The sequence below is a fragment of the Nuphar pumila genome, chromosome 17 (assembly GCF_984573655.1).
Source record: "Nuphar pumila chromosome 17, dmNupPumi1.hap1.1, whole genome shotgun sequence".
NCBI lineage: Eukaryota > Viridiplantae > Streptophyta > Magnoliopsida > Nymphaeales > Nymphaeaceae > Nuphar > Nuphar pumila.
The window spans coordinates 71,100,324-71,244,502 of NC_143265.1; the positions used below are offsets into that span (position 1 = coordinate 71,100,324).

Consider the following 144,179-nt stretch of genomic DNA (forward strand, 5'->3'; position numbering starts at 1 on the left):
GATTAACTCATTTCGGTCCAACAACTGTCTCAGGTCCAGTACCGACATCAGTAGCACTACCATGAGTTGACTAAGCGGATGTTGCACCTGTAGACCAGGTCGGGATCAAAATCCATACCCCCCAATAGTACGGGTCCAACAACACCATCTAAGGAAGTGAAAGTCGGTCGAGGGTGCCTTACCAACAGAAAGGAGCTCAACCACTGATAAGGACTGCTCTCCTTGCTTGCACTTGCCATTCCACCCGGTCAGCTCATTCCTTTTTGCCTTATCTCTTGCGTTCATGTGTGTCGTGTAATTGAAGGCCAATGACGGTAGTTTGTTGAACACCACCCCACCACTATTGATGGTTTTGTTACGATCTTTTTCCTTCCTTAAGAAAAGATGGATGGAAGAGCGCTGCAAGAGTCAAATGGCGCATTGTTTTAGCATTTTTCCTTTCGATATACAGTAAAAACCTGGGCTTTGAGGCTTCCGTTATCATAAGAGAGTTGTTACATACTCAGGTTGACGAAGGAGTTCTTGCTGCTGGGCGAACCACTTTGATTCTTTTTTTCAAAAGCCGCATACATGAAAGAAAAGTGTGTGTGGCTTACTTATAACTCCCTTATAGATAGCAAAAATTATGCCCTTGAGACACTGCTTGCGGTTCTTTCTTCTTCTTCTTCTTCTCCATTCTTTGATAAGGGCCTCCTTGATCTACTGGTAACGAGCAGCTTTCCGTGGTCCCTCAAGCAAGTCCTTACTCCTTCAAACGGGTAGCAACGATGTAGTCAAGAAGAGTTTATATTCAATAAAAAGCCTTCGTTTCTTGAATGCCTCCTTTATCCAAAGGTTAATGACTATCGTGAGTGAAGAGTCCTGTGTCCCTTAGCGCTAAAGCAACGGGGAAAGTACCAAGAGCAAAAAGAAAGATGTTCCAAGATTTCTTTATGGTTCTATTGTTGCCGAGAGCTTCCTCTCGATCCCTCTCCAGATCTTTCGTCGGAACTAATTGTCTTCCTAGCCTAATGACTAAATGGGATGCTATCTGAGAGTTTCTGCACAATCCATCTATTGGTCTCTCTTCAGACACTCGACCCCTTTTCTGGAAACGAGGCTTCGCCAACAACGATGTGTGTGACGAGATATGGTGCTTGGTCATGCCTTTCGGCGAACGCTCTTGCCAAAGAGATGGCTACCTTGGGGCTTTAAGAACAGATGAACGTTAGTCGAACAGCGAGTTGGAGGAGCTGCAGAACCGCGTGATTGATCAATAAAGTCCCTAATTGAAGCAAGTTGGAAAGCGAGCCTCAGCTCGTTCTGACTAGCAATCGCTCATTTTTCTTGTTAGCATGGGATTGGATTAATAATAACAGAACAACCATTAGAAGGCCAATCCCCTAAATGGGGAATTCCTATCGATTTCTGATGGATAACAATCCATTTTCTCGCTTTCACTTTTTCTCCCAATCAATCGCAAGGGTTCGAGGCACGAGAACGCAAGTGCCGGAATCGAACAAAACGTCTGGAAGGCCGAGGACGACAGAAAGCTCTGCGGGGATTCCTGTCTTTTAACCGCTCTTCGCCCAATTTTCTTTTTTGGAATGGACTTTCCAATAGTATTTCAAATCAGACTAAAAAACGACGACCATAAACCATCTAGCCATATGTACCAAGCTCGAACTAGGTTGGCCCATGTCTCCCACTTATGCTGCCTCTTTCCTTAGATCAGGTTAGCGCTTATGCTGCTTGACGCAACGACCACTGGAAAGCATCCAACAAGCAAGAGTTCCATGCCTGGAAAGGCTTATTCACCGAATTCACCGACTAAGTGTTATAGACTTTCACCAGCTAGCCTTCGCACTAGCTTATAGCTAGACTTGGACCCTCGAACTAGCTGCTTTGACTTGCACCAGCAACAGACTTGATTGAATGTACCGTGTACCAACTGCTTCGCCTTTTGACTTTGACCAACCATGTTGAACGAGCCCCTCAACCTCGACTTGAGAGCCAATTTCGTGCTGAGAAAGCCAACCCTCTACTTATGGCTCTTAAACCAACCAGACTTATGGTTCAATTTGAACCTACGACAGACGAGAGATAGGTTGACGAAAGACCGAATAACTGGACCAAAGTACGACAGTGTGTCGCCTTAAGATGAGAACTAACCCGAGACTGGAAAGCAAGAAAGGTGGGAGTTGAACCCTTTGACTTCGTTCTTTCGTTCGAAGTGAAACTCTTTGTTCTAGTTTCAAGGAAGAGTCGGAGAGGTTGACAGAGGATAGAGAGAGAGGGGACCCCTTTCCCATTTACGGTAGGAGTTTGGGGAGAACAAAGATCAAGGCCATACCCAGGACTTGAAACTCTTAGAACTTGCGAACGACTTTTCAGTGCGCTCAGTCACTTTTTCCATGACGCTACTTCTCCGCCTCTGATTCGTTTGATTCCAGGACAAGAGGGCATGTTGCCCACCCCTATGTTTTATCATCCAATGCATGAAGAGCATGGAAATGGGCCACAACACAAAGGCGGGTTTACTCTACTTTAATCTCAATCTCAATCAACTGTCAAGAAGGAGCGTCGCTTAGTATTTCAAGATACTTATGGCAGGTAGATCCAATGTCGCCTCTCCCCGACCCCCATTTCTTAACATGGTTTGAAAATGCTTTGATCCTTTCATAACAAAATGACACTGCATATGATTTTATTTGTAGTACTGGCATCGCCAGATGGATGCTCATATCCATTGCTGATTTTCTAAGCTGACGCAAACACTGTGATGGTGATTTATGTTGTAGGTTTTCGCTAGTGTTTCTAAGACTCAAACAAAAAAGAAAATATGCTCTTGGTTTCAATGCAGTGAATATGGTGAAAAGAAAGGCCTCATATATGTATATATAGAGAGAGAGAGACGTGACATGAGTTCGTTTTCTATCAAGTCCCTGGGATTTCTCTTTGTCGTGGTATCTATATAGAAATTCAGTGGAACAAAGTAGAAAACAAAGTGAATAGAGCGTGCACTTCTCTATAGTAGTCATTGATTAGGTGGTCAACTCTCATAAAATATGTTCTCTCAAGCATTCCATAACTACACTTTCTTCATAGAATCCCTACAAAAAGTGAAAACTAAAAAAGACCATCTTGAATTTCATATGAAAGAAGTGACAGAAGTTGCTAATAACAAGGGATGTCCTTCAATTAATTGGAGCCAAGCCTCCCCACCTCAAGAACTGGAGGGTTGGTATTTACTTTATACATCTTTTACAAAAGGCCTTTTTCTCTTTTTTTCCTGGAAGAACATAAACCTACAAAGAGTTTCATTTTAAGCAGTGGTGGTTGAAAACAATTTAAGATAAATGGAGGTAGATCAAAAAATTCCTTGCTACAAGTTGGACCCACATGCTAAGTGGAAATCTGGTTAAGGAATTGGAAGGGATGGGGGCTTCCATTGATTTCAAGATGATAAACAAGACTGAAGTTAGTAATGGAAGAATGGCTATTTATCGACCAATCCATGGACCGCAGATGGCGACCTCGCTTTAAAGTTTCCCCTTATCTGTGATTTGGTCAGAATTAGGTGCATAGTGGATTGATAGTTGGGCCAAAATGGTGGCTGAGATGTGACTTTAAAACACAACCCAACCCTTGAAAAGGATGGAATTTAGATAGAATTAATATCTTTTACTGATAGTGGATCTGCTAGTGCATAAAATACTTACTGAAATTTGACTGTTCAAGGTTTTCTCAATTGATAGATACCATAATACCTCACTGGAATGGCCAACAACCCCATTTTTCAAATAAGCCAAGTTGGAGGAAGGGTCCAAATCAGCATGTATTATTTTGTCACTTTGGACATCATGACCCAGCAAAATTTACAAGAAAAAAGCTTTCATTGTCAAACAGATGCTATGTCTGTTTATCTACTAGGAATGACATCTTTTCATTTGGTTTAGTTTTGCCCTTTCTTTAAATATTTATCGCTTTGTTAAAAAAGAAAAAATCCTTATCCCCTTGGCATGGCAGGTTGGGGCCTATGTTAGGAGAGAGTAGCAATATAAGCAGTTTATTTGTTTAAAAGAGCAGTTAGTGGGAATGGGATCTGGCAAAATAAACGAAAGTGGTGTGTTCTTTGGCATGGTGATATGTATGGATTGAAATAAACAACTGAGTCTTGGTAGATCTAAATCTATCTTCAATCAGTTCACAACCATATACAACAAGATTTGTCTTTCTTTTCATGAAAAGATTGGATTTAGAGGACTAAATCACTATAACTTTACTCTTTATGTTTACTTCCTTTCTGTATCTTTGCAAAGGGGCATCTAGCCTCCAGCTTTTGCTTATCTTTAATGAATTAAAAAAAAAGGAATATTAAGGCAAGTGGGTGTGAAGATAGAAGTATACCAAGTGTTTATTTTTAAGTTTCAACAAATGAACAACAGATGTGAATAAGATGCCCAATCATCTAAAGGCAAAATCCAACAAGTTTTACTGGAAACAACCATAAAGCAAATTAGTCTCCATGCAATCATGGGATATAAAGGGCGGAAAAGAAAAAAGAAAGGTTTATATTTCCCTTACCTCAAATCTAGGATTTGCACAATACGGACGTGTATCAGACAAAATACATAGAACTAGTTCATCAACATTGTAGGCATACACCCTGAAACGCATTATAAACACAAAAGGGACATTCGGATGAAATCAGATATTTGTTATGCAGAAAAGGTGCAAACAGCTACAGATAAGCAATATAAAGAAACTGCAGATTTAGCACACTTGTATCTTCGGATCAAATATCCAAGTGTCTTCTGTGCAGAGGAAAGTTGCAGATATCCAGACAGTAACCGCAAGTATGAGGAAATTGACGAGTTAATGTGGTTATTTTCTTCTACAGTCATAAGTTCTCGGTCCATATCCAGACTTCTATGGGTAAAAAGAGTATTTTTATAACAACGGAAGTGCTCATCAGTATCTATAAGAATATCCAGCCCTGTGCATAAGAGAAAAAAAATTGTGAAAAAAAAGTAAACAGTAAAGTTAAACTTAAAGGCACAATCATCATAATTCAAATATATTAAAACTAAAGGGAAACATCATCTGCTATAGAAGATGCTAAAGATATTCATACTGCACCATATGCTAAGCAAATCATGTAAAATTCACAAACTAATCAACAGAATGGAAAGGACCCCATACATCAAACCTTTGAAGAAAAATAGTTCCTCGTCAAACAAGAGATCCTCATACACTCCTTTTCATGTTACCTTGATCTGATTGAACAACAAAAGAATAGCAGATGACAATACGAGAATAACTGAGTCTTTCCAGATTATGGTAACCCCCTTGATGCAACAAAGTCACTTCCTACTTTCAGATAACCATGGAAATTTATTGCTTTTGAGTTTCACACGTACCAATGATGGCATCCAAAAATGTGTCTCTAAACCTATGGGCAGGAATTTGTAAATGGTCATAATAATCAATGTTATTTGTCACCTATTAATACAATTTTTTCTTTATATTTGCTTACTAATTTCAATGCCTATTGGTGGCGATTTGCATGTGTTCAAATTCTAACAAGATTTCTCTTACACTGGTCCAAACACTACCTGGCAAAACCTCCTGCCTTAGGCAGGCGGGGTGACTTATGACTCCCTCTCACGTGATTTGCGGTAGATGCTGTATATATATACTTTAAATTTGGTGTTTTTTGTGTGTTTTCAGCTCATAAACGGCAGGATGAGACTATCCAGAAATTTTTAACCGGTTCTTCCATCACTAACACTGTTAACTTGGGAAATAAATGGCCAGCTGCATATTTTAACAGTTTCTAGATTGTCGTTGAATTTTCTAGTGTCTCAAATAAAGCCTACCAATAACAGGAATAAAGTAGAACTGGTTGCAATGAAATAGTAGAATTTCAACCATCTGAAATCGAGTGCAGGTTTGGTTGTGAGCACATACGTCAAACAAATTCATAACAAAGTAGCGACATATTCACATGGTTAACTCTTTTGATAACTGGCGACCGAGGAAAGGCCTCCATTCTCGGCAACAATTTAGGAGGATAAGGTGGCCTCATATGTGCTGTCAAATTAATGTTATTCTACGGTTTTCAGAGCTGTGAAATGCTTTCCAAACGCTAATGAAGGCAATCTACAAATCAAATGAGAACTGAATTACTCAACACCTAGAATTCAAGATAACGGAGTTTCACGCAAATACCAAAACAGCAATTCGCACTAGCAACAGTTTCCAACAATCACCGTCCAATATTATTTCAGACAACAAATCAATCAAACCGCATGAAACTTAGATGATGCGCTAGTTCTTTTCCTGCCCAAGGAGAAAGACAGGGAACTCCAATCCCATACCTGAAATTGCTATTGAAAGAATCGTTTCCAAGTCGACATCCTCAGCTTCTTTCGGATCGAAGAGGATGGAAGGACGCGTGATAGGGCGCTTCAGAGCTGCGGAATCCCCTTGGACTAGCGACCTTATCGCCTTCAATTGCGACTCCAAAGCTGTAGCCATGACGCCCCAGAATGAACAGAAGGAGGAAGGAATAATCAGAAACTTCGGAGGATCGTCTGAGATACAAAAAGAAGCCCTAGAAATGCCCGGAGATTGTGCAAGATCGATGCCCTAAAATCTTTAAGGAACAATACGTTTGCTCCAAGAAACGTCAGAGAAAAACGACGACGATCCCCTAAACCCCAAGAAAACCCTTAGGGCACGATGGTGAAAATTAGGGTTTTGGGGGCTTTTCAAATAGCGGTGGTTGAGGGTTTAGTCGCAGCACTATATAGCTTGGTAAATGACGGAACTGTCCCGCACTGTGTACAGAAAATGAATGAACTGTCCTCCGTAACGTACCGCCCATCTCTCTCTCTCTCTCTGAGTGAGTCAAGCACATCGGGTTTGAGACAAGAATCCAACCCGTTTAACCCTTATTGGACTCATTTTATGGATTTTGGACCGCGTCCATGTTTTAGACCGGGATACATCTGTTCCTAGGCGTTGTCGATTTAAAGTTCAAATGGATCTATAAATCAAATTTTATGCTATATATTCAACCGAATTTGATTCAGTTTTGTTCTTAAGGTGCACTTAGGGTACCTGTCAGGCCTAGTAGTAGAAGATGCTAACTAGGGATGGAAGTGAACCGGGGCAAGGCTGGAGACAAGGTCATCACCCCAGTCCCGTCTCAAAATTCAAACCTTCATCCCTGCATGGGTTTTGATTTTAACTTTCATCCCTGTTTTATGTCCTTCATCTCCGGTCCAAACGAAGCGGGGTGGGTTTCTGTTTTTCCTCGGTCCACTGCCATTCCTAAAAAAAGAGAGAAAGGTTTACTAACCGAGATCCGGAGCAGGGCAGGACAAAGCGGGGTGGGGAAAAAAGTAAGTCCATCCCCGCCTCCATCTTTGTACGGGTTTTGATTTTATCCAACATCCCTGCCTCTATCCCTGTTTCATGTCCTCCATCTTCGGTCCAGACGGAGAGAGGCAGCAGGGCAGGGTCCCGTTTCTCCTGGTCCACTACCATCTCTAATGTAACAGAAGAGTATATCCAAATATGGGACTGGGGGGTCCATTAAGACTTACGTCAGAACCGGGCAGGCAAATAATGTCAGATCCAGGTTGGGACCCAATCTAATCTGACACGTTTCACCTTTCTTGCTTGAAAATCAACAACTTTTACATGTTTTCAGCAGATCCGTTGTCACAGGCATTTATATTATCAAATGGATCTGAAACTGCATTGTGAGATCAAATCAGATTCAAACATAGAACCAAACGCTGTAACAGACCGAGTGTTGGACAAGCCTGACCTGACCCATATTTGACCTGTTTTCAACATTAATAAAAATGGGATCCATATGACACAAATAGCCCCAATGGGGGTTGGCTTAGTGGGGTGGGGCCTTGGCTTCTAGACCGGCAGTCAAGGTTTGATTCCCATGGACATCACCCCTCTGTGCAGGCCAATGCATAGCATAGGCCCTGAGTAGGGATGGCAGTGGACCGGGGGAAAGCGGGGCACCGCCCCGCCTCGCCCCGTTTGGACCGGGGATGAAGGGTATGAAACGGGGATGGAGGCGGGGATGAAGGTTAAAATCCATCCCCGTCCGGGGGTGGAGGCGGGGATGGACTGGCACGTTCCCCCGCCCCGCCCCGCCCCGCCCCATCCCCACCCCGGCCCCGCCCCGGCCCATCCCCGCCCCGCCCCCGGCCCATCCCCGTCCCGGCCCCGCCCCATCCCCGCCCCCAACTCAGATGAACTGTTTACTAACCCTAACTCCCTTCCCTAATTTCCTAACCCTGGAGCCGGGCGACGTTACTGTGCACGTAGGACGCCGGGTTCTCGATAGCGTACCGGACTCCGGCCTGGGCGGCGAGGTGCATCACGTGGGTGAAGGCGACGAGGTCGAAGAGCTTGGCCAGGAGCCGGGCGTCGTTGATGTCGCCGGCGATGACGAAGACGCCGTGGTCGCCGAGGATTCGACGACGGGCCTTCTTGAGCGAGGGGTCGTAGTAGTCGTTGAAGTTGTCGAGGCCGACGACACCGTCACCGCGCTTCCGGAGGGCGAGCGAGACGTGGGTGCCGACAAAGCCAGCGGCGCCGGTGACGAGCACGCTCATCCCGCGGGGTCGGGGACGGGGGCGGGGTCGGGACGGGGACGGGGCGGGGGCGGGGCGGGGACGGGGACGGGGCGGGGACGGGGCGGGGGTGGAGGACATGAAACGGGGATGAAGGCGGGGGTGGAGGATAAAATCCATCCCCGCCGCGGAGGCGGGGCGGGGGTGGAGGATAAAATTTTGAGGCGGGGCGGGGGTGGAAACCTTGTCCCCCGCCCCGCCCCGCCCCACTGCCATCCCTAGCCCTGAGGGTAGGGGGTCCTAACCTCAGAGTTTTGTGTTGCACCACGACCGTAGGTATGACAGGCTGAGCCAGCGCAACCAATTTTGGTGCTGGGTGCGGTTTGATCGGGTTATAAATCGAAAAAAAAAATATGGCACAAGTGAATAGTATCTGAATATTAAAATGATAGAATTTATCATATATGTGACTTGCCATCCTAACATAAACCCATACGCATATTCAAATGGACATAAACCCCCAACCGTGGCACTAGAAACTCAAAGCCAGACCCAAGCCATCAGCAACCCCAGGAAAAGATCATCTAGGAATGACAAACACCACATTGGATGGGCCCAAAGAATCAACGGGTGGGCCTGACACAATTCCAACCTGAACCAGATCTGATAGGGCCAGGTTCAGGCACAGTCAAACAGACCAGATTAGCTATTCAAGCAGACCGGACCCAGGTTCAGGCACAGTCAAACAGACCAGTTGAATATAGACCCAGTATGGTTTGTGAAATTTAATATCAGAACAATGAACCAGTATGGTTTAAACACCCCTTCACAAGCCAAGAGGTGTCACGTTGACTGAGAACCGAGTCAGTGTCCACAGTGTAAAACTCCACGAGTACCCCCGTACCCACCAGGAATAGCTTTCTCATTTAGCTTGGGCGTTGTGGCAAAGAACACACACCCAAGGTATTGAACTCTAAACCTCCTTCAAATTGAAAGCCTTAAGCTGACCCACCTAGCCAGGTGTGTCGAGCCCTTGTGGGCATGATTCTGAACTTTTGTTCCTGCTATCCCTTAAAAATGTTTCACCACCATATCACACATTGTAGAGGCAATTAAACGATATTCCAACTTTATATTGCCAAAAAAATGCTACATAATGAGGTGATAAACCCGCTAAAAATGTCTCGTGAACAATCATGTACCATCATCATCATCAAGCCTTATGTCGATTACATGGGATCGGTTCGGCTTTATGAGTCATGTTTCTCCATTCAGCAACAATCATGCATCTAGTTCTCAATAAATTGGCATTTTACAACCTTGCATGGCAAAGCTGTACCATCCGCCTCTATTTTAGCTTTATGCTCCAGCCTGATGGCACGTGCTATCTGGGCACTAGCATACTATGAGAGATTATTAGCTATACAATGAAAAAAAAGAATATCAATTACAGAAATTAAAAAAAATACCAGCTAAATGTACAAGGGGAATAAAGAAATCAACCCGAAGAAATGGAAAACAACAAATACATTCAGTAGCTTAGAAAAATGATATCAATATAAACACCTCAAGGGCTGTTGTGAAGATGACCAACCAAAGCAAGTCAGGCAGATTTTCTGGTTTTTAGGCCAAACAAGTTCTCGAACAACTTAGTAGCCATAGGTGGCAGGTCCATTGGCTCTGGAGCCACGAAGTTCACAATTTTCTCATGCACATGATATCTGCACAAGAAGAGGTTTCTCTTTCCTTCAGCAATTGCAAGAAAATTTTCATAAGCTACAGTTTCTGAAAAACAGTGAACGTTGCAAACACTTGGAAAAAAGGAGGTGGGCGCATACCTTATCTTGCGGCTTTTCGATGCCCGTCTATCAACGACCTTGCGCTTCTTTGTCCGCATCTTTTGTAATACAAGTACGTTCTCTGTTCAATGCATTCTTTACTCAATTTAGTATGCCTAGAGAGTTCTGTAGGGTTATAAATGATAGAAAAAAGACACTGTTTTTATTAAACTCTCACTAATTCCCTGTTTGGACCTATTTTTATTTATTTCTTACAAATATAAATTTAAGCAAATTTTATAAAGAAGAATCTTGCCTTTACTTTTAATTAAGTAAATGTTTGGATCATCACTATTTAAATTATAATAAAGAAAAGATCAGTGAGTAGGGGTGATGATGGTGAGGTAGATGGTGATGGTGGTGGCAATGGTGATGGTGGTGGCAATGGTGATGGTGGTAGAGGTGGTGGTGGCAATAATGGTGGTGATGGTGATGGTGGTAATGGTGGAGATGTGGTGGTGGTGATGGATGAATGGTGGTGGTAATGGTGGAGAAGTGGTGGTAGTGATGATGGTGGAGAAGTGGTGGTGGTGGTGGTGGTGGCGATGGTGGAGAAATGGTGGTAGTGGTGATGGGGATCATGGAAACGGGATGGAAGAAAATAAGTAATTCTGAAAAAAAAAAACAGGCCTCTCCCTACAGCCCTAGTTTTGAAAAAAAAGGGGTGAAATTTATAAAAAGTCACTAAAAATTTAAAAGAAAAGATCCAAATACAAAAACTTGCTCTTTAAAATAAGCATAAATGGCAACGAGCAACTTATAAAGTTATCCAAATAGGGGGTAACAAAAAAGCCAGGAAACACATAATTTTCTGTGTTTCCAATTTAAGTGCAATTTTAAAGCTTGGGCATGACTGTTGATAGAATAGAACAGCTTTAAAGTAGAATGCCAGAGTTCCACTGTTGACACAAAATGAGGATGGGAACTCTTTCCCAAGGGTCTTGGATATCTAGACTTCTTGTTTCAAGACAAGACCAGAAGATCAGCTATAATGGGATCTAGCCAATCACATGGTCTTGTTTCTAAGCAGGCCAAGACAGGACCATGTGCTTGGCTAGATAGCTTTAACCCAATTCCCTACTCTCTCTCTCTCTTTTGTTTTTCAATTTAAACACCTTCAGTGTGTTTTATGAGATGAAGAATGCAAATTTGAGAGTTTGATATGAAACTTCGGAAAGTATAATTATCTCATGCAATTATTTCAGTTGTTTATCAAGAATTGATGAGAAAAGCTTCAATTTGCCAGTATAAAGTACAGATAATGCATTATGTGCACATTGGGTGCACGTGTGTCCATGTGAGTGTAGTAGTAACCTTCCAATATATTGGAACTGAAAGTTACCTGTTGAATCAGGATTGAATGATTCTAAAAACTCTTTGAGCAACTGCTGGTAAAATTCTGAATCATCAAGTAGTTCAGGGTCGCAATCCACATTTGCATCCTAATTGTACATAGAAAAGCTAATATTGAAACCTCAGATTCTATTATAGGAAGACTAAGATATTAAAAGCTTCAAAGTTTGTTCTTCGACAATGTAGCATCTGGACAAGGTGAAAGCAGCAAAATGACCAACAGCTTCAAAATATCTATGGTCAAATCTAATAAGAGGACGAATCAGATGATACCTCTTCCGTAATTTTATTACTCTCTTCCGGAACCTGCATGATTATCAGAAAAACATCAATGACAATTTCAATAACATGGGTAAAAACCAAACAACCTTACCAAAATCCAGTGTATCAATGGCAGAAAAGGCTTACATCCCCAATAACACCAATCAAAGACCTCCTCAGCTGCATCCTCTTGATCATTCTACTTGGATCCCTCATGTTTGTTGCTACCTGCTGGCTTACACTCTGGATTCAAATAAAACAAAAAATGCTAAAGAAAATTGCAACGTAATTATATAAGAATGGCACAGCAGGGTCACAGCCTAGATTCCGCCTGAACCTGATTGAAAGCACGTAATTTGCTTTTGAAAGCAGCTGCACCAGTTGTCATTTGTGTCTTTCTCTGCCATTTGTCAATAGAACTGTCTCTGAATGGTACAATTCTGCAGGTGAAAATAACTATATAAGTAACAAATGTTAGTTTAGAAAGAGATGCAGTTAGAGATAACTTTAGTCAATGACACGTTGAATAACCATGAAGAACTCAGCATCATTGGATTTTATGAAACATGAGAAGAATATTTCAAGATGCCGCAGAGTTAAGCAAAAGTGGAAAAATAAGAAGCAAAATACATAAAATTCACAATCCAAAACCAATGTGTTGTATTAGGTATTTTTACAATTGATTACAGCCTACAGTTTGTTTGTCTAGACTCCTGAACAACTAGGACAAACAAACGTCTTCTTTTCAAGATTGAAAAAGTAGATGACATAAGAGATCTCTCACTAATCAAACACAATACATCAAAGGCCAGAAAGGATCTGTTCCTTCTTCAATGTACACTGCTGAACAGCTTGAACACAAGAAAACCGACAAATGTAGGTTTTATGCAGAAAACCCAAATAGAAGGAACACAAGAGGAAGGAGAAAGATTTTGCTATTGAAATAGATGTATGCAATTGGTATACAACTTTACATGATCAAAAGTTCTGGTTAAGTTCGCCATAAAGAAGAAACCAAGGAAAACATCCTACCTATTTCTTACATGAAATTCTCAGTCTGAAATGAATCACCCTTGTCAATATTCTCTGACCAATGTAATTTTCAGAATGACTTATAAGTCAGGACATGAACTGCATTGCCTTTTTCTCCTCTTGAAAACTAAGTGGTGGTGGTGGTCATATCCACATTCGCATTCGCATGACATAAAAAGAATCCGAAAGAACAAACGGTACATATTGCATAAACATCAGTAGGTATAACATAAATTTATATTAATTTTTGTTTTTCAAGGCTCTTCATTCAAACATGTTCTCCTAATAAGGTTTGTCGTCCTGGTCCAAATCCACTATCAGAGGGTTGATGGGTTAAACATCCATTGATAACCTTCAGTACAGATTACAGAACGCTTAAGCCAAAAAAGTGCCTATGTGTTCTATTCTTTGTTCATGATCACCTCAAAATATGTGAGTAATACGAAAACAAAATAAAGTCCTCAATACAATGTGGTACACAAAAATAAAATAAAAAAATTCATTTGGCAATTGAAATTTAGGAGAGTTTGATTCTATGCCATTTTCAAGCATCCATAATAAGAGATAAAGAAAATATTGTGAAAAGAACTAAGCAGAAGGGCTATCTGGCCACCTGCTGATTAGGCTCCACAGTAGTTTAATAATGAAATATCTAGGAGTGACAACTTCATAATGCAAATAAGAAACAAATTCATCAAGGTCACAGCAATGCAAACAGCTGTACTGAAAAGATCAAAGAGGTTAACTGGTCTATTTAACAAATAAAAGATGAAGTTGATCAGTGATCAGGAAAACTAAAGAGATAAAGCAAGAAAATTCCCAGAAAACATGATACCTGGACTGCATTGTCTGTACTCGCAACCAATCTTCATCATTCCCGGGATGAGAACCATTTGACATTATTGTAGCCTCATTGAAGTTCCTCTTGATGCCTTAGTAAGAAGAACAAGACATATATAAGCAGTTAATTACTCACATCACAACCTAGTTGAGGAATGGAAAGCATGAGCATATATTGAAGAAATTGAAAATTATGATTTGCTCAAAAGCAAGATATGAAGAAATCTGTTTCAACTCCAAAATGGAACTAAAGTTGGAGGACTGAGTGTACAACATAAACAAATTTAACTTCAGAAACTCATATTCTTCGCCACATGGACACGGAAAAAGGACATAGGGACCAGCTGCTAGTGTGCAGATCCCCGTTAAAGTATGGAATATATATGAGGCATGAACTGCATGACACGAGGAAATTGAAATATCCCAGTGAAATAGCTTCGATTACAAATTGGTAAAACCAAGACTACAACTTGAGCTGGTATGTAAAAAAATATATGATCAGAAATACCGTGTGTGGTCAAAGGCATGACTAGGCCCAAGAAAGTAGATGGCAAGGCTCATTTTAACCGACTAGTCGGTGCCTAGGCTAACTAGTTGAAGACTCATTGTCATTTCTTAGGCATGGGGACAGACTTATCCTTTTTTATGGCTTCAGCACAAAGGAAAGGGGGAGAAGGGGGAGAGTTTTAAAATCTTTGCCCCCCCCCCCCACACCAGCCCCTCTCATGCTGAGCGAGAAGACCATATGAAAGAGAAGAACAAGACAATGTAGCCTTCAAGGTACATCCCCACCTCCTTTCTTTTTTTCTTTCTTTTTTTTCTTCTTCTCACCCCATCTCTCTTCGTCTTCTTCTTTCTTTCCAATCTCCCCCTCCCTCTATGTTTTCCCTCTTTTTTCCTTCTTTACTTTTTTAATATATATACATATATATATATATATATTGCAGATACATACTCTATGGGTCTATCCATTTTATATATACATCTTTGCCCCCCCCCCCCCCCACACCAGCCCCTCTCATGCTGAGCGAGAAGACCATATGAAAGAGAAGAACAAGACAATGTAGCCTTCAAGGTACATCCCCACCTCCTTTCTTTTTTTCTTTCTTTTTTTTCTTCTTCTCACCCCATCTCTCTTCGTCTTCTTCTTTCTTTCCAATCTCCCCCTCCCTCTATGTTTTCCCTCTTTTTTCCTTCTTTACTTTTTTAATATATATACATATATATATATATATATTGCAGATACATACTCTATGGGTCTATCCATTTTATATATATATATATATATATATATTCTTTTTTCTATAATTATATTTTGTTGGTCCCAACTAGGCCTTTTAGGGGTCTGCCGGCTAGCGCTTTGACTACAAAATGAACAACCAAAACCATGCATGAAAAACATTGAAAACTAAATGACAGTAGGCAATTATCTTGAGATATAGAAAGGAAGAGTTGCAATTGTTTCTGGAGTTAAAAGAAATAACAGCATTCACATCTCTCTGTTCTCTATTTTATCTACATATATGTGAAAAACAACATAAGCATGAACGGTAGATGCTATTAATTTATGCACACGAAATGTATGCCAAAGGAAATGATTTTCACACTCTAAACAGAGTATATCGCCATATTTATCACAATGTAAATTATATTTCAGCAAAAACTTGAGAGATGTTGCCAACCATGTGAATTTTAACCAGCCCCATGCAGTAGGACCCAGAATAGAAAAATAAAAGAAGAATCCCCAGTGAACCACGGCCTAATATGCCGAAGGATCAAAAGACAGAGATAAGAGCACTACGACCAACTTATCATGGCCCTGATTGCCAAAAAAGGAAGAAATCCTTTTGGGTTCACGGTTGCGGTGTTGCCTGAACAGTAAGTATAAATCCCTAATGATACTTTGTGATGATAACAATGAACTGAGATACATCAGTACGAATTTGAAACTGGAAAATTATGTAGTGAAATAAGGCCATACCATTGTTAGAGACTTGTTCAATCGCTGCATTATTCACAATTACTGCCTAGAATCATATAAAAATGCTCAATAAGAACATTAATATAAAAATATTAGTGTATGGCTCATGCTGAAAATTTTGAAAGAAAAAGAAGGCTTTAGGTTAAAAGAATGTACCTCTTGAAATTTCAAGCAACTATCCATTGTCAGTTTGGTCGAGGCTAACAGCTCTTTATAAGCTTCATCAATCATTTCATCTGTGCTGCAGAATGAGAACCTTAAAGGTTCCTGACGTCATCCAAAAATGACAATAAGGCAAGCATAAAATTCCAATCACTAGTCATCACTACATAATATGATATTAAAAGAAAAATGAAGAACATTAACTGCAGGTGTGTATAATTTGCAAAACAACATGACTATAACAGTATACCTGTGGTAATTTGTTTGAACTTGAGAATACCTTTTGCAGCAAAATTCTTATCTCCAACATCCTATCCCAGAGGGCCTTAAAGAACAAGCATATAAGTATGAATTTCTAGAATGCATGAAGTAATATAAAAAAAGGAAAATTTATGACATCAAAAAAAGGGGAGAAGGATGAGGCAGCATGTCAGGAGCCTTTTTTAGCAGCTTTCAATGGTCATAAAAGTGATTCAAGCAAAGTACCTTTTGATTTTTCACAGCTTGGCCTTTTAGCATGTCATCCTCTTTGTTGTGCTTCAAATTCTTCAGGAGGTCCCTGCATTAAAAAGAAATGGTAACATAAGGGAAACACAAAGGGGAGTGCTCATGCAACTTCTGTGATAACCATAATGTCAACAAGACTAGGAATGCTATTACCACATGAAAAACATGCCACTGACTTGCTAAAGATCAAACATTCACATACCAGATTAGCCTTTTTAGGCCAATAATTCATTCTAAATGAGATCCATTAGACCAATAGTGCAAAAAATGAGAATCAAAGAGGCTATGGCAATTACAGCTAGGCTTTAAATATCTTTAACCCATAAAGACCATGTGAAAGTCCTGGTTGCATAGAGACGCAGAACAAAAATAATGCAGAGCGATAAGACATGACCATGCTGGAAATCATGGAGAACAGATCAAGCTGAGAGAAAACAAAGCGAGAAACAAATTTGCCATAGGAGGCAGTTTGCCAAAGGTTTTACATAAATGTTAATGTTCCACCTGGAGAAAGGCTACACCAGCCAGCAACATGAATAAGAGAGTGATATTTCCACTGCAGGCTGAGAAATGAAATACCCTATGGATCACAAAACGCTGACCAAGCATTTGGATCAATCCTTGCGTTATGCTATAAGGATTCAAAAGAAATAGTAGATGAAAAAAGTAAGCACTATATTAACCAAGGGATTCAGGGTGCCGCCACCAACGCTATCAAAAATAACATCTAGAAGTTGAAAGACACAAGAAGATAGCATAAGCAGAGCCAGGATCAGGTGCCATCACATGGCACACTTTGAGTATGCCTCTGCACCTGGCTGCCCTAGATCTGCTTTTGTGCCCCACAACTGACAGACTGTCAACCAAAGATGGAGGGCATCAGGTGCAGCGGCACACTTCAAAGTGTGCTATGTGATGGAACCTGATCCTGGCTTGCATAAGCAATATGGATAAAGCCACAAAACTCCTTAGAACCTATGTCACACGGACTCGGCTCCAAGGTCGACGCACCCACGTCGACACGCACCGACACGGGTGTGGCTCGGACTCGGTCAACCCGACCCTGGGTGCGGTCAACGCACCCAGGGTCATTTTGGTCCATTTTTTGGATTTTTTTTTAAAATTTTCTGGGCTACAGAAATAAAAATAATAATTCTTGGGGGGGGGGGGCACTGCACAGTCACAGACTGTGACTGTTCTGTTTTTGCACTTTTTTTTATAAATATATATATAGCCGAGTCCCCGTGTCCAAAAAAATTAAAATCGTGCTGCACCCGTCACACCCGCACCCATGTGACATAGCTTAGAACTGACCAGTGTTGTGAAAAACATTGAGGCGTAGCGAGGCGCTCCTCCAAAAACCGAGAAAAGGCGTAAAGTGTAAGCCTCAAAAAAAATTGAAAACTTTTAAAAAATTATAAAAAAAATCTAAAAATACAAATAAGTAAAGAAATGCTTTATTGATGAAATAACAACCAATAAGAAATAGAAAATCTCAGATAAGTATTAAAAAATATGAGATTAACATATAAAACTAACTAAAAACTGATTATATAATTGGAAAATATATGAGATTAACCAAAAAAAGTTAAAATATACTAAGAAACTTATTACATAACTGAAATAACTGGAAAATATAAGAAATTAACCTACAAAAGTTAAAATATATGAGATTATTCTAAAAAATACGAGATTAACATATAAAAGTAACTAAAAAATGATTACATAACTGGAAAATATATGAGATTAACCAATAAAAGAAAAAATATACTAAGAAACCGTTTGCATAACTGGAAAATATATGAGATTAACCAACAAAAGTTAAAAAATATGAGATTAATATATAAAAGTTACTAAAAACTGATTACATAACTGCAAAATATATGAGATTAACCAACAAAAGTTAAAATATACTAAGAAACTGATTACATAACTAAAATAACTGGAAAATATATGAGATTAACCTACAAAAGTTAAAATATATGAGATTATTCTAAAAAATATGAGATTAACATATAAAAGTAACTAAAAACTGATGACATAACTGGAAAATATATGAGATTAAAAAACAAAAGTTAAAATATACTAAGAAACTGATTACATAACTGAAATAACTGAAAAATATATGAGATTAACCTACAAAAGTTAAAATATATGAGATTATTCTAAAAAATATGAGATTAACATATAAAAGTAACTAAAAAACTGATTACATAACTGAAAAATATATGAAACTAACCAACAAAATTTAAAATATATTAAGAAACTAATTACATGACTGAAATAACTGAAAAATATACGAGATTAACCAACAAAAGTTAAAATATAGTAATATACTAAGAAACTTATTACATAACTGAAATAACTAGAAAATATATGAGATTAACCTACAAAAATCTTTTTGATTATGTCCCAGAAGTGTTGTTGTAAAAAAAAATTTATATGTGCGCCTCGGGCTTGCGCCTTGAGGCACAGAGGGCTGCGCCTCAAGGCGAGGCGCGCCTTTTGCGCCTCAAGGCGGGTTTTTGATAACACTGGAGCTGACAGTGATATTCGTCTTTGAGAAGATAGTCAGAAATCTCGATATCGGGATTTTTTTCATAAAACGAAAATGTCATGATAAATTTAAAAAAAATTGTTTTCTCATGAAAATCTCAGAAATATATCGGTATATTTAAAATTTAAAAATATAAGAAAACATTAAAATATAAAAAACATAAAAATGATACATATGAAAAACCATGATATTTTGAAAATATCATGTTTATTATATCGCTTTTTGAAGATCTCATCATAAAGTTATAATATTTTCAGAAAAAAAATGAAAATTGTAACTATATTTGAGACCATAAAAATAACACTCTCCTCTGTCAGTGATTAGGGAGAGCATTGCACAGATGAAATTGATAAACAAGGACCTTAACTCAGCTTGCCTGTCAAACATAGTATAAAAGTGGATAAAACTCACAAGAAGAGAACATGAGAGATGGACAAACTCATGAAGATTCCATAGAGCTTACAGTGATATTAGTCTTTGAGACTATAAAAAATAAAATGCTCCTCAGTCAGTGATGGGAAACATTATATCAACACATGAAGCTTTGAATTCTTTTGTCAACAAAAAATATTTTAACTCAAGCTTTCAGGAACTCAATATATCTAGGATAATTTTGTGCAAATGTAGTCGTGCTCATAATTGGAGTTGCATGCTCAAACAGGAAACATACTCCTCCTGGCTACGAAGATTTGAATACTCTCTCTCAAGTTCTTCCATTTCATCTTCTTTGTGCACTCCATTGTGTCGGTCACCATCCTCTACTTCCTGCATCAAGTTAGAGGAACAATGATGACATTTCAACATTAACAAATTGATACCACAAAAAAATAGCCAAACATAGACACAGCAAAAAATAAAAGACAAGATTCAAACATACCATCTCCACTGCCGAATTCATCATCCCCTCCAAATTCACCATCTCCTCCTCCGAATTCACCTCGTCTTCATATCCAGAGAAACCATCTTCATTTCCGCTGAGTTCCTCTGCATCTTCACTCACACCCATTTCTTGCTTCTTGTGCCTAAACAATTCAAAGGAAAAAGAAAAAAAATAACTTTGCTTCACTGATGAAAGGAGAAAATAATTGAATTGTATCACAAAATTTCACATATCATCAATCTAACTCATAAAACAACCTCTGCAAAGGAAACAAACTCATACATTCGACAAAAAAATGACTTCATAGACTCAAATTTTCCCTCTTCTATTGAGGGCCAGGCTAAGGGGCAGTTGCCCCAATAGGATTAGAACACAAGACCCCTCGGAATTCACAAGCTTACATTTACCATTAAACACTTGAAAAGGAAAAATTATAGTTCAGGAAGTAGGTTATTCATTGCCAAATAATTACAGCACTCAAAATAAAAAAGAAGAGTAGTGCATGACAAAGATTCATAAGCTTTGATCGAAATGTAGTGTTTGAGATTGTGGCATCCACTAAACACCCCAAAGATAAAAATATGAAATAACGCCTAATTGGTGGCAACAAACAACAAACGGAAGCAGCCAAGATGGCAACCTATGTCACATAGGTGCGGGTGCAGATGCGGGTGCGGGTGCGTCCCTTTAAAAAAACTTGGGTGTGGGAGTGCGTGGAGGGTGTGTGTATATATATATATAGATATATATATATATATAATTTTTAACAATTTTAAGTTAACACTAGGTGTATGTGTGTGCATTTATGCATTTATATATATAATATATACAAAAATGGACTTGAATAGGGTTAACTGAATCTGCTTTTGGATAGAAATGGACCTCAGTATGATTGACTTCACCTAACACAAAGGAAGTTGTGTCCAAGTGTCGCACCCGCCTGGGTGCGGGTGCGACGCGGGTGTGGTGCCATGTTAGAAGAGTCTGTGTGATATAGATGGCAACCAAATAAGAGTCTTAACCAAAACTTAAAATTGGTGAGCAAAAAAAGAAAACCCATCATACGACTGAGCAAAAATTACGCACACTAAGGGTGTGTTTGATTCATAGAACCAATTTGTTCAAGACAACTGGCTCAGAACTAGCTTGTGTCGAGACCAGGGTTACCGGAAGCGCCTAGCTAAAAGGGGAAGCGCGGTTCGGAAGCGCGAAACATCGCGCTTCCGAAGCGTGGGGGGAAGTGTCCCCCTTTTTTTGGGAAGCGCGCTTCCCTTTAATGGGGGGACGCGCTTTCCTTTAACGGGAAGCGTGCTTCCCATCACGCTTCCCCCTCGCTTCCCCTGTTTTTTTTTTTCAATTTTTTTGTATTTTTTATTTTTTCGCTTCCCCCTCGCTTCCGAGACGCTTCCTAGGTCGCTTCCGAGACACTTCCCGAATCGGTCCTAAGTGGTCCCACGCTTCCCCGCTTCCTAAAATTTTGAAAGTGCCTCGCTTCCCGCTCCTGCTTCTTGTATCGCTTCCCGCTCCTGCTTCCTCAACTGGCAACCATGGTTGAGACTATCTTATTCAGAACAAGCTGTCCTTAACCAATTTTTGTCATGTGTTTAATTTGACAGAACAATTAGCATTGAACAATTAATCTTTGTTTGAGTTGGCAGGACAACTTGATCTAGTCAATAAAATTTTGCTAAAGAAATTAAACTTTGGCCCATGATTGTATATTTTTGAACAATGTTGTTGAACTTGGATTCTGAACCAAATCCAGTTTTCAACAAAAAAATACTTGAATTGACATGTATCAAATCCAATAGAATTGACTTGTTTTAAAAATTAAAATAGTAAAAAAAAACAAGATCGCAGCCAAAAAATGGCTGAAAATGAACGTCAATAACAGCAATACGCACACTGAAACAGGATCACATAAGAGATGTACTAAGAAAATCTACCATCAAGAGCATCATTGTAACACTGCCCCCATCATGGGGTGGTTATGGGAGGAGGGGGAACTGTCGCCCCTTTCCTTTCCCACGAACTTGATCGTGAGAGAGGAAAGGGAGAGGGGAACAGTTTCTCCCATTTTCTTAAAGGGCGATAATGGGGGGGGGGGGGGGGTCGGAAGTAACGGACGCCCCAACCCATGGCTATAAATGTAACGCCCCAAAAATCCCGGACTTGAAACTTTTTATGAAAAGGTTAAAAGCTTTGAAATCATTTGTTTATCAGAGTTTGAAATAGCAAGCAAGTCCCTGGACCTTGGGCACATTACAGCACTAATTTTCTCTCACAAACAGATTTACAATTCAATATTGAAATAAGAAGAAAAGGAGTTTTGGTAACACAATTTTAATAATTTAGAGTTTAATTAAAAGAGAGATTTTTAAAATAACTTTATACTAAATTTACCAAAATATCCTCAGGAGCGAAACATCATGGAAAGAGCCTCATCTTGATTATCACATCATCGTGTCATCGTCTGCCGCACTAACTTGTTCACCACATGCCTATGAAATGGGTCAGTTTCGCGAAAGTAAAAGACAAGAAGGAACAAAGACTGAAAATAAGCAAGATAATTACTAAACTAAACTGGAGAAACAAAAGAGAGCTAACCATACATGTTGTCGAGTATGGCAAGCAAAACTCCAGTAAAGCAAATAGCTAAATATGAGTGCAACAAGGACCAAAGTACTAAACAAGCAAATTATGCAACTAAAACAATCCAACTAATTCTACAGGTAGAGAGTAACTAACTCCATAAAGCAATATAGTAAGTTGAGTAACTGAATAAGATAGGCATTAGTAATATTGCTCAATTACCATTGAATTCTTTAGTCCACTGACAAGTAACTATATTAATCATAAGGTGCAAGTCATTACACAAGCAATTTATAAGCTACACGTGATAAGCAATCATACGAATGCCCAGAGTTTTCGCTCGAAATAATTAAACACATGTCCCCAGAGTTTTGTACCACCTACCCTCTCCAAGGTAAGCTCGGATCTGAGTGGGTTGGTCTTTTCATTTAATTAAATTTTCTAAAGTACAGGGATGTTTCCCCAAAATTTACTACCATAGTAGTAGATCCTCACCCTTTGTAATCTTACAAGGGTATACAAGCCAAAAAGTTTTTCGATTTGATTCAAAACACCAGTAAAGCAAATAGCTAAATACGAGTGCCACAAGGACCAAAGTACTAAACAAGCAAATTATGCAACTAAAACAATCCAACTAATTCTAAAGGTAGAGAGTAACTAACTCCATAAAGCAATATAGTAAGTTGAGTAACTGAATAAGATAGGCATTAGTAATATTGCTCAATTACCATTGAATTCTTTAGTCCACCGACAAGTAACTATATTAATCATAAGGTGCAAGTCATTACACAAGCAATTTATAAGCTACACGTGATAAGCAATCATACGAATGCCCAGAGTTTTCGCTCGAAATAATTAAACACATGTCCCCAGAGTTTTGTACCACCTACCCTCTCCAAGGTAAGCTCGGATCTGAGTGGGTTGGTCTTTTCATTTAATTAAATTTTCTGAAGTACAGGGATGTTTCCCCAAAATTTACTACCATAGTAGTAGATCCCCACCCTTTGTGATCTTACAAGGGTATACAAGCCAAAAAGTTTTTCTATTTGATTGCACAGACACAATCAAAGTGCTCTGGTACCTTTAAGCCAGTCTAGTATGAATGCCCTATTACCTTTAAACCAGTCAGGCTCACAAAATTTAAATTTAAGTTTCTCACCAGTGTTATTGACATTGAGTGCAAGCACATCAACCCAAGTACCCGTATCAGGTACTCAACTCATATTGCACATTAGGCAAGATTTCTCAAACACCCACTCAGAGTGCTTCGGTGCCTTTAAACCCGTCAAGCACACAAGCTCTGGTACTTTTAAACCAGACGGGCAACAGAATTATATTCTCATTTTCAGGTGAATTCAAATTATAATTTTCGATGGTCCATGCATGACCCTTAACCGAAGTCACACGGACTCTGTTAGGGAGGCACCGCGCCCAAGTCGATACACCCCGACACGGGTGCGGACACGGCCCGAACTCGGTCAATAAATTGAGGCCAAGTCTGTCCTTGTTTTGGACTAGGTCAACATTGACCGAGTCCATATTCATCTATTTTAGGGTGAAAAAACTAAAAAAAAAAAGATTATTTATATATTTTTTAAATATATATATATAAAGAGACTGTTGTGCACGGTGACTGTGTTGTATGCACAATCACGCACTTTTTTTAAATAAATAAATAATATTATATATAGCCAAGTCCCCGTGTCCAAAATTTTTAAAATTGCGCCGCACCTGTGTCGCACCCGCACCCATGTGATATAGCCCTTAACACACTGGCTAGACACTCATATATCCACAACAAGCCGACCCATAGGTTCGATTACCAGATCATCATTATATATATATATATATATATATATATATATATATATATATATATATATATATATATATATATCAATAGCAAAATGCCACAACATACCATTAGGTTTTAAACTCGCAGCGTCCCAACACAGAGTGACGTGCATTGACAACTCTTTGCCAAATAAACAGAGACTTGTTTGTTTCCTTTAGAGAGTATGCAGTATAATCTCAAAGATTTGGTAATACAACTATATCCTTTTCTCCAAACACATTCACATTTGAACATTCTACGAGATATATGACTTAGTTGGCATTTGGTAATTCCAGAAAATATGTGGTTTATTAGGCCTTTGCACTTCAGAAAAATATGTAACTTAACATGCATTTGCACAATAGAGAATATGCAGCTTAATAGGCATTTGAACATAAGAGAATATGCAGCTTAATAGTATCAACAAAATAGTGTTATCTTTGCTAAGTCATCAATACTATTAACCAGATTGTATAAGCAAACTATAAACTCATAGACACCTTGTAGTGTATGATTATGGAAAGAAGCAAGCACATGCAAATAAAAATAGTCACCTAGTGTTGTACCACTATGCTGAAAAAGGAGTATCATTTTAAGTACAACCTTATGTAAATTCAAGGCACTTGTTGCTTATTTTCTTTTGTAAGTGATGAGAGCAAGAAGTAGGGTTTAAAGATGAAGATCATGTGTCATGGGGGTGTTCTAAAAATACCAACTCATTTTATCCATAAGACGCAGAGTTTAGGCAGCAACCAAAACGCAATTCCATTATGCATAGAGAATGTGTATATGAACTACTATTTCCCACAGTTCCAAGTTATATAAATCCCACCATAAGAATGACTACAGATTCATTACGAAGCATTCCCTGAACAACATATGTATATAAAAACATACAATTCAGGTTATACAAGAACCACTATATCCATTTTTTTAAGTGTATACCAGACTGTTTATCCAAGTTTACCCTAACAGGGTAAGCTAAGCCCTTTGTCTGCTACGTCATATTGGAAAGCATAAATTATTTGTCAAACAAAAATGCAATAAACTATGCATCCACAATGTATAGTAACATGATAGACAAAGTAAAAGAAGGTGGAGGGGAACAGTAGGACCACGAGAAGATCTCTCCCCTCAACAATCGCAAACAAGTACTTAAGACCCATCCTTACAAGCAGAAGTGAAGGGTTCCTTAACATCAACTGGAGTCCATGATTTTACTGTACTAAAGTTCAGAAAGTAGTTCAACCAATCATATGTGAAATAGCTCTGCAGGTGTACAAGGGTGCATTTGGCATCAAGTTGACTAGAAAAAAAATATCAGCAATTGTTGACATTTTTCCTATTGAGCTCAAAACAAATGATCTACTCAGAACAGAGCAATGCAGACACAGAAGATCGACAGTTACAGAAATCAGTGAGCACCCAGAACTTCCATAAAGTAAAAATGCCAGGAAAAACCCACTTAATCGGGTGAAAAATAAAATATGTATAATGTTAGGATGTAATCTTTTAAAACGACATGCTTGATTAATAAGATATACAAAAGAAATCTGAATCGTCATTTAACAAACAAAGTCCTAATCTTCAATAGTTATTCGAATCACGTTCATGATGCATATACTACAAGTGATGCACAAACATTAGAGTATGTGATGGTTACATAAAAATGCACAGATGCCAAAAAAAAAAGGAACCACTATTCAATCCCTAAGTCATCAGCAAGGTGAAAAAGAGGGAATGCAAGGTATTATTGCATCCTTGAACAAAGCATACGGCAAAGTCATAGAACCCTACTATCTGAAACCCATAACTCCCTTTATAATAACAATCTGAAACCCCCAAATCGTATATTTGGGGTTTTCGGTTTAGGGTTGACAGAAACCCCCAATTTGAGGATTTTCCTTTTGGTTGCCCACGCACACACCCGAGCACATTCAATAACCCACAAAAAGAACACAGCATCCTACCTGTCCCGGCGAGAGGGAGAAGGCTGCCGCGATTGGGAGGTCTCCGGCGTCGATTGCTCCACTGTCGAGCACGGTCGAGAGGGAGAGGAACAGGGGGACAGAGAGGAGAAGACAGAGAGATAGAGAAAAAAAAGTGAGTGTAGGAGGTGCTCGCCGGACCGAGCTTGCCGGCGAGACGAGGCTCCGGCGAGGGCTCGAGAGAGGAAGGGCAGGGAGAGAGAAGAGGAGAGTGGGAGGAAGAGGGGATAGGGTGGGGATTTGTAGGAAGGTAACCTCCCGAAAAGACCCCTCAGAATCGGCGGCTGCGCATCCCCCCACCCTTTTGGCATGCGAACCCTATCAATTTTTATCGGGCAGGCCCTGCCCTCTTAGCTTAAAATATTTTTTTTTCTGTTTCGTTACACGGGGCACGGGTCGGGTCTGAGACCCGCGAACCAACCGTGTCTGAAATGCCTAGTAGGATCCGTGATTTGGATCCGTAATTCGTCTGGGTTATGGATCTACAGGTTGGATCCAACTGTGGATCCATTCGATTAACTTCCTCCTTTATATTTTTAATATAATTATTATTAGATTACCATTTTGTTTATATATATATATATATATATACATCTTTTTTTTCAATAGCTATAATATTTATCACTTATATCGATTCCTTTATGGGTCCTCGATTTGAGATTTGGATCCCATCCCCAAATCAAACCATTTAGGCATTATATCTATAAAAGTTTCAATTAATTCCCAAAAAAATGCTATGATTGACTTCACCTGACACAAAGGAAGTTGTGTCCAAGTGTCGCACCCGCTTGGGTGCGGGTGCGACGCAGGTGCGTTGCCGTGTTAGAAGAGTATGTGTGATATAGATGGCAACCAAATAAGAGTCTTAACCAAAACTTAAAATTGCTGAGCAAGAAAAGAAAACCGATGATACGACTGAGCAAAAATTACGCACACTAAGGGTGTGTTTGATTCAAAGAACCAATTTTCAAGACAACTGGTTCATGACTAGCAAGACTATCTTATTCTGAACAAGTTGTCCTTAACCAAATTTTGTCATGTGTTTGATTTGACAGAACAATTAGCATTGAACAATTAATCTTTGTTTGAGTTGGCAGGACAACTTGATCTAATCAATAAAATTTTGGTAAAGAAATTAAACTTTGGTCCATGATTGCATATTTTTGAACAATGTTGTTGAACTTGGATTCTGAACCAAATCCGGTTGTCAACAAAAAAAATACTTGAATTGACATGTATCAAATCCAATAGAATCGACTTGTTTTAAAAATTAAAATAGTAAAAAAAAAAAAAAACAAGTAAGATCGCAACCAAAAAATGGCTGAAAATGAACTGCAATAACAGCAATACGCACACCAAAACAAAACAGGATCACATAAGAGATGTACTAAGAAAATCTACCATAAAGAGCATCACTGTAACGCTGCCCCCATCATGGGGCGGTTATGGGAGGAGGGGGAACTGCCGCCCCTTTCCTCTCCCACGAACTTGATCATGGGAGAGGAAAGGGGGAGGGGAACAATTTCTCCCATTTTCTTAAAGGGCGATAATGGGGGGCAGAAGTAACGGACGCCCCAACCCATGGCTATAAATGTAACGCTCCAAAATTTTAACCCATATTTTTAGAAGACATTTTTTTTATAACAGCGGAAACAATAAATACCTATCGAGGCTTGAAAATGCTTTGGAGAGAAAGGTTTAGAATGGTTGACAAATATTTTTAACAAGATTTGGCGGACAAATAAAATGCCTAATGAGTGGAGGAAGAGTACTTTGGTCCCTCTATATAAGAATAATGGTGATATACAAGATTGCACAAACTATCGTGGTATAAAACTCATGAGTCATACTATGAAACTTTGGGAGAGGGTGATTGAGTCTAGGTTGAGAAAGGTTGTCATGATATCGGAGAATCAATTTGGTTTTATGCCTAGAAGATCAACTATGGAAGCTATACATCTCCATTCTTGCCCAAGCCTTTGAAAGGTTGGTAGCCATGCTTCAATAATAGGTCAAATCCTTGCTTGACCTTCATGAATTGGGAAAACAAAGGATGATCCTTGAGTGTGTTGTAGTCAATTCGCCCTCCAATCTTGAAGAACTGTGGCCCCTCCATTAAGTTATGACCACTGTATGTTTTGGTTGTTTTGCCATCTGAAGTATTTCTGAATTTTTTTTTAAACTGGCCTCATTGATTCCCCTAATGCTAGGGATATCGACAGTGAAATTAAGTATGAAAATCATGGGTTGTGCTAGCGTCTGTTCTGGATCTTCTCCCAGAACTGTTGTGATCATTCCACCTTTTGACCACTTAACGCACTTATGAAGAGTAGATGGCACTGCATTCGTATTATGGATCCATGTTCGACCCAACAACAGATTGTACGTTGGTGGCACATTGACCACATGAAAGAAGACAGAGTGGACTGAGTAGTCGATGAAAATTTTCAGGAAGATTTTTCATTTCGTCGTCTCGCCATGATTGTCGAATCCGTAGATGGTGATTGGGTCCGGGATGTATTCCTTTTCTTTGATGCCCAATGATTTGGTTGTCATTTCTGGGCATATATTGAGGTTGCTGTCTTCATCTATCAGCACATGAGGAACCATCATTCCTCTGGTTCGAATCACAACATATAGAGCGTTGTTGTGAAATACATGAGGCCTCGGGAGATCCTCATCTGAGAGACTAATAGGAGCATTAGTTGTGTTCTGATTGACTGTCTGGGTCATGTCTTCAGGAGTTATGCTTGACTTCACCTTAATTTTCCGCAACAAGTTGTCCAGTACCTGTTGATGCTTTGCTGAGGCTTGGGCTAGATCCAAAATCAAGACATTGGATAGGGCAGTTATTGGTTTTAGCGCAGATGTCCCACTTTTCTCTGAGGCGGGCTTGATGAAGTGCTTAAGAAATCCAGAAATTCCTTTGGTAGTCTCAGGGGATGCCTTAGCAGGCTTGGCAGATATCTTCATCTTGCCGAAGGTTGAGATGAGGTCCATCTTCTGAGCATTGGATTGAGTCTGTTGTAGTATGAGGACCCGATGTTGAACTTGCATATCTCTGTTGGAGTATGGCCTGATATGCTCCTGCAGCTGAAAAGGTCATTCAGAGATAACTGTCATGTTATGAGAGGGGAATGGTTGCTTCATGATATTCATATTTTCATCATCTGTACCCTCTATCAAAAGATTTTTGTCGATAAAATTATGGACAATGTTCTTGAGAACAAAGCAGTTCTCAGTGTTATGCTCCATTGTTCTATGAAACTTGCAAAATTGATCCTTGAATTTCCCCATGAGCACAATGAGATTGACCAGCCTAGGCAATTTGACAATGTCTTTGGTCAACATGTACTCAAGCACAGTCTCGAGTGATTGATCTAGTGGAGTGAATTTTTTGTCATAGCTCCACCTTTCATGTTTAACCTTTTCACGAGATTTTGGTCCCTGCTTCAGCTGAAGTGGTTAATTAAATTGAGGGACTGACTTGTCTTTCGAATTATTTTTATGAGGGTTTGAATCTCCTGCCCTGCAACAGTAATCTATGTTTTGTCCCTTGCGATGATTGTTGTTTATGACATAATGAGTAAAATGCATCTTCTTCCTCTGATCATTCTGATTATTGTTTTTGGTAAAAGTGAAGCCTTCATAGACTCTATTTTTCATGTTTAACTCGAGCCATTCAGCTCATTCTGTCAACTCGGTGAATGTTCTCGACGGTGCAGTAGAGATAAGGCCTCTCAGAGGCTATGAGATCAACGACAAAGCATGTCTGTCTGATATGTGATCTCTCATTTTGTTGCATGCTGACCTCCATTGATGAATGAAATCTCTAGCCTTCTCATTTTCTCTCTGCTTGAGGCTGCAGAGGTGACTGAGGGTGGGAAGTGCCTCAGCATTGAAGAGGAATTGCTCGATGAACTTATTTACCACTTTGTCAAAATCTTTCAACTCAATTGGGTTTACATGCTCTGAGTACCATTTTGTTGTCGTACCCTCTAGACTGCGAGGGAAACAAAGGAAAAGTGCCCGATTATCTCGCTTGAACTTTGCGCATTCAGCGAAAACATAGCCAGATGTGCCTTTGGGTCACGAGATCCATCAAATTTGATAAACTTTCTAGGGAGATTCTCAAGATTGTCGTCCCCATCCAAACCATCATAGAAGTCTTCATTGGTGAAGACTTTCTTGCCCTTGTCGCGGGCTTGCAAGTCCTTAACCATTTTAACCACATGCCTAAGTTGTGGTTGGTCAGAATCATTGGCAGATTGTTCTCAGAACTTGTGGGCTGACCCCTACCCCTGAGTGGATTTGCGGAATATTGGCTGTGTTTCGAATTCTTCATTTGTTCCCTCTACTGATTCTTCTTTATCTGACGTATTAGTATTCTGAATATGTTTCTTGGATAGCTTCAAAACCTTCTTGACTGCCCGACCTTTTGCCTTCTGCTTGACCTGGGTCTTTTCTATACTAGCTTCAGCTTGCTCTGCCAGCATCTTGTTCATCATCTTTTTAAACATGGCATACATTTGAGGATCGATGCCATCATCTGCTTGTTTTTCCTGACTTTTGACTAACCGCGGGGAATCCAGTTCCTCTTCTAAAGTCATCGAGTACTCTACGGTCTTTTTTTTTACCTTGTTTGGACCATTAGATTTTTGCAAATGCTCTCTGCAGGGCAAAGTTAATGGTTAGGCTTTAGAGAGAGATTTTGATTGGCAGAAAATATTTGCTAAGATTTTTGGTAGACAATTGAAAGAATATCCCATTATTAGGGATTGAGTCGCCGCTGGGATTACGACAATTGCGTTGTCATTCCTTTACAAAGAAAATAAATAACTGAAAATTATGCCTTGTTACCTAGCCGAGGTCGTTAAACCAATAATGAAGAATTTGAAAAAAAATTATTATTATTTTTTATTTATTGAAAAAAAACATGATTGCATCAATAATAAACTTGGAAAAGAGGGTGCAGACAGACAATTTGCCACCACTCTTGATAATCAACAGAGACACGAGGACCTGAAAAAGAGAAAGAGTAACAAAAGAGTCTTAGTCATATCTGGTAGAATGGTATGTTTCAGATCACTGTGTTGATGTAAGGTTGAACTCTGGCACAACTCTCGATAGCAGTCGCATCTCCACGCTCTTCTGTCTCTGAGAAAACTGTCGGACACACCGGTTCGGATGATAGTAGGTGCAGAAGAATGGACCAAGCAACTTGAACTGTTTGTCGTATGCATAGGTGTATCTGGGAGGTGATAGCTCTCGATCAAAGTAGTCCCACACAACTTCTTCTTCCTGCAGGTGATCAATTAGAAACCGGTATCGTGCAACTGGAAGGAGCTCCTTGCCGTTGTATCTGAATGAACCAGCTCTGATCGACACATGCTGGAGGAACCAGGACTGAAGTGCATAGGTACACCCCTCAACTAAGATGGACTCTCCAAGCGCGAAATGAGTCAACCCTCGGTATAGAAAAGCAAGTGCGGCCATGACTATCGAGAGACGACTAGTTTGTCAACTTCCCCATCTTCTCAGAAGCTGAACTACCCTAATGTCTACATAATTCTATCCGTCTGGAAAGAAAGCTAGTCCCACAATACACAAAACCATGGCATGCTGGATCCTCTCTCGAGCTGTCCTAGATAATGATCTGGCTTCTAAGAATGCCCCATATTCGCGATAAAGTTCGAGCCGGTCTACGTACTCATTCCCATTAGCTTCAATTAGCAGCCAGGATCTTCGTCCTGTCATGCGAGCTAACGCATCTCGAGGGTCCAAACCATTAACATTGATCAAGAATTGTTGTTCAAGTGGATCTCCAGGTTGATCAGCTGCTTCAGGTAACCTCATAATCTCAGAAAACCCATCCATCAGTAAGATCATCTCGCTCTATGGAAACCAGAAAGTACAAGTGCGTGAGTTCCACCGCTCTACTAGTGCAGGAATCAGATTGCCGTTGACTGACAACTTTTCCACTGCGGATGCCAGTTCCAACCCGCAATCGCTCAAGTGGTCCGAAAATATATGGGAGAAGTTCTTGAACCACGTATAGTACCACCAAGGAAAGAAGAGTCCGGTGCTGAGAGCTCGATGCTCGAAAATACGTTGTCGCACCTCGTAGGAGATGTGACCCTTAGGAAAGGCAGAATCGAGCTGACTGGATGCCATTGGACTGAAAGATAGGAAGATTGAAATTAGACTTAGGAAAAATACAAGAATTTTGAAAATTGCAGGCAAGATAAAATGAAAAGCTGAAAATTCGAAGTCCAGAGAAACGAAAGAATGAAAAATCACCTAGAGTTTTGAGAGAAAACAGATAGTTTGGAAAATCATCCAGGGTTTTAGGAAAAAATAAAGGAGCAGATAAGGCTTGCATTTATTTGTGAATTCTTCGTGCTTGTAATTAAGCTTAGTTGTGATATTGTCATTATGCTTGTAGCATTTTTCTGTTGTTTTGTTATCATAATATTTTAAAGATTAACTCCAATTCCTCTTCATGACTGATTTTTGGTCATCTATCTTTTGCTAGTCTCCATTTAATATTATGATAGTGGGGACTTACTTTTCACGGTGTTTATTTATGTAGTCACAATCTGTCAAAATGCTGCCTTGGAAATGCGTGAAAATTCTCAAAGAAATTAGGTGATTGTTGCTACTTTTATTGCCTCGTTCTTTCTGTTTTTTTTAATGTTTTAACAACTTTATTTTCTTTACTTTTATATGTTTAATGGCAAGTTTGCTTTAGGAGTTGCAGAAAATTAATAGGTCACTGATGTGTTATTAGTGGTGCTTATTCAGCATGTGTGTACTGTTATACTGAAGTTAGTCAAAATTAACTTTATGTTCAAATGGATAAAATTCTTATTCATGTATGATCCATTTACTCGAAATGCATTCTATCTTCTAATTAATGGTAAAGCGAATATGGTGATAGTAACTCATTTACTAGCTGTAAATAATTAGGTGTTCATATCATCATGTTGAAATGGTGGAAGGGATACCGCTCCTTTACATGACAAAGAGGCATGGAATTTTTTAGATGGTTTAGTGACATCTCTCTCTTTGTCTCTCTCTCATGCACGCGCACACACACACACACACACACACACACATACACATGCCTGACTCAACTGGGAGATTTGTTTTGTTAAATGGCAAGGACCCCAGAGTCTTTGATAGCAATGGAGCAACTGCTCTGTATTTTTCATAGGGCATGGTAGTCTTTTCTACTTGTACAGTTACATGCAGTCTAGTCATTCTTTTCATAAAGGCATGATAGTATTTTCTTTTCTTTTTAGCAGCTATATGTATATGTCTATAAGCATTTTTCTTTCTCACGGGATATTGGACAGGGTGAAATGGTTTTTCTTCATTGCTCCTGAAAAACAACAACCTTCTCTTCCCTTTGTCTTGTGTAAACCTTAGGTAACAAATTGTGTAATATTAGATTCATATGCAATTCATCTTTTCTCTTCTTTTAAATGTCTGCTGCTTGAATCTTAGTGTCCTGCATGACTCCCATAAATCCTGAACTTGTGCCAAAACTGGTTTTGGTTGAACTGTTTCCTTAATTGCTTGCACATGATAGTGGAGGCCAGGCATCTTTGCTCACAAAGCTTTCGATCAACTGGTCCCTGATCATCAGCTAAGGGATCTCAGGCCCACAGGTTATATGTGTGTAATCCAATAGTAAGTCGGAAAAGACGGATCAAATATGGATTTGATATGCTGTTGATCTTTCATGTAGCATTCCTCAGGAGATAGCTGAAAAAATGAGCAAAAATATATTTCAATACTAAATGAAGGGAAAAAGAAAACCTATGTTTATAGACCTTTCTCCTAGAAGTTTGAATAGTTCTGCATTATTTACCGGTGGCTACCCACATTTTATATGTAAAATGAGTCTCAAATCACTATTTAAAACATAAATATTAATATCTTGTTACTCCTTTGGGATGTTGATTGATCTTCGCGTCATCATTAAACTGATGCATTTTCTGTTACAAGAGTTTTTAAGGGTGGCCACCCATGCTTGGATGTAACAGGAAGTTTGATGATATGGCAATCCATTGGGATATTGAATCATTCTTGATGTCATCTGAGAACTTTTTTTCCCCTGTTATGCGAGCTTGAATGAAACTGCAGCTTATACTGATCCAGTGACATGAAGTATGTTCCTTATAACTGTATATGGGACTGAGGCGAATGGCAGTCATCCTTGTCAGAATTCTCTGATTGAAATATACTTGACCTCAGATGTCACCTATTTGGATATTCCCTGAATATTGTTCACTCAGTTTTAATTCAACGCTTAAAGCATAATTAATGTAATAACTTGTATAATGAAGTTTAAAAATAAAAGTTGAGGGACTCTTGTTTGAGGTGGTTTGGGATCTTTCATGGAGACCTATCACAATGTTGGGTCCAGCCCTATTCCTAATTAATGGTGTGGGGAAGTGGAATAGCCACCCACTTCTCCTTAATGCATGAGAAGTTGAAGGGTCAGCCTTATCCCCTCATTAATGATGTGGGGAAGTGGAATAACCACCTAACTCTCATTAATAAAGGAAGTTGAAAGGTTAAAACCCTTCGGTTTCTGGAATGAGTCTAGAAGACTCTATGCCATTTATAAATAGGGGTGCAGAGGCTGTGTGCTGGAAGGAGAAGGGTAGAGTGGTTGTGTGCAGTGTGCAGAGAGAGAAGAAGTAAGAGAGAGAGTAGAAAGAAGAAAAGGAAGGAAGAAGGTTCATCACCACGCATTGATCCTCAGAGAGAGGTGTTGGTTGTGGTGTGGGCTTTGACTCGGGTTGTGCACCCGAGAGGTAATCTTGTATTCATTTCTTCTTGTGATTTCTTTGTTGTTATTATCTTTAACTTTGGGCAAGCTATTGGACGTTGTACTCTCTACATTGTACTCTCTACTTTCATTATAGTGGATTATTCTCTCCGTGCCCCGTGGATGTAGGTCATGTTGACCGAACCACGTAAACCCTTGTGTTGTGATTTGATTGTGCCTTTGTTAGATCCTATATTGCTTCCGCATATTTTTTGTTATCTTAATTTCTCTACAAGTGGTATCAGAGCAGGTTCGTGGAAAATCATGTCTTCTAAGTCAGCTAGCTCTAAGTTTGAGGTGGAGAGGTTTGATGGCAAAGAAAATTTTTCCTTATGGCAAAGAAGAGTGAAAGCTCTACTTGCATAGCAAGGGTTGCACAAGGCTCTTGTCGGGAAGCCGAATAAGCCAGAAAGCATGACCGATGATGAATGAGATAATCTTGACTTGAGGGTTGCTGGTGTGATTGAATTGTGTCTATCAGATGAAGTCATGTGTAACGTGATGGAAGAGAGGACAACAACGAGATTGTGGTTGCGGCTAGAGAGCCTCTACATGACCAAGAACTTGTCTAACAAGTTACACCTCAAGAAACAACTTTATAGTATTCGTATGAAGGAAGGTACTCCCATTCTTGACCATCTTAGTGTGTTTAATACGATTATTGCTGGTCTGTTTAGTCTGGATGTTAAACTTGAAGATGAGGATAAAACTTTGTTGTTACTAACCTCATTGTCACCATCTTATGAGCATCTTGTGACAACCATAATTTATGAAAAAGAAACATTGGATATGAAAGAGGTCACAGGTACACTCATTTCCAATGAAATTAGGAAAAGACCATCACCGAATGAGGATTCTGGTGAAGGATTGATGGTGAGTTCATCTAAAGGCAAGGGTCGGTCAAAGGACAGGAAAAATGACCGCAGATATAGGAGCAAGTCCAGATCAAGGAAGGACATCACTTGCTATAATTGTGGAAAGAAAGGGCACTTCCAAAATCAGTGCAAAGAGCCAAAGAAAAATCAGAAAAAAGGGAAAGAGACAGAATCATCAGAAACCAAAGAAGATACCACAGCCACAGTTGAAGGTGAGCTTGTGATTTTGTCTACTACTAATGATCCATGTATCTGTGTATGTCAGGATACAGATTGAGTCATAGACACATGAGCCTCGTACCATGACACACCACAGAGAGAATATTTCAGTACATACATGACTGGTAATTTTGGTGTTGTCCGAATGGGAAACACAAGAACGTCAGAAATTGTAGGTATTGGAGATATTCATCTCCAGACCAGTCTTGGGTATATGTTGGTGCTCAAGGATGTCAGACATATTCCAGACTTGAGGTTAAATTTTCTTTTAGTAGGAAAGCTTGATGAAGAGGGCAGAAGCAGTGTTTTTAGCCAAGGACAGTGGAAACTCAGCAGCGGGTCATTGGTTCAGGCCAGAGGAAAGAGATGTTATACTCTTTACAAGATGCAAGGCAAGGTATGCAAGGGACAGTTGAATACAACTGAGGACTCTTCTATTGATTTGTGGCACAGTCGATTAGGCCACATGAGTGAGAAGGGCTTGCAGATTCTTGCTAAGAGGGATCAACTCCCAGAGTTAAAAGGTACACGTCTAAACCCGTGTGTTCATTGCTTAGCTGGTAAGCAACATAGAGTATCATTTGTTAGAAATGTCTTTCATAAAAAATCACACATTCTGGAGCGAGTTTATACTGATGTTTGTGGTCCTCTGAGAACAAAAACTGTTAATGGTTTTACTGATGTGAAAACTTTCAGTGGTGCACTTTATTTTGTTACTTTTATAGATGACTTCTCCAGAAAGGTTTGGGCATACCCTCTGAAAACCAAGGATCAGGTTCTTGATGTATTCAAGCAATTCCATGCTATGGTTGAGAGAGAAACAAGGAAACAACTGAAATGCATCAGGTCAGATAATAGTGGCGAGTACACAGGTCCATTCCATGAATATTATAAAATTCATGGAATTCGCCATGAGTTGATAGTTCCAGGTACCCCACAACACAATGCAATTGCAGAAAGGATGAATCATACAATTGTCGAAAGAATCAGGTGTATGCTTGCATAATCCAAGCTGACAAAGAAATTCTGGGGCGAGGCCTTAAGGACAACAGTTGATGTGATCAACTTGTCTCCTGCTCATGCCTTAGCAAATGATGTTGCAGATAGGGTATGGTCAGAAAATGATGTGTCTTACAAGCACCTGAGGGTATTTGGATGCAGAGCATTTGCACATATCCCCAAAGAGGAGAGGTCCAAGCTTGATGATAAGACAAGGCAATGCATTTTTCTGGGATATGATGATGTCGAATTCGGCTACAGGCTATGGGATCCAGAGAAGCAGAAGGTATTCAGATCCAAAGACGTGGTATTCTTTGAAGACCAGACACTTGAAGATATCAAGAAAGAGGAGTCAATTTAGACTTCTGCAGGTGAATCTATCCACTTAGATCCAATTACTCCTCCAGTGGCACAAGTTGAAGGAAGAACAGTGCAGGAAGATGATGCAGAGGCGGATGTTGATTTACCTGCAGGCCATGCTGAGCAGGAAGAAGTTAGAGAACAACCTCTTCCAGAACCCCAACTAAGAAGATCTTCCAGAGAGTCACAACCTTCTAGAAGGTATTCTCCACATGAGTATGTGATGCTTACTGATGCAGGTGAACCAGAGAGTTACCAGGAAGCACGAGAGTGTGAGCAGAAAGAGCAATGACTAATAGCTATGCACGATGAGATGGATGCATTGCAGAAGAACCACACTTATGATTTGGTGGAACTACCAGAAGGCAGAAAGGCCTTGAAGAACAAGTGGGTTTTCAGGTTGAAGACTCAAGAATAATGTTCTCAACCAAAGTACAAAGCTAGATTGGTTGTGAAAGGCTTTGGTCAAAAGCAAGGTATTGACTTTAAAGAGATTTTCTCTTCTGTTGTTAAAATGTCTTCTATTCGTGTTGCTCTAGGTATTGCTGCTAGCCTGGACTTGGAGATTGAGCAGCTAGATGTGAAGACTGCTTTCCTCTATGGTGATTTAGAGGAGGAGATATACATGGAGCAACCAGAAGGCTTTAAAGTCAAAGGTAAAGAAAATCTTGTATGCAGGTTGAAAAAGAGTTTGTATGGGTTGAAGCAAGCTCCAAGACAGTGGTACAAGAATTTTGATTCATTTATGGCTGAAAATGGATACAATAGATTGGCTGCAGATCATTGTGTCTAAATAAAATGGTTCGGTGAGAATTTTATTATTCTCTTGTTATATGTTGATGATATGCTTATCCTTGGAAAATATATGTCTATAATTGACAGGCTTAAGAAGGAACTGAGTAAGACCTTTGCAATGAAGGACATGGGGCCAACAAAGGAAATATTGGGCATGCAGATCTCTCGTGATAGAAAAACCAAGAAGATATGGTTATCACAGGAGAAATACATCGAAAAGGTGTTGGATAGGTTCAGTATGAACAATGCAAAGCCAGTTGCTTCTCTTTTTGCAGGTCACTTTAAGCTGAACTCGGAGCATAGTCCATCAAGTGACGAGGAGAAGGAGAAAATGAAGAAAGTTCCTTATGCTTCAGCAGTCGGAAGCTTGATGTACGCGATGGTATGTACGAGACCAGACATTGCATATGCAGTAGGTGTTGCTAGTAGATTCCTTGCAAATCCAGGAAAAGAGCATTGGGCAACAGTAAAGTGGATCTTTAGATATCTCAAAGGGAGCTCCAAAGTTTGTTTAAGCTTTGGTGGTGGATCATCTGTCTTGACAGGTTACACAGATGCAAATATGGCTGAAAATATTGATACGAGGAAGTCCACATCTGGTTTTGTACTCACTTTTGCAGGGGGAACTGTGTCATGGGAGTCAAAATTGCAAAGGTGTATTGCTTTGTCTACTACTGAGGCAGACTACATTGCTTTTACAGAAGCTTGCAAAGAGATGTTGTGGATGAAAATATTCTTGATGAAGTTGGGTTTTGAGCAAGACAAGTACTTGGTGTACTGCGACAGTTAGAGTGCCATTCATCTCGCCAAGAATCCGAGTTTTCACTCAAAGTCAAAACATATAGATATCAGGTACCATTGGATCCGAGATGTGTTTGAGAAAAATTTGCTTCATCTTGCAAAGATCTCCACAAATGATAATGGTGCAGATATGCTGACAAAGGCCTTACCGATGGAGAAACAAAATACATGTCGACAATTGGTCGAGATGAACTTCAGTTGATTAGTTGAATTGGAGTATCCCCTTGGGCTGGAGGGGGAGATTGTTGGGTCCAGCCCTATTCTTAATTAATGGTGTGGGGAAGTGGAATAGCCACCCACTTCTCATTAATGCAGGAGAAGTTGAAGGGTCAACCTTATCCCCTCATTAATGATGTGGGGAAGCGGAATAACCACCTAACTCCCATTAATGCAGGAAGTTGAAAGGTTAAAACCCTTCAGTTTCTGGAATGAGTCTAGAAGACTCTATGCCATCTATAAATAGGGGTGCAGAGGCTGTGTGCTGGAAGAAGAAGGGTAGAGTGGCTGTGTGCAGTGTTCAAAGAGAGAAGAAGTAAGAGAGAGAGAGTAGAAAGAATAAAAGGAAGGAAGAAGGTTCGTCACCACACATTGATTCTCAGAGAGAGGTGTTGGTTGTGGTGTGGGCTTTGACTCGGGTTGTGCACCCGAGAGGTAATCTTGTATTCATTTCTTCTTGTGATTTCCTTGTTGTTATTATCTTTAGCTTTGGGCAAGCTATTGGACATTGTACTCTCTACATTGTACTCTCTACTTTCATTATAGTGGATTATTCTCTCCGTGCCCCGTGAATGTAGGTCGTGTTGACCGAACCACGTCAACCCTTGTGTTGTGATTTGATTATGCCTTTGTTAGATCCTATATTGCTTCCGTATATTTTTTGTTATCTTAATTTCTCTACACACAACACTAGCAAGAGAGGGTTATGTGATGCAATTTGAAGATATTAAGAAAAGGAGGAAGACCAATGAAGATTTGCAGGAAGGCTGTGAGAGAGGATATCAAAGGCTGTAGGGGGACTCACTTGTATCTCTAGATGGAAGAAATGGGGAATCAGGGTGTAAAGCTGACCCCATCTAGTCGGAATAAGTCTTGATGATGATAATGAAGATTTCTAAAACATAGGAAACTTTATAATGTGGCTGAGAAACATAACTTAATGTTCCAAGGTTTTTACAATGGTAATCTGGATGGACCACCAGATCTCTGCTTTTGGCTTGGGCTGGAAGTGAATTCTTATGTTGAATGATGAAGTCATTGTGTTTTTTTGGTCAAATCCATGAATGGATTGGTGTCATTATCTTTGTGTAGTATCGATGGTGTTTCTCTTGGGTGCGAATCAGTAAAGATGGATTATCATGCATCTCTCTATGGGTTTATTCTTTTTCTGTTGTTAGGTGAATTTTTGTAGTTAGCTATTTCATAAAGCATATAGAAGCGGATGGCCATTTTGTTAGGATGAATGTTGCACATTGACAATGTTTTATTTCCTAAAAGTCCTTCTCTTTACTGCATATTAATAGCTTAATTTTGATGATAAAGCGTAGTCAACGTCACTTTTGCAGTGTATTTCTTTTTTAATTTTTTCTCTCTTTTATGGGTTTCGCATTATTTTGAACAATCCTTGATGCCATAATTCTTTTGTGCTTTGAAGGGAAGTTCCTCCAGTTCTGGCTGATTTGCTGAAGGAGTACAACATTGAGAAGTTTCTTTCTGTGTTCTTGGACTCTTTAGTCCGCTACTGGTGTGTCTCATTCTATTTTAGTCACAACAATGTGTTTGTCACTTAATTGGCACTTAAAACAGATACATGTTTTTTTTGCAGTTGTGATGATGATTCTTGTCATCTTGCATTAATTGGACTAATTGAGATGGTTCCTATGGGGAATTTTGTTGTCAATATTATATCCAAGGTACTAGCTGCTTGTGCCAAGTTGTCAACAGAAACAACAAACTTAGATTCACCTGAATCAGGTATGTGGTTTTTCCAAATAGTTTCTTGTATCATCTGCATTGCCTTTTGGGAATGATCAAAAGAGAAAATCTCAATGAAAATTGGTGATGCTACAATGTTAATGATAAGTGGATACTGAGAAGGGATAAAATGAACAGAATATTACTAATATCAAGTCTGGGAGGTGCTAAGCTTGCTTTTCTATCTGGACCAAGTTGTCTCACTGCTAATGCTAGTTTAAAGATAAAGTTTGATTTTTACAACTATCAGCTAACTAGCAGCTAGGAACTAGAGGAAATGGTGAGTAGGGGAGATGTCAGTTGTGTTGGTTGCTTGGTCCCCTAAGAATAGTTTGAAATTTTAGTTTTTCTCTTTCACTCATACATGCATCATGATGGTGTTTTTACAAAATCTATAAAAGTGTTGTGTTGGTTTGGGCTATGAAAGTGTTGCTTGCTTTGGATAAGCAGTATCCAAATGAATTGAGTGGTGCTGTTCATGAGATCTTTGAGGTAGTCCTTTTTGAGTTAATGAAGGTACAAGATCTATAAAAAAAGTCATCTTTTAATCTAATGGATTTGGTTAATGTCATATTTGATGACCAGAATAAAAAAGTGCACCAGAAATGTGGTAATGCGTTTTTTGAGAGTTCAACGTTGATGTTTGTGGGGCCAAATTTGCCCTTGGAGGTATCTAATTTGAAATTATGGTTCTCACTTGAACATCCAAAGGTATCTTCCCAGTATTTGCCATTTACAAAATTGAATGTTTTGATTGTTTCTTTTGGAAATGTCCCTTCTTTTTTACCTTCGAGCTGTCACAAAAGCATTCTTTTGTCCTTTTTTCAAAACTTTTTTTCTGCTTTTTGATATTGTGTCAGTTCAATGTTTATTTGGAACTTGGTGCAGGCTGAAGTTCGTCGAGCTGCTCTGTCAGATGTAGCTAAGGCTGGTAAAGAGAAATATGAGAGTTGGAAGGTAGTTATTCATAACTGCATATGCCTTTTATTTTATGATATGCAATAAACAATTTTTTGTGGTGTGTGTGTGTGTGTGTGTGTGTGTGTGTGTGTGTGTGTGTGTGTGTGTGTGCACGTTCGTACACTTAAACCAATTTATTTTAGTACTCTTTTTTGGCCATAGTTTGACTGAGAATTGCAAAATTTCTGTAATCCTGTATGGTAGCCTGCCACATCAATACCCAACTTTGCCATTGATCATAATTGGCTCAAGCATGTTTTTCTAAACTTTTGCTCCAAGAATTGGTGATTCGGTCAGTTTCATGCTTGGTTTTGCTTGGATGATGTCCCCATTTTATCATCACCAAATGTGGTGGAGATTGACTAGAAATTGGAGAAACAATCTATTAATGTTGTAAATCAAATATACTTGATACAAGCTTATTGCAGTGTATCATATGATATTATTTTTTTAAGGGAAAGTAAAACTTTGATTATAAAATGTGCAAACAGAAGTGAAGAGATATCAAAAAGATACTATCAAAGTCAGTATAGATCAAAATAAATCTGTAACATGAACAAACAACTTATCTGAGTCTTTCATCGGTTGAGTGCTAATACTACTAGCGAAATCCATTTAATATCTGAGTCCTTCCACTTTGTTCTTTCAAAAAAGGGATATCTGCAACTGAATTCTTCCATGAATGGTCTTAACAATCTCTAGCTTAACTTCTAAAGATTCGTGCCCCACCATTTGAGGAAAATCCATGGCCTCCAAATCGCCTTACACTTTTTTTTCTACTCTTTGCCCAAGGGCCAAGGATTAACTGTTTGAAGGTCGTGAGGTACCAATCTTTCGTCCTCCATTCAGGCCATGCAAGTTTAGCATATTAGTGAAGAACGAACAAGTCGAAAGGAGCTGCCCGATCAACTCTTGTTCTGTTTCACACAAGTAGCATCTTGAAGCTAAATGAAGACATGAATTGAAATAAACAGTATTTACTTAAAAAGAATGATAGTTTTTTTTATAGCAAAGGAAGTATGGAGCTTTTGTAAAATATAGAGTAATAACATATACCTAAGTATATATATTCTTTGAGATATATCTAGGGTAATAACATATGATGTTTTAAAAATATTGCAAGATAATATCAATGTTTTAGAGCCGGCCTAAATTATTGGCAGTATATTGTGATATATTCAAAGTATCTCCTTAGTTGTCATAGGCGCTGGGCGGTGAGCCCCCAAAAAGGCCTAGGCGGTACCCAAAATAATAAAAAAATAAAAAAACATAATAAGAAACATGTATATTGTCTTCTCTTTCTTTTTTTTCTCCTCCTCGAAAAAGAAACAAATGATGTCTAAAATAAAGGCCCAGACTTTAAAAAAAGCCTAGGTAACAACCTAGGTGGCAATATAGGGCCCCACCGCCGAGACCTGGTCACCCAGGCGATGGGGCTGCGCCTAGGCGCCACCTTTGACAACTAAGTGTATCTCCGGAATTGAAAACATCATGATCATATCACAATATTTTTGGTAATTTTTTTTATATTTTAAGATGTTTTTTCTTCTTTTTTGTTTCTTTTGTATTTTAAACCCTGTTGAAGCTTGTTTTTTTATATGTTTGCAAGAAAATAATGCAAAAAATATTATTTTCTTATATTTTTTATTATTATTGATTTTTCATTTTTTTAAACTTTCGAGATTTTTTGAAGAAAAAACACTAATTGAAAAAACTCCTAGAAAAATCCTTTACAAGAAATTACCTTGAACGATATAGATGATTATGATCTAAAGCAAGGTTGTAAGCATCATATTGTTACCCGTGTTGGTCGGGCACAAAATAAAATACATATTGTATCGTAAAAAATTGTAATTTTTTAATAAAAAAATTCAAAACAAGCATGAAAATCATAAAAAAACTAGAAAGAATTCTAAAAAAAATCATAGCACGTGAAACAATGATGAATTGCATAAAATATAACCATAAAATCACATATTAAGAATTTATGTGTTTATGAGTTGCATAAGACATCATCAAACATCAACTGTCTCACAAGAACAATGCAAAATATTAAATATCTTGCAATTAAGAACATGTCATAAGACTCGTACTTTCATATTAAATAAACAAAAATATTATGACAATAGTTGCATTTGATTTTCAATCGGTTTTCACTTGTTACTTGAGTGACACATTCTCATGCCGGATCATTTGATGCCATCTTTGTTTGAAGAGTGTGAAGCCTAATTTCTACCTTGATATAAATTTTTAATTTTTGTGGATCCAACTTTGCAGTAAGTTGGCGGAGGTTTGCAGGGGGTAGCAGCCCTTGAGGCAAATTTTTTTGAAGGATAGCTTTGTACTTTTACTCATAATAAAGATTTTTTTCTTTAACCCACTTCCTTGAATGAAAAAACACTGAAAATGCACTTTTACTTTAGCAAACCGTAGAAGCCCTCTCCTTGCACACAGGCCGACCCTCAAATTGCTTAAATACCTCTCTAATGGCTTTTACACAAATGAGGGAGTCGACCCTCAAGAGGTTTTTAAAATCGAAAACTGAAAAATTATGAGTAGCTGCCCCAACGACAATCTTTTTTGGAGGGTAGCTTTGTACTTTTACTCATAATAAAGATTTTTTTACGTTAACCCACTTGAGTGAAAAAATAGTGGAAATGCACTTTTACTTTAGCAAACCACAAAAATCTCTCTCCTTTGCATACAAATCGGCCCCCAAATCACTGTCACGAGTCCTAGGGTGCGTGAATACCTCTTTAATGACTTATACACAAATGAGGGACTTGGCCCCTCAAGAGGTCTTTAAAATCCAAAAAATGAAAAATTATGGTTCAACCCCTTTTTCAGTGCGTATTGTATCGTACACTATACCCAGTATCATACAATATGGTACGAAACAGACTCATATTGTATGATACATATGATAGAGATAAAATACACACTTGTATCAAGATATGAGTGTGTATCATATCGATATTCCTCATAGTAACAATACATATCGTACGATATGGTACGATACAGACAATGTTGGTCTAAAGGTTCAAAGGCATTGTCAAACATCATTTTGTATAAAACCCTAAGTATAATACTTACATCAAGTATTAGATTCAACGTTGCAATTGATGTTATAGGACCCACCAAAACAAAAGGGGGGAGGTGCGTGGAGATTCTTGGTCCCTATTATCATAGTTCACATTTTTCTTGTGAGATATGCGTGCCATGCATAGCATATTATCTTGTGAAACTGTGATTCACCTTGGCAGGTGCTTGAGATTGTAAAATGAACAATGAACCAGAACATGGTCTAATGCAAATGTGTTTGTAAAATAAAGTGTAAATGTAACTGGAGTATTGAAAGATATAAGGTGTGTTTAGTAGGCAAAGGATTTGGTCAGCAGAATGTATTGGATTATCAACAAGTTTTAGTCATGTCTGTTCTAGATGGTATTATCTTTGCCTTTGATGCATGGTTGGGTTTTCATCAACTTGGTGTAAGAAGTGTATATGGAATAACCTGTTCAGTTCTTTGAAGGCGATTCATGTAAATTTGTGTGCAAACTCGATCTAAATTTTTTGTATGGCTTGAAACAAGCATCACGAATGTGACTTCAAGGCTTTTATGACGTGTTATGAGAGGAGCAACAATCATCATTTTTTTATCAATCAAAGCAAGGACACAATAGTTATCATACTTCCATATGTTGATGACATGATCATTATAGGAAGTTCAATGTCGTCGATAAGTGATATGCATTAAAGATTTTACATAAAGGACTTTAGAGAATTATGATATTTCCTTGGCATTAAAATTGATAGAAAGGAGATACGAATGTCTCAAGAAAAGTATGAGGACTTTACAAGTTTAACATGGCTAGTTGGAAGCTTGTCAAAGGACCAATAACTCATGGCCTCATATAGTTTAAAATTGATCCCAAAAAGCATGTAACACAATCAGTCATTGGATACTCCGATGCTGATTGGGCATGAGATCCTGATACTAAGAGATGGTTGTCAGGATATTACATACTGTTTGGAAGAAATTTCATATTGTGGATGAGTAGAAAAGGGAAAAGTGCGGCAAATATTGTAATAATAGAAGTGCATTGCACTAACCTTGGACTTGATCTTTCATAATAAATCAAAGTGCTTTCAAATAGATGAACGTTTTGCAAGGGAGAGCTTTGAGTTTGAAGCAAAACTCATTGATTCAGAATTGCAGATTGCAACATCCTCACAAGGGGATTATTGAGTGCCAGGCATCATCTCTTGAAGATAAGTTCTACATGTTTAAACACAATGTGCAACTTGAGGGCAAGGTTATTTCAGTTTTTTAAGTTATAAGAATGACAAGAGTAATTATTATTGACTGTAATTATAATGGTCAACCTTCATGGGACATAAATTGTACTCTAAGGGAAATGATGCCCTCATGATTAAAATCCTAAGTGTGGTTATGTAAAATCATTACAAATACTGGAATAGAGTTCTTCCATTCCAGAGGATTGAGGCCATTGTTGTTTTCTCTCCTCTTTCTCGCCTACTCTTCATTTCACATTTGCTATGTTGCAGGCCAGTTAGAAGGTATTTCCACCATTTTGATTTGTGCTTTTATTCCTTAACATGTCAATTACATGCACCGTTTATAAAAGGATTTTTTTAGGAAGTTTGAGATCTACTTTATGGTGGTACAAAACAAGTTCAGTTAAGTGACCATTGGATTTTCAAACCATGTGATTGACTTCCACAGTGAAAATGAAACCCTCCTTTCAAACATGTTCTCAGTGCCCATTTGTTTCAACATAAAAAAGAGTAGCCGAAAAGTTCTTCTCATATGATAGTAAGATCATATGAAAAGATTTTCATGCAAAAGTAAAATTTGATGTTTGCTTCATATGTGAAGAAACTGTCAACTTGGTTCCCGCTAAAAAGTACCTTTTGTCAATTGTGATGACATCCACTGTGGGGAAGATACATGAGAAATCAAATTTTCTAAGAAATTGGTGGTCAACATAAAAGTTGAATCCTGCTGTCTGAGCCTCACAATTTTCTCAAGATGGCTTCACGTGAGAAAGATAGCCATTTTCATATGGAAATGACCCATTTTCTCATGTTTTACTGTGAAGCAAAGAGGCACTTGCTGCCTAATGATAGAATGATATTGTTATTCTACTTGGATAACATTATAATCCTTTTCCTTTATATTGTTTAATCTAACAAAGTCATCCTGTGTTCTTCTAGTCCAAAGTCATGTTCTTGAATAACTTTGCTGCCTCTTGAAGATTAGTGCTTGTAGTCACTAAGATAGGCTTTAGGGTTCTTGATTAACTGGCTGCAAGCAGCTGGGTGAAGTTTTTAGTCTTTTTAGTGCATCTTTTCTTCCAGTAACAGCAAATTCCATAGACAAAATGGGCCTCTTTTAGATTATTTGTTTTTTGTAGGTGTGTTCCTGCAACTAGCTTGCTCAAGTGTTCCAGGGATTTTACAAGTTGTGTCATGCATTATGGGCTAAGTTACAAAGAATATACAATTGTGCATGGGTGTGTGCTCACGCGCGTAAGCATGTGTTTATGTCAAGGTTGCCTGACTAGAAAGTGGAAGCAGGTAACAATACGGGAAGTGGAAGCGAAAAGTGATGCTTTTTAAAATGTATAGGAAGCGAGAAGCGAGAAAAAAAACAATATAAGAATTGAATGAGAATCAAAATGGAACACAAATAAAAACTAAAATAAAAATAACTATTCTTAAATTTCATGATTTTTTACTGTAAAATTAATTTTTTAACAAAATCTAAAAATGATGATTGCCAATTTAGAGAAAGCACATGGAAGTGAGTGAGAAGTGCGGGAGGAAACACAAAAAATATGAAAAGTAGTGTGAGAAAACATATAAGAAGAATGGATGAATAGTGTGAATAACATAAGAGAAGTGTGGGTGAATCAAGATTCCTATCAAATTTCGGAAGCGAGGAGTATCGCACTTCCAAAGTGAGTTTCCAGGAAGTGGGCTTCCCACTTATGTAAGAAGCTTCCAGTAACTCTGGTTTATATGCGTGTATGCATTCTTCTGACAGTATGCAGATTGACAGTTAAATAGATATACATGCAAATGGTTACATAGGTAGACACTTTTGGAGTGAAAATGTGTGGAAAGAGGGGGTATACATTGCATGTTCTGCTACAACATGTAGTGAATTTCTCTGTTCACATTGTTTGATGACGAGGAAGCCTCATTGAAGCGAGGAAAACTCTGGGTGGGGCCCCATGACCACGTGCTTTATGTGGCCCACCTCTGAAAGCTACGGACACACCTGTGTGCCAGTGGGGTTTGATCCGGTGTCTTCATCTCAGCACCCTCACAACCACCCACTGGCCATGAGGGTGACCCCATGATGTTGAATTTCTGTTCACATTTAACCTGAATTTTACATGTGCATGTTTTTGCATTGACAACCGTATTTACTTATGGCCAGTTTAATCAGATTACTTTTTAACTGTTTTTTTTAATGCTTTATGTGTATCGGGTCAGTAGCCTCACTATACTCAAACATCTTGATCTTGTTGTTGCTCAAAATCACATTGGGGTTAAATCTCTCAATACATCCAAAAAACCAAAGCTACAAAAACATCAAGGACTTGACGTGTTTACCAATGAGGGAGGGATACTACACTTTCTGTTCTCTCTGCTTGATGTTTTGTTATTAAAGAAAGTTTTGGAAAGCAGGTTGGTTTATAATATTAAATTCCTGGAAAGCATTATTTGACATTGAGGTAGTCATGTTCTCGTGTTTTTTGTCTTTCATAAATTGGAAACTGAAACTTTGAATATTTATTTTTGTAAGCCTGCTCTTATTGAAGCTCTTATTAAGCTTCTCTACAAGACTTTGGATAGTGAATGGATTTCTGGACTTGCTCCAATGGATGTTTCCCCATCAACGAAGGACTTAATACATTACCTTCAACAAGCAATTTTATTTGTTCTAGAGGACACTGCTGCTTCTTTGCTTTCCAACCGTCATTTAGAGGTGATGGTGTTATTCCTGAATTTGAAATTTAGATTCAGTTTAAATACTCTCTGCAATAATTTCCTTTTTGCTTTTTAATTTGATGTATTTATTTGATAGTCGATAGACATTCATGTCTGTGCTGTTTCCTTTTTACTCTTTGTTAACCAGAAATCCATTCCAATGAAAGTAAACATGGATCTGTTAATTCAATTCATGCATCACGTGGAGGATTATACGGCTTGCAATCAAGTATTTTCATTGATAACATCTCTCACAAAGTTGGACGCCAGTCAGGTCTTGGATCATATAATTGACATATGTCTGGTAGCTGGTGAATCTACTATTAGGCAGGTTGGTTATTTCTTCATTCAAACCTGAGTTTGATTGTTTCTCTCTTATCCTATTTTTCATAAGAAGTTTGTTTGCGTTCTGTTAACTGGTTTTATGCTATTCCATGCCTTCTTTTTTCAACATGTTATGAAACTAAGAATGTTCATGGTTATTATAATTTTCAAGCAATGCATTTTGGCTGAATTTTTTGGATTTTAGTTTATTTAAGACATGATGATCACCATTGCAATTAGAAATTGATGCTTCTGCTCCATGGATTGATGGGTAGTGGAAATTAAATGCCTTTTTCTTTGGGATTCATTATAGTTGTCTTTTCTTTTGCATGTTGAAGGATGGTCGTCATTCTCAACATGTTTTTGAGAACCTGATTTGCACTCTGGTTCCTTGCTGGCTATCTAGTTTGCGCAGTGCAGAGAAGCTTCTTCAGGTAAGGGCATGTCTTCAGTGTGTTGTTATGTGCGTAGGAATTTTTTTTTGAAATTGTTTTTGTGCATGTTGGTCTACATTTAGCATTGATATGGATTTGGGTGTATAGATTTTCATTGAAGTGCTGCCCCGAGTGTCTGAGAGTCGAAGAATCACTCTCATAACTTGCCTATTGAGGTAATTATGCTCACTAATGTTCAACATGTTGCTTAAGTGGTTTAGGTGATCAATTTTTTACTGGCTTAACGGCCCTTTTGCTGCAGAGCATTGGGTGAAAGCGATAGTCTGGGTTTGCTGCTTGTTCTTCTCTTTCAGACATTGGTCCAGAGGACGAGCAAATCTTTTCCTGCACATAATGCGTCCAGTCCAATTATGGTAGAATCAGAATGGGAGTATCTTTTTGCTAGTGTGCAATATCCATGCACAACATGGCTTCTATCCTTTATCAACTTTTTAGATGAGATGGGAATAGGTGATTCCAGCCTTCAGAAAGCAACTGAATTACAAATTGCCATGAGATTCATCCTTTACAAATTGGAAGATTCAGAACTGATGTTCAGACTAGAAGCTGGCCATGATATTGATAACCTTCAGGTAATAGTTCTGAATGTTTTGACTATTATGTCAGCTCTCCATCGTTATAGTTTTTCTGTCCTATTGGCCGTATGTGCTCTCCAATGTGGGTTTTCCCTTTGCAATCCATATTGGAAATATGCTCCCTCATTCACCTATAAATCATTAAGTGCTTGATGAGCTTAAAAAGAAAAAAAAATTGTAATCTCCATCAAGGAAAGCAAAATTATTTCATAATTTGCAGTGTGTTTTTGCTCCTTGGACAGGGTATACTTTGCAATTATTATACATATCATTATTCCCTCTCCATTCAGCAATAAACCATTAAACACATGGTGAGTTTAGAAGGAAAAAACATCAACTATGATCTCCATCGAGATTTGAGGACAATAAAGCACTTCATAAGTTGCACAATCTTGCTCGTTGTGCAAGATTGTACTTTGCAACATTTACTTATACCGTTCTTTCATGAGCACAAGACTGTAATCATAGAAAGTTTGTTAGTTATCATTTTCCATTTTCAGACCATGTCATCATCTTTTCATTTTGTTCTTTTGAAATGAAATTGATCATTTCAGCTGTAAGATCTTTCTTGATTGCTGACTTCTGGAGAATTCCGTACCTTGTTTGTTTTCTTATTTTGGTTCTTGAAAACAGCTATGTGCTTAATCCTATTAGGCTGTGACGATAGTCACAAATATCAGTTTTGGCTATATCTCAGCAAGGCAAATCTTGCAATAATATAAATTTGTTTGATAAATCTTGGGTAAACCTTCACACTTAATTTAAAAAATATATATAAAAATAGAATAAATAAGAAAGAAAATAATTGGTTTAGATAATAAAATACACATGTATAGAATATAACAAAATAAATAAGTAAAAAATATAAAAGAAAGAAGAAAAAACATATTTAAGATATAGAAAAGAAAAGTGAAGGTAACTAAAAATATATTAATATTATCACAACAGTATCACTATAAAATTATTTTTGAAAATATCATGATGTTTTACCTCTTAAGTCGTTTTCTCCGAAAAAGCATTTATAAAGCCTATATTTTCATTTCATTGACAATATATGACTATGGCTATAACTCAAAGTGCCAGTAGATCCTGAAGCATGTGGTTCAGTAGGTCAAGAAGTGCCTCCTACCATCTACTATAATAGTGAACCACCATAAGTTATAGTGGTAGTATGGTACACACCTATGTCACATGGATACGGCTGCAGATACAGGGATTCAACCATTTTTGTGAGGTTTCCATTATGATTTGTATGTAAAAGTATATAGAACAACAATCAAAACAGAGTATCCGTGTGACATGTTTACTGTGTTCTAACTCAAAAAGCAAAAACTAACCTTTGAACCATGTTTACTGTAATCTGTTTACTATTTTATGTGTTAAAGTTAACTCCAACATGATGTTTTGGACCATTTTTAAATCATCCTTTTACTGTCACTTTCTTTACATACATATACATTGCATATATAATGTTTATGTTGGCGAATCCTGTAAAACAAACACTGACAGGAAGCATACCTGAATTCGCCATAGTGCGTGTAGGAAATTCGGCGTTCTCCTCAGCCGGTCGACGCCCACAATGAGCCCAAGCCTTATGTCGACGGTGAGCAGGACCTTTTCCGCTGTATCCGAATGCAGAATTGTTTTGGCAGGGTAAATGCTATGAATGTCTCATCATCCTCATAGCCTCTAACCTTTTATGTAATGGGAGATTAGGCAGTTACGTGAATGTGGTTTTCTCTACATTCATGTAACTCCCACCCACTATCCCCATTACGTGGCCACTAACGTGACCCACTAATGGGTGTCAAACAGGGTCACACTTGTGAGTTGGACCCATAACCGATAATGTCCAACATTCTCCCACTTGACCCATTGACACCAAAAGTGTACTAAATCGAGGTGTATATCGTTATCTCAATTTAATTCTTTATGTGGGTTCACATGCCACCCTTTATCACAAGGATGAATCGTATGAGTCATGGATATGAACACCTCTTTATGAAATGTCATATTTCCATGTACTACGCTACAATTCACCTTCAGTGCTTAGGCATGTAAAAAATTACCTTTATGAATAGGTTGGTCTCTCACCTATTCTATTGGTCATTTAATATTGTTATTCTGCTATTCTTTCTAACCCATATGAGAGATTATTTATACAAAATGAACAATAACACAAAACCTTAGAGAATCAAAACATAAACACAAATGTGATCACATAATGTATTGTCATACATCAGAAGGAATAAAAAAGACCCATCCCCTTTACATGTTGGGAATACAATCCCGGTGCTAGCCCTTTAGTAAGGAGATCCGCAGTCATTTCCTTCGTCCCAATTGTATCAATACATACCAGATGATTCTCAGTCCTTTCTTTAACAATAAAATATTTTAACTCCATGTGTCGACATGATGTTGAACTCTTGTTGTTATTTGAAAAGGACATGACAACTTCATTATCACAAAAGATCTTTATTGTGTTTTCCCTGTGTATTCTGTTTGTATTATGTTTTGTAATTTTAATAAATGAACAAAAATAGACTCGGTCAAAGTTGGTCGAGTCCAAAATGTGGATAGACTCGGCCCCAGTGTGTTGACCGAGTCCGACACTTCGTTGACCATGTCCGAAGCTGCACCTATGTCGGGTACGGGCGACGCCGATGCGTCGACCTTTTAGTCGAGCCTGTGTGACTTAGACTAGAGACCATTTACCCATCGGCTAAGGCGGACTTGGACTCTACTTTGGCTTCAAAGTTTGAGGATCCTAATAGGGCTGTAGCATCTAGTGACTAGTGAGGAAGCTCGCAGAGCTCTTTTTAATCGAGAGTTGTGCCTCTCATGAGAGGCTTGACTGATTGCTCACCCTTTGTGTTTCTTATGTATTTGTAATTCATCATTTCATTCTTATTGATATTTCTAATGCTTATCAAACTTGTACTTTTATTGGGCTTTAGCCGAAAGAATCACATAATTCAAGGATTGCATGAACTTTGTATTATTTTCTTCTGATAGGCAAAGGAAAGTTTTAAGATGTTCATGTACTTGCAAATTTATATAAATAAAAGACGTAAAAATTATTATACATGAGCTGTGCTATTATTTTACATAATTGTACTGTCCTGTTGATGTGTAGGCTTGCAGTTTATAATTTACATTACTTTTCTTTTTTTCCACAAATACATTTAGTGTGGTGCTGGTTTCTATTATAATGTATTATGCTGCAGGGAGTGTTCAGTTCACTCATGGAGCATGTGGTTTTGCTCTCGCAAACTTCGGAGTTCAGAATGAAGCAACTAAGGGTTCCTACATCATTTAGAAAAGGATTGAGGGAACCTGCTCATTTTCTTTTGAAGGCCCTTATAAAGCGTATGGTTCCTTCGGCATTTTTTGTGGGCATCACAACGTTCTTGCGGCATGCAGAAGGAAATGTAAGAAAGAAGGTAAGCCGTCTAAGATTGTTTTCCCTTTGTTTTGTTGTTTAAGAATTTTATGATGCAGTCGTACATATTTATTTCTGCATCTTTATCTTTATGGATTTTCATTTGTATCCAGGCTCTTGGTTTGTTGTGTGAATATCTGAAAGGTGATGATATGGCTTTGAAGAAGCTTAAGATGCAAAAGCAAGCAAGTAAATATTTTAATACTTCTGATCCCAAAATGAACGAATATTTTGATAAGATGAGTCAATAAGTTATTCAGTTGGTGGATGGTCCAAATGATATTTCGGTTAAGCTGGCAATTGTTTCAGCAGTAGAAGTTCTGGCTGAGAAGCATCCATGTAGTGCTTCCACTTTATTGTCTTGCCTTACCTCTGTGTCAAAGCTGTTTGATTCCGAAAACATGGCTCTCTCTACTGCCTGTCTAAGAAGCACAGGTGCTCTGATCAACACGCTTGGTGTTGGTGCATTACCATTGCTTCCTGCAGTTGTGGAACAAGTGCTAAAAAGAGCTCATGACATTCTTGCACATGCGGTTGACACACTCAGAGGGAGCAATACTTGGCCTCTGAGTGAAACTTCTTACAGAGGTTCTCTTCTTTTATCTGTTCTTATGACATTGGAGGCACTTGTGGACAGACTCGGTGATATTTTGAATCCATATCTTGAGGATATAGTTCAACTATTAGTGCTAAATCAAGAGTTCATATCTGAGTCAGGCCATAAGATAAAGCTAAAAGCTTCTACAGTCCGGAGCCTTCTCTCTGAAAAGATCTCTGTATGCCAAGAACCTTTCTTCCCATCTGTTTTTTGTATCTTTCCTATATACTGTGTTTTCTTGTGGCAAATGTGCTACAAATCACCAGTTATCTTAAATATGTTTCATGTTTTCCAGGTTCGTCTGATTCTTGTGCCATTGTTGAAAATATATCCTATGGCTGTCAAGTGTGGGGAGCTTAGTTTGTCAATAGCTTTTGAGATGATTTCTTCTGTAATCAGTAAAATGGACAGAGCATCTGTGGGTTCTTACCATGCAAAAATATTTGAGCAATGCTTGGTAGCACTTGATCTTCGTCGCCAATGTCCTGTATCCATAAAAAATATTAACATGGTGGAAGAAAGTGTTAGCAATGCGATGGTAATTTTGACTATGAAACTTACCGAGGGTCTGTTTAAGCCTCTCTTTAGTAAGAGCCTGGAGTGGGCAGATTCTGAATTGGATGAAGTTCATACTACTAGAACAAAAAATATAGATCGGAATATTGCCTTCTACAAGTTGGTGAATAAACTTGCTGAACGACACAGGTGAGCTGCTCTTGATGTGGTGTTTTTCCAATCTTGCTTTCTGCAAAATGAGTCTCCATCTCCAGCGACTTTGGCCAACCTACAATTGGTCCAGATCACTGGTTTTTAATAACAAAATTTTCTCGTTCACTTCTAATCATCAGAGAAAATGCTCCATGTTTAGATGAAGCAAGTAGCATGTGTTAGGTTCATATTTGATCTGCCTTGAGGTTGTGTGCCTTAGCTGATATGCTTAGTCAAGCTGAATTTTAGGATTTGTCTAGTCTTTTGAGTCAATTTTACTGCATTTTAGAGCTGTAAGCTTTCACGATGCATCAGATGGTGGTATATTCTGCTGCCTAAATGCTGGTTTTTGGTGTGCCTTCTGATGGTTACTGCAGATCTCTTTTTGTGCCCTACTTCAAGTATTTGACTGAGAGTTGCATATACCATCTAACCGACGTTGAGGGGCAGTGCTCCATTTCAGCAACCCGAAATCGAAAGAAGGCTAAACTCAGAGACTCTGATCAAAATATGGGGGAGAAGCAGCCACTTTCAGCTAGCCAGTGGCATCTAAGGGCTTTGGTTGTCTCATCCTTGTATAAATGTTTCCTTTATGATACAGGCAACCTAAAATTTCTGGACTCTTCCAATTTTCAGGCAAGTGCCTCGATGGTTATGTTCTGCACATTCTAAACTTGAAAACATGAATTTTGTCTCTGTTACCTGTAGCAGTACTGCCATGTGCCAACAGTATTGGAGCTTTCCATCTGATCATACTTTCTTTTAAATCTCATTCTGGTCCTTTTGAAGCCTATAGTTTCTCAACTTGTGGTAGTCCCACCAGCATTGTTGGACCAGACTGCAGTAATACCTGCTGTTGAAGAAGTCGATGATCTATTGGTTTCCTGCCTAGGGCAAATGGCCATGACAGCTGGAACAGACCTCTTATGGAAACCCCTCAATCATGAAGTGAGTGCTTTACTGTTTTGTGGTTAAAAGCTCACATACATACACTTCTCATTTGTGCAAATGCTTGTATATGTCATGCAACTGTGGATATGTAGAGAAAAATTTCAGGTGAAGAATGATTGTGTGTTTTCAGCGTGATAACATCATCAGTAGTTGGACATGAACAAAAGTATTAGATTGAAAACAACAACATTGCAAATTTGTAATTGATGTTTTGAAATGCTCGTCTGTCATAACCTTCTGCATAATGTTCACTTTAATCCTGTCTTTTCTTTCCTTAGTCCTTGTGCAAACAAAAGTTTCTTCACTGCAAAAGTTAGCCCAATGCAAAGCCCCTTCTTAAACCCATCCAAGATGGTGCATAAATGCCCTTGTGTCACATTAATGAATTTGTTTCTCAGGTCTTGATGCAAACACGGAACAAGAAGATCCGACCACGAATTCTTCCCAACTTTCTCAGGTCATTAATTTTCCAAGATGGTGCATAAATGCCCTTGTGTCAGAATAATGAATTTGGAAAGGGAGAAGTCAATTAATGCACCCTTATTGTTGAAAGCACCATGAGACTGGATGACAGAGTGGCTGTCACTGATGCATTTGAAAATCACCACCTCTCCATGGTGGTAATTATTTTATTTTATTTTTTGTGAATGAGATAAGAATTTTTTTTTAAGAGTTCAGCGATCGCCAAGTGGTTTCGTCATGATAACAAAGAATTTACTAAAGGAAAATGCATTAACCAAGTCATTCAGCAACCAATATAGCTAGGCTAAGGGAAGGACCCAAAAGTCGGGCTTCAATCCAACAAATATTTTTTGTGCGTCCAAACTGCTCTGGCCAAGTGAAAAATATCCTATTGAATAGCAAACAGAGCTCGATTGAAGTCATGTTTTGCCATTGAACAATCTGTTATTTCTTTCCTTCCAAACCTGCCACCAAGCCGATAGACACCACCATTTCCATATCATCCTCCATTTCTTGGAGAATTTCAGAAAGTTAGATCCCAGGATGAGTTTCCTGAATTAAACAGTCTGAAAGAAGGGGCATGACGCAGTGGCGGAGCCAGAAGTTTTTCCTTGGGTGGGCAGACTTGGGGTCTCGGGGACAATGCTATGGTCTTGAAGGACGATCCTGTAAAGAGTATGCACAAGTAGCAATGACTGTGGAATTAAATGTATGAAATTCTCAAACTATTTAACATGACTAGGGACTGGTTTAAGTACTGATTTATGGAACAAAACAATTCCTAAAAGATGCCTAAACGCCGTTTAAAATGTGCGAACACTGTAGGAACTCGACCCTTAGAAAAAGACAATGGGTGGCCAAAAAATCTGAACCAAACTGGTTCAGCTGAGTCAGTGAGCCATTTCACCAAACAGTTGGTGTGTGTCCCACACCCATACTACTAACAGCGCTTTTGGCTTAAAATCCAAGACGAAAAAAAGCGTGAAACACAAACCCTGTCCTAAATTAAATTACTAACAATTCAAGCAAGCAAAAATAAAAATCAGATTTAACTCAAAAACTACATATACCAGTTGGAGTTGGTTAACACAGATAAATAGGAATAGCTAACTGCCCAACAAACAGTATTCAAATTGAATTGAATAGCGTCAAGTAGATAGGAAGATTAACAACTAAATGCAAACAAAATAACCCACTGAAAATACTCATTCAGATGGGATGTTGGGACGTTTCACCCACTGGCGGAGCCAGGGGTGGGCATGGCTGGGCGTCGTGTTGGCAGTCGTCGCCGGCAGGTCTTTCGGTCGGCGACATGGGCAACATGGGTCGTCTGATGCTTTGCGGTTTCTGAAAAACTGAAGGCTTCGATTTCTCAGAAACCGCAAACAGGGTTATCGTGTTTGCCGATCGACAAGAAAAGCAAGAGAGAGGGGGTAGAGACTAGGGAGGTTACCTGAGACAGTGCGACGGCCGGCTGCTAGCGATGGTTGCCGGAGATTGACGAAGGTTCGACTGGCTGCGACACCGGTGCCTCGCGTCGCCGGAGATTGTAGCAGAGAGGGAGAAGCTCGGAGGGGGGCACCGCCACCGCGGGTTCACCGAAAGGAGGCCGGCGACACTGCAGAGCACAGGGGTTGCCGGCGAATGGGGTTGCCGCCTTGCCTGTGACAGAAGGGGAACGCCGAAACGGAGGGGCAGAGCACGGACGATAAAGGAAAACTGGCGAGGGTTTTACCCCTCGCCCCTTTTGGCAGGCTCTAGACTCATCGAGAACCCGGGTCCGGTCGACTCGGTTTCACAAGTCCCGGTTCGATTCAGTTTTCCGAGTCATGAGTCGACTCGGTTTCAAATTTTAGGGTGGGCGGCCGCCCACCCATGCCCACCCCTGGCTCCGCCACTGGCATGACGAAAACACATGCTCAGCAGATTCTAAATATTGGTCGTTGATTTAAGGATTTGGAGGTGCCACTTCCTATTCCAACACCCATAAATGTCATTTCTCCCAAACAATATATGAAGCTATGGATTTCATACTTCCACTCGGATGGTGCTACGATGGTAGTCTCCCAAACAGAACTTAAAAGGCCACAAAACCTCTTGTTCCAACAAGTCCAGAAAAAAAAAAAAGTGAATTCTTAGCTATGATATTACCAGTTGACAATACAGTAACTACTTTTTTCTACCCTGCTTCAGAGTCGAGCAATCATCTTCGAGAGAACTAAAAGAATTAAAACAGAAAATCCAACCGAGTATCTCGTTGTGGTTTATATCGAGTAATAGTGGATTTTACCAGTGCTCTATTTGGCCCAAACAGGTGGGGGGAGTGCAGAATATTATAGGGTTGGTAGCACCAAGAAGTGTTAGCCCCTTGAAAGAATTCGATTGGAGTATCTGGCCGAAACAGGTGATAATAATGCAGAATATTAATGCGTCACTAGTGCCGAGAAATGTTAGCCCTTTTCCTAGAGGGAATTCAATTCAGACTCGATGATTGTCAAGATGGAAAAGCCCTAGTAGAACCCATTTTGGTCTCTTCCTTTTTAGGGTTTCAAGAGGTCCAACGACGCTCCCTATGAGCTCATATACTTGGTCCAGACATACACAGTCGAGACTGTTTGGTTTCTACTTCTATTCTCTTTTTACTATTTTTTTTTTTCATTTTGCTATTGTACATACTGTTCTTCATCAGCCGAGCTTGCACTGTCCTTCATCAATGTGTCAGCTCAATGTAACTATGCCAATTGCCCAGTTGAATCATTTTTTTTTTTTATGTTCATGAGATTTAACCCACGTTTGACATCGGAAGAAAATACCACTCGGTAAAGAAATAATGAAAGCCAACATATATCACAATATCGTCATATTGTTGCCCTCTTAATCGTCTAATGTTGTATCTGTTTGTTGCCTACGAAGAAAAAAAAAAGGTGTTTGTGGGGTTCCATATATAGAGCATGCGGTTGGGTAATAAGAACAAAAGCTAGGAATCTAATCTACACATTCAACAAAATGATAATAAGTTTTTTTTGTGGAAAGAAGACGCTTGCACGTACAACAAAACAAACGTGAAAATAAAACTTGGTTTTCAACTGAAAACTAGGTTTACACCCAAAATCCAGGTTGAAAACCTGGTTTTGGGTGTCATCCAAACGAAGCCACAGTGATTAACCGAGGTCCTATTAGCCAGAGCTTGAGCTTCTCATAGTAGTAACCATTGTAGTCTGTTTAATTTGACACAAGAGGAAGAAGTATCTTTTTTTTTTTTATGTTAAAGAAAGTTTAATCTTAATGAACTTACCTCATATGATAAAAAAACAGATATTCTTTTTTATCACTTTATGGACGTGAAAATCAGAGGCTGCAATCCTGAAAAGCACATGATCAGGCTACAAGTAGAGTATGGGTAATTTTGGTCTAACTTGAGACGCCAAATTAATGAATTGTCCTGCCGGAATTCTTGCCGTAAAAAGGATGATAATGGAGGAAATTGGGTACACTACCACTAGAGAATTGACAATTATGCTAAAAGCAAATGAATTGAACAAACATTTAAGTGGAGGCCACACAGGAGATAGCATCACAAATTAGACTACTGGGTCAAATCAATGTTCCTCCCAGTGTTAAATGAGCGTGGAATTCAACATCCCATTATAGCCTTTCTAGAACTCTTAAAATTCCTTGTTACTTGGTTGGACATGAGACTAACAATACTAGACTTTAGTTAAAGGCAAAAGGATGTTGCATCAACTAGTACATGCAAAGACTAACGGTACTAGCTTTACCGTTTAGACACCCCTTGCGTGCCTAACGGACCTACTTTGAAGTTTCAATCACTAGTGGGTCCATAATGAATATGGTGAGCTTTTCTCACTTTAGCAGATTACAATGGGATAACATAAAAAAAAACTGAAAATGATCGTACTATGCCTATAATGTAACACAATTTCCTAAAAGTCTTACAATTTTTTATATTTTCTTGATGTCTAAATCCGTAAATATCCAACATCGTTAAGACCCTTTTACCCTTCACAACTGCGAATTGATGACTTATTGCGATAAAATTGTATCACCGGTCGACTAGTGCAAACTCCCACTTAAATCCAAAATTATATTTTTTTATGTAGACCTCACAAACTCACATAAATTTATTTGTGAATTTTTGGTGAAAATAAAACTACCAAAATCACAAGTATCCTACTTTTTTTCATATACTTCACGATTTCGCATAAATATATGTGTGAAATGCTAGAAACCACTAAATTCACAAATATCTTACGAATTCACATTTACTTTACGATCTTGCATAATGGTATTTGTGAATCTCCCTATATCGCAAATATTGTACTTAAATATTTGAGAATTTATGACAAATATATTATATTTCTTATTTTTTGCAAATTTTTTCAATCATATATGAATCTGCAATGGTCCCCAACATGCTTATTTTTGCATAATCTAGGGTTCTTTTTTGTCCCCAACCTGCTTCCCTTCGACATCTATTTCCGATAACTATTTCTGACAACTATTCATATGTGTCACTTCATCGCTGTTGAATCATCGACGACATGTTTTTCCAGTAAGCACATTGTTCTCTTTTGTTTAACGACTGAATCAAACGATGTTCCCTTTATTTTTTTTTGAAATATTTTTTAGAATTTTTCATCGACGATGACTTGTTTGATTAGGAGAGTTATTTATCCTCGCAAATAGTTTGATTGTGTTTTGCAATGCTTTTTCAATATTCCCTATCTTGTTATTATAGGAAATTTTAAATCTATTTATGAATATAATATGGCCAATAAGAAGACTGTGTCAAAGGGGTCCACACCCACATCATTTTCTAGTACTATAGCACAATAACAAAAGCCAATGAAGAACTATAAACTAGGTCATTCTGATAATTTGCAAGCATGGCTTAATGTGCAGAAGTGGGTAGAGAGGGATCCACTTCCAAAGCAAAAAATGTAGGTGTTCGATGTTTTCACAAAAAATGCAACCTCAAAAACCACATAACTGTGCACTCAAACAACAACAAAAACCTTCATTGCTATACAAAGAACATTTACAAATTTAAAAGTAGCCCATATCTAAGGCAATATGTGCGAAAAAAGTTGAACAGTTTGTGGGCATATTTTTGTCTCCCATCCTATAAGCATCTAAAGAGGGGGAGGGTGACTCATTGGATTGCAATGAAGTAGTTGCTAACCTTAATGCCCAGATAAATGAAGGTGGAGTTATGGTCACCTGCAGTGGCAATGGTGAAAGGGCGGAGGAGATACCTGACCAAGGGGCTCCTGAAGAAGTGGATGTAAGTGAGGGTCATCTAACTAGATCGGATGTGAACCCTGTTCAGGAGTTTGATGTTGCTCTCCATGCAGAGAAAAAAGTGTAAGTTAAGAGGTCGCAACAGAGATGAAGGTCTAGTGCTCGTGGACAAGTATTTTGTTCATTTGTTTTTTGTGTAATAATCAATTCCAATTTTATATTCAATTATTTATTAAATTATTGTATATATATTCAATCATTGATTAGTTTAATGTTTCTACTATCTATGAATGCAATTGATTAGTTTATCATGTATATATGACACATGTAGAATCTATTAAAATTGATTAATTTTAGTAAAATTAATTTTGATTACAGGATCCTCAGCTGATTGATTCAGAAGAGACAACGTCCCACATGCACTAGTTCTACTAGAACCAAGCACACCAATAGTTTTTAACACTAACGAAGGAAGTGAAGGAGTTGTTGGATCAAATACATTTTCATAAATTCTTGGAGATCACACCATGGAACATCAATCACCCACTCTTAGGGGCCATTGTGTAGTTTTAGAATCTGGCAACTAAAATGTTTCAATTTGAAGATCTTGAGATGACCATCACACTAGAGAACGTGACACGAAAAACCAGACTAAAGTGTCATGGAGAGCCAATGAGTGGACAATGGTGGAGAGATTTTAAGCACTTGTGTGCTATTTACTTGCAAGCAAATGATGATGCATTTGAAGGCAAAAGGATCATATTTTCATGGCTTAGGAACTACTATGACCCCAATAGGGAGAGGAAGATAAAGAAAAAACTACTGTGCATTGAAGGGAAGGGCAGTAGTAGGGTGGACATGTCAGTGAAGGTATTTTTGCTATATTTCTTTTGCTCATGCTTATTTATCGACATTGATGGAAAGTGAATCCATGTATTATACATCAAATTATTCATAGAGTAGGATCACATCGATCAGTATACATAGGGTGTAGCCTCATTTGCACACCTATATGCAAGTTTGAATAGTACGAAGAGTGAAAGAAAAAGCTATGTCGGGAAAAACCATTGTCGGGATCACCTAACCTTTTGATTTATATTCATATGCTATACTTACATATTGTGTATTAATCTTAAAATTTTGATATATAGATACATACTGTGTATTAATCTTTGTTAATCATTGTTATGCAGAATTAGATATGAGACCACATATCCACTAAAAAGTCCTAAATGTATGATGTTGCCCATGAATTTTCATGTGCTACAATATAGGGTTGGTCATATAACGAAGAGAGTCGTGATCGAAGATTGGTGGGTCCTCGTATGTCACATGCTGAATGCACTGCATCGCTTTGCAGGCTAACTAGGGTAAATATAAATATTGTTGTTAATATTTTTTATATATTTTTTTATTAAACCATAAAGAAAATGTAGGTAAACGGGTGCCCATATGAAGGCACATTGAAGGAGCAGAAGAATACCAATGTAGTTGTAGGGACGAAGAACATCGCGAAGAAGGACATTTGGTTTCACAACATGAATGAAGTTGAGCATCAAATGACGAGCTAAGTCGTTTGATAGTTTAAATTTGTTCAATAACCACCAAATCACCCTCACGTAGTTAGCAAAATTCTGTCACATTCCATAAAGGATCAGACGAAGGATTACCTTATACTATTTCTCTCCAAATTTCAAGATTGGCACGAGGACGGCGAAGACATCGGCTTGGAGTTTATGCCACATGCCACATGCCACCAATGACGATTTTGTAGCCTCACATGTTCTTCCTCCACAAAGTTGGATATGTTGTTGGGCCTCTAACCTTGGGTTGGATCACACTAGATCCAACCCAAGACTCATTTTAACCTAAGCAAAATGTGTCCACTGTTTTGAGCCTTTTGTTTTTAAGAGACTCACCAAGTGTAACATAATGTTATACTTGGCCTAGGCGTAGAAGGTTGGGTGTTGCCATTTGGCAACACCACAGCCCCTCCCCAAGCCTATATAAGCCCCCCTTATTCCATTTCTCCCATCTCCCCCTTCCTACCTCTCCTCTCTAACTCCATCTTCCCTTGTTTCACTGTGGGGTGAAACCACCACCTCTATCCGCTCTTCCACAGTCCATATGGTTCTCCCTCTTCTTCTCACTTTCTTCTCTCTTTCTCACCTTCTCTCTCCCATATTTGGTGGCTACATTACTTGCAACCACTAAACCCTTTCCCTCTTAGCCCTATTCCACCACCAAAATAGTGGTGCTACCCTTTTTAGCTACCTCCTAACCTTGGCTTACCCACCCCAGCCTAGCCCAATACAGAGCCATGCTCAGTTTGAGCTAGACCACCACCAAACCTGACCGCTACCTCAGCCTTACCGAGCCACGTTGCCAAACCCCAAGCACTACCTCCCTCAGGCTCTAACTCAATTCAGTCCTCCATTAAGCCCAGTTCAAATTTAAATATTTCAAAATTAGATATGTAATATCTCCTCCCCCTTGAGAATTGCCTAGTCCACTAGGCAAGAGTTCGTCATGGTAGCTTAACTTCTTAGTTTGTGCTTCTTCATCTTCACAAGCTTTCATATTGAGAATGTTGATTTGTACTTCTTCCATTCATCGAAGACAGGATAGGGCATTGGCGACACAATTCTTTGAGCCTTTCTTGTACTAGAGTTTGAAATTGTATCTCGTCATCTTGGCAACCCACTTTTGCTGCAAGGAAACATGTTGTTTCATAAGGTACTTAAGGTTCTTATGGTCAATGTGGGCCATAAAGTGCCTCCCAAGTAAGTAGGGCCTTCATTTCTCAAGTTTCATTATGATGGTGAATATTTCCTTCCCGTACATTAATAGGTCTTTAACACGGTTGGCAAGACTCTTGCATCAGTACGACTTTGTTTCAATATCACACGCATCAATCACCACCATGAACTTGTTGGAAACTCAGGCAGGTCTAGTATGGGGCCTCACACATGACTTGCTTGAGCTTTTCAAAAGAGAGTGTGGCTCCTTTTAACCAAGTGAAAGAATTTTTCTTTAACATGGTTGTTAAGGGGGAAATAATGACTTCATAATTCTCCACGAACCTTTGGTAATACCTCGTGAGCCCAAGAAATCCTCTCAAGGCTTTGATGGATGCAGACTTAGGTTAAGATAGCATGGCCTCGATTTTCTCAGAATCTGCACTAACTCTTTGTTCGTCCATAATATGGTAAATGTAGGACACTTGAGGATGTCAAAAGCTACACTTGGATCTTTTGGCCATGAATTTGTGTTTCTTTAGGGTACGTAGGTCTACCCTTACATGCTCCAGATGATCCTCCTACATTTGTCTATAGAAGATGATGACATCAAAAAATAGGAGGACGAACTCATGAAGCATAGGCCGAAACACATCATTCATAATTCTTTGGATGGTGGCTAGGGCATTCTTTAGTCTAAAGGGCATCACTAGGAACTCAAACTGACCCCCATGAGTCCTAAATGCCATATTTGGGATATCCTCATCTGTCATTCGAATTTGGTGATATCTGGCTCAAAGGCTGATCTTGGTAAAAACTCAAGCCTCGTGCAACTCATTCAATAGCTCGTTTACAACCAGAATTGAGTGTTTATCTTGTAAGGTTACAACATTTAGAACTCTATAATTTAGCATAGAAGCACCATGTGTTATCCTTCTTTTGCATCAACAACACCAGCTAAGAGTAGGACTCTAACTTGGCCTGATCACTCCTCTATCAAGTATCTCCCGAATAAGTCTTTTGATATCATCTTTTTGGGAATGTGCATACTGATATGACCTGACACTCACAAATCCAACACCCAAAATAAGGGTGATATGGTGGCCATGGGACCTTAGAGGAGGTAGGGATGTTAGTTTGTGAATAGATCCTCGAATTCAGCAAGAACCTCCTTCGTTTCGAGATGGACCTGTTCCACTTTGTCGCCCCCCATTTTCTCCTTCTCATGGATCATGTCAAGCAAGGCATCTTGAGTGGCTCTATAGATTTTGAGAGCCTCCTTTGAGCCTATCTTGTCTCCACCCTTAAGACTATGGGCTTTGAGGCATATGACATTCTCGTCATTTTCAAAGCTCATCTCCATTTTACATAAATTCTACTTGACCCTTCCTACAGATCAGAGCCAACTTATCTCAAGCACCATGTTGGTGCCTATCATGGTCAGCACATAGTGATCTACCTTGAATTTGGATCTTTGGAGACCCAAATCCACTTCGAGACACACACTCATATACTTGAGGTGGCTTTCATCCCCAACCATCACATCAAAGAAGGATTGCTCTTTTACATGGCATCCAAGGATTGACAATAGATCTTTTCGCACAAAGTTGTGTGTCGATCTAGTCGACAAGTACACTTGATGCTGATGCATATACCCCTTCACCCTTATGGAATTTAGAACAAACACACCAGCAAGGGCATGGTAAGAGATTCCATGTCCTTGTTCTATTTTATCATCCATTTGTCCCATGGTATGATTTTGCTCATCTTCATTTTCATCCTCGCTTTCACACACGATGAACAACTTAAAGGCCTTACACTTTTACCTTGGAGTCCACTTCTCATCGCAGTTTTAGCACAACCCCTTGTTGTGTCTATCTGCCATTTGGGCCTTTCTATGTCCTTGGCACCATCTTCTTTGCTTGGGGTGTGAGTTCCCGACCTATTGAGGGGTCGACTAGGTTTTTTTACATACATGGTCTTTTTCATATGATTTTTCATAACTCAAGCCTTTACAAAACACTACTCTAGGGTGTGAGGATTAAGATCCATGAGCTCAACCTTAATTTCTTCTTGTAATCCTCCCATGAATGCGTTTACCAAAGCAAGTTCAAACCAATCTCAATACATGGTACTAAATTCCTCGAATTCCACTTGATACTCTTGGATGAACCCTTTTTACTTCAAATTTGTTATCTCTCCGTTATGATTAACATAGGGAGAGGGTTTGAATCTTTTCAATATTTCTCTCTCAAACTCATGCCAAGTAGTGTCTCATAGCATTTCTTACACCATCGGTACCACTTTAGGGCTTCACTTTCAAGGTGAGCCACAACGCATCTTAGCCTATTTTCGTGGGGTATTGATTGGTTGACATAATATTGTTTTACTTTGTACATCCAGTCATGGAGATTCTTTTTGCGAAGGCAGGGAAAGGTATCTTGACGGGTCACGAAAGATACATACCGAGTTGATAAGACCTCGAACCAGCTCCACAGTCATTCGGGTGTGGTCCAAGGATAGACTCTCACACGTCCTCTCCTCGTGAGAGTCTTCACCTCTGCCTCCAATATTGGGAAGGCTAAATTATTTAGGTTAAGTCTCATATTTCTGCCAATGCTCCACACAACTTGGTTCAGTTCACTTTGGTCAAGGTCAATGTCAATGTCAAACCCAAGGCTCTAAAGAATACTGGGTTTTATGTATATTTACTTTGAGCCCTGTGTCAAACCTTGACTTGGACCAAGCTAGCTAGCAGAATGTTGTTTGGACAAATTGCTGACTTGGGTCTTGTTTAAAACAACTGGTTAGTGTTGTTCATGCCCCCACACTGGTAGAAGTCCCAACTTAGATGATGAGTTAATATAGAATTCCAGGTTATAAGTCTTAAATAGTTAGTGCCCTTTTGACAACATGGCCAAACAAAGACTACGACCATCAATAGAAATATGATCAGTGATCATTTGACGACTTGATACCAGTTAGTAAAACATAAAAAGAAAAAGGTTAGGACGTTTAAGGCAAAGGGTTGCGACTTAATTTGGCTGTTCCTGTTCTACCGTTATTTCTCAACATCCTTTTTTTCTATCTTCTCCTCATCTCGCCTACATTAGTGTAACTGCAATATGGATCACATAGTAAGCATAAACAAGTCGGATTCGGGTCAGATCTATGCATTATCAGATCTAGCATAATCGGATTCAGATTTGCATGGGCATCAACAAAAGAATTGGGCTCTGACTACCCTAAAATCCAAAATTTACGTATTCAGAATCGGATTCTGTCCGAACTCTAACTCGGATTTGGAAACTTCAATATTCTGGATCTGATTATTAATTCAATCCAACTTTGGCTACCAAATCCGACTAATTGAACGGTTCGGATTCAGTCCCACATCCAACCTGAATCCTAATCGACTGTGATTCAAAAGCTACCCAAGAAAATTTTCAAAAGGTTGTTTTGAATAAGTAGTGCTAGTCTCATTGTCAACTGTGATGCAAAAGTCTTACAGGTTTCTTATTTCTTCCTGAATCCACTCCATAGAACATGACTTTAATTCACGTCCATTAGCTGGAATAAAAAATTTATTTTGGCGAGTATCTCTACAGATTTCTGGTGGCACACCGAATTTGCATGTGGTTCTGACTGAACTTGCCAATTCAAAGTTTGAAAATCAAGGGGGAGCAGAGGGAATAACCATTGTTTATTATATCAGAGTGTGTGTGTGTGTGTGTGTGTGTTATAATTCTTGGTTCAGTCAGTTTTGTCTTCTGCATAAGATGCTCCTAATGAATAACAAAAAAAAACAGATTCTTCTCTACCAACAACCAAGATATGCGTCCCGGGTCGGCACGACGACAGTAGGTATGACTGCGCGCTGAGCCAGGGCGACCAGGTCTTTGTGTCGGGTGCGATTTCTTTGGGTTATAAATTTAGAAACACAATCAATATATGCATCCCTTTATTAATTTGAGAAAATGGGGAAAATAAATCTTTTGGTTCATACTCTTGCTTGACTTTGTTGCATCATTTTGTCTCCTATAGACTTTAAAAGTTTACGATTGGGTGTCTCAAACCATCTTTCTAAGAATCACTCTAACTAGAATGCATGGAGGATCTTATTTTGGTAATGAGACTCTTTTTTTGAATTTATAACCCGAAAAAACCGCACCCGGCACGAAGACATGATCACACTGACTCAGCCTGCCATACCCAGCATAAAACTCTGAGGCTAGGACCCCCTGCCCCTGGGGCCTAAGGTACACATGGGTGACCCCCATGAAAGTGACTCAGCTGTATGAATTGGGAGTTTGTGGAGTGCATACCATGAAGATCTACAAATGTGGCACCAAATAATTGTTCAATAAATTTTTAACAATTTGGCCAATTTTAAACAAGATTAATGCAGTAAAGAGAGTTGGTGGGCAATTATTAGCAGGGAATCCATGAAATGGAGTTTGCAGCTTGGCTTTTGCACGTTTTGAAACATTAATGACTTCTCCAACCCCCATTCTCGTTCATTAAAGATAATGTGGACTATTAATGACGCTACGATGACACAATACCTACGTATATCTAGTTACTCCAAGGAAGCACAATTACCAGTACCTACGATATTCTTACAATTGCATCTTTCCACCATTCCTTTTTTTTTTCTCGCCTTTGGATCATTCAACCCCCCTAATGGTGCAGACAAATGGATGAACAATTTTAGTTTCTAATGTTTTGACGCATAGTTTGCAAATCAGACCATACAAATGTGATTTACTTTTTTCTCAGGAAATAATGCATTAAATTATAATTTTTTATGTTTATGCATATTTATATCAGAAATAAAAATAAAATGTTCAAGTTTTATCTGAAACTTTTTTTTATAGAACATCTAAAACTTATAATAAAAAAAGTCAAGTTTTTATTGGAAACAATTAGATCCAAAGCATTGTTTTTTTCCTACTAAAACAACCAACGACAAACACATTTTTGGATTCAAATCAAGTAAAACTTGCATGTAACATTAAAAGGTGAGGCCAATTTTGCTGAAAAAAAATTCCATTGCAACTTAATAAATGAAATTTGTTAAATCATATATAATATAAAATTGAGATTTGGTTTTGTCTACCAAGGACTGTGAAGCTTGTTTCCTACCTGAATATAAATTCTTAATTTTTGCAGTTTCAGCTTCGCTGTAAGGAATTTTTTTTAGGTTAGTTCTATAATTTTGCAGTAGCGAAGGTAAGTAATTTTTGCTGAACCACTTGATATTTTTGTTCTTGGTATATATTTCTTTTTTCGATTCAATCCATCAATATATCCAGGAAGTACTGGTCCCCACCTGTGCAAAACGACCTACAATCAGGTCGGAAATTAACTCTTATCAAGTCTAGGTTCCCTTTCGATGAATTAGATAGGGGGGAGTGCCCTTGTCAACTCTAGGTTTATCAGTAGCTTTTCTATTTGAATCCATAAAAGACAGAAAATATTTTATTTATTAAATTTAAAGGGAGAAGAAATTATGTTGATGAACCTAATAGTTTGCATGCAAAACTTTGTAAAAGAAGGGAATGAATTTGCATTGAGAAACATAAAAGAAGAGAAACCGAGACATTAGTTTACTAACTCCCATAATACACCTAATTGCCCATGGAGTCACATCACTCTTCTTTTTCATTTTTTTTTAATTGATAAAATAAGAAATGGACTTGTTTTCAAAAGGCATGGTTGAACAGTTAACATCAAATCTCTGCAGACTGTAGTTTGAATATTTCAGAGAATACAGCAGATGAGGTCCAAACACGGGTTGACTTGAATCGAATGAGGTCCACAGATTGGTGGGCTTGATCAGCAAGGAGAAGAGGCAAGAGGGCTACAGCTGCCTCAACTTGGCAGTATGGGCAAATCGGTCGTGTAATTGTGCTGTTTGTACTTTGGATGAGACCTTACAGTAGGTGTTTGTACTGGATAACCTGTCATTATAATATGAAAACCATGTGACGATGTGCTTGTAATTTTGTTAGAATAGGAACTTTTTCTTTAACTTGGTATAAAATTGTAAGACCTGCTCTCTCTCTCTCTATATATATATATCTATCTATCTATCTATCTATCTATCTATCTATCTATCTATCTATATATGGTGAGAGAAACTAGAATATGTTTACCAACTAAACATGTACTTTGCTGGTATGAATTGAGATTTTCATAGTTTTTTTTCACATATGCATTCGGCATGGTTCATTTGGCAGGAATCGGCATATCAAGAAATGTGATTTTTTATGCTTGAATATTTATGAAAATTTTAAGTTATTGATTTTTAACCTTTAAAGGATCTTATATATTGTTATTGGATGATCCAAGAGTCTGTTTTTATAAAAACTACGCACATAGATTACATCCAAATCGTGAAATTTTGGAAAAAAATAATAAACCGATGAAAATCTTGGTTTATATCATTAAACATATTTGGTTGGTAAACATATATATATATATATATATATATATATATATATATATATATATATATATATATATATATATATATAGAGAGAGAGAGAGAGAGAGAGAGAGAGAGAGAGAGAGAGAGAGAGGTGTTGAACGTTTATATATAGAATAGAACATGGGTTTTCCAAGTTTTCTTTTTTGTTTTTGTTTTTTAAATTTTGACTGCATGGATGTGATCTATGTACTTGATTTTATAGGGATCAGCTCTTGAAGTGTTCGAGTCTGATACATGGGTGGGTTTTTATAAGGTTTGAAAAATAAACAGTCCAAAATCTTTGTAAAATTTTGAGGCTCCAAATATCATTTTTTCATGGAAAACACATAATCCAGGTGTGGATTCTTCATAAATCAATCATGCCCAACACATTTATGGGGTCAAAATTGCAAAAAACAAACAAACCTAAAGAGCAAATAAACCATCAATCACATATAGCAAGCACCTGCACTCTCTCTATATATATAAACACAGAAACATATAAATTCTGAAAATTAAGATTATTGATCAGGCAGTTTATATTGAAGCAAAATCACATTGAGCTCTACATGTGAGCACATATAGTTCTTAAAGAACTGCAAAGTGGATGAAATTACTCGTTTGGTTACTTGGCATGCCTAAGCCTATCTTCTTTAATTATAAGCAATCTAATTATATATGTCTATTGCGGTTTCCACCTCGGGTTCTATACAAAGCTCGAGTCAGGCTGCACTTGGCTCGCCTGCACTGCATGGCTCAATTCCTCCACCAAAGCAAGCTGTCGTCGTCTACATAACTTCTTGCATTGGTTGGAAACGCACCCCCTTCTTCTGCACATAAAGAAATGCAGCACACTATGAGTGAGTGAAAGCAATCAAGCTTCAATTTATTAACTAAATCCCTAAAGATAAGAACAATGACAAGTGTATAAAACAATTAGGATAAACTGAGAAATGATGTAATACAAATGTATTTTTCAGAGGGCATCCATCTAACCCCGACCCACCATTAATTAAAATGTTCTGGCAAGTGTGCTGGGTCAGGGTTGGCTTGCCAAACATCCAACTGCCTGGTTTCAAAAGGATCATTTGATACACCTCCCTACCACATTATCAGCCTAGGTTTGGATCAATGTCCCACATCAATAATTGATCTATACGGCCCACCATCGAACAAGCTCTGTTAACAGACAGCCGTCAATCTCAAGGATCAATCATGGCCAACCACCTCTTTTTTTTTTTGGTTTAATAGTCTCGTATAATCATACGGGTGCATCTCAGTACAAAAATATGCTAGTTTTTGGCCTATTTTCAAACAGAACCTAACTTTTGAAATATTACAAATACAAGCCTAGTTAACAAAGCAGTTTATTTGTAAAACTTCAAAAGTTAGATGTGTGTATGTAAATAGACCAAAAGTTAAGCGTGGTTTTATAATTTTTTCACAAGAACGTGCATTTTATTTCCATCCGATCTAAAGATGAACGGCTGACTGTATTTGGCTGAACACAAAAGTTAGATCGAAGTACGCGATCTAGTTTCACCCGGTTTTACTTTTTAGGCTGGAGAAGTAAAGGCGTTCACTACCTTTCTGGTCAAACCCTTTAATGGAAATATTAAAATATCATCACCGAGGTGGTATCCCATGTGGTAAGCGGGTTCCAAGCCGAAGGCCCAGGTTCGAATCCCACCGCCACATGGGTAGGGGGTCTGCCTAACCCCAGCTTGCCTTTTAAAAAAGAAAAGTTGCACATTAAAATAAGGTCCAAGCTCTAACGTTTGGAAATTCGTGCACGATCAAATGAAGAAGTTACGAAAACGCCCATCAAGAATAATAAAAGAGATAAAAACACATGAAGCTGAGATGTTTAACAAAACTCAAAAGGTAGAAACAGGCAAGCTTGTACCTCATAAAACAACGTATACTGAAAGGAAAAAAAAATGTAAAATTCAGTGTTTAATCAAAAGGAAACCGCTGAGTTTCTTAATAGCGATTCATTTTCCTTCTCTCAAAAACAAAAAATGAAACCCCCGCGGTCACCACACAAAAGTATAAATATAACGTGAAATTCACATTTCAAAAACAAAACCCTGATAGAGATGGTGAAGTAAATTGAAAGGAAAAAAGTAAAATTCACAGTTTAGTCTAAATGAAACTCCAGAGTTTCTTAATAGCAATTCATTTTTCTTTCTCTCAAAAGCAAAAAACTGAAACCCTGGCAGCCACAACACCAAAATACAAATATAACGCCAATTTCACATTTTAAAAACAAAATTCCGATATGTGTGTGTGTGTGTGTGAGAGAGAGAGAGAGAGAGAGTGAGAGAGAGAAAGAGAGAGAGAGAGAGGAAGAAGAAGAAGAGAGATGGTGAAGAAGAGGAAGAGTAAGAAGAAGGAAGCAGAGTTTCGTACCGGACGGGTGGTCTTGGCGCAGGCACCCTCCTGGATGCTCCCGAGATCAGGCTTCCACGGGACGAGATTCCCGCTCTTGCTTCCCTCCTCCACCATCGCCGCCGCCGCAGCAGCGGGGTTCTCCTTCTTGAGGCACATGTCGATGATCTTCTCGGCTGCCTCGGCCCCGTCGGCGCTGGCCTCGACGAGCTTGGCCACCTGCGACTTGGGCAGCCTCATCTTCACCCTCATCATCCCTTCCTCACCCATTTCTCCACAACCACCACCAGTCTTGACGAAGGTGAGGTCGGAGGCGGAGCGCTTGGCGAGCATGAGGCTGTCGAGCCTCTCCTTGGCGCCCATCTGGATGCCCGACCGCACCCTCCGCGGCACCCTCTCCTCCGGGAGGTTGGGCAGCTCCACCAGGAAGTAGAGCTTCTTGCCTCCCTTCAGCTCATGGTCGTCCCGCAACGGCTTCGCCTTCGCACCCAGCGCCCTCACCAACTCCGAGTCCATCACCACGTGGTTGGGGTGCTGCTGCACCACGTCCCTCACCCTCACCGGCGCCTTCATCTTCAGCGTCTCCCCATCGATCTTCATCAACCGGACGCGCCTCTTCCCACCCAACATGATGGCGTTCCCCATCTCTCTCTAGACCTCCCTTTGGGATTTGTGGGTGAGTGGTTAATGGTGATATAAGATGAAGGGGAAGAGCTAGGGAGGGAGGGAGGGCGAGGGTCTCGGTGAGAGATAAGGACGTGGGTGGGAGGAAGAAGAAGGCAGGAGATGGGAGGGTCAAAAAAGGGAGGCCAAGTTTGGGTTGATTTTGTCTACCTTTTCTTACTCACCCCTCTCCCTTCCCCATTTTACGTTTGGCGTTAGAGAGAGTCCCTTTCTTGCTGGTATTAGGGGTTTCGGAAGGGATTGTTGGCGGGGCCGGTTGGGCCGTTGGCCGCTGCTTGATAAACTTAAAGGGAGACTTCGGAGGCTGTCACAAGGACACGCACAAAAGGACACGATACATGTCATAATTCTGTGATTTTTTGTAAGAACAGTATAACATATGACACGACACGAGGGTGGAATTGGAGTTATCCCTGTGATGATGGGTCGATGATGAAAATGCCTCAAGGGTTAAGGAAAATTAGGAGGGATGGGTATGGTCTGAACGAAACAGGATCAGGTGCAATCACATGGGGGCAAGTGCAATGTGTCGCCGCACCTAATACCCTCCATTCTATTGGGGAGAGTGGTGTATGTTCTCCCTCGATGATGCACTGAATCACATATCTCGTGTTTGGGGTTTGAATGAGCGCCACATGTGGCTCGTATTCATGTGTATGCTGGCATTACTTCACATTGGAGTTTGGTGTGATTGTAAAGACTTAAGTACCCTTTCTTGCTATTCTTGCCATGAAATGATAGTTCGAGAAAATGATAAAAATGTTCTTCATTAAAGAAAAAAGAAACAACCGTTCAAAAAAAGGACAAAAATGCCTTCCATCCAGAAAGTCGAGGATGATGTTGACTCTTCAAAGTCTAAACAGCGAAATGAACCTTAAGTGCTCTCTCTTTCTTTTCTATTTGAACTTTTCGTCGTCATCTTCTTCTTTCTTCTCCGTGAAACACTGTAAAACCCTTAAACTCTCTAGAGAAGAAATTAAGAGAGGCAAATAGTCGACGATCTGATGGTGATCATCATCTTCTTTCTGCTAGCAATGGCTGGAATGCTGCCTTCGTTCAACGGGCAACCGACTGTGGTGGCCCCTCCGCCGCCTTCAAGGGACACCTACAACAAAATCTTTCTTCAGTACACCTACAACAGAGACTTTCAAAGTATAATCCATGTACCCTACGTCGGCAATACGTTCGATCAGGGCTATGCCTTCCAGGCTACCCTGGCGCTGCTCAACACGGGCGTTCGCATCCTCAGGTCTTGCTGGACATTCGTCGGGTTCTGGCACTCATCTCGACCTCCGGTGCCATGCTCTCCGACAAGACCCACCTCTCCGCCAAATCAATGGCAAATCGCTATGCGATTTTCGTAAATCGCTATCACTACAAGAAAAATGTCAATTAGCAACGGATAGTAGCGACGACATTTTTCCGTCGCCAATTAGCGACGGCTTAGCGAGCGTCACTAACCCGTCGCTAAGTTTCGTGATATTCACAGATGTAGCGATGGAAAATGGTCCGTCGCTAAACCGTCGCAACGTAGCGACGGCTTAGCGACAGACCATTTTTGTCGCAACAACACGCTGCGGTTAGCGACGAATTGGGCGACGGCATTTTTCCGTCGATACTTAGCGATGCCGTTAGCGACGGACATATTTCGTCGCTAAGGAGTTGTATATATTTACGCTGGCTTAGCGACAGAATAATTCCGTCGCTAATTTTTGCGTAAATCTGATCAGAACCCTTTTCCCTCTTTTCCTGTTTCCTCTCTCCCGCCCTCCCTACGCAGCCCGACGCCTTCCTCCGCCGCCCGCCGTCTGTCGCCCTGCGTTCCGCCCGAGCCGTCGCCCCGCCGACCGACACATTCCCCGCCGGAGACAGGTTCGCCCGCCCTCCCTACGCGTTTCAAGCAGGGGTTAAACCCCCTGCCTTTCCGGCATGGGGGGTCAACCCCCTGCCGGAAAGGCAGGGGGTTTAACCCCCTGTCGTTCTAGAAACGCAGGGGTTTAACCCCTGCGTTTCCGACATGGGGGGTTGACCCCCTGCCGAAAAGGCAGGGGGTTTAACCCCCTGCGTTTCCGGCAGGGGGGGTCGACCCCCTGCCGAAAACGCAGGTGGTTTAACCCCTGCGTTTCCGGCATGGGGGGTCGACCCCCTGCCTTTCCGGCAGGGGGTTAACCCCATGCCGGAACAGGCAGGGGGTTAACCCCTTGCGTTTTCGGCAGGGGATCGACCCCCTGCCATTCCGGCAGGGGGTCGACCACCGTTGTCTTTCCGGCAGGGGGTTAACCCCATGTCAGAACAGGCAGGGGGTTAACCCCTTGCGTTTTCGGCAGGGGGTCGACCCCCCTGCCTTTCCGGCAGGTCGACCCCGGCAGGGGGTCGACTCACTGGCGGAAAGGCTGGGGGTCAGTTAACCCCCTATGTTCCGTAAGGGGGTCAACCCTCTACCGGAACAGCAGGGGAGTCGACCCCTTGCCGGAACAGCTTCCTTTTTTTGTGGTGACTATTTTTTAAAACTGTATTTTTTTGTGCAGATTTTTCAAAGGAACCAGCTCGTGCTCAACCACCTGTGGTAAGTAAGTGACAAAAACAATGCAAATCGGGTAAATACCCGTAATGAGTAAGTGATGCAAGCGTATCACATGTTATTTAATTTATTAGATGTAACACTTTATTGTTCACACACTCACTTAGTTGTTGATATTTAGGGTTGCTTTGTTGGAGTTCGGAGATCATGCTGAGCATGATTTTAATGTATGAATATGAAAGTGTTCTTATTTTTGGAGTACGGAGTCCATGCTAAGCATGGTAGTAGTTAGTGAGATATTGAAGTGTGTTTGCTGCAGGTACATGTTTGTCATTTGTTTGATATGAATGATTACGATGTATTGCAATGTTTGATGTAATTGTATCCATGCTTGCATGTAGTTACTTTCAATTTGATTTTGACTTTCATGTGAAATTTTATAATAAAAGCATGCTTCAAATGATTGTATCGTGTCTTTAATAGTTTGCACATGGAAATATTAAGTTATCAATACATGCATCAAAATTCTTGTTATTGTTTGACATAGTATATTGCATAATAAATTTGATATTTTCTTCATCGTAGCATTCTGATTGTTTTCTTTTAATTCGTTAGGATACTATTCGTAACATCATACGACAGAATGACTGCAAACCGTGAATGGATGTACCGTAGGATAGTGGACAATGAGTTATCGCATGAATATATGGGTGGTGTTGACAGTTTTATTGAATTTGCAACGGCAAGTGTCAGTACAGTGGATCCTACAGGTCAGATTAGGTGTCCCTGCAAGATTTGTAAGAATAATCGATTTGTAGAACCTCATAGCGTTAGACATCACCTATACAGGAAGGGTTTTGTGAGTGATTATCAGAACTGGATGTTTCATGGAGAAGAATTTAAAAACGATTTTGATGCACGGGTGAATGTGATTTGTTTTTGCCTGCCTAAGAACACATATGAACATGTTATAATCACATATTCAGTTTTTTGACTGCCTTCGAGCACATATGAGCATGCTATAATAACATATAGAGTTTTTTTATTGCCTTAGAGCACATATGAGCATGCTATAATCACATATAAAGTTTTTTTGCCTGCCTAAGAACACATATGAGCATGATAGAATCACATATAAAAATTTTTTGACTGCATTAGAACACATATGAGCATGCTATAATCACATATTCAGTTTTTTGACTGCCTAAGAACACATATGAGCATATTATAATCACATATTTAGTTTTTTGACTGCCTTAGCACACATATGAGCATGCTATAATAACATATAGAGTTTTTTTATTGCCTTAGAGCACATATGACCATGCTATAATAACATATAGAGTTTTTTTATTGCCTTAGAGCACATATGAGCATGCTATAATCACATATAAAGTTTTTTTGCCTGCCTTAGAACACATATGAGCATAATCGAATCACATATATAACTTTTTGCCTGCCTTAGAGCACATATGAGCATGATAGAATCACATATAAAGTTTTTTGCCTGCCTTAGAGCACATATGAGCATGCTATAATAACATATAGAGTTTTTTTATTGCCTTAGAGCACATATGAGCATGCTATAATCACATATAAAGTTTTTTTGCCTGCCTAAGAACACATATGAGCATGATAGAATCACATATAAAATTTTTTTGACTGCATTAGAACACATATGAGCATGCTATAATCACATATTCAGTTTTTTGACTGCCTAAGAACACATATGAGCATATTATAATCACATATTTAGTTTTTTGACTGCCTTAGCACACATATGAGCATGCTATAATAACATATAGAGTTTTTTTATTGCCTTAGAGCACATATGAGCATGCTATAATAACATATAAAGTTTTTTTATTGCCTTAGAGCACATATGAGCATGCTATAATCACATATAAAGTTTTTTTGCCTGCCTTAGAACACATATGAGCATAATCGAATCACATATATAACTTTTTGCCTGCCTTAGAGCACATATGAGCATGATAGAATCACATATAGAGTTTTTTGCCTGCCTTAGAGCACATATGAGCATGCTATAATAACATATAGAGTTTTTTTATTGCCTTAGACTACATATGAGCATGCTATAATCACATGTAAATTTTTTTGCCTGCCTTAGAGCACATATGAGCATGTTATAATCACATATTCAGTTTTTTGACTGCCTAAGAACACATATGAGCATGATAGAATCACATATAAAGTTTTTTTGACTGCATTAGAACACATATGAGCATGCTATAATCACATATTCAGTTTTTTGACTGCCTAAGAACACATATGAGCATGTTATAATCACATATTCAGTTTTTTAACTGCCTTAGCACACATATGAGCATGCACAAATCACATATAGAGTTTTTTTACTGCCTTAGAACATATATCATTTATGATAGAATCACATATAATTTTTTTTGCTTTGCCTGCCTTAGAGCACATATGAGCATGCTATAATCACATATTCAATTTTTTGACTGCCTTAGCACACATACGAGCATGATCGAATCACATATATAGTTTTTTGCCTGCCTTAAAGCACATATGAGCATGGTAGAATCACATATAGAGTTTTTCTAGAGGCCTTAGAACACACATGAACATGCTATAATCACATATTCAATTTTTTGACTGCCTTAGCACACATATGAGCATGATAGAATCATATATATATATATATATAAAACTTTTTGTCTGCCTTAGAGCACATATGAGCATGATAGAATCACATATAGAGTTTTTTTATTGCCTTAGATCACACATGAGCACATGATAGAATCACATATAGTGTGTAATTTATTTCATTATATTTTGTTTATCAATACTGACTGTTCTTTTCTTGTGTAAGCTGCTAGCGATAATCAACGTAGTGGAGCTGAAGGGACAGATAAAGACAATGAACAAGAAGACGCACAAAATCTTGGCGATGATTAGAGAACTGTGTTGAAGAAGTTCTATTTTTTTATGTTTCCTAATTGTAATTGTTGAATTGTAAATAATTAAACTTGTTAATTTTAAGGTGGAACGATTAATTGTTGTAGATTCTTGTTATATGAATTTTTTTGTGTGGTTTGTTTTTTATTTACAGGAAATATAAATTGTACAGGAAATATAAATTGTACAGTTCTCGGTATTTAATTTTCAAATAATTTTTTTTCGTGTTTGCGACGGATTAGAGACGGAACCATCCGTCGCTATTCATATTAATCTAGCGACGGCATAGCGACGGAAGTAAATCCGTCGCCAAGCCGTGGTCGTCATTTAGTACCAGCGGATTGGCGACGGAATATAGTGCTCGTTATTCCGTCGCAATTAGCGACAGACCTGGCGACAGAATAATTCTGTCGCCAGTTAGCGTCGAAATATTCGAGACGTAAGCATATTGTCGCCTCGTTGTCGCTAATCCGTCGCTACCCATATTAGCGACAGATTAGCGACGGAATGTGGTCGTCGCTAACCTACTGCTTTGTTTTAGTGTATATCGAGTAGCGATTTACGAAAATCATGTAGCGATTTATGAAAATCATGTAGCGATTTACGAAAATCGTGTAGTGGAAATAAATAGCAAATCGCTATGCGATTTTTGTAAATCGCTAAATCGAGTAGCGATTTACGAAAATCGCGTAGCAAAAAAAAATTGCTAAATAAAGTAGCGATTTACGAAAATCGCGTAGCGAGAAAAACAAAAAATCGCTAAATCAAGTAGCGATTTACGAAAATTGCGTAGCGAGAAAAAAAAACAAAAAATCACGAAAAAAGGTGTTACGGAAACCTTGAGCAAGAAACAACCGAAGGAAACATATGAGAGTCACGATAAAACAAAACACTTTATTGTTCTTTCTTGACAGTTATAAGGGGAAAAGAAAAGAAAGAATTTATACAAAGCAAAAAAAAAAAAAAAATTTTTTTTTTTGGGGGGGGGGGGGGGAGCGCTGCCCCCACGACCCCCCGCCAACTAAAACCGGGTCTCAAACAATGAGACCCGCACCTGGGGGAGCCCCCAGACCCCCCTCCTGTAAGGGCAAAAACTCTGAATCAGGCTTCACAACTCATCAAGTTGAACTATGCTGCAGTCAGTGTGCAGGTCAGTCAGTGCTTGATGGAGCTGTGTAGGATCGTCAGATGGATGTGCATAAAAGCATAAAGAGAAGGGAGAGAAAGATGGTTGATGTTCATAGCCTTCTCCAGGGGGGATTCTTTTCTCGGATAATCCTGCAATGCAGAGACTGGGTCTTAAATAACCATCTTTGAGGTACTTAAGTCTTTGCAACTATTCCTTTTCTAAAATCATCATTTTTTTTCACCAATAGAGGAAAGGGTACTTAAGTCTTTGCAACCGCATCGGACTCCAACACTAATTAAGTGATGCTGACAAACATGGGGATACGAGCTGCACATGCTTACATACGTGGCGCTCATTGTGACCTCCGAACATGAGATGTAGCTAACGGTGGTCCGGGCGAGGAGGATATATAACCTGCTTCGATTCTATTGTAACACCCCTGTCAGAGTGGGCCCATCATCAAATGGATGGTGATCAGGTGCATTGACGCATTAAATTTCTGCAATACGATTGATCACGGTCGGGACTCCGAACGTGACAGGAACTTGCTGGACCGATTCGATCACGGTCGTTTACTGCGTTGGATAATAAGGGTAGTATGGTCAATTGCACTCTACTTATACGAATACGATAGGATAGTGATTAATATGGATGGGTGCCCTTTGTTTTGCATGTCAATATGACAACGTCTACGTCCTCAACGTCACGCTCATACCCGGAACTCGTGTCACGCTTTGTGTCACCCTGCTTATATGGGACTTTGGTCCAGATCCGTCCAATGCAGAAAGGTCATATGGATAAGTCTTTTGGTGCTGAGCATCGGTACCAACGAGCTCAATCCTGCACCTCCTCAGGGGACGTTTGTGTGTCACTGAAACCCATGCTACCCTGCATTTCTGTAGAGTCCATTAGGGATGGCAGTGGATAGGAGGGAAACGGGGTCCCGTCCCATCTTGATTTGGATTGGGGACGGAGGACATGAAACAGAGATGAAGCTTAAAATAAAAACTCATGCCAGAATGAAGGCTGGGATGAAGGTTAAAATCAGAACCCATGCAAGAATGAAGATGGGGATGGACTTAAACTTTTCCTTGCCCCGCCCCGCCCCACCCCGATCTTTGGCTTGCGCCCCTGTCCTACCTCATCCCCAATCTTTCTTTAGAGATGGCAATGGACCGAGGGTAAAAGGAGCCTTACCCCTCCTCGCCCTGTTTGAATCAGAGATGGATGACATGAAACAAGTATGAAGATTAAAATCTAAACCCGTGCGGAGATGAAGACCTTGTCCCTGCCCCCACCCCAGTCCACTACCATCCCTAAAGTCCATCGATGCAAACATGAGCTCCCCGTTTTCAACGTTCCACCCCCTTTCCACGTTAATGGTTTTCATAATGCTGGGGTGGTCGGACTCCTCGTTCGATAAAGAGAGTTCCAAAAGGCTCTCTTTCATTGCACACAAACGCGCCCTTAGTCCTTATTGCCGGATCATACCGATGGGTTTATCATTGTTTATTTTAGTATTATTCACGTTTTTATAATTTAACAATTTGGATGTGACTACGTGAGAAATGTGTGTTTTGGCGCAATATGAAGCTTCCTTATAAGATATGTTTCTAAATGTTTAAGTATATTAATTGAAGGATCCACAAGGGCTCCGCTCATCAGGCAAGGGCTACTTGTGAATGTCAACAAGTTGACAGGACGTCACAGGTTCGAAACTCACTGATGACATCTATGTCGTCGAAACTAGGTGTACCAATCGAAGGCCAGCCAATGGGCTGCAGTCATTGATGGGTTTAACTTATAAATTATGGCTTTTTGACAAAAAAAAACTTTCTTTGATGGACAAATTTCAGTGTGTTTGTAGCCTTTGATTTTGCATCACTAGAAACTCATGCTCACATGCGAGAATCTAGCAACCCAAACACCGATTCATACTAAACTAACCATGTAGATCACATCTAGAGAGCTCAAAAAAAAAAAAGGTAAAACAAATAAAAAAATTTGATATTGCTAAATGATTGTAGCAAATTCTCTCTTATCTCTCTAATTAAAATTTCCATGTGAAGACATGCAGGGGAAGTTTACGTAGAAAGAATGAAAGAAAAGACAACTTGAGAAAGTTAGGCCGACCAGCTTAACATGATGTTATTGCAATAATATATTTCCATAAGACCCTTTGAATGGTCCAGTAATCCCTGGAATAGGGATGGCAGTGGACCCGGGGAAAGCGGGGCCCCGCCCCACCTCGCCCCGTTTGGACCGGGGATGAAGGGTATGAAACGGGGATGGAGGCGGGGATGGACGTGCACTTTCCCCCGCCCCGCCCCGTTTGGACCGGGGATGGAGGCGGGGATGGACGTGCACTTTCCCCCGCCCCGCCTCATCCCCGCCCAGACCACTTTTCCTCGCAATATCCCCGCCCCGCCCCGCCTCATCCCCGTTTGAACCGGGGATGGAGGACATGAAACGAGGATGGAGGATAAAATCCATTCCCCGCCGGGGATGGAGGCGGGGGTGGAGGATAAAATCTTGAGGCGGGGCGGGGGTGGAGACCTTGTCCCCCGCCCGGCCCCGACCCACTGCCATCGAAGCAGGTTATATGTTCCCCCCCCGAACAGGGCAGTTAGCTACATCTCATGATTGGGGGTCCCAAAGAGCACCACGTATGTAAGCATGTGCGTCTCATATCCCCATGTTTGTCAGCATTAATTAGCGTTGGAGTTTGATGCGATTGCAAAGACTTAAGTACCCTCTCCTCCATTGGTGCAAAAAAAAAAATGACGGTTCTTGAAAAGGAGTGGTTGTAAAGACTTAAGTGCCCCGAAGATGATTATTTAAGACCCAGTCTCTGCACTACAGGATTATCCGAGAAAGATATCTCCCCTGGACATCAACCCTTTCACACTCTCTCTCCCTTCTATTTCTGCTTCTATGCACATCCAACAGAAGATCTTACATTGCTCCATCAAGCACCGACTGACCTGCACATTTACTGTTCTGGAGCCTGATTCAGAGTTTTTACCCTTACAGGAGGAGGGTCTGGGGGCTCCTCTTAGTGTGGGTAGCATCATTCAACTTGAAGAGTTATAGAGTCTGATTCAGAGCTTTTACCCTTACAAAAGGGGGGTCTGAGGGCTCCTCCCAGCGTGTTCATGGCCCTTTGCCCTCACAGGATGCTACCCGTTCGGGCTCATCAACCATCTCTCGCTCTCTCTCCCTTCTATTTCTGCTTCTGTGCACATCCATCACAAGATCCTATATTGCTCCATCAAGCACCGACTGACCTGCACATTGACTGTTGTGGGTCCTTACTGATGAGCTGCCTCTAAATTTATTCGACTCTGGGTCCTTACTGCACTTGAAGTTGAGTCGTTGTATTTTTTGTTATTCGGTGGGTGGTGAGGCCCTCCTCTACTCTCTCAAGACTCTTATGTCAGGAAAACCAAGGCGACCATGGCTACCATCGACGTGGGCCTACGACAACTACGTGAGGTTTGGAAGGGTGAAGCCCAACTGTTGCAGCCAACCGTTGGAGAGGTGGAAGAAGAAGAGGAGGTTGTGGCGTTTGAGACGTCGATGGAAATGCCACCCCTCGAAGCCGAAATCAAGTCCGGCAGGGCAGATTGGTCCGGAAATTGCAGGTTAGAAGGTGCAATGAGGCCGCTGCCCGGGCTGTCCGACTGGTTCCGGCGACTGGAACCCAAGTTCGGAGGAGGTTGGAACAAGGTTGGGATCTACGGGGCTTTGAAGGCATCCTTAGGGAACATAAAGTGCCAGGCCAACGTGATAAGGGCTCTGTTTAAAGCATGGTGCTGGGAGACCAACACCTTTGTGTTTCCGTGGGGAGAGATGACGATCACCTTGGAAGATTTGGCGATGATGGGACTCCCATTGCTTGGAGAGCTCGCTCGAGAGGACCCCAACAATTTTAAAAGCAACAGTGCAGAATCCGGCAAAGAACTGAAGGAACGATTCAAGAAGCTTCTTAGGCGTGGTTCAAGCAGGGTGACGTTTGCTATGTGGATGGAAGAGTGGGCGCGAGGCAAGGAAGAAGAAGAAGAGGAGGAGCCTTCCATGCAAGAGAACCAGGCGTTCTTGGTGCTGTGGCTGTGCCACAGCGTGATCTGCTGCTCGAGGGGGCAGTGGGTGAGGAGGGGAGTCTTCGAAATGGCGGTGTGCCTCTCTCTAGGCCACTCCGTAGCGCTCGCTCCGGCCGTGCTCTGCCTCATTTACGATGTTCGTGAAAATGACAAAACTGCCCTACATCGATATCGCGGGAAAACGTTCCGCAGGTGGTTGTAATGTATCGTTGAAGTTAAAATGGGGAATGAAATGACAATAGAAATCACTGAAAATTTACAGAAATAAATTCTCTCCTTCTAGAAAACTGAATCGTCGGTTCCTCTTCCTCGGACGGACATAAATGCCCTCCTTCTAGAAAACTGAATCGTCGGTTCGTGAAAATAAAAAAACTGCCCTCCATCGATATCGCGGGAAAACGTTCCGCAGGTGGTTGTAATGTATCGTTGAAGTTAAAATGGGGAATGAAATGACAATAGAAATCGCTGAAAATTTACAGAAATAAATGCCCTCCTTCTAGAAAACTGAATCGTCGGTTCCTCTTCCTCGGACGGACATAAATGCCCTCCTTCTAGAGAACTGAATCGTCGGTTCGTGAAAATGACAAAACTGCCCTCCATCGATATCGCAGGAAAACGTTCCGCAGGTGGTTGTAATGTGTCATTGAAGTTAAAATGGGGAATGAAATGACAATAGAAATCGCTGAAAATTTACAGAAATAAATGCCCTCCTTCTAGAAAACTGAATCGTCGGTTCCTCTTCCTCGGACGGACATAAATGCCTTCCTTCTAGAAAACTGAATCGTCGGTTCGTGAAAATGACAAAACTGCCCTCCATCGATATCGCGGGAAAACGTTCCGCAGGTGGTTGTAATGTGTCGTTGAAGTTAAAATGGGGAATGAAATGACAATAGAAATCGCTGAAAATTTACAGAAATAAATGCCCTCCTTCTAGAAAACTGAATCGTCGGTTCCTCTTCCTCGGACGGACATAAATGCCCTCCTTCTAGAAAACTGAATCGTCGGTTCATGAAAATGACAAAAGTGCCCTCCATCGATATCGCGGGAAAACGTTCCGCAGGTGGTTGTAATGTGTCGTTGAAGTTAAAATGGGGAATGAAATGACAATAGAAATCGCTGAAAATTTACAGAAATAAATGCCCTCCTTCTAGAAAACTGAATCGTCGGTTCCTCTTCCTCGAACGGACATAAATGCCCTCCTTCTAGAAAACTGAATCGTCGGTTCGTGAAAATGACAAAACTGCCCTCCATTGATATCGCGGGAAAACGTTCCGCAGGTGGTTGTAATGTGTCGTTGAAGTTAAAATGGGGAATGAAATGACAATAGAAATCGCTGAAAATTTACAGAAATAAATGCCCTCCTTCTAGAAAACTGAATCGTCGGTTCCTCTTCCTCGGACGAACATAAATGCCCTCCTTCTAGAAAACTGAATCGTCGGTTCATGAAAATGACAAAACTGCCCTCCATCGATATCGCGGAAAAATGTTTCGCAGAGTTTGCGTATGTAGCAAGCGTTATGTTGTATGATACAAATAGTTCAAAAAAATCCTTTCTCGCTCTAAGCACTCTACCGGAGATTCTTTGCTTTCATCTCGAGTTGTCGGAGCATCCTTTCCTTTTTACCAGAGCATCTGTTTCCGTCTTACGCGCAGTCGCTGCATCGTTGCCACCTTCTGTTGCGTATTAGTTGTTACTGTTGCTTACTCTACAGTTGGAATATCCAAATTTCCATCGTTTCAGTGAGTTTCGTGTAAGTTTTCTTTCTTCAATCTGAAGATTGGTTCTTATACAAGGATTTATATTATGAACCCAAATATTTTGACGATTTCTAATGATGATGATCGTGTATTGTGTTGTGCAGGTTAGCAATGTCTGCGCCTCATCAGATTAGAGATACCCCGTCGTTCTATGGGTTGTCTATTAGAGAAGTGATCCGCCAGTCCCATCTATCTAAAGTTTTTGAAAGATACCAAAATATACTTAAGATTGAGAACGATGAAGACAGGGAAAAAGCCTTGGAATCGTATTTTGCGGAGGATTATCCATCAGATATCGAGGCTGCGGATCAAAGGAAGAACTCTGAAGAACGAAAGATGCAGAACAAGGATGACGAAGAGAAGGCAAAGGCCAGAAATATTGATGAGAATATAAATAGAAGGCGAAGGATTAACGCACAGCAGATGGAAAAGAGGAAGAAGAAGGCGGAGGAGTGGGAAAGGGATGTTAGCAATATGATGGCGGAGGCTCATAGGAGAAACTTGGAGAGTAGAGCAATGCGACACAAGGCAAGGCTACTGAAGGAGGCGGAGGAGAGGCGAAGGCAAATAAATAAGGAGGAGGAAGAGAAGGAACAAAATATTCCTCAGTTTGAGGAAGAAAAGGAAAGGCGAAGGACGAAGTTGGAGTTCGAGGAAGCTAAGGAAATGCAAAGGCAGCAGAAGGAGAATGAGGAAAAGAAGGAAAGGCAACAGAAGGAGAAGGAGGAGGAGGTAGAGAAGGAAAGAGAAAGGAAGAAGCAGGAGGAAGAATTGCAGGAAAGAAGGAAACAACAACTGCAAGAGAAAGAAAGGCGGCGGAAGGAGAAGGAGGAAGAAAAGGAAAGGGAAAGGAAGAAGCAGGTGGAAGAACTGCGGCAAAGAAGGAAACAAGAAATCGAAGAGAAAGAAAGGCGGCTGAAGGAGAAGGAGGAAGAAAAGGAAAGGGAAAGGAAGAAGCATAAGGAAGAGGCGAAAAGGGAGAGATAAAGGAAGCAGAAGGAGGAGAAGATAAAGGAGAGAGAAAGGAAGGAGAAGGATGAGGATGTGAAAAAGGAGAGAGAAAGAATGCAGGAGGAGAAAAGGGAGAGAGAAAGGAAGGAGAAGGAGGAGGAGAAAAGGCAGAGAGAAAGGAAGCAGAAGGAGGAGGAGGAGAAAAGGGAGAGAGAAAGGAAGGAGAAGGAGGAGGAGAAAAGACAGAGAGAAAGGAAGCAGAAGAAGGAGGAGGAGAAAAGGGAGAGAGAAAGGAAGGATAAGGAGGAGAAGGAGAAAAGGGAGAGAGAAAGGAAGGAGAAAGAGGAGGAGAAACGCGAGAGAGAAAGGAATCAGAAGGAGCAGGCGGAAAAGGAGAGAGAAAGGAAGCAGAAGGAGGATGAGGAGAATAGGGACAGAGAAAGGAAGCAGAAGGAGGATGAGAAAAGAAAGGCGAGAGAAAGGAAGGCGACGGTGGAGCCGGTAGAGATGGAGATTGAAAGGCAGTTCGAGGCAGTGGACCCAACAGAAAGTCCCAGGTTGGAGCGAGAACAGCAGAAAATAGCGACCAAGGTAAATATATCCGTCCTGTCTGCGAAGATTTAATAATATGTTTAGCGATTTTGGTATAGTGATTACTGTGTTAGGTATTGATATTTATAGCGATTACTGCGATAGTATGTCTGCAACCGATATTATTTATAGCGGTTAGTAGAATAGTATTTATAAGTACAAATAGAAGTAATTTATAATTTGTAGGAATAATATGTTATTTTGTGTTACAGGGAGGTCACAGGAGAAGTAGAGCACCAGGCGAAAAGCTCGGAGGTCGCTGTCAATGGCCTGTAGTTCTGTCTTGGTATGGTCAACTGAGTGCATATCAGAAGGACCGACTACGAAATATGCATTTCGGTGGCCTTTTGGACCAGCAATATTTTGAAACTTGCTGGAATACCATGACTCACCTGGTAAATAAGTGAAATGATAAGACTAACACATTCCAGTTTGATTCTTTTGAGATCACCATGACTTTAGAAGATGTGGCGAGGATCACTGACCTTAAGTGCGATGGCAGTGCTGTCCTATTACGGCATTCAAACTATAACGCAAGGGAAAACTGCACTGCCCTTCTAGGAATGTCGATGGACGAATGGAGTCAATGTATTTCTGGTGGAAGCAATTCCACATCAATGAAGGTCTCAGTTTTTCGTAATAAATGGGAAGGCCACTCCGCTACTTGTGCATCTGAAACAGCTGACCAAGAGTTGCGCGGCTTCCTTCTATATTTTTTTGCTCTTACATTATTTTCCGATTGTTCTGGTTCGAGAATAAGTTCCATGTGGCTGCAGTACCTGGCAGACTTAGACGAAGTCGACAACTATGCCTGGGGTGCCGCTATGCTCGCACACCTGTACAGTCAACTCCACCGTGCGAGTAATGGTACGAAAACAGTTGGCGGATTTTGGCCATTTGTTCAGGTATTTGTTGATTACATACTTAGTATTTGAGACAAATCTCATTGCAGTCTGTGGCGTTGCTAATAATATTTTTTTTGTTAGGCCTGGGCGTTGGAACATATTATCCCATTGCATCCACGGTGTGGCCCTCCGATTTGTGGTTTTTCAAAGATCGGTCGTTGGGCCAGAATAAACGTCGCAGTTTATAATGCTAAGTCCATTTTAGATGGGCTGCAATTAAACGAGGTAAACGTTCTAAAATTGTTTACAATCGCGTCAGCATTTACCATTGAGTATTATAAGTCGTTGTAATGTTCAGCATTCTTAAGTATACATCGCTGCAGGATTGTCTTCCGTAGTGCATATCGTTGTTGCCATATCATGCGTAAATAAATTTTAATATATATGTCATTCGTTATTAAAAAGAATTACCAATGTACAGGTTTTGTGGAGACCTTATGGAGATGGGGGCGATGATGAAGACGTTGTTGCGGAGGTTGCCAGATTGTCTGACCGCGATCTGTGGCTATTCTGCAATTTTGAAGCCGAGTTGCAGCAAGGTAGTCGAGTTCTCCTACAATCTGGCTTGGGCAGTCTATCCCAAATAAGCCTTTGGAGGTGAGAAGGAAGATGAATATTGGTGGGGGCAGACACGTGAATTGGAGCGATCGCTACAGGGATGAATTATTAAATTGGAACTCAGGTGGTTTCCCTGCCGTACCGTATGATCATGAAGGACTACAATTTGATCCATTCTATTTCGAAAGCTATTGGGAACCAATGCGGCGAAATCGGAAGATTGAGAAAATTGTCAACCCATGCCTCCCAACTGTCCCTTCTCATGTTGTAGCCCAGCCTCTACAACTAAAACGTCGTCTCGCTCTGGTTAATACGACTAGTCCATCAGTAACAAATCACGAGGAAGACCGAACACTTGCTCCAAAAGAGAAGACTGTCTCTGCCGCAAGGTTCGAACTTATTGAGAGGGAGAATAAGAAATTAAGGACAGAAGTAAGCACTATGGGGACCCAATTGAATGCAGTGGTGGACATGATGACCAGTCTTCTTAGGCAAGGTTTCGCAACGAGGAGGCCACCCAGGATAGACAGTCCACCAATAAAAAGTGAGAGACAAGTCTATGAAATTTCATCAGATTCGTCCAGTGACTCGGAATAAATCCTAGATTTTCATTTTTATCACGCTATACATTTGTTGTAATTGTATAATGAGTTGCGGTAACGTGAAATTCTTTTACTGTTTAATTCTTTATTATTACATCTTTCCAACTTTGTGGAAAACCCAATTTTGCAAAACAGGTTCTCCCTACGTTTTCAACCTGGTTTAGAACGGGGGAGGGAGGCCTATTTCCCACCCCTTCTTCTCTTCTAGAAGGAAAAAAAAAACTCCACCATCAAAACTGAGTTCGGCCATCAGTTGAGAAATGGCTGGATCTGGGGAAGAATCAAAGAAAAAAGAAAAGTTAAAAATAATAATTGAATGAAGGCACACATGCAATAGACAATGCACGTGGTTTGATTCTAATAGGAATCTACGTGAATAATAGAAAACCTCACTCTCCACTCTTTCCTGGTCTATTATCTTAATTTAAATAAAGATTACAACGCAATTTAGAAGGCAATTCTATCTTAGGAAGATACAGAATATTTTCCTTAGCTTTACATTTGTTGTTATCAGATTGTTTATTCTCATCCGATTTTCTTTGAATCAACTCTTGGATTTTAGGATCCGATTTCTCCAGCTCAACATGTTCCCTGATGTTATCGATATCCTTAATATGCCCCCTCAAGCTTAAGGGGTGGTCACGGAGCTTGAGCTTGTCCCTAAGAAAGATGAACTTGGCTGTGCCCAAAGCTTTTATCAGAATATTGCCTAACCTCTTTGGCATCGCTAAGATATAGCATTTCTGTTTAACAATCGCTGTATTTGTCTTCGCCTCGAAAGAATAGCGCACAAAGTATTGGCGATCTAAGCCATGAACAATAATTTAACGAGTTCTGACGACACAAAGGTTTGTATCCATATACGATAATCGTGAAAAGGTATTTGTGTTAAATAATCAATAGATAAGGAAAGGATTTGTTGCCATCGCTGGATACTTCGTGCTTTGAGTCGGAGAGCGATCTGTGGCATCGCAGCATAGTGATTTGTGGGTATTGTTCGAATGTCAAATCACACGTGGAAAACATATTTTTGAATATTTAAAACTTAATGAGCGGCATGGAAAGACGTATTTTTGAATACTTCGAACGCAAGCATTTAATTTGGCGGCGGTTATCAAAAAAAGGCGGCATGCGAAAAGCCGTATTTATATTTTTTTTAAACGCAATCAATTAATTAGCGGGCTGTTTTCAAAAAATGGCTGCACGTTAAAGGACTTTACCTTTGTAGGTGACGACGACGTTTCAGTATCTCCGTTGCAAAGGTGCCATCGATATCTCCGTCCAGGCATGGCGCCGAAGAAGGGGACAATCGGAGCAGTACGACCAGCCATGGCGGACAAGAAGAGGACTAGTAGAGAAATACGACCCGGCACGACGCCAAAGACGATGGGAGCACTACGACCGGGCACGGCGGCAACGGAGAGGACGATGGTAGCAAAACGACCAGGTACGGCGCCAGAGGAGTGGACGAGGGGAGAAAAACAACCAAGCACGGAGCAAACGGATAGGAGGATGGGAGTTAAACGACAAGGCACGTTGCCAATGGAGTAGACGATGACAGCAAAACGGCCACGCACGGCTCTGAACAAGAAGACAACCACATCCACAGTACCAGGACTAGCGCTTAAGAGGTATATTTTTTGAAACGCCTGAGCGGTTTAGTGAACATTTGGCTTTTCATGTCGTATTTGGACTAGTGTTGTTTACTGTAGACAATAATTTCAATGTCCAATCCTGAATACCACGCTCATGGTGCACTCAGTGCAACGACCACAGTCTCGGGTGGGCGGCAACGCCCTGACGTGTTCGTAGATGACATCGAGCAGATGCAAGATGAATTTGCAGATGTGAACACTATCAGTAATTTTGTAAGTATTTGTCCACTATCAATTTTTAGGTCATCGGTTTGCATGTTCTGAAGTTCGTAACTTTGTGCAACCAGACAATGTATGATTTTGTCAATTACATTCAGAGCAACCCAACGAGCAATACAGTACGCATCATCAGCCCGTATTTCATGGTATGTCTGTGCCGCTGTTGTTCTGTTTGCTTTCATGACGTACTCACGTTTCTTGGTGGTTAAACCTTGCTATTTCGTGCAACAGATGTACGTCCGGCGAAAGCCATACGGCATAGGATTCGAAGATGCACTACCTTGTTGGAACAGCGATGATGAGTGCATAGACATTTCGAAATTTGGAAAGGTAAGTGAACAAACCTCTTATCCAAGGTTTATTCGTAACATCTCAATCACGATAAGTCTCTGGAACGAAAAATGATTTTATCGATTCGCAAATTTTACTTTCTACACTCTGGCAACATCCAGACCATTGGGTCCTATACGAGATGAATTTTCAGCTAAAACAACTATGGTGCTACAACTCATTGGACTGCCACAGTGGCGTAGAACGCGATGCTATGCATTTGGTAAGCTTGTACCCAAAGGTGAAGTAACTATTCGAGGTGGACCGGACTGTAATATATTATCCCTTTTTCACAGGCGGGATTCCTTAACGGGCAAATGGGTGTCGACATTGGTGAGTGGATGTTGCTCTGTGCTGACAATGCTCCGTTACAAAGTAATGGGGTCGATTGTGGCATATTCGTAATGAAGCATATTGAAGCAATATACAATGGAGAACAACCTTGTTTCCACACTGTATGAGCTTCGTATCCGATGTTATTGGGTATTCCTGTTATATATTGGTTTCACATTACCTGTTTTGTTGCAGGAACATATGCCGGTAATACGCGACGAAATATGCGGAAAATTGATTGAGTTTAAAACGAACGGCAGACAGAATAGTATAAAGTGAAACTTATCGATTGCTCTGTCTGTACAACCTAACGAGGCCCTCCATCACCGTTCTCGCCGTCCTCCTCGACAGTAACCCAGTAGGTGCAGTCGCGCTGAGGGTGGCCAGTAGGAGCTCCGCCAAGTCCTCTTCCTCTCCCTAGCGAGGTCTAAGCGGATTTGTCGTTCCGGTGACGGGTGTTCATCTCGTTCCGTTGACGGGTGTTCTATGAAAAGTAAATTGTATTCAGAAATAGTTTTGTGTTGTATACGCATAACCAATGCTGGTAAAGTTGTTCTTAAGCAATGAAGAATACTGTACGGCGAAAGATATTTCTAAATATCGCATTACGTGAACTTATCAATAAGAAAGGTTTGTTCTTAGAAATCGCTGTATTGATGAACCGACGGTAATGTACACCTAAGGCGATTTCTTTAGACGTACTTGTGGATTTATTTGAGACCCAAAGATTCGGTCCAATCGCATTGACTACCATTCAGAATAGCCCTCTGGCATGACATTGTTTTCATTAATGCGGAGTGCTTTTTTATTTAAGATTTGCTTTTGGTTTAATGAAACTGACGTATATACTCGAAAACTGACGGAGGGTGATAGGACGTTTCATTAATATTTGAATGACACAACACACATTTCCACTTTGCTTCGCGAATAAGGAACCGACATAATCGACAATTCCTGCATACACGACTTATTCTTGAATCGAGTGCATAGGCGGCTTCGACGCAGTTGTTGTATCCGTCTATACCTTTTTCATAGGTCTGTAAGATCATAATTGAAGAAACCGTCGTTTAAAATTCAAGCAATTTTTAAATGCTGGCACAAGTTTTCATGGTCGTAGCAGTGTAGTTTGACGTTAGACCACCAAGCGTATCGCTTTGTACTATTCGTAAAATACGAACGCGATATTAAAGCGATGTTTAAGCATACAACATTTCATAGCGATGTTAAATATTATCATTTCGAACATTAGAAGTCTTTGTTCATTGCACACATCGCAGTCTCACCCTGCGACTGTCAATCACGCGGGTTGAGCGCATATCTTTTATCAATTACAAGCCTTTTAGATCTTCGCCTCCGTCAGTTTCTCCTCCGAAATTAGAAAGGACGTCAACTTTTTGCAGAGTTCTTTGCGGAATCCGGGTATATCAACCTGCAAAAACAGATTGTAAACTAGAAGCAATAGACATGCCCTTAATTGCCAATAACAGAGGCCAAAGAACGACATACAGCGTCGAAACAGGGTTCTGCACCATTGTATATCGCTTCAATGTACTTCATTACAAATACGCCGCAATCAACGCCATTATCTTGTAAAGGAGCATGGTATGCCGTGCGATAGATCCACTCACTGACATCGACTCCCAAAATGGCTATGAGGAAACCGATCTGAGAATAATGCGACCGAAAGTAAATTCATGACACCAATACACTACACGATACTCATATAGATGGAATCTTACGAGATGAGAAATGTCTAGCCGTAAACCACTGTCAACTTCCAACGAATTGTAACACCATAGTTGTTTTTTGCGTAAATCCATCACGTATAAGACCCAATGCTTTTCAGACTGCCAGAGTGTAGGAATCAGTATCTGCAAATAGATCGAAAAAATATTGTTACCACTGTCACGCTGTAATATTGCACTGTAGGTTTGTTTGCTTACCTTTTCACTTGTCATAAGGTCTCTGCAGTGATTACCGTTAACCCAATAAGGTTTGCCGTCTTGAAATCCACTGGAGTATGGCAAACGGCGTAATATAGTCTACAAACCGAAAGAAACATTGCTAACACCAACGTTAACATACGAATCAATTGGACTAAATCAATAATGAAAAGCAACATAAAATACAACCGATATACCATGAAATATGGGCTGACGACGCTCATAGTCTGGCTTGGTGCGTTGCTTTTAATATAATTTACGAAATCGGATATAGTCTGTTTGCAGCAAATATGGTGTTGTATTGATCATACGTACACATGACTTACGTTTATAGACAACTACTACTAGTTTTATACTAACAAAATTACTGATCATGTTGCATTGTGCGAATTCACTGCGCATTCGGTTGATGTCCTCCAGGAGTGATTGACTAAGTTTTCGCCCAACTTCGTCGGTGGATGTTCAACTGAAATGAATGCGGACATTGCAACGACCGATATTTAAATTACATTATATAGTACACAAAAACAAATCGCAAAAAACGCATGAAAGAGACGGATTTTGCTGAACATGTAGACTATGTGTAGACAATATACCCATGATTCGCCATTGTTGGTCGTGTAGCTGTCTTCGTCTGCCTCACCGACTATAATTTTCTATGTTCGAGGGCGGATCTCCAGGTTTATGAAGGAACCGTTGGTTTGGTTGTTGCTGGTTCACGAAGTAGAAGACAAACACACCTTCCAGTGCTTGTGCGACTATTTATGACCTAAAAGATGTACTGCTCAACCAACATGATCAATGAATACTGTACGACAACTCAAACATTTATGGGTATCCGTTGGAAAATACACATTGAGTAGCCTTTTATTTGTAATATATGGATACAACTTTTCACAAGATAACAATAATGATTTCAAAAGGCAAGTGGAGGTGTCGGGAACGCGAAAGATTTGCTGGAGAAGAAGTTGACTGGAGGTGTATGACGATTTGTGGTTATCGTTGAATAGCGATATGTGGCATCGCAGCACAGTGATTGACAGTCCTACGCTGCGATGCCACACATCGCAGCACACTTGAACAATCCTTCGCATCACGCTAAGATTGACAGTCCAACAATAATCAACAACGTTCTACGCTGCGATGCCACATATCGCTATTCAACGATAACCACAAATCGCCATACAGTGATGTCATCATTCGCCTTCCTGCAGAAGCAAAAACCCGCTATCTATCGATTTGAACAAATTCAACCACGAACCGCAAGTCGTCAATGACAAACGACTATAAACTCTCAAAAAATCTGGCATTGTGGAGATCGGGTCATGCAAAGAGGCATGACAACTAAGTTAATAGCCCACACGAGATTCCTGTGTCCCAAACCTATCTGTCGACTGCATCATAGCCTGTCATGAAAGAGAAAATATTAGACACTGAATTATGTTTCACAAGAAATGCGTACCTCCTCGCAACATCGATTACATACCAAAAGCCTTGTAAAACTGTAGCGATCGTTGCCGGAAATCTGGTCGGGAGGAATGTAGGTTTGAACGTTTGCCGGTACTTCTGCAGGGTATTGCTGCATGATGGACATTACACGAGTTAGCTATTTGACAAGCTTCACGTAATGGGAAGCAATATAATGTTTTACATACCTGTTCATTCGAAGGGCTTTGTTGTTTTTTATTACAGGTTGGTTGTTTCTTAGTCCTTTTCTTGCCAACCAATTCTAGTGCACCCTTTGCCCTCCGACGACTGCGATCAGAGGCAGGTTTTCTTTTGATACCCTACGCTTTATGAATATGTCCATCATAATCAACAACGTTCACTACTGACTTGTTGAAGATAATGTTTACGCTTCGGCGCAACTTCTCGGGAGTGTCAAGCGAGACATGATTTTGACCTATGTTGTTCGATCCCATTATCTTCGGCTGGTATTCATTCGCTGCAACAGACTTAATGTGAATTAACTCCACGTTTTCAAGTAACTCCGTTGCAGCTTTTCTCACACATGCATAGCCTTCTTCGCTTCTCGATGCCAAATCAGCAACATGCATGAATGACCTACACAGTTGTTGGTAACAGGAGGCTATGTGGCACTTCTCGTCAACACCAGATTTACTCGCATTGTCCATAACGAGCATTTCAATCTTTGCGCGTCTCGTCCATCTTCGCATTACGTAAGACTCAGGTATTTCTTGTATCTTCTCTTGATTGAGTGCCTTTAATGCATGACAGCATAGGATACCTTTGAATTCATATATTTTGCACGAACATTCTACCCTTCCGTTGTCGACATTGTACGTGACATGCGCTTCTTGCCTTTCCTGATGCTTTTCGCCCTGACAAAAAATATGGTATTTGTGCATATTCTCGGTTTGCACCAGTTCTTCTATTTTGCAATTCATGACATGCAACACCTCTTTCTTGATCCATTCAAATACAGTTAGTGTATACAGAGCTGCAGGTCGCATCAATATTTTTATGCCAAAAGTTAGAGGTCGTGTATTGAAGCATTTCACGTCTTGTTCAAGCTCATTCTGTCTTAGACCGTCTACAAATAATTCATATTGTTCCATGAAACGAAACATTGTTAAACATGAATACATGGTTTTCTTCAGCGTGGCATGCATAGATTCGGCTCTTTGTGTGCTTATCATACCTGCACAAAAGTATTGTCTTCCATATGCCAATGCCCACTTCTCTTTTTCTGCATATAAATTTTGTAACCACAGACAGTCAGCAAGGTCGTATGTCTTAATCATTTTGTCCCAATCTGACTTAAAGGTGACCTCGTCTACGCTATGAAGTACACACCTTGTAAAATGTTTGTCAAACCCTGTATTCTGATTAAATATGTGTCCTATGTTCTTTGCTGCATTTTGAAAGATATGCCACAAACACAGGCGATGATGTGCATCTGGCCACACATAAAGCACTGCAGCCGCAATTGCGTGATCACCATCTGTAAGTACAGTTTCAGGATGCTTCCCGTTCATTGCCTGTGTAAATACTCTGAACAACCACTCAAAGGTTTTCTTGGTCTGGTCATACACAAAAGCACCGCCTAATATACAACTCTGTGCGTGATGGTTCACTCCCACAAACTGCGCAAATGGCCACTGTTCAGTGTTAATCTTTACTGTAGTATCAAACACAAGCACATTATTGAAGCATTCATAATCTAATCTAGACCTTGAATCTGACCAAAACATATTCACGGCATATTCATCTGCGTCCACTTGCATTGCACTAAAGAAACCATGTTCATTACTTGATTTATTCTGTAAGTAACGAACCAAACAACATATTTCTCCGTTTTTCATGTTATCTGTCCTCTTCCTGCTCAAGTGGTTTCTAAGATCCAAAGGTGTGAATGGCACATTTTCGCGACCACCATCAATGCGGCTAAACAAATTGTATGTCTTCCTTGGTGCAATGCCGGCGATATCGGCTATTTCAGCCATTGCAACATGAGCTACAGTTACTTTACGATGTGACCTTAGCATAGGAGTCATAAATGATGCAGATAAATCATGATTATGATCACTGATTAAAGTATGCACGACAAATTTCCCATTCGAATGTCTTCTCAAAACCAATCTCGCCTGACATCCATATCTTGATTCTGGCGTGCTCCTAGTTGGATTTCCCATTGATTTCTTCCAACCTTGCTTGGAACAGACATATGTCTTTCTAACCAAGACACCCTGTGCATTTTTTGACCAAGAAAACCTTCTCACACTGAAGCCAACTTTTAAGGCATAATCATTGTAAAATTTATATGCATCTTCTTCGTTATTAAAATGCATTCCTTCTACAGGAACATAGTCAAGTGCAATTCCATGTACATTCCCAGTTCCTACGGTTTTATTAAGTGTACTGACATCAAAATCAGGATCATTATTGAATTGCATTTCTTCTCCTGGAACATTGAAGTCAGGTGTACTTCCGTGTACATTCCCGGTGCATACACTTTTATTATGTGCGCTGTCATGGTAGTCTACCTCATCATTGAATTGCATTTCTTCCACTGGAACATTCAAGTCAATAGTGGGTCTAATGCCTGCACCCTTCTTTTCATGTGCATCGTCAGTGCAGATGTTCAATTCTTCAGTTGGGTCATAAGTATAGATATTCAATTCTCCAAATCTTTCTATTGATTGAGCTACATCGTCTTTATTACAACCTGATGATAAGCTCAATAATGTTTTAAGCAATATATCAATTTGTGTTTGCAGTAACATGGCAAACAAGTCGATATTATCTCACAAAAACGAGAGTCTGTTACTAATACAGCGGTTTGAGATACAATGCATATGATGAGTGAATGTAGGATACCTGATGGGGTAGAGGCCCTTCCTAGCATCTGCAAACAAGCATTCCTGTCAATAGGTCCCAGCGTCTTACAAATATCGATAAGTTTCCAACCTTCGTAAGAACAAGATCTACCTGCAATAACCAAACAAAGCCTTAATGACACACAAGACGACATGCCTTCTTCATCGATGGCATGATGCTGGGAAGCTACTCACGCCGCCTTGATGGAACTGGTTGGAATGTTTGTGCATCATTGCTTTCTTCCTTAATGCCTAACAACAACGACAAATAAAAGAAGACAGCGGAATGTTTTGTAAGCAATATATCAATTTCCGTTAGCAAGCGACATAGGTTTACTACGATTTAATCAGGATGCATATAAGAACGGATACCACTAGGGTTACGCAAGTCAAAGAAACGATTTAATGAATGAAAGTATCAAAGCAAGTGCGGTTTGATGTTTGCTTATGCTGAGCATCGACGTGTCGCTTACCATGCCAATAAAATAAACATGTCGTACATGTGTGTTGACGATAACGCTATCATAATATCCACGAGGCTCTAAAGCGAGTTCAATAGAAGTCGCTGAGAGAGCAACGATATGCATGCGAAAATCGCCCCGCCATGCGTGTCAAGATGTGTTTCTGCACCCAAACGTTTTCAAAGTCTGTGTACAAATATCTTACAAATACATATTACAAAACATATAATATCTTACAAAACGATATGTATAGCGATTTGTCAGATATTGAAAATCGATACGGCAGTTCAGTATTTATAACTTATAACTCGACGATACAAAAACATACTATCTAAAAGCTCGATAAATATATCGCACAATAAATTACAAATCGATAAGGAAGAACTTGAACATAATAGCAAACAAATCGATATTAACTAACAAAAATGTATCTCACAAAAACGAGAGTCTGTTACTAATACAGCGGTTTGAGATACAATGCATATGATGAGTGACTGTAGGATACCTGATGGGGTAGAGGTCCTTTCTAGCATCTGCAAACAAGCGTTCTTGTCAACAGGTCCCAGCGTCTTACAAATATCGATAAGTTTCCAACCTTCGTAATAACAAGATCTACCTGCAATAACCAAACAATGCCTTAATGGCACACAAGACGACATGCCTTCTTCATCGATAGCATGATGAGATGAAAAGCTACTCACGGTGCCTTAATGGCACTGGTTGGAATGTTTATGAATCATTGTTTTCTTCCATGATGCCTAACGACAGCAGAAATGAAGAGAAGACAATGAAATGTTTTGTAACACAAGGCAGGCACGAGAAGGCGACAGTGTGTTGTACAACAGGATAAAAAACAAGGCGGAAAGCTCGACTGGAGACGAAGGCAAAGTTTGCGTTGATAATGGGAGCATTGTTACAGCAGATGGCGCAGGCGAACGTCTCCACTTTAAATGGTTAACATCAAACTTTCTGGAAGGAGGACTTTTTTGTCCTTTTCCCCACCCGTCGTTTCACAACTTTTGAATGAAGGATATTTTTGTCATTTCCTCGAACCGTCATTTCAGGGCAAGAAAAGCAAGTAAGGGTGATTAAGTCTTTGCAACAACACCAGAGTCCGATGCAAAGTTATGTCAACATACACGGGAATACGAGCCCCATGTGCATGAATACGTGGCGCTCATTCGATCCCCCGAACACGAACGTGGGATTCAGTGAATCATCGGGGGCGAACATACACAACCCTCTCCACTGCCATCCCTACCCTGGAACCATTAGTACTAGTTTTGCCAACTTCATTTGACAAATTGTGCACCGTCGATGAATAATAAAGTTTCCATACTTCGTTGTTTGACAGCCACAGGGTTTGCATCCAGATCTGACCAAGTTCTAGCCGGTTCTGGATACTTATCCAACCTGCGGTATAAAAATGGTTTTGCGGAGCGGAAACCAGCCTACTGGTTCGGGTTGCCAAGGATTGGGTCACTTAGCTAGTTATCAGAGTTGCTGGTCACTGTTTCCTCACTAACCACCTCCATGCCTAAACCGATACCATTCTACTATAACAGACCCGTCCTACTTGGACCCGATACACACCAACACTAGGACCTGATCCAAACCATTTAGACCCCTCATAATTGATAATGTCATGAATGGGGTGGTCATCGGGCTGGCCTGGTCCAGCGTGATTAGAGCCTAGCTAATAAGGGCCAGATAGGCCTAACCCATATCATGGCCCAAGCCCTAGCCAGGACACTTAAAATCATGCTTGGTTCGGGCTCGGTCTGGGTCCTTTAGGCCAGACCCAGTTAATGGGCCGGGCCTGTCGATCACCATGTATTTTATACATGGGGCCGGGCCAGGTTCATTTAGGCATGAGCTGCATTTTGCACTCGAGTTGAACCTGATATGGGCCGGGTACCTGACAACTGCCCATCGTGCACCATGGTACCCCTACACATGAACCCAGACCTAACATCAATGCACCTAAGGCTAAGCTCGATGCATGAATTAATTTGACTCTAGTCTTGACAGAGATTATGTTACACCATCCGGATCCGGGAGTTGTTACGGAATCCGACCTAACAGATCCAGGTTGTTTGGATCAATGTTGTCAGTATTGGCATCGGCCCTGAATCATTGCGCCACCAATTCAGCTGCATTCGCCGATATTCTGTATCAGCCAGAAAATAAAAAAAATATCATGTGTCAATCATAACGTGACACGTGTTAAAATCATTAAAATAGTATTTTATGCATTTATTTAAAAAATAGCCAATGCAGGGTGAATATTATCAATTTTCTGCCTATACGATGCGTATTGATCCATACAGGCCGATACGCACCTATACTGATAACTTTGGGTTGGATATTTAACCCAAACCCAAGCATGTTTGTCAGCGGTTAAGTGGAAGATATAAGTCACAATATCAACCTCCAATAACCACCTCTGGTAAGTTCTTATTCAATGGAAGTAGAAAAAATAGTTGAACGTTCAATTTTTTTTTTAAATAAAAAAAAACAAGGAAATTCGGGTCGGGTCGAGTTCACACTCAAAAGAGTAACAGGGTCAAATAGTCGGTGATCAAATCATATAGTAATTGCTGGTAGCACAATTTCTTCAATGTGGTGGCCCTCTTGCAACCCAATTTTCCACGTTCTTGTTTCTTTCTTTCTTCCCAGCAATTGGCTGGTGATGTGTGACCAAACAAAGCATGGGTCCCAGCAGTTTAAGGGTGCAAATGGATAGGGTATGATGGATCCAAATCCGATTCATACATGCAATAGATTTGGATATGAATAAAAATTTCAATTGTGTATTGAGGTAGGTCCCATGAGGTGTGGTTGAATTAAGCTTCGAAAGATTAAAAAAGACTAAAAACTAACAACCTTTTTTATACCTAAAGTGTGCAAATGGATCGGATTTGATCTGAATTGGAACATAGATATGACATAAAAAGCTGACCCAAATTCCTTTTGAACCCATAATATTAAGTAGGTTTGAACTTGATATCAACGGATACGTGGATCAGAGCCGGACATGTAAAGAGGCCAATGAGGCTTGGGCCTCAGGGCCCAAAAAAATTTTAGGGGCCCATTTTTAAGAACCGAGCTCTCGATTTGTTTAGAAAAGGTTTGGGTAAAGGATCAGGTCTGAATCCTTTACCCGACTCGGATCAGATTAAACATTAAAAACCAATGCGCCCTCTTGTCTTCTTCAAGAAAAATTCAATATATTTGAAATTTCAAAAACGTGGGCCTATATTTAAAATTAGGGGCAAAAAAGTTGGGTCCATTTCAGTGTGGTGTAGCCAGGGGATACAATGGAAGCCAAGCTCTCGACCCCAAGCGTCTCTCTCAAAAGGAAGCTATCGTTGATGATCTCCTCTATCTTCTCCTCCAACCATCTCCTGCTTTATCTCTCTCTCTCACTCTACGACCATAGCGTTGAAGCGGTGTCTCCCCTCTCAACCGTCCTTCACAAAGATGGTGCTTCCCTGCAATAGCTCTCGATCGGGAAGATTTGTGATGACAGTCATTGTGCCACACAAATCCAAGTGAGTTTTAGATCAAGACTGCAATCCTTACTCGAACCATATATCGGACCCAAATTGCACATACCTGGCTATCTGATTGACTAAGTTTATCACTGAATCTCCTAACCTGTAACCATGAGAAACCTTCAGCCACTTCTTCACAGTGTCAATCAGGTCTCAAAATCCCAGACACATCGGCCACATGCTCCAAGGCCCAAAAACCGCATGTACTATCTGCATGTTTTGGTCGAGCCCTAACTACAACATCCATCTGTTACCAGCCCAAGACTCCTTACACATCCAAATTTTGAATGGGTGGAACTTAGTTTTAGGTTTTTACACTTAAATCCAGGTTTGGTAAAGTGTTTTCTCATCTGACACCAAACCAATTAGGCGAGATCCAAAGTATGTTGGATTTGGTAATGCTACATCTGACCGGAATCTGACCAGCTCGCGTAGGGAGCCCTACTGTTGCACTATCTTTGGGGTACTTTAGGGTTAGTTGTAAGTTGTCTTGATTTGATTTCTTGGATCTTTAAGTTCTCTCTGTGAAGCCAGTTAATTTTTAACCCTTTATAGGCTTAAATATAACCTTCTTTTATTTATAACTGGAAGAAACCACACTCGACACGAAGACGTGGTCGCTTTGGCTCAGCCTGTCATCATACCTACGTGCCGACGGCGTAAAACATCTGAGGCTGGGGAGGCTCCCAAAAGCATTAATCATGCCTTCAAAAATTATTGAAAATTGCGAAACAGATAAACGGTGGAGAACTAGAGTAGGTCAATACGGCCAACAACCCTCCGTGCTTACTTTTTGAATAAGTCACACAGTAAGTCGTACTCGTAAAACACTTGTATGACGGGTTTGTAATGAATTTGATGACTTTGATTGATACTTTACAAAGTTTATCTGTTTCACAATAGCTTTAATATAAAGTTTCAAATTTTCATATGTCAAGATTCAAAGCCCTAAGATCTTGCATAATTCCTAGATGCTTAGTTGCCGAAACACACCTCAATGGAATCAACATGCATGGACGATTTCATAGGAATTGACTATCGGATCATGTTTTTTTTTTTTTGACAAAGTATATCAGTTTTTAAATAATAATATTTTAATAATTTTACAGAAATTGATTTTTTAAGTAATAAAATTTTAGTATATTTTATGAATTTTGATTTTTGAAATGCGAAAAAACCCTTGCACACAAGTCAGATTCGGCGATTCAAACGCTAATCTTTTATTAAACGAGCCATGTAGATCACATCTATGCGTTCAGATTTGATCAGAACAACTTGCAACAATGAGGTTGATTTTGAGGAAGACTGAATCCCATTCCGCTCTTAGATTCTGTTTGGCAGCCTGCACGTAAATACTAAATGATTGTAGCAAATTCACTCTCTCTCTCTCTAATTAAAATTTCCATGTGAAGACATGGAGGGGAAGTTTATGTGGAAAGAATGAAAGAAAAGACAACTTGAGAAAATTAGGCCGACCAGCTTAACATGATGTTATTGCAATAATTAATATATTTCCATAAAACCCTTTGAATGGTCCATTAATACTAGTTTTGCCAACTTCATTTGACAAATTATACACCGTCGATGAATAATGAAGTTTCCATATATACTTCGTTGTTTGACAGCCACAGGGTTCGATCCATATCTGACCAAGTTCTACGCCGGTTCTGGATACTTATCCAGCCTAAGGTATAAAAATGGTTTCACGGAGCGCGAACCTACCTACTGGTTCGGGTTGCCAAGGATTGGGTCACTTAGCTAGTTATCGGAGTTGCTGGTCACTGTTTATTCACTAAACACCTCCATGGCTAAACCGATACCATAATTCTACTATAACAGATCCATACTACTTGGACCCGATACACACCAAAACTAGGACGTGATCCAAACCATAGTGACAAATATCGCGAGATTTATGAAAATCTCGCGATAATATCGTGAGAAATTGCCTGAAAGTTTGAAACGGCAATTTCTTGCCAGATTTTCAAAAATATCGTGAAATTTATGAGAAAAACATAAATACCGTGATTTAAACGCGATATTTATGGTTTAAACCCGCTATTTATCGCAAAAAAAATGTGTACTTTTATTTTTAAATAATTTTTATTAATATTTTCTTATAAAAACTAAATTTTATATTTTTTAATTTATTTATTTATTGCCGAGATCTTGCCAAAAAAACTCAAGATTTATGAAAATTTTCAATTTCTCGTGAATTTTTGAAAAACGAGAAATTGCCGTTTAAAACGTTTGTCACTATGATCCAAACCATTTAGAACCCTCGTTATTGATAATGTCATAAATAGGAGAGGTCATCGGGAGCCTAGCTGATAACGGTCAAATAGGCCCAAGCCCGACCCAGGTCACTTAAAATTATGTTTGGTTCGGGCTCAGTCTGGGTCCTTTAGGCCAGACCCAATTAATGGGCCAGGCCTGTTGGTCACCATGTATTTTATACATCGGGCCGAACCGGGTTCATTCAAGCATGAGCTGCATTTTACACTTGAGCTGAACTTGATATGGGCCAGGTTCCAAACAACTGCCCATCGTGCACCATGGCGACCCCAACACATGAACTCTTACCTAACATCAATCCACCTAACGCTAAGCTTGATGCATGAATTAATTTGGATATAGTTTTTAGAGAGATTATGTTACACGAAACGGTCCTTTTAACATAGAAGGTTCATAATTTGGATCGGTAAGGAGTCTCGAGCTGTTTACAGATCAATATTTCAGTTAGGGCTTGACGAAAACATGCAAATCATACATGCGCTTCCTTGGCCTTGGAGCATGTGGCTGACGTGTCTCGGGTTCTGAGACCTGATTGACACTGTGAAGAAGTGGCTAAAGGTTTCTCGTGGTTATGGGTTAGGAGATATAGTGACAGACTTGGTCAATCGGCTAGTCGGGTATATGCAATTTGGGTCCGATATATGGTTCAAGTAAGGATTATGGTCTTTATCTAAAAGGACTTGGTCTAAGGGTTATTGAGTTACCTAAGGATGTGTGTTAGGGTTTGATATATATTCTAGGGCTCATCAGGGATATCAAGCTAAATCGTGGAAGAGGTTGGTGATGTCAGAATATGTCAAACTATGTATTTTTTTTAATTCGAGACTACAATTTTTGTGTTTTGAGTTTTGGATAGGGACAAGGTCTTAGCTAAGGCTGAAATCAGTTTTAGGGGTTGTGTACTTGGTCTAGAGAGGTCTTCATGTTCATATATGGTTAGGGTATGTGTAGAAAATTAGAAAAGGCAAAACAACTTGCAGAACAAGACTACATTGCTCCTTTGAATGTGATATTCATCGATATGACTTAGGCAACTTTAGAAAAATGTTAGAAACTGATCCTACGGTATAATAGAGGTCTAGGGGGTTGTGTGAAAACCTGAGACATGTTCATAATGAAGGTTGATCTCCTACATCGATTTTCAAGATAAGGATCACTACATAATGAAGATATATATATAAAAAAGGCTTGAATCCATGGAATGGATAAATGACCAACCTAGGAAAGTTTGGCTTCACGTAGATTACAAAGAAGAAAGAGAAAAATGTGAGAAGAGAGAGAAGAAAAAAGAAAAAGATAGAGAAAGAAAAAATAAGGTTTAATAAATCAATTCAATCTTATTCAATGATTAAAAATGGATTATCTGGACCCTATATATAGCACGAGGGCTTGGAGTAGAGTTCTAACCTAATAATAAAATTAAACCAATCTCTAAACTATGAAAAAGTCCTATTATGAAATAAAAACTAGACTTAAGAGAATCTTAGAGTCCTACCACTATCATGACTCTTACTCTAATTAAAAATCTTAATTAATTAAGAAAAAAAAATAATTAGACCTACTTATTTAACTTGAAAAACGTATAGAGAGGAGGAGACACCGACGCTCCCCATATGGACCTCGTTAGGTGGCTCTCCTTGGTTTTGATGTGAACGTGTATCAGACTCTCCTTTCTTCTAGTATGAGAATGTGTTCATTGACTTTTCTATTCTATATTCAGTCACCTAAGCTTTCACATCAACATAATGAACCTCACAAACAAGATGAAATCATTCTCTTTGGGCATGATGTGTTGTCTAAGATTTGGAGTGCGAATCTTGAAGCGTCTCTTGAAAATCTAGTCATAACATAGTAGAATGAAAGAATAGTATTGTCACAGACATAGATTTTTTCGCAAACCCGCGATGCGTCAGATTGTCCAGTCTGGCCAGCCCAACGATGAAAGGCCGCACACCAACACTTTTCCATGTGCTAAATCATTTCATTGTCCTGCACACCACCTTGAGTGCTGCCTAGCAGAAGTTGATTAAGCGCATCTCCAAATGCGTATTCTATATAGTCTATGTCACTTAGTGCATAGCCGTCTCATACCATCTATCACTTCCGAAAAGGGCATAAACTTGCCTTAGCCTTGGTGTCATGAAGCGTGTTGCGATTCCATGTGCACGTCATAGCAAAACCTTGCCACTGAAAGAACAAGACCTTGCAGCCATCAGTCCGAAGACTAATTGATGATTAAACACCATAACGAAGAGTACCACCCAAACTCATTCGTCGATGCCTAGGCATTCACTCGCCTAGCCTCGAATCACCATACTCGGTTGGAATAACCTAATGTGATCCCTAGAAGAATTAACCCTAACCCACTCGCACCCCGTGCATCGAGCCACTACGCGTGAGAAACTCTTGCAAGCCGAGAGGTCCTTAACCAAATCTCCAAAGGCAACATTATCTTATTTGCTAGCAGTGCTTAATCAAACAACGCTCCACGTCTATGCCGCTATACATCGGTGCACTAACGATGATATCATTGTTTATCACATGTTGTGCTATCACCGCATATCACCGATCAAGCTAACGCATACCGCGCATTCCTGCACTCGATGCATTTTTCACTTAGTAAAGCTTCTCACATCGCATGCCCCATTCTGAAAGTTCGGTCTGTGAGATTCTCTTCCACCCGAACCATTGTCGTACTTGATAATGCCGGTGCAAGTAAGAATATAGTCTTAACTGATATGTCAATTTTCTTTTGTACTTATCTTTGATTTACTCCTTATCTTCACCCTACTCAACTTGTTTTAGTTTTTATCCACTATCACCACTACCTTTAACACACCAAGTCACATTCCTTAATACTCCTCTGATCACTTACTACAAGAAAATCGTGGATTAGCGACAGACTATATCCATCGCTAATCCGTCGCCAAACTGTCTAGCGATGGATAGCGCCCATCACGAATTTTTGCTCGCTAATTAGCGAAAAAACTTATTTGTTGTTACTTCCGTCGCTAATTTGTGATAGATTAGCGACAAACATTATCTGTTGCTAATTCGTCGCTAAATTTTAAAAACAAAATAAAAAAAAAAGTGATCCCTGTCAGGCGGTATTCCGGCAGCAATAAGTCAGACTTGTACCACACCCGACAAACATTGCACAGAATGACAACTCTGCCTCGTCGTCAGACTTGTACAATCCTCTCTGAACCGGTGCTATCTAGCGTGCTCTCCGGCGTCGCCGTCCTCCGTGAACCGGCGTGCTTTCCGACGTCGGCGTCCTCCAACGATCGCTATGACTCATTGTCGTCCTTCGTGAACCGGCATCGTCGTCCTCCGTGAACCAGCGTCGCCGTCCTCCGTGAACCGGCGTCGTCGTCCTTCGTGAACCGGCGTCGCCGTCCTTCGTGAACCGGCATGCTCTCTGGCGTCGCCGTCCTTCGTGAACCGGCGTCACCGTTCTCCGTGAACCGGCATGTTCTCCGGCGTCGTCGTCCTCCGTGAACCAGCATGCATGCTCTCCGGCGTCGTCGTCCTCCGTGAACCGTCAAGCATGCGATCTCCGGCGTCTCCGTCCTCCGTGAACCGGCATGCTCTCCGACGTCGCCGTCCTCCGTGAACCAGCTCACTCTCCGACGTCGCCGTCCTCCGAAGAAGTCGGTTTAAATCGAGCGAGGTCGTTTTAAATTTCGAACGGAGAGAGGGAAAATTTTGTGCTCGGTTTGAATAAAAAATTAGCGACAGATTTAGCGAGGGAATTTTTTCGTCGCTAATTTACGACGGAAAAATTTCCTCGCTAAAATGTTTTCTTGTATTGAGAATTAGCGACAAAAAAATTGGTGTCGCTAATTCGTCGCTAAGTAGCGACAGAATCATGAAGAAAGTTTTCTCTAGATAATCTGTCGCAAATCTGCGACGGAAAAAATCCGTCGCAAATTTCTGTCGCTAATTAACATTTTTCTTATAGTATGGTCTTTCGCTCCATCAACATTGAACATCATTTGCTCATGGAACCTTAGTGCAATCACATACACTAGCATGTCATCATCGGTCGTACGACAAACTTGTCATCTTTAAGCTCATGGCTGGGGTGTCTTCCAACCCTAGCAAGGGCAATTTCAAGCCCTTCGTGGTCCTCGCAGAGAAAGATGACTACCAACGCATGTCTTAGGGATATCAACTCCCTTAAGCACCAATTTGTTATTTTCTAACGATCCAAACTAGTCCTCAAATGGGGGATGCCTACTTGCATATCACCCAAAAGTGGTCCATTAAAACGTCTTCCTGGGCACTCATCCACACAAGAGGCAACATGACCCAATGCTGCAGTTTTCATCTGAAGCCAACACGATACAACTCTTATCCGAAAATAGCAAAACGTTCCTACAGGAACCAAACCGACAAGCCATGAACAAAGACTTTTTTCGCACACACAGTCCACAGAGGAACTGCCAACTAAAAGGACTAAAATAATGAGCATTCTACTCAACATGTCTACTCTGCTAACCCACAATATTGAGAGAGAATCTAGAAGTTTAGTTGAGTCTCCAATACCCAAAGGTGCAAATCCATCCAGCTGAATCCAACATATTTTTTTTTCATGCACAAGGCAAACATCACACTCCACCTGTGAGCCTAAGGCACAACTGATAGAAATCTTTGACTTATCTACATTCTGTTAGCCAACTGAATAACAACCTTAAGTTTTACTTATCATTGATAATATGACTCATACCAACCTGCCAACATCTTTCTTCTATGCTCGATCAACCACACTTCAGCTGTGCAAAATTGTGTAACCAAGATAAACCATCACTGTCCTCTTTAGTGTCGCACACAATGAACAACAAGGTCTCCGTGAATCTTTCTACTTTGATACCAATTTGTCACGGGCATAGAATTTTTTGCAAACCCGCGACGCGTCAGACTGCCCAGTCTAGCTAACCCAATGGTGAAAAGCCACACACCAACACTTTTCCATGTACTTAATCATTTCATTGGCCCTACGCACCACTTAGTGCTTTCACTTTTGAAAAAGGCACAAACTTGCCTTAGCCTTGCATGCCATGAAACGTATTGCGACTTTATGTGCACGCTATAGCAAAACCTCACTACTGAAAGAACAAGACCTTACGTCCCCCAGACTAAAAACCAGTTGATAATTGAATATGATAGCAAAGAGCACCATCCAGATTCATTCGTCGGTGCCTAGGCATTTATTTGCCTAGCCCCGAGTCACCATACTTAGTTATAATTACCCTTGGGGGAATTAGCCTGAACCCACACACACACACGTAGTCCAACCGCTACACGTGAGAAACTCTTGCAAGCTAAGAGGTCCTTAACCAAATCTCTGAAGGCAACATCCTCTGATCCGCTGGCACTGCTTAATCAAACAACACTTCATGTCTGTGCCGCTACATAGTGATGCACTAATTGCGATATCGTTGCTTATCGCGTGTCGTGCTATCACCATACGTTACCGATCAAGCCAACTCATACCGTGCATTCCTGCACTCAATGCATTTTCTACTTAGTAAAGCTCTGAACTGCACATGCCCCATTCTAAAAGCTCAGTCCAAGACAAGTACAAGTTGTCTTAATTTAACTTGTTATGTGATAGATTGATAAGTGATGCAAGCCATGTTGGAACCCTACAATTTTTTTTTTAAATCGAGCAGAATTTTCATAATATGAAATCTCAAAGCAACTAGAAATTTCAAAAAATTCGACTCATTAATTTCTTACTGCAAATTTGTCATTGGATTTGGTTGGATATCCGACCCAAATTCAGTACATTATTTCCCGATATGGTTCCTTAAAACAAGATCCATGTATTCGTTCATATCATGATCAAACCTACTTAATAAAGTGGGTTCTAAAGAAATTTGGGTCAACTTTTTATGTCATATCTATGTTCCAATTCAGATCAAATTCGATCCATTTGCACACTTTAGGTATAAAAAAAGGTTGTTAGTTTTTAGTTTTTTTATATCTTTTGAATCTTAATTCAACCACACCTCAAGGGACATACCTCAATACACAATTAAAAATTTTATTCAGATCCAAATCTATTTCATATATGAATCATATTTGAACACTACAAGAAAAATGTGGATTAGCGACGGACGCTATCCATCATTAATCCGTCGCTAATCATCTTAGCGACGGATTGGCGCCGAATTAACGACGGATAGCGTTCGTCGCATATTTCTCATCGCTAATTAGTGATACAAATTATTTGTCGCTACTTTTGTCACTAATTTGCGACAAATTAAAGACAAACATGATTTGTCGCGAGTCCATCGCTATTTTAACTTAGCGACGGGTAATATCCGTCACTAAATTTAAAAAAAAAATATTGCTCCCTGTCGGGCGGTATTCCAAGAGCAATAAACCAAACTTGTACTGCACCACACATGCGTTGCACCTGAGCAACTCGGCCCGCCACTACAGGGTCTTTTGCACAGAACTGACATGTTCTCCAGCGCCCTCCCGACCTGGTTCCCTGCTTTTCTAGCCTGGCCCGCCATTGCGAGGTCTTCTGCACAACGCAGGAGAGTGCACCTCCGAACCGATGCACTCTCATGTGCGCTCTCTGTTGCCCTCTCGACCTGGTTCCCCGCTTGTCCGGCCCGCCACTACGGGGTGTTCTGCACAACGCAGTGGCTGCACCTCCGAACCGGCGTGCTCTCTGGCGCCCTCCCGACTTGGTTCCCTCGCTTGTTTGTCGACCTAAAACCAGAACCCCCAACATAATCGTTAGGCCGGCAACGAAAAGCCACGCTAAAAAAAAAACCACTTACCGGACCAGAGAGGTCGGGTCATCCTGGTCCTCCAGCGCTGGCGGGAGACTCCGACTCATCTTCTTCCTCGCGTTCCTCCGCCACGAAGTCGTCCTCGTTCGAGAAGTCAAGGCGGCCCTCCATGAAGTAGTCGGTTTAAATTTCGCACGGAGAGAGAGAAAATTTCGCGCCTTAGATGGGTCTGTTTAAATTGAAAAGTAGCGATAGAATTTTTCCATTGTTAATCCGTCGCTAATTAGGGACAGATTAGAGACGAAAAAATTGCCTCGCTAATTAGCGACAGATTCATGATGAAAATATTTCCTCGCTAATTTCATCATTAATTAACAATTTTCTTGTAGTGTTTGGCGATGAAAAAATTTTGTCGCTCATTAGTGACGAAATTAGCGAAAGAAAACTTTCCGTCACTAATTTCACAAATATTTCAAATGTTAGCGAAAGATAGTTTTCTCTCGCTAATCGGTCGCAAATTTGCGATGAAAAAAATTCATCACAAATGTCCGTCGCTAATTAGCATTTTTCTTGTAGTGGTATCCATCGTACCCTATCCATTTGCACCTTTAATCTGTTGGGACCAAAGGCTTTGTTTGGTCACACATCACGAGCCAATTACTGGGAAGAAAGAAAGAAACAAGAACGTGGAAAATTGGGTTGCAAGAGGGCCACCACATAGAAATTGTGCCACCAGCAATTACTATATGATTTGATTACCGACTATTTAAACCTGTTACTCTTTTGAGTGTACTGAACTCGACCCGACCCGAGAATTTCCTTGTTTTTAAAAAAATAAATAAATAAATTGGACGTTCAACTATTTTTTCTAGTTCAATTGAATAAGAACTTACCAGCGGTCGTTATTGGAGGTTGACATTGTGACTTATATCTTCCACTTAACCGCTGACAAACATGCTTGGGTTTGGGTTGAAATCCAATTCCAACCCAATGTTATCAGTATCGGTGCGTATCGGCCTGTATGGATCAATACGCATCGTATAGGCAGAAAATTGATAATATTCACCTTGCATTGGCTATTTTTTTAAATAAATGCATAAAATACTATTTTAATGATTTTAACACTATGATTGAGACATGATATTTTTTTATTTATTTTCTGGCTGATACAGAATATCGGGGAAGACTGCTGAATTGGTGGCCCAATGATTCAGGGCCGATGCCAATACTGACAACATTGATCCAAACAACCTGGATCTGTTAGGTCGGATTGCGTAACAATTCCCGGATCCGGATGGTGTAACATAATCTCTGTCAAAACTATATGGTCAAATTAATTCGTGCATCGAGCTTAGCCTTAGGTGCATTGATGTTAGGTATGGGTTCATGTGTAGGGGTCACCATGGTGCACGATGGGCAGTTGTCAGGTACCCGGCCCATATCAGGTTCAGCTCGAGTGCAAAATGCAGCTCATGCCTGAATGAACCTGGTCCGGCCCCATGTATAAAATACATGGTGATCGACAGGCCCGGCCCATTAACTTGGTTTTAGGTTTTTACATATCTAAATCCAGGTTTGGTAAAGTGTTTTCTCATCTGACACCAAACCCAATTAGGCGAGATCCAAAGTATGTTGGATTTGGTAATGTTACATCTGACCCGAATCCGATCAGCTCGCGTAGGGAGACCTACTGTTGCACTATCTTTGGGGTATTTTAGGGCTAGTTGTAAGTTGTCTTGATTTGGTTTCTTGGATCTTTAAGTTCTCTCCTTTATAACCTTTTTTTATTTATAACCGAAGAAACCACACTCGACATGAAGACCTGGTCGCGTTGGCTCAGCCTGTCATACCTACGGTCATCGTGCTGACGGCGTATTACTGTGAGGCTAGTGAGGCTCCCAAAAGCTTTAATCATGCCTTCAAAAATTGTTGAAAATTGTCAAACAAATAAACGGTGGAGAACTGGAGTACGTCAATACGGTCAACAACCCCCCGTGTTTATTTTGAATACGTCACAGAGTAAGTCGTATTCATAAAACACTTGTATGACGGATTTGTAATGAATTTGATGACTTTGATTGATACTTTACAAAACAGTCACATGGGTTACAGGAGGGGTAGGTAAGCATAGGGGAATTAGCTTTAATATAAAGTTCCAAAATTTCCAATGTCAAGATTCAAAGCCGTAAGATCTTGCATAACAATGGAATCAACATGCATGAACGATTTCATAGGAATTGACTATTAGATCATGTTTTTTTTTTTTTTGACAAAGTATATCAGTTTTTAAATAATAATATTTTAATAATTTTACAGAAATTATTTTTTTAAGTAATAAAATTTTAATATATTTATGCATGTTGATTTTTGAAATGCGAGAAAAACCCTGCACACAAGTCAGATTGGGCGATTCAAACGCTAATCTTTATTAAACAGACCGTGTAGATCACATCTATTTATTTGATCAGAACAACTTGCAACAATGAGGTTGATTTTGAGAAAGACTGAATCCCAATCCGTTCTTAGGTTCTGTTTGGCAGCCTGCATGTAAATCCTAAAAGAAGTGGACATAGCAAATAAACACATGATCAATAAAGGCATTGTTGCTTGCATGACCTTCTTAGGGACCGGGTTGGATTTGGGTAGATCACAGCTGATACCAATATTAAAAGTTCGGGCATGTCTTCTGCATCTGCCCTTGGCTCATAATTAAGGCCACCATATATCCAAATTCAAACAGTAATCATTCTTCTTTCAATCCTACCATATCTTTGCACGTCCAATATATGTCTACCTTGAAACTAGGGGTGTCAATGGGTTGGGTTTGACCCAGACCCAACCCTTACCAAACCCTATAGGGTCAGGGTTAATTAATTTGGTGATAAAAAAGGAGTTCCGATTAGAAACCGGGTCGGGCGCAAAGGATCCGATTAGTATATGCAGCCGGGTATGGTTTGTGAAATTTCATACCAGTCCCAAGCTCTGATCAAGACCCATGATTTTTAAACATAAAAACATATTATTTTACCGGGTATGGACTAGGTGGGGTTCATGTAATCTTTATAGGTTCCGGGTATGGTTAGTTTTTCTTTGCATACCCCATAGGAACTGGGACCAGACCCGATACCCGCACCTCAAAACATATCCGGGTTTGGACTTACCTGGGTCAGAACCTTCTCGGACCCATCGACACCCCTACTTGAAACATGAGACAAGAGGTACAAAAAGTTGGAACACTTTATATATACCATTTAATATAGTACAAAATAGTGGATCTTTTTTTTTTTTAGATATGAGGGGCTTACATTTAGATCTCAGGAAGTAAAGCTTAGTGTCGATACAATATGACCAGCATTTTTATTTTAATCCTTTCTTTTAGGTTCTTCGTTAATACTCTTAAGCAAAACCGGAATATAATCCTATTCTTATGATTCATATGCAAATATGTAAAGATAGGATAACTTTTTTATGGCACAAGAGAGAGTTTGTATACCTCGAGTCTGCCATTAACGATTCAGCTGTCCTTAACTTAATTTACTCGTGATTTGGTTAGTTTGTTTCCTTTGCATGTGAACTTTTTTTTTTTTTTGAAAGGCAAGCTGGGGTTAGGCAGACCCCTACCAGTTATACAACTATACCATTGGGTTTTGAACCTGCAACGTCCAATCACAAGGTGATGTGCACTAGCTGCTCCTACTAGGCAAGCGGAGCCCCCGATGGTTCTTTTCATGTGAACCATATCAGGATAGAAACGTGGGAAACAACAAATTAAAAGGGAGTAGGTATTGAAATGGTATGTGAAATTTTGTTTTATTGTCATGTACAGGTCGTCCTTCTAGATGTTCTTAAGAGGTTCATTCATTTACTAGTAGTACCCCCTTCGGGTGGGAAGTGCACTTCCTCAGATAGCATGGGAAAACTCATTTTTTACTCTTGAAAAGTATGGGAAAACCCACTTCTCATAAGTAGAACAAGTGCTTCCCACTCGTTTTCCAAATTACTGCCTAGATGTTTCTCTCTTACTTCCCATATGTGCACTGGTGTTGGGCCTTTAGAGCCTCTCTTGAAATAGTTGTTATCTATCCAGAAGAAGCTTTTCCTTGGATTTTCAAACATGTTGGGAATCCAATGAATTGTGGGCCCACCACTATTTTTGTGGTTACACTACAAGAAAATTGTTAATTAGCGACGAAAATTTGCGATGAATTTTTTTCGTCGCAAATTTACGATAAATTAGCTACAGAAAACTATCCGTCACTAACATTCGAATGATTTTTGGAATTAGCGATGAAAAAAGTTCCGTCATGAATCCGTCACGGATTAGCGATGGATTAACGATGAAAAAACTTTCATCGCTAATCCGTCGCTACTTAGCGACGAAATAGCGATGGCAGTTTTTTATCGCTAATTTTCAATACAAGAAAAACATTTTAGTGACGGATTTAGCGAGGGAATTTTTCTGTCGCTAATTAGCGATGGAAAAATTCCCTCACTAAATCCGTTTCTAATTTTCGATTTAAATCGACCCATCTAGAGCGCGAAATTTTCCCTCTCTTCCCATTCAAAATTTAAACCGACCTCACCGTCGCTCGATTTAAATCGACTTCTTCGTGGAATGGGCGACGAAGTTCGAATGACTTCTTCGTGGAGGGCGCAAAGCAGTTCGCTGCGGTTGGGTTGACGCAATCGCCGATGAGGTCATTGACGCTATAGAGGTTCTTTCAGTGGCCATTTCCTCGACCGTCATCGGTGAATCATATCAAGGCATCCCTGAAGTGGCAGGGGAAAGGGAAGCAGAAGCGAAAGGGCTGATATTGGAGGACGGCGACAAGGCAGAGCGACCGCTGGACAAAAGTTTCACGGAGGACGACAGGGCTGATATCGGAGGACGACAATGCCGGAGAGCACGTCAATTCTGTGCAGAGCACGCTGGAGAGTACATCGGTTCGCTCGAGTCTAAGACCATGTGCAACGCCTGTCGGGTGCGGTACAAGTCTGGCCTATTGATGCCGAAATACCGCTTGATAGGGACCAATTTTTTTTTTTTTAAATTTAGTGACGGATAATATCTGTTGCAAAACCACATTTGTGCTTATTTAGCAACGGACTAGCGATAGATCATGTTCGTCGCTAATATGTCGCAAATTAGCGACAAAAGTAGCGACAAAAGTAACAACATATAAGTTTTGTCATTAATTAGCGATCAAAAATTTACGATGGACGATATCCATCGCTAATCCGTCGCTAAATAGTTTAGCGATGGATTAACGATGGATATCGTCCGTCGCTAATCCACGATTTTTTTGTAGTGTTAGCTTATTTAGGACCCACTTCTTAGGATCATTGGATTTTCTTAAAAGAATCTAATGACTAACTCTTGATCTATACTTTGGACTCATGCTTGTAGGGTTTCATGTGTGAGACCCAATGACTACATTGAATCTGTACCAAGATCCAATATCTCCCACTTGGTCATATGGGGTGAACACCTACATTGTATAATGATTGGTGTATCATGTATCACATATAATACTTCATAATAAAAGCATGCATAAAATAAACTTGCATAATTTCTTGGGTTATTTTCTACCTAATCATGTAATTTTTTCATTATTATCAAGTATGAGGTTTCTCATATAGTCATATGGATATTTTTTTATTTTCAAGAAGGATATATTTCACACATGTTATGTGTAATTTCCCACATAGTCATATAGTTTTTTTCATCATCATATATACCATGATACTTTTTTACATATAGTATAGGTTATGCCATAACATCATGAGGTTTTTTATACACTAGTTGGATTTCTCCTTCATAATATATATTTCTATCATGAGGCTATGCACAAACTAGGTTGTTTTTCAATCATGATCATTTCATGCACTCACTTCACATAACTATATAGGTTTTTCATTATGTCATAATTAAAATTTTTAACCCTTAATATGCAATACCACATTCAAATAAATAATCATATTTTGGGTCTCACTTGCTTAGTTAGTCATAAAGTTCTTATGACTCTTCTATGACCAAACCATAGGACATCATCATATGCACATGCACACTAATGAAGTACTATAAAATTTATCGATTCATGAATCCATGATTTGCCAAACATAGCAAACTTTCATTATAGTTTATATTTTTACTATCCATGTGCATTATCATATGCAATATACTAAATTCTCATCAGGTTGATTACCACATAATCATCTTGGATTAGTATATTAGTTCTAATTAATTATAAATATGACTCACTAACACTATGTTGCATTTCAAGCATAAGCTTCTAACACATGAAAAACTATCCCTTCATGCATTCATATAAGCATATTATAGAGAACATTATTTATGGTGATTATTTATTATTATATACAAATAACTATCTACACATGCATGTATAAAATTATAATTCAGCTCTCACTATTCCAATGCATAACATTTAAGAAATATTCATATTAAGTCATGACATGATAAGGTTTTATATACAATAGCTAAACTTTTTCTTCATGATATATCACCATCATGAAGATATTCACAGACTAGGTTAATTTTTCATCATGAAGTAAAGCATACATCTTTATATCCAAATCCAATTTGGATATGCACTAGATTCATATCCAATGTGAGTTATCTCATTACCATTTGGATGTGCCAAATATGATAAGTTAATTCTAAGGCTTTAATCAAACCATAAGCATGTGAACATATAAGTTCAGATTTATTATCAGATCCACTCATATATATATATATATATATATATATATATATACAAATTTATTGGATTTGTATAAGTCCATATCTAAATCTGACTTGAGATATTATCTATCGAGTCCATCTTGATCTATATGAAAATGGATCTTCATACAAGTTTAAATAAAAGTAAAGATCACATATGATTTGACTATAATCCAAATCCATATTCATAACTATATATTTCAAATGCAAATAGATTCACATCACACATCCAATATTATACTTATCTGGATCTAACCGAGTCAAACCAAGACCCATACAAAATATATTATTAGGTTCAAACATATGGTCTGATACTATCCAGATCCGATATAAACTCCAGATCAAATTTGAATATATATCCCATATCAAGGCATTATATTATCTGGATCCAACATTAGATCCGTTAAAAAAGTGACTATCCATGCATCAAAACATAACTGGGTTCATATCGTACTATAAACTTTGAGTCAAAACAATTCTAAACTAGATCTTGATAATTTATCCATGTTGAGTTATTTGCTCAATATTCAAATAACCTCAAAATACTCATAAAATGACTCATTTATGTATAATAATAGTTCAAGTATGTTTAATGGTGTCTTCTGGTTCCAAAACTTATTAACTGGATATATTTAGATACGTTTAAGTTTAACAAGATTCAATAGCATTTTACCGGATTCAACCAGGTCTATGTTATTTTACTAGATCTAAACATCTGATCAAATACTGATCGAATCAAATATTGATCAAAACATCTAATCTAATGGATTCTAGTCCAATTAAAGTTGATCTGTCATAAACTTGGATGAATACTAAGTCATACTAGATCCAAATTCATATATAATAGGATTCAAACATGTACAAAATATAAAGCATATTAAAAAAAGAACATGCAAATACATACAATATTTCAGGATAAAAAAATATATGCATGGTAAAAATTCCTCACCTATATTAGGGTAGAGATCCAAAATATATCATAACTGGGTTCAAAAGAAATTTATCGGATTCAACCAAGTTTATAAGAAACTAACTGTACCAACTTGATCCAATGTAGGTCCAAACTTGTCTGGATAAAGCTCTGTGAGGTATTCTGCAAACCAAAAGCACTTTTCTGCAAAATTAAAAAAGTCAAAAGGTAGTTCCATGCAATAGAAACAATCCTCAACACTAAAACATAATTTTGAGAAATTTCTGAGTTAAACAAAAAAGTTTAGGGGGTTTTCTAAAAATTTCAGAAAGATCAGAAACCTTTTTTGGGAAAACACATATTTTCAACCCTATCTTTGATATTTTCTAAAGAACAGGTCTATTTTTGTATTTTCAATAAACAAAAACCCTAAAGCATAATATTAACAAATATTCAGGACCGAATATGAAAAAACTTGAAATATAAAGAAAAGAAGGGTTTCTCGATGTTTTCAAACCCTAACCGCTTTCCTTTGCCCTTTTTCATTTTTTTCTTTTTCTTTCCTTAACCTTTTGTTTTTTTTCCTTTTTTCTTTCTTTTCCACCCTCTCCCATAAAAGGGGATACATTTAGGTTTTCTCCCTTAACTGAGAGAAGAATGTGGGAAGGTGGGGTGGCCACTGCCTTTTTCGCTGCGGGTTCTGTCAATCACATGACGGGTGGAGGGGATCTCCATTGCCTACGATAGCTCTACCCAACGATGGCAGCTCTGCTACCTCTAACACCGACAACTATGTTGCCTCCGTCGCAACTTTCTCTGCAACGGCAATGTCATCATTTCTTTCGCAGCTGTCGCTATAGTTTTGGCACCATTGGTCAGCTGCACCACCACTTGATCCAACACTTCGTTGGCCTTGTGTTGCTCAAGGTTCTGAGGGGCACACTGCCACAGAAGAATGTCCTCTGGAGCAGGTCGAATGCAAGACAACCGGTGGACACCATCGAAAAAAAGGAAAAGGAAGATATTCTTCTCCTCTCTCTCAATCTGGTAGAGTTCATTGATTTTTTGCTTTAAGATCTTCACCTGCTCTTCCTTGAGCATCCACGTGTTGTAGAGGAAGATCTTTGTCTTATTGTGGTTCATCTTGAGCCTATGAGGGTAACTCTCGATCGTGTCGCCCATCAGCAACTTCCCAAGATTCTCTTTGTTGTCCTTCAGCCCATCAATGGGCTTGTAGAAAGGGAGGTTGTAGTAGCCGAAGGGCATCTCTGTCTCCATAAAGGTGGGTGAATTCACCTTTACCCATAGTAGATCTTCGATCAAGCACTTTTGTGGATAACTCCTAGGAAGGTAGATATATCAAGTAGAGACACAAAACTCATATCCCAAACTTGGGATAAACGACACCCATCTCTCAATTTCCCTCTCTTTCTATGCCCACCGCCTGATGTGGTAGTCTTCTAGTGGCCACAACTCCTTATCCAATCGTTGCCCGCCTGAGCGACCCCCTCCTCCTCTGAATTGAATGTAGAGAGAGAGCTCTATCTATGTCGATTTTTTTTATCATCTTCACTTCTTCTCTTCCAATATCACCTCTCCGACTAAGCTTGGTGGTTCTTGGGTTTTCTGAAAAGGGTGATATTCGTGCCAATCGACAATGAGAATCTACACACACCAAAATCATAGCTTTGATACCACAGTTCAAATTCAGACCTTGGTGAGTGTAGTGTGATAGAGGAGAGAAGAATCTGAGAGAGAGAGAGAGGAAAATGGGAGAGTTCCGTAAATGGCCTGCATCATAGGGGATGCTCAGATGTCATTCTATCACATATGTGCACATGCTGGAAATCCAATGAGTTATGGACCTACCACTATTTCTGTGGTAAGCTTATTAAGGGCCCACTTCTTAGGGTCATTGGATTCTCTTGAAAGAATCGAATGATTAACTCTAGATCCATACTTTGGATTCATACTTGGATCTAATACCTATATCCAATCATATGGGTTCCATGTTTGAGACCCAATGGCCACACTAGATTCGTAGCAAGATCCAATAACACAAACATCATAAAATTTAAAAGGATTTTTGTTAAATTTTTCTCCAAGGCAAAAATAACTAGACACAATCTTTTGGTCAGAAGACCTACCTTTCAATTCAAGAGTGACCAAGTGAAGTCAACAGTTTGAAAAATGAATTTCAAAAATTTGAGGTAAGAATTTCCAAATGGACAATAAGTTTCTTCAAGAAATATTTTTCTTAAAATGAGTTTTTCTCTCAGCTTTTAATTTCAAAATTAGATTTTTGACTTTCTTTAAGGGTTTTATTTTGCAGAAAAGCCATTTTCCCAATGAACAAGGAGGCACACAAAGGAAATAAAAGGGATTTACTGTGAAATCATGAAGAATCAAAGCACAAGTAATCTCACATTGTACATACCAAAAAACTCTCAAGAGAGAAAAATGAAAATCTCCCATATTCTTGACAAATTTTCAAAAGGCCTTTCAGTTTAGGATATCCATTTGATAGCTAGAAAGAGGAAAATACGACCCAATAAAAAAGTGAGATGGAAAAAATGATGTGATGGACGACAGCTTTACAACACCATTCACTATCGTTAGTCATGTAATAGCCACCAGACGATGAACAAGGAAAGAAGTCCAGTAACATAGAGTGTTGCGGATGACAAATGGTCGCTAGACGGTGGTCCAGGACTATCGTGCGTAGCTTGAGGACATAGAGTGGGGAATGGCAGAGGTTGATGACGGCTTCGCAGTACTGTCCACTGCTGTCATAGCAGAGTAGCCACCGGACGACGGTCCCAGAATGGGTATGAATGGCGACATGATTTTGTCATCTGTCCCGAAGGAGTTTCCAGACTGATACAAAAAGACAAATTTTGGAAATTTTGATTGCCCCCACCCCCTTTTTTTCAGGGAGGAAGCTCAATGTGAGTCCAGTGCATGGGCTGGGGCTTCTCAGGCAAATAAACCTTGAGATAATCATGTTATGGCTTCTACTACTGAAGAGAGTTCGAGAGACGACAATTCATCAGATCTTGATGCCAACCTCGACACGGGAGATGCTTTTGATTCTACTAAGGAGGTGTCTGCTGACTTTGGTGGGCATCATTGCCACAAAGCCATGATTCATCACTCTAAAGGAGGCAAGCGGGGTACAATGGTGTTGACTCATATGGGCTGCTGAAAGAGGGTCACTTATATCTCTCTAGTGGATTTTCTTGACTGCCCAGTTCGCGAGTTCTTGAACTTCTAGGATCGTCACATATCTGAAATGATACTGATTGGCCAGGTAAATTTCCATACCATGTTTCTTGCTTCTTTAGATCCATTCAAGGAATGAAACTCAAGTTTATTTGGTGCAGCCTATGGAAAATGTGTGTAGCATTGTACGCATTGATTCCATGTGCATTTGGCATGAAGTAGCTGGTGACTTGCTGTCAATTCTGGATGACTTAAGTTTTGGACTCATAGCCTGTTATGAGCCACACATTCAGTTTGTGGCAACATTGGCAGAAAGGTATTGTCCAGAGATGCGAACTTTCCACTTTTCATGGGCGGAGATAGTTGTTATGCCCTTGGATATCTTTCATATTACGAGTTTGCCTTATGAGGGTGAGCCTATGGTGACTGAGATGAATGAGCATCCCCAACTTATATTTTTTAGATTATTTGGGAGGCACTCTTCTGATCAGGTGAGAAAATCCATCTCGGATGACTTCGAGATCCTCATCACTGGGTTTTAGCTTATATTATTTTTTGCTATGTGGGGTTCTTTTTTCCAATCTTGACGTGATCCGAGTGGACAAACGACTCTGCCATTTTCTAGAGTGTGTTAGAGATTATGACTGGTGTTCCGCTGTCACAACGCATATTGATCATTCCTTGACGCAATATGTGTTTGAGGAGACTTATGCCAGACTTGAAGGTTGTGCCTTGATTTTGGAGGTATGTTTCTCTTTTATTTTTGACATTTATTTCTCGCAGTATCTTTCTTATAATTTCTTCTTTATCCTAAATTTCTTTGGGTAGATCTGGGGTCCTTTATATCTTTCCCTAAGTAGCATTTCAGAGTTGCCCTCCTATCACTTGTATCCATACATCTGATATTGGCCCATGCTTCCCTCGATGGCATCTAGTGAGGCATACAAGAGCTAGATTGACTCCATGGACTCTTATGAAGTATGTAATGAGCCACGTGTGCTTTTCTTATCCTTTTGTTTGAACATTATCAATATCCTATTTATGCCCTTTTAGGTGCATTGGTGTTCATATACATGAGAAGATGATGTCGCGATTGGAAACCGACATGTGTTGGCTAATTATCCTTGTCTTCTTTTTTGTGATCAATGGTTGGACTGGTATCGTCTGACCCACTTTAGTCGGTAGTTGAGGAGGGCCCGGGATGTACCTACCCCTATTGAGCACAAGCCCTTATTGATGGACTATAGGATGATAAGTGTCGAGTACTTTTCTGCCCAGATAATGTAGTTGCTAGAGTGGACTCCTATCAGAAGACCTAATAGTATAAGTTCTACCTCGACTTATTTGGATTGGTTTTTGAAGGTATAGTTGGGTCCTTTAGTCCCTCAAGTTTTTGAAGAAGACATGCTACTTCTTAGAGGTTGGACATAGAGATGATCATCCTCAGCATGTTCTTGATCATCCTGAATCCACCTGACATTCTCCTTTACAAGAGGATATTTCATTTGATATGGAGAGACTTCTTGTTATTGCTTAGGATTATTCTTTTTTGGATACTTTGGGTTTCGAGCGGCCTCCTGAGGTACTTTCTTGATTATCTGCTTCTACATTTTTTATTTGCCTTCTCCTTTGAGTTGTTATTGTTTTTCTTACTCTCTTGTTTATGCCAGAATGATGAGATGACCATGCTACGAGCTTAACTGCAGAGTCTTCAGAAGCAAAATGCATCTTTGGTAAGCTTGTCCCTATGTCTTGTTCCTTCTCTTTTTCTATTATGATAAGGATATGCATTTCTTTATTCATCTGGCTGCCTTGGTGGTCCCCTTTGCATTTTTCTTTTTTTCTCTTTTGTCTCCGCTGACCATTTTCTTTATATAGGGGATGGTAAATGTTGGACTTAAGGGAGAAAGTATTAAGCTCCAGAGTGAAGTTGTTGGGCTCAAGGCAAAGGTAGAACAAGAAGTATATAACTCCCCTTTATGTCTTTTAAGCCTGTTTTAATATTTGATGCCTTTTATTCTGATTTGAAACTTTTTACAGGAAACTCGTAGGGATAAGTACAAGGATTATTATGTATCTACCCATGAGTGGCTGCAGACAATAGAGTAGACAATAGTTGTGTTGACCACCTAGTTGCTCCTCGGTCATGTAAGAGTTGCCTCTGGTGTTTCTGACATAGACGGGGGCTCCCATCCTCCTTGCTAGCCTGTGACTACGCAAACAGAGGGAGGTACATCAAAACAGGGTGATACCAGCCACAAGTATTCTTACTTAGGAGGACTGATTCAGCGTGTAGCATCCTATCGAGCAACCCAGAACGTAGAGGGGCTGAGTTCTCCACACACACCTTAGTGTTATGGTTCTAGACTTTAGTATGATGCATATAGGTAATGAAACTTGTGTTTTTCTAGAATGATTGACTTATGTTTGCAATAAATGATTGATCATTGAAGGTCGAAGATTTTGACTCTATGTTTTTCTAGAATGATTGACTCATGTTTGCAATAAATGTTTGATCATTGAAGGTCGAAGATTTTGACTCTTTCCCTGTTGACACATGTCTTCTGAGTTACCACACGTTAAGCTTTTCTTTTTTTAAGTTGGTTTAAGATAGTAACACTTGGCTTCATTGGGACTCTTCTCCTTTAATTCTGACTTAAGCTTAAGTGACTAATCAAAGTGATATGCAAACTAAGATTCCACGCACCCTTAGTCCAAGAGTATCCACCAAGGTTTGAACTTTAAAGAGCTAGAGTTAGGTGAGAGTGCATTCACGATACATTTTTTGCCCCTAGGTAGGTTCTTTAAAGTCTTTTATTTTTAGCTCGAAAGGGGTTACTCTTTATTTTTGCCATCATTTAACTTGAGACCACTATCTATCCAACCTTTGCCCCTGAGGATCACATAACTCTCTTTCTTTTATCTTAACCAGTACCCCTAAGGTAGCCTCATGGCCGAAGTCTATCATCTCACCATGGGCCCGAAATAGGTGTCAGTCTCAATACACAAATCTTTTTTTATGCTTTGCTTTTTTCTTTTTTTGGCATTTTCTCTTTTTGGACTTTTCTTCTTTGTACGTTTTTTTTGTCATGTCTTTTTTAATGTTTTTCCTATCGAGATAAAAGGAAGAGACCTTTCAGGGCATCGACCTATAAGGCGAATGAACATTGAAGGTATTTCACACTTAACCCTTTTTCTAGAAAGTTGGTTGCCTAGATATGTTCTCATAGACTAGATGCATATGCATTAATATTGATTTCATGCCCTTATAATTTGCCTCTATTTGCGTATAAGACAAAATTATTGAATTAGAGTACCTTGGTTTCATCGTGTTGCCCTTCTATCTTCCCTTAAGAATTAGATATCCTATATAGCAGGGTCTCATGAATAGGGATAGTCCTAAGGAAAAAGTGTTATGATTAAGGATAATATTTTTTCAAATATAATGCATTGATCAGATATGAGAGTTCAACCCGATCAGCATTGAGTAGCCAATAGGAGTTTTCAGGGAGAACTTTCTTGACCATATACGAACCCTCCCAACTTAGGTGCCATTTTTTCAAAGGGTGGCTACTAGTGTGGTGGATTCATTTGAGAACAATATGTCTGACCTTAAATGATGTTTCAATCAAATGCTTCGCATAATGACATTGTACCCTTTTTCGGTAAGTGTTTGCATGGTCAGCTACTAAGTGCCTCATCTCATCTAACAAGTTCAGCTCAAGGCAGATTTCTTATTGGGACTCTAAAGGCATTTCTAGGATTGTTGTTATCTTAAGAGATTGCAGATGTACATGTAATGGTAAAACAACCTCAATTTCATATATCAACTCAAAAAGAGTGACATTGGTAGGATTTTGAAGGGCCATCCTATATGCCCACAATGCATCATGCAATTTGTCATGCCAATCATGAACCCTAATGATGGTTCTTTCTATGATCCTAATAAGGGTTTTATTGGTTGCCTCTACCAGACCATTTCAATGTGGGTAATAAGGCATAGAGAAATACTGGGGTTTTCTTAATTTTCTATAAAATCTTTCCACCTTTTGGTTTTTGAAATGTTGCATTATTGCACACAATGTCTTTGGGGATGCCAAACCTATACACAATGTTTTTTCAAATAAATGAGGCTACATGCGGACCTTCAACACGGGCTAGGGAAATGGTCTTCACCCACTTGGTGAAGTATTCAGTGGCTACTAGGATGTACCTATGACCATTGAATGTTGACGAGTTGATGACTCATATGACATCGAATGCCCATATGAAAAATGGTCATGGAGAGACTACAAAATGTAATGTTGATGAGGGTGCGTGGATTACTCACCCATGATGCTAACATACTTCACATCGCTTGACATGGTGGTGATAGTCTAGACCCATAGATAACCAATAATACTTGTCACGGAATTTTCTTAGCCATCATTTGAGCACCAATGTGTCCTCCACATATGCCCTCATACTACTCACTAAGGATTTGTTGTATTTTTTCTCTATCGATGCACCTTAGGAGCTCTTAAGTGAACCCCCTTTTGTACAAGACCCCTCCTATAATGACAAATTGAAATACCAGATTCTTAAGGGCTTTCTTGCCTACGAGAGTTGTATTCTCAGGATATTCACCCTTTTCAAGGAAGTTCTTAATATCATAGTATGAGGATTCTCTTATCTCAGGTTTAATCAGGTTGACCTGACCTATGGTATTCTCTTTGGCTTTAAACATGGGTTGCCTAAGTTTCCTTATGGTGATAGTTCTTTCTAGCAGGTTCGGGTTGATTGAGATATTGGTGGCTACACTGGGTAGACTGTTGACAAACTAATTATCATCCCTACTTGAGTGGGAGAAGGTACACCTATCAAAGTTTTTAGAGAGACTCAGTGTCAGACTGTTGACAAACTAATTATCATCCCTACTTGAGTGGGAGAAGGTACACCTATCAAAGTTTTTAGAATTATTAACCTTTTTTACTTGGTTGGTCACTCTTTGCTAACTTGATTGATGACCAATAGGGAATCTTCTATGATATCTACCTTCTTAACTCTGAGTTCTATTAACACCTTCATCCCTTGAACTAAGGCTTCATATTGTGTCATGTTGTTAGTGCACGAGAATTATAATTTTAGGGAATAACGCAATTTAAGCTTTTCGGGGGTGACTAACACAAATCCAACACCTGCTCTCCGAGCATTCCTAGACCCATTAAAGAATATCTTCTAAGATTATGATTCTAGGGTAAGGATGTTTTTATTTGGAAAGTCGTCTAGCACCCCCATCTTTTCTTCTAAGTCAGGTAGGTGGTCTGCTATTGCCTGATCTTTGATAGATTTTTGGGATATATGCCTTAAATCAAATTTCATCAAGAGGACTTGTCATATAGCAATTCTTCCTATGAGCATTGGTTTATCAAAGAGATATCTAATCAGATCAAGTCTAGAAATCACTTTCACCTTGCATGCTTGTATGTAATGTCAAAGTTTTTGAACAACCTACACCAAAGCTAAGCATATTTTTTCCAATCTTGTATATCTCTTTTCATGATCCAATAAAGTTTTACTCTGATAATATATAGCATATTCTGTCTTCTCATCATCCTCATATTGGGTCAGAAAACATCTGAAAGTGATTTCTCCTATGCATAGATAAAACAATAGGTGTTTGCCTATTATGGGGGCCTAAGGATAAGGGGGTTGAGAAAGTACTGCTTGAGACGGTAAAAAAAACTCTGACACTCTTGGTTCTAGTCAAACTAAATACCTTTCTTAAGGAGCTTGTTGAAGGGTTTCCTATGGGTTGTTGGGTTTGATATGAACCTCCTAATAGCTTGAACCTTTTCTTGAAGGCTCCTAAATTGTTTGAGGTTTTGTGGGTTTCCTAAAGAGCTTGTTGAAGGGTTTGCAATGGGTTGATAGGTTCGATATGAACCTCCTAATGGCTTGAACCTTTTCTTGAAGGCTCCTAAATTGTTTGAGGTTCTATGGGAGAGGCATGTCAATGATGACTTTTACCTTGGCTGGCTTGACCTCTATACTTTTTTTACTGATAATGAATCCTAAGAGTTTACTTTACTCTACTCCAAAGACACTTTTGGGGGTTCATCCTAAGTTTATACTTTTGAAGATTCTCAAAAACCCTGGCTAACGACTGAAAATGACTTTTTAAGGTTCTATTTTTTACCAAGATATCATCAACATATACCTCCAGGCAATCAAGGATTTGATCATAAAAAATGGTGACCATGGCCCTTTAGTATGTTGCCCCAAAAATTTTTAATTCAAAGAATATGATTGTGTAATAGAAAGTGTCCCAAGGAGTGGTGAATGTTGTCTTGGGTTGATCCATTGTGGCTAGCTTGATATGGTTGTATCCAAAGTACCCATTCATAAAAGATAACATTTAGTAGCCTATCATGCTATCAACTATAAAGTCAATATTAGGTAGTGGGAAGTCATTATTGACAGTTACTCGATCAGGTCAATAAAATCTATACACACCCTAACTTTTCCATTGGCTTTCATAACAACAACTATGTTCACTAACCATTCTAGATAGTCAATGGGCATGATGAATCCTACCTTGTGCATATCATCTAGGCTTTGTTTGACTTGCAGTTCTACCCTCATATTAATTTTCCTCAATTTTTACTTGTTGGGTTTTGTATCATGATATAGAATGAGGTGATGTTCCACTAGGTCAGAGTCTAACCCAGGCATGTCCTCAAAAGTTCAGGCAAACACAATAGTATATTGCCTGAGAAATTGTATAATCTTCTTTTTTTCTTCTTCTTTCAGGCAATTTTGTATTTTGATCATCTTAGGATTTTCAGGAGTTCCTAGGTTTACCTTAAGGTTATCGTTTTTGGGTAATGGGGAAGGGTTTTCTGCTTTTCAAATAAGGGTTTAAACTCGGGTAACTCTGTGATATATTTAATTTTGGGTTTTTTTTATTCTTTTGATCTTTTTTCAAAAAGCTATTTACAAAGTCCAGATTTTGAGCGCTTACTTGGGGTCTTGGGATGACAATCCATGTGGGATGCCCTTCTCCTTCCATATTGTTGTGGTTTGAATCTATCTTGTTGGAGCCTTGCCCTGCGCCCAATAGTTATATACAGAAGGAGACATAATAAAATTCAGATCGTTGCTCGAATCTTGAGGCCCAAGACTAAGTTCCTTAAAAAGGAGAGCTAATCCTGTATCATCTACTATGAAGGGACCCCTCACTCAACTGATGATAGTGGTTGCCTTCCTAAAGTGTTCTTTCAAGGTCCAAGTGAGCTTTTTTTGGTTCCTTTTTGCCCTCAGGTTCTTGAAGTTGAGCCCTTGAGTTTTAACCTTGGGTATTACTGTGAGAGGTTTTGTGATACTCTGGTGACTCTTTCTTAGTCCCTTGAAAGGCTCATACCCCATGTACAGAGCCATTCTCCACCCATTAATGTACTTTGAAACTTGCTAGTACTAGGGTGATGTGATCTTTAAGATGGGAGTTATCTATCCTCCCTCCAAGCCTGAAAATTTTGGGCCTTTTAGAAAGATCTGTCACTGACACCTGCCTCGAGTCGGGCGATGCCACATTCATGATTGCACTAGAGGATGATGTCGCTTCTTCCTTCATCCAAATAGTTGGCATATCGATCTGCTTCTCTGGTTTAGACATCATGAGCTATACTATCCTGATAGTCGCGTCATGCACATACACCACTACAATTTGATCATGCCACTGTATCTTCACACACTCGTGAAATGTGGAGGGGACAACTTTAAGGTCATGAATTTATTGCCTTCTCAACAATAAGTTATACAAGGGTGGCGTATCCACCACATAAAATAGTATTTTTTGAATAATGGGACCTATCACCACATCCAATGTTATGGTCCCCATTGTAGTGGTGGCATTGACATCATATCCATTGATCTAGATCACATGTTTTCCCAGTTTCTCTCTTAAAATGTCCAATCTCTTAGCAATGATAGTGGAGCAAATATTTAGTCCACTGCTAACATCTCATTGATTTGTACAGTTATATACAGGGCCTTTGTGAGGGATGTCAGGGGCTTAGGCAAATCGTCCTCTAAGAAAGTGACCGGTATTTGAGTCATGACTTGGGAAATGAGAGTCGCCAATTTTTTGGGTTGTGCTAGGAAAAAACTTGACATTCCTTATAATCATCTACACTACCTCCAGGAGCTCTTTGAAAATCTTGATTAATTTCAATATTGAAATATTGACAGATGTCTTTGCTAAATGTGTCTTAATATTGCATTTTCTCCTTTTCACTTCCTTGGATTTCTCTGTTGTTTCACTACCATATTTTGGTGGAGCAGTGATCTGGTGAGTCATTAAAGGTGATGGTCTCTTCAGGGCCTATGGCTGATAGTTTCTTCATAACCTCGTAATTTGACTGACACCATCTTTTGGCCACTTCTTTTTCTGAGAGAGAGTGTAGGGAGGTTTTCCTTCTTTGTGATGATGTCCCTACTGTAGAATGCTAGAGGAGGAGCCTTAGTGTGGTTGTTGTCTAATGGATCCAAACAAATCATGAAAACCTGAGGGACCGCTTGTAGAATTTCTTGTTTTCTTAGTTTCTCTCTTAAAATGTCCAGTCTCTTAGCAATGATAGTGGGGCAAATATTCATTCCACTGCTAACATCTCATTGATTTGTACAGTTATATACAGGGCCTTTGCGAGGGATGTCCGGGGCTTAGGCAAATTGTCCTCTAAGAAAGCGACTGGCTTTTGAGTCATGACTTGGGAAATGAGAGCCGCCAATCCTTTGGGATGTGCTAGGAAAAAACTTGACATTCCTTATAATCATCTCCACTACCTCCGGGTGATCTTTGAAAATCCTGATTAATTTCAATATTGAGATATTGACAGATGTCTTTGCTAAATGTGTCTTAATATTATATTTGCTCATTTTCACTTCTTTGGATTTCTCTGTTGTTTTCCTACCATATTTTGGTAGAGCAGTGATATGGTGAGACATTAAAGATGATGGTCTCTTCAGGGCCTATGGCTGATAGTTTATTCCTAACCTCGTAATTGACACCATCTTCTGGCCACTTCTTTTTTTTAGAGAGAGTGTAGGGAGGTTGTCCTTCCTTGTGATGGTGTCTCTACAGTAGAATGCTAAAGGAGGAGCCCTGGTGTGGTTGTCTATTGGATCCAAACGAATCATGAAAACCTGAGGGACTGCTTGTGGAATTTCTTGGCACTCCCAGGGAACATGTCTTCTTTGTACCCTCGTTCTCTCTTGGTAGCACACTTGGGACATTACATGCAATTGGTGAGGACGGGCATTGTATGTGGGGGCCTAGAGGATACAAATTATAGTATTGATGGGTGACCCATGTTTGATAGCCTTTTCTGCAAGTCAATTTTCTTTCAGTTCACAGGCTTGGACCCTTCTTCTGTATTATGATTAGGGAAAGCTACCAAGAAAATGCCTTGATTGTTGTTGCCCTAGTTCTATAGTTTCTCAGTTTATTAATAGCTCACCACTCTCAATGTGGTCTTGTATTATATGTTGGAAGATGAAGCATTCTTTGGTATCATGACCCACTGCTCTATGATATCGATAGTACTTAGATGGATCTTTTATTTTCATTTATGGTGGATCTGACACTTCAAGCAATTTCACTAGACCATTTTATAGTAGTAGATCTAGGACCTGTGACTAGGCTTGTTTGAACTTGAAAATTTTTTAGTCCCTGGTCCACTTCAGGTTTTCACCGTACCCATTCAGATTTGAACCATGTTTGTTAGGATCATTTTTTTTATTACCCACTTTCTGGCCTTAGTTACCTTTCTTTTGGGGGCCTTGTCTCAAGGCTCGAATGACATTAACTTGGCCCTTGGAAGAGTTTGATTTCTTATAGATATTGTTGTCTTTGTTATGCTTTAAAAACCCATCATATACTCTCCTCTTTATGCCTATGTCAAAGGCAATGGTCTTCTTTATGAGCTCAGCATATGTCTATACCTGAGGCATGTTGATTAGACTCCTTAAGGGTTGGGAGAAATTATCAATTATAATGACTAGTGCATATGAGTCTGAGACTGGTTCTTTCATTATGTAGGCCATTGACCACCATCTATTAGTGAATTTATGAGCCCCTTCTTCTTTCTTTTGTTTCAAGTTATTTAGCTAACTGATGGTAGGAAGGCCCACAAGATTGAATTTAAATCGATTTATGAAGAGATTGATAACTTGCTTGAATTCTCTAATACTATGAAGGTTTAGGGTGGCAAACCATTCTAATGCCTTCCCATCCAAGATCTTAAGAAACTAGTTGATTAGTCTCCTATCATTATTCTGATATTTGGTCGTACTCCCCATAAATAGGGTCATATGCGTTCTTGGATCTTCTTTTTCACTAAATTTTAAGAACTTGTGGGGAGTATCCTCATAATCATCATATCCTTTGAGCAAAAAATCTTCTAGGAAATATTCTTGAATGATACAGTTTGGATCGTATTTATATACCTCTTCTTAGTATTGAGGTTATGGATTATGTCTTCTAAGGATTTTATCTTTTGATCTGACTTGAATGATACAGTTTGGATCGAATGGGTTACCCAAGGACTATGAATTCTTTGATCCCAAACTGAGACTTATGACTCACCCCACTGACTATATTTTTGCTCTTGGTCTTTCCTAACCTTCTTATTTGTATCTTATGTTTGAATCTATGCCTACGGTTTTTCTTTGTGGCCTGGGCCTATTCATGCTTTTTCTTTCTCTAAATCTTTACTACTTTTGCTTTCATCTTCTCCATGCATTGCTTGGACATCTGATATTGGAGATCCCTGGAGCTTTACTTGTAGACCCATCTGAATGAGAAATCAAGTGTTGAGCCTAGACATAACTAGTTAATTTGCAGCTTGGTGACCTTTAATCTTACTTGATTTTCACTTCTGTAATCCAAAACCCCAGTTTTGGTCCAAGATGTGTGTGGGTAAGGTTCATAGAATATATAAGAAACTTTATCCATTGAGGATGGGTTGGTACACACCATCGAATCTGAATATGGATCTAGACCTGGACCTGGCAAGGCAGTCTAGTAGCTGCACTCAGTGCTGAGTCTAGTGCAAGTTTGCAAAATAACAAACTTGTGGTTTAATTATAGCAATTAAGTTACAGTTCCCACGTTGAGAAATTTGTATGGCCAAGAATCTTTCAACTATAACTCCCCAATTAGACTTAGGGGTGGCAATTTTTGACCCGACCTGCCAACCCGCTTCTTAGGTGGGTTCGGGTTTGGCTTAAACGGGTTCGTGTCATAAACGAGTCGACCCGCTTAACCTGTTTATTAAACAAATCAGGTTCGTGTTAGGGGTATGTCAACCCACCAACCCATTTAATAAACACCAAAGACCATATCTGCCATTAACCAAAAATGTAGGGAGAAAAAAAGAAACACACCAAAACAAGCCCTGAGAAGACATGGCATTAATTTATTCTGCCTGCACTGCAGTAAATAAATGCTCATCTCATCCTTAGTCTTGTTTTGCAGCTTTTTCTCCTTTTTGTTTGCTTCCACCGGAAGATACGTTGTACCACCATGGATGGTCGCTCTTCGGCTTGTTCTTGAGCCCATACTCGTCGGGATCCCTCGTGTGCTCACCCTCTCGGTGAGCGGCTTGACCATCCCCCACGGCCAGAACCACCTGGTCCACGACGCCTTTGCTGGTGGCTCCCCTGAGATCAACTTCTACAAGGACTCGCACGAGGACATCGCCGCCGTCCATGGCGCCCCCAGGCTCACGCTCGACCCACTCCACAACTGTGCGGGGATCGCAGCAATCGCAACCCTCCGAGCCCTTGGTGTCCGATCCGTCGGCAACTTAGTCTCACTGGAGAAGGGGCTCCCTCTAGGCAGTGGCCTCGACTCGAGAGCGGCCAGCGCCGCCGCCACCGCCTTTGCCGTGAACGCCCTCTTCGGCGGCCTCTCCGGCCTCGACCTCATCCTCGCCAACCTGTTTACCCGAACCCGACCCACCAACCCGCCAGCTAACCCGTTTACCCCACCCAACCCGTTTATTAAATGGGTTAACCGTGTCGTGTCGAGTTACCCGTTTAATAAATGGGTCGGGTTCGTGTTTGCCACAACCAACCCGTTTAATAAACAGGACGAGTTTGTGTTGAGGTATGCTGACCCGCCAACCCGACCCAATTGCCACCCCTAATTAGACTCTTTATGCATCCTCTAGATATTTACACATTTTCCTTGTAATCGAGTGAAGACAAGGGAACACTGAAACAGTCCAAAAGGGCTCGGCATACCTTGCTAGGGCTTGTTAAGACGTTCAAGTTAGAAGGATGTCATGCAGTGTTGTGAGAGGCGTACGCCTTAGTACTTGAAGCGTACGCCTCACAGGCGAGGCGCACGCTCAAGGTACTGAGGCGCACCCTCAGTACCTGAAGCGTTCTGGAATTGCTTTGAATACATAATTATCTAAAATAATTTCAAATATAACACTGTTTGGATTGCCCTCACCATGATTTCAGCTAAATGTTTAATGTAAGTTTCAATAGCATTAATAGCTCCTGATTAATTGTGTGGTGGTAAACCACTAAAAAACTTGCATAAGTATAACTAACTTAAATTTACATATACCTGTATATAAGTAAGAGATGTGCGCAAAAGTGCATTGCAGAAAAACTATAGTTTCATGATAGTTCTATTGCATGTATGCATTTGATATGTCCAAGAAAAAAATATTTATATGCATCACTAAGATTTTTTTTTTGTTTAGGCCGTTTTTGATGGAAACAAATTCAAGGTTATAATTTAAAAAAATTGGGAGCTATTTATTTTTCAAGTCCTTCAAAAACCTTATATTTACTAAATCAACCATCAAACAAACTCATATATGTATATAACAAACTCATATATGTATATTTATATTAAAAAACCATTTACTAGTGTTATTTTATTAATATTATATATTTTATTATTTTGATCATGAAGCTTACGCTTCAACGCCTCGAGGCTTACGCCTCGCTTCATAACATGCTCAACGCCTCGCTTCGCCTCATCTCATTTAACAACCTTGATGTCATGAGTTGGATACCCTTGCCATGAGGTCGAAGCCATTTATGGAAGAAACACATGTATATGATTGGCCTACAAGGCTATAGTTAGGTGGTTCGACCTATGCTTTCAAGTTGAAGAAGGTCGAGAGTGTGATGCCCGGAATGTACATCGTTTGATGCAAGGCCTAAGCCATTGGAAAACTATCCCTGGTAGGCAGTGGGAGAATACTTGTTGAATTTTACACTGAAGACACCGACTCTAGCCCATGATCAATGTCACACCTCTCTGCCTATATGGGACATCCAACTATAACAGTTTTCTCCATATTACATAGAAATAGAAAAGGTCAAAGCCACTGGAAAGTTATCTCTGGTGGGCAGAAGGTAGTGGTGCAGTTTTATATCACGAACACCAAAACAGGGCCATGGTCAAGGTGGCAGCTCTCGGCCCATAATGGGATGTCTAAACCAAAATGGTGGTACACTCTTTGAAGAAAAGCAGACAAATCCACAGAATATCTCTTCATTCATCCCCGCCTATCATACTAAATATGAAAGAAAATAGTGAGAACTACAGAGACAGCACCACTTAGCTTTCATGAATCGGGAAGTAAGATGATCTTTTAAAATAGCTGTTTATTTGAAGACTGCCGAATATTATAAATGATGTTGCATTTTTGGAGGAGCAACAATCTGAATGGGAAGTGATAAGAAGCTATAGAGGGGAACGTTAAGAAAGAGAAAGAGAATCGATCTAGGAAACGAGATTCCCACTAAAGGAAATCAAGTTTTCCATATTTCGGATGCAGGTTTACGTTTAAGGAAACTTTCCCTCCTTTCAAGGAAGCAAAGAGTTTCCCGCTTCAAAAGCGAGCTTCTCCATCTAGGAAGAAGCTTCCAATAACTATGCCTCTAACATACCATTAATTATTTAAAAGTTCGAAAGAAAAAAAACGAGTGCAGAAAGGTAATCTGCTTAACCTTGCCTGAAAAACAAGAATATTTTTCTGTCTGATCATTATTCATACTGAATGCCATTTACCCTACCCTTGATCAGCTTCACATGTCTCTGTGAGATCCCCACCACAAGAGGCTCCATACAACATCACCAAGCATGATCAGACTCACATGGCGAGTCAACTTCATTGTGGCCCATATTGGCGAGTTCTGGACCTGATCTTCTTCCTGTTAAAGCGTTCCAAATATGTCAGAGCCACAAGAAGTTACTCAATCCTTGCATCATATGCTTACGGAGCAACAGAAAAGATTAAACTAAGTTGCCAAAATACATTAGAAAGCCACTGTGTCATAGTTGGACATATCCTCCCTATCATTACTGAATATGTCCAAATTCCTTATGGAAACTAGATTTGCAAGATGCCTCCAAATATGTCCTTGAATGATGTGGGTACTCTGCACAAACTGAGCACAATTTCCCATGTTCACATGGATTCAATAATTGACATGACAGGCCCCCAAGGAGCATTGTCTTGGTAGCAGAATAATACTTCAAATAAGTTGTAATTGGTACAAATTTCAAAATATATAGGAACCTGCCAATCACATTATTGGAATTGTCTACCTAGGTGTCAATTCACTGATCACAAACTTGATACTCAACTGTACATACATGGGGCTATATTCTAATGTGCAGATTGGCGTTTGCTGTAAGTGGCTCATGAATGTCTTGGTCTGTATCATTGGGCTATGCAACATGTCACCATGGGTCCACCAGTCAGTGTTCACTGGTCTTTTTCACGGAATTCATGACAATTTGAGACCAATGATTCTCGTGCAGAGGGTTTGCCTTGAAACTTAGTCATTAGGTCTAGCATCAAGATAATCCATGGGTGACCAACGGGGGCTCCCCTTTGTCTGGTAGGAGCAGTTAGTGCACGTCACCTTTTGTTGGGACATTGCAAGTTCGAATCCCAATGGTATAGTTGTATAACTGGCAGGGGTCTGCCTAACCCCAGCTTTCTATGTCGAAAAAAAAAAAAAAAAGATAATCCATGGGTGGGGGAGAAAAGAAATTGACAAAAGACAAGCGCTTTGGGATGGATTTGGATTGCCACCTTAGGTGCAGAAGTTCTTGATTAATATTCATATTCCTACTGCTAGTGGCATTGATGGAAAGCAAGACATATTTTATTTTGGGGTTGTTCATAACAGTCATTTTCATGCTGCAGGAAATCCATAATTTCCAGGATTATTATTGGAATTCCTATAAGAAGCTTGAAAATTTATATTATAGAGAAAGAGTTGCCGAAAATGTGGAGGTATTCAAATTCTCTTCCTTTCAGTGATTAAGCATTTTGTGTCATTTTGTCTTTTATGTTTAGAGCTTATTTCATCAATATCAAGAACAAAGGTTTTTTTTTTTACCAACAGGGGCTCCGCTTGCCTGGTAGGAACAGCTAGTGCAGGTCACCTTGTGTTGGGATGTTGCAGATTCAAAACCCAATGGTATATCTGTATAACTGGTAGAGGTCGGCCTAACCCCAGCTTGCCTTTCAAAAAAAAAGAACAAAGGTGTTTTTTTTTCTACTGAAAGCTTAAATATAGATGAATCTGCTTATAGAAATAAGGCCATATTTTATGCAGCATCGTTGCGGTGCCTATCATGCAACGTAACTTCACTTCGGATGACCATCCATCTCAACATTTCTATGATATGAACACCCAACTCATCCCTAGAAATGTCGAAATGAATGCGGTTCCACTCATCCCCTATGTCATCCCCCAACTTCCCCTCGTAAATCTTATGATGCAGGTAGTTTTGACATATCTGACCCTATAGATGGATTCATGGTGGCCGATTTAATAAAAAAATGACCCTTGGATCATATTTTTTTAAATGAAAATTATTATTTTTTAAATCACAAAATTTTGTGTTTTGTCAACCATTGATTTTTTAATCGCCAAAAAATCCTGCACACAAGTTGGATTTGGGCAACTTAAATGCCCATCTTCAAGAAATGAATGATGTAGATCACATCTGTGGAGTCTAATTTAATCAAAACAACTTGCATCACTAAAATCCCAAGGAGGGTATGAAGATAGGTATGACATAGGCGATGAGTGAACGACCTCCAAATATACTTGGAAGGCAAATCACCAAGCTTCTAGATCCATGACAACGTGCCGTCATTCCTGGAATTGCTAGGTTTGTTTTTAATTTATTCCCAAGCGACAAATCTGACAAGAAAACTTTGTTCATTTATTCATTCACTGAAACCATTCCTCGACTTTGATTTTAAAAACAAAATTAAGAGTCAAGCTTATACCACTTTTGAAACTAGTGAAAAGCCAAGGAAGAAACTATTAAAGTTAGAATTAGGTTATTCTACCACCACGAGAAAAACAGTTTTTGTTGGCGCACTAATAGCACCAGCAAAAACCTTTCCTCGCGCACGAATGCGCCAGCATCAGCACTAGCAAAAGTACCATCGTGGATACATTTACTAGCCCAACTTTACACCGTCAGCAAATGTAGTTTTTGTTGGCGCACTAATAGCGCCAGCAAAAAGTTAATGCTGGCGCATAACTGCGTCAGCAAAGATCTTTCACAAAAATGAAAGACAAAAAATTTCATACTAGCGCAGAACAACACCTGTAAAGATCTTTTAATTTTGTGAATGATCTTTGCTGGCACAGTTCTGCGCTAGCAAAAATTTAATGCTGGTGCAGATATGCGCCAACAAAAAAATTAATGCTAGCACAGATCTGCGGCAACAAAGATCTTTCACCATAAAAAAAACATTATGCAATTGGTCTGCCTTCAGAAAGTATGTTGAATAAGAAACACGACAAGATAGGATCATTTGAGTGCGAAAAAATTGAACAAAATAGAACAGATCCATAGGCTAGTAATGTTGACTGCACATAATAAAAAAGATGCCTCATGTTTCCTTATTTGCACATGATCCATTTTGCAAAAAACAGTCCATTAGTTTCTGTCTATGCTCAAGAAAATGTCATAGAATATAGAGATTCAACAATGCTAAGAAAAGGTGGGAATGGGAATAACAGGAACTCAGATTGAGGACTTGACAAGTAAACTATTAGCAGAAATACTAGAGATCATACTTAAAAGTGCAAAAACAGATTATAGCAGAATACTTAGAAGTCTATAACTATTAAATGTCCATAGAGTAATATTCATAAATGTTGCAAGAAATCGTTGTTTCAAATTTGCAGGTAAGATTAACACCACATAAACACATAGGCACTTGGATGTCCATTGTCACATCCTATCCCATTTGCAGTTTGTTCTCCCACTCAACTTCACACAGAGGGACTCCTTCCACACTCCCCCACTTTTATCCTCTTCTTGCCAACATTGTTGGAGATTCTGTCTCTTCTCAACTAGGCATATATTCTACATATTTCAAGTCATATGTACAACAATTCAGCAAAAAAATCTATACATCTGTCCAGCTAAATTACATGGCTAAATACAAAGATCCCTGAGGGCCTTGTCAGCTAATATATCAATGCAAGAGTACCTCACCTTCTTTTGGTAAAGCAATCGATCATTTATGCCAAGAGTTCCTTACCTGAATATGAACTGGGATTGTTACCACCAAAGTTCTTGAGAGTACCATACATAAAGAATATTCCATACCTCCAGTCAGTATAAGTGGAAAATTGAAAATGAGAACCTTGGACATAAGCCAGATCCACCACAGTTATTTGCTTGATTTCCCAAACAGTTCTAACAAAGATAATTATAAAAGGTTATTTTTCAAACTAATGGCTGAACAAAATGCCAGCTTATAACACATACAACGCCAATTCTGATGGCCAACAAAAGACTAAAAAATAAAAAAACCTTAAGCGTGTGTTCCTTGAGAAAAAAAACTAGCCTTAAAGAAATACAAAAAATCTTTTCCCTCTAATAGCATATGATTGATGGCTGCAGAAAAGAAGCACTATGCAAAAGCTAAAAATCATAGTTTGTGCTCTATCGAGAAAAACTCATAGTTTGTGGAATTTGTTGAGGCATACTAACAAAAAGCGCAAATGATCCTACAAACATAAGATGACTCCTAATTAGAATAGAACCCTACAGCTCAAATTGAACAAAAAACCAAAATTTTCCCAAGATGTAAATCCTTTCAAAGTTTGACCAACACATAAAGCAAACCATTCATTACCCTTAATTGGTCTGGCGATGAAGGCCACAAGGTATGGATGTGTGTCATGGACATCAAATACACAGAGAGAGAGGGGCCATCTCTTCTTTCTTTCTATAAAAGAAAATATAGTTCAAGGTGTGGATGAAGATGCCATAATCATGGAATATATATATATATATATATATATATATATATATATATATATATATATATATATATATATATATATATATATATGTGGACAGGCAAAATGAACTACGATGTGAAAAAAATGCAGCTTACAAAAAACAACAATTGATAGCATAGAAAATGCATGTCCAAGAAAAATAAACCCCTAAAAATAAAAAAAATCACTACTTCAACCCATTTTCAGAGAGAAAAGAGTCATTTATCTTAGATGAGGAAACATTTGTCTTGAACAAGAAGCAGATTAACTCTACAATTGTGATGAAACCATTGAAAAGTTGAAAAGCCATATATTTAAGTCAAAAGATTGAGAAAGAACGGGCTATCATCTCTCAAGTCAAAGTGTATCAGGTTTAAATACATCTATTAGAAACTTCAAAAATAGGTGAAAAATCTATTTTCAAACCAAGAACAAGATTCAAGGCCAAATAGGTTCAAGATTTTACTCTTAATTAATGATGAAAATTGTCTATTGTTTTTAATTTCCACTTCTACATTGAATTGTCCTCTAGTGTTTCACAAGCAGGAGCTAGACCGCCTTGACCTGTTATAGATTATGGAGAGTTACCACTATGTGTAAAGGAAATTAGAAAAGTGAAAATGATCATATGATCCTCAATTTGTGGCATTAATTTAGCATCAAGCATCTAACCAAGGAAATGTATAACATCACTAAATATTCATTTGTCATGCTTGCCTATTCAGCATTGTCATTACACAAAGATTGTGTTCAAACCAAGAGCCTAGAACTTATGCAACCTCACCTGGTAAAATCCTCAATTTCTTTACAATGCATCTCTACCAGCAATGCGACAAGTTATAGAATATGAAAGTGAGGATATCCCCAGCTCCAGGCCCGATATCTTGTAATGCTGAGGTATAAAAGCAAAATCAGTACCCGTTTAAAAAGCCAAAAAAACAAATGCCCTAAAAGTCTTAGTCAATACAAACCTTTTGTATCTTTTGCCCTTCTAACTCATCCAAATCTATCTCCTTACTGTTTAAATAATCTACAAAAAAATAATAGTTTTTATTTTTCACAAGTTTTTTACTTAAGAATGCTAAAAAATATATATAAATGCCAAGCATAAGATGATATGCATATCACTTTGTTTTTTATTTTGAATAGTCATGTAAATGTCCCTCGTTGGCTTTGAAAGCAATCCCATGCAAGCAATCACTAATATCAGGGCCACCAAATATCATGTTTATGCAAGTAACACCTACATTATAGATTATTATTTAGTTCCTAGAGAAGACATGCTAATGTCCTTTTGAAACATTAAGCACATGTTTCTGAAACACTTACATATAAAGATCAATGCCAAAATGAATGTCAATTAACCAAGCAATTTTTTAGGACCACTAACACATACCATAGTTAGGTTGAGCTTATTACACTCATTTGCAGTGATTATCAAATGAAATGCACTTTGTGTTGCATAAATTAATAACAAAATCCTTGATGATGAATATATAATTAGAACCAATAATATGGTTGCAGGAGATAAAAAATATAATCCACTTTCATCTTTAAAAAAACTGCAGAGTTCTGATCTAAGTGAAGATGACGTTGGACATGACCTTCCAAGGGAAACATGAATGAATGCACAAAATCTTACCTTCAATTATGGTCAATACACATGGCTTAAGGGAAGTGACTTCCACACTATCTTTCAATTCTATTTTTACGTAAACTTTGAAATTTTTGAGAGAGAGATTCTTGTGTCGATGTTTGTGATGATACACGTCTAAGGTCTTTTCTTTCTAATGCCTCACTCCATGGCTGCCCATTATGCTTTTCCTCAATGTCTAAAGATAATGTGAAATATAAAAGTAAATTTCTAGCACTTCAGCGAATAATCAAGTGCTAACCAAAATATAGACAAAAGAAGAATATAGAATTTTTGTATAGACAAAGATAAGCAATGTCGAGTGATAAAAAAACAATTATATGGAGAAAATGACCATTTTTTTTTATAAAGAACCAAGACACTATTAAAGAAGACAACCACCAACAGAGAGGATAGCACAAAAGAGATAACGAGAGAAAGCCTGCAATTACCTACACAAGTCATAATTGTGATTAAAATTTTGAATGTTGAGAGCAAGACTACTACCTATAAATCAGGATTGAAAACAAATGTAGCAATACTTCCATTTAAATATGGTAGAATATATGACTATTTAAGAGGTGTAGAGTGTTACCTTCAAGTAGTTTTTCCCTTGAAAATAATTTATACTTTAAATATAGGGTATTAGTTTGAATCTGGAATTCCTATAAGCATTGTCTCCTTTTACAAAGTTCTCTAGCAATGGAGTTTTCTCCAGAGGTGAATCCATTATGTAATAGAAAGCAAGAGAATATGTAGTCGATGTTGAAAGATGCATTCTAGATTGGCAATGTAGCTGGAGCATTGGAAGTTTCCATCTTTATCTCCTTTCTAACATGTCGTGACGTCATTCAGCTGTTGAAGATTTTTTTGTTTGTTTCCCTTATCTTCTCTCAATAGGAAGATAATATTTCCTCGTTGGCTTGTAACTACCTATCGTGAATCACGGTGGTACTCTTTTATGAAGACTATTTATCCTTGTACATGAAAAATGAGAGATGAATGAAAAACACCAACACAACTGTTGCACTATCTTCTTCATGGACGTAGGTCCT

The 144,179-nt window shown here is 39.5% G+C and overlaps 4 protein-coding genes across 4 annotated transcripts; 1 reads left to right on the plus strand and 3 right to left on the minus strand.

Annotated features, from left to right (window-relative positions):
* Positions 1 to 4,597: 4,597 nt before the first annotated feature.
* LOC149812167 (uncharacterized protein At3g06530-like) lies at positions 4,598 to 6,649 on the minus strand. Its single transcript, XM_089992529.1, has 2 exons — positions 6,363 to 6,649; positions 4,598 to 4,978 (listed from the first exon to the last, which is right to left on the minus strand). The coding sequence occupies exons 1-2, from the start codon at positions 6,520 to 6,522 to the stop codon at positions 4,701 to 4,703; spliced, it is 438 nt and encodes a 145-aa protein (XP_089848655.1). The 5' UTR covers positions 6,523 to 6,649; the 3' UTR covers positions 4,598 to 4,700.
* A 3,048-nt stretch (positions 6,650 to 9,697) lies between these two features.
* LOC149812168 (rRNA processing protein-like protein) lies at positions 9,698 to 22,423 on the minus strand. The gene is made up of 15 exons (XM_089992528.1): positions 22,406 to 22,423; positions 20,000 to 20,144; positions 19,793 to 19,887; positions 16,545 to 16,617; positions 16,309 to 16,383; positions 16,053 to 16,163; positions 15,897 to 15,942; positions 13,911 to 14,007; positions 12,381 to 12,483; positions 12,191 to 12,286; positions 12,056 to 12,088; positions 11,772 to 11,871; positions 10,430 to 10,511; positions 10,158 to 10,312; positions 9,698 to 10,011 (listed from the first exon to the last, which is right to left on the minus strand). The coding sequence occupies exons 2-14, from the start codon at positions 20,126 to 20,128 to the stop codon at positions 10,195 to 10,197; spliced, it is 1,158 nt and encodes a 385-aa protein (XP_089848654.1). The 5' UTR covers positions 20,129 to 20,144; positions 22,406 to 22,423; the 3' UTR covers positions 9,698 to 10,011; positions 10,158 to 10,194.
* A 15,192-nt stretch (positions 22,424 to 37,615) lies between these two features.
* Positions 37,616 to 62,165, plus strand: LOC149812169 (uncharacterized protein At3g06530-like). Its single transcript, XM_089992994.1, has 19 exons — positions 37,616 to 37,637; positions 37,759 to 37,912; positions 40,959 to 41,048; positions 41,130 to 41,278; positions 41,706 to 41,770; positions 41,864 to 41,947; positions 42,167 to 42,235; positions 49,077 to 49,259; positions 49,410 to 49,592; positions 49,924 to 50,019; positions 50,128 to 50,195; positions 50,282 to 50,612; positions 53,843 to 54,058; positions 54,171 to 54,246; positions 54,367 to 54,833; positions 54,951 to 55,360; positions 55,741 to 55,999; positions 56,153 to 56,311; positions 61,992 to 62,165. Exons 1-19 carry the CDS (start codon positions 37,616 to 37,618, stop codon positions 62,163 to 62,165), a joined length of 3,255 nt encoding a protein of 1,084 aa, XP_089849120.1.
* A 9,589-nt stretch (positions 62,166 to 71,754) lies between these two features.
* On the minus strand, positions 71,755 to 74,294 carry LOC149812170 (uncharacterized protein At1g66480-like). Its single transcript, XM_089993555.1, has 2 exons — positions 73,661 to 74,294; positions 71,755 to 72,078 (listed from the first exon to the last, which is right to left on the minus strand). The coding sequence occupies exons 1-2, from the start codon at positions 74,282 to 74,284 to the stop codon at positions 72,037 to 72,039; spliced, it is 666 nt and encodes a 221-aa protein (XP_089849681.1). The 5' UTR covers positions 74,285 to 74,294; the 3' UTR covers positions 71,755 to 72,036.
* Positions 74,295 to 144,179: the final 69,885 nt, after the last annotated feature.

Bases quoted from the DNA above. Each gene is read 5' to 3' on its own strand.
- LOC149812168 (XM_089992528.1), bottom strand. From the start codon at position 20,128: ATGGGTGTGAGTGAAGATGCAGAGGAACTCAGCGGAAATGAAGATGGT. The intron at 16,164-16,308 runs GTATACTGTTAT...GGATGACGTCAG, and splicing joins GTTCAAACAAATTACCACAG to GAACCTTTAAGGTTCTCATT. The intron at 11,872-12,055 runs GTATCATCTGAT...ATGTACAATTAG, and splicing joins GTAATAAAATTACGGAAGAG to GATGCAAATGTGGATTGCGA.
- LOC149812170 (XM_089993555.1), bottom strand. From the start codon at position 74,284: ATGGGGAACGCCATCATGTTGGGTGGGAAGAGGCGCGTCCGGTTGATG. The intron at 72,079-73,660 runs GTACGAAACTCT...CTTTATGTGCAG, and splicing joins GCGCCAAGACCACCCGTCCG to AAGAAGGGGGTGCGTTTCCA.
- LOC149812167 (XM_089992529.1), bottom strand. From the start codon at position 6,522: ATGGCTACAGCTTTGGAGTCGCAATTGAAGGCGATAAGGTCGCTAGTC. The intron at 4,979-6,362 runs GTATGGGATTGG...TCTTATGCACAG, and splicing joins TCTTTCAATAGCAATTTCAG to GGCTGGATATTCTTATAGAT.
- LOC149812169 (XM_089992994.1), top strand. From the start codon at position 37,616: ATGGGATCCAGAGAAGCAGAAG. The intron at 41,771-41,863 runs GTAGTCCTTTTT...TTTGATGACCAG, and splicing joins CTGTTCATGAGATCTTTGAG to AATAAAAAAGTGCACCAGAA. The intron at 50,196-50,281 runs GTAATTATGCTC...CTTTTGCTGCAG, and splicing joins CTCATAACTTGCCTATTGAG to AGCATTGGGTGAAAGCGATA.